We start from the raw sequence: 142,820 nt of genomic DNA, 5'->3' as shown, positions 1-142,820 counted from the left end.
GAATTGAGATTTCAGCTCAACAGACAGAATTCTAAGAATAAGAGTCGTGCAGACACGGACCTGGCCACGCAGAGGGATGTCAGGGTCTGGCTGCTGCCCAGACAAGCTGGCCACCCGTTGTCATGGGGCGAGAGGGACTGCTCCACGGGTGAGAGGTCAGATGAGGGAGCTCCCAGGACCCTTTGGGCTCCAGGATTCTGGCTCTAAATATAGGTCTCAGCTGGACATAATCACAGTTTTGAAATCACTCTGGCCCGTCTTAATTTTGACACCGAATGCCATTTACCCCATAAGCACAAAGGTGACTAACGACAACACAGCTGACAAAGTGAGAAGTAAAACTAAGGGCTGTGGGTCAGGCCGGGTCCCTGCAGGTGCATCAGCCTCCATCCTTCACTCTGAAAACTCCTCTTGATGCCTTTTCTCAAATTAGGGGCAAAAACACTCAGTATCAGAGATATTTCACTTGAATGTAAGCTTTCCTATAGAGGTTTTGGAACTCCATCAGCAAGGGTTTTATAGAGCATGTACCTCCATTCTACAAACCCCTGGTTTGTACGGTTCAGTCTTTCCAAATGTTTTTTTAATCTGACCCACGCGGTTACCTTTGGTCCTTAAATAAACAAATCTGTTGATTCTACAACTGAACTCAAAAAGAGCAGGTGTATGGTTATTAAACGTTTTCTTCTGCCAATTTATAGACAAAAGAAATGGTTTCGTGCTCAGCAGAACGTCACCCTGTGTTATTTCTTGGCCTTGATGGATTCGGTTCCGGTTTACAAGAGAGGACGTTAGTTCCTGCATGGGAAGTTTTCAAGGTGTCAGCATATTTGGGGGTGTTAAAGGAAGGCAGGAGGGCACCCCCCCAGCAAGTGAAAGTGAGTGTCACAAGAATGTCCTTGAAAAGTGATAGTGACACCAACCCCCCACTGAGCAGAACACAATCCTGCAAAGTCACACTGAAGAGACCAGATGGCTCCGGACCAGGCACACTCTCTGGAAAAACAGCAACGTGTTACTGTGCCTTGCCAATCGGAAGGCGACGGGGGTGGCCTGACAGTGAAGCAAAGGAGAAGAGCCAGTGTCGGCAGGGCCACTTGTGCCGTGTCTACAGGGGCTGTTGAACCTGATAGAGCCACACTTGAATCACGCACCCCTGATTCCATGTCCCAACTGGTGACGGTTTGGCTTCCATGCAGTGTGCTCCAAGGGAGAGAAGGGGCTGGCTGGAGAAGGGACACCTAGACCCCTTGGATGTTCAAGTTCTGCTGTAAACTAGCAAACCCTTTTGGTTTTGTACATGGTCACGCTACATCCATCTGTCCTGAGAGTCAGCCCATCCTCCACAGTTTTTCAAAGCCTCTTTCGGAGCATATAAGACGGAGGTACAGAACTATTCCAGAAGACCTCATCACAAAATGGGCCTGAGAGGAAGCCACTGAGAGCCTGAGAACTGGCCCGGGAGGGGATGGGAGGAGGTCTCCAGCCATCTGCGTTCACCAAGGTGACCTGGGGTCATTGGGCTCCCAGTGTAAAGCCCCAGCCTCAAGCAGGGAGCCCTGGCAAGCAAGGTTTAGGTTTGCCACACTGCACTATAAGACCAGTCACAGCCTCAAATAAAGACAAAGGAAGAGTATCAAAAGCCATTTCTTTTGCACCCCAAAGAAAGCCCACCTTAGCACGATAGCTTCCAAGAAGTACGAAAGTAATTCATTCATGCTTGGGGAAGAGAAACCCGCCTTTGCACTTGCACAGCTCCCCCTCTGGAGCCCCCTCTCTGCTCTGGGATTTCTAGATTCTCCCTTTCTCTGGCCTTCCCTCCCCACCCCTGTCCCAGTCGGTTGGATCAAGTCTCCCAGCGCTGGGTTGGAATCCAGTCTTCCCTTAATGGAATCGCTGAAAGGGATTTTTATTTTTTTTTGCGGTACGCGGGCCTCTCCCCGTTGTGGCCTCTCCTGTTGCGGAGCACAGGCCCCGGATGCGCAGGCTCAGCGGGCCCAGCCGCTCCGCGGCATGTGGGATCTTCCCGGACCGGGGCACGAACCCGCGTCCCCTGCATCGGCAGGCGGACTCCCGACCACTGCGCCACCAGGGAAGCCCGCTGACAGGGATTTTAATGGCACATTCTACTCATTTTAGCCGGCCTGTCAGTGCAGGCCTTGTGAAATTGCCATGGAAATTAAGAGAAAGCAAACTTCAATTTGAGAAGGGTGTTCAGATGCATTTTTATAGCTCAGCAGCAAACCAGTACAGATAATCTGATGGGGGGCTGCCTAGAATATTTAGCTCCATCCTGGCATTTGGCAAGGATGAGGCTGGAGGGTCCGGTTTCAAAGTAGGAGGTGCTGTCCCATTCCATCGGAGTGTTACTGTATTGAGGCCCCTGCTGGGCTGCAGAAGAGTAAAGAAAACTCTCCAAACCCTCAGATATTACTCTTGTTCTCAACCCACAAGGTAATCTTGGGAGGTGTTATTTCATTTCTAAGAATCATGTCACCTGTTTGCGCAAAGCATGCCGTGCATGCCAGCCTCACCTCCCTGGGGAGGAGACAGGACAGCCAAGCCTCTCCATGGGATTAGGAAACCTCTTTATGGGTCCTTGTGAAAGGCAGAGGTGACTGACATCCAAGCAGGCCGATTAAAGGGGAAATGAGTCAGAGGTAACAGTCAAGGCCGCCCCCAGTGGTTTTGTAAAATGGGGTGAGGCACATCCGTGCCATAATGGTCCCGTTGTGTGCTCACATCGGGGCCGGATGTTTACTAGGTGTCTTGTCAGGTCCTGTGGCCTCAAGCCCCCCAGACCTGCCTTCACGTCCCACCTCCCCTGCTCCTGTGACCTGGGATATATCTCTGAACTTCGTGTACTCCACACATTGAAAGGACAGAATTGGCCCCTGAGCCGACTGGACCAAAGGGCTGCTTGAACTGTATAAATGCAAATGGCTCCAGTCTCCTTGGGGGACAGACGACCCAGAGTACCCCCTCAACTCCACTGTGTGGACGAGCTCTGAAAGCGAGAGTGCTGTCTGAGTGGAGAATTTTCTCCGCTTCACCTCAGCATTTCACAATGTGGATTCTCTTCTTAACAAGGGGTCCTAAATGTTACCAATGCCAACACAGTGTCTACCATCCAGGGAGCAAAAGCCGCTTTCAAAAATAAGTCACACTGGGGTGGGTGAGGACAATCAAACCGGATTGTTCCCCTACGTCCCTCGACACAATAGTTTGTGTAACGGCACCGGAGTCCACATTGTTCCAAATCATCTGTCCCATCAACTTAGGCTATGTGAGTGAATTCCTTGAGGGAAAGTAATCGCTGTACCAGAAGCCAGGGAAATCATCCTTGGGGTGTACTTTTTTTCTCCTGAGAACAGTTCCTTTCACAATTATGTTGTCTACTAGGAATCTATGACACGATCCAGATTTTCCTCTCGAGCCATCATTAACCATATGGTGAAAATGGAGCTAGAATTGAAAATACAAGTTGTTTTCTCCGACGCTGAAGTCAATGCCTGGCAATTGTCAAGCTCAAGAATTAGAAAGCATCAGTGCCTGACATTTGCCTTCTTCAAAATACTGCTGTGGAGTTACTTACGACCCTTCTACTAAGGATTATGAAGCTCTCTTTCTCCGTCTTCTTTCTTTAAAATAACTGTGTAGGAGTTTTTAATATTATTCTAATCCCAGTGCCAGGCTTTTCTACAGCATTCTGTGTGTTGTAGCACCATATTCTGGGAGAAAACGGCTTTCCTAGAGTTTACTGGAGTGGCCCAGTGTCTTCGTGATGGAAAGAAGCCTGAACTAGGAATCCGACGGCTGGATGGTGGACCTTGCTGGCTCCGACCTTGAGCGAATCACTCCAGCCCTCAGGCTCCTTTGTCCTTCACCGCACACTTCACTGTGGTCATTACAATGAGCTCAGCACATAAAGTTGAATTTAAAAACAAAAACCAAAAACCAAAAGACTGTTGACTTGATACAGACAGAAAAACAGAATATGGTCAGAGGAGTAAGAGCATAAGCTCCTGCCCCAAAGTTCGGTCACACTTGGCATCACGCTGGGCATCCCACAGAGGTGACGCGAAATATAAAACTACCACCAAGAGAAAAGGGGAATGCTTGCCAGCTCGGCAGCATCTGTGGGCACCAAGCCTGGAGAAGGAGCACAGCTTCCCTATGGCTGTGGGGAACCTGGCACCCCAATGCCCTGCCCCAGGCGCTGCCCGGTGCCCAAGTGTCGGAAACCACCACCCAGCCCCCGGCCTAGCTCCCAGCTCAGGCTCGGGCAAGCCCTTCACACGCGGCTTCCTTTCTATTCAGTGAGAAGGTGGACGGGTATCCCACACCCTCGAGGTATGCGGCAGTGATAAACCATCTAAATTCTGAACTGAGAGGGTACCAAGAACAGAAGAAACGATGGGGCTGCACGGGAGAATGGGCACAGAGAGGGAAGTGGACACAGGCACTGGGGTGGAGAAAGAGGCCAGGAGGAAGCCAGACAGTGAAGTCAGGCCTCGTTGGTTGAGAAACCAAACACGTGGACACGCCAGACTGACGGTGCCCGACTTCCTCTCCAGCGCTAGCCATCTCTGACTCACAGGCAGGTCCCGGGGGGCCCACTTTCTACTCCTCCCCGCTTGAGCCCACACAGGTTACTGCAGGGCAGGTGTTTATCCGGCAGCCATCTGGGCGGGGCTTCCTAGGAGGCCACCGGCCATGGACGGTAGTGGCTCCTCCCTCATTAATTAAGAGGCCATCACTGTTGACAATCAGTGTGACCAGTTCTTACACGTAGAGAACAGAGGGTGGGCAAGCCGCACACCCGACCAGGAAATGGTATTCTTCACCTGCCAGCCCCAGGTGAACACCTGCAGGGTTGGATTTCAAACCAAGATTCTGCCGTGGTTTTCAAACATGTGCATTTCTGCATTTCAAGCCTTCACCTGCGAGGATACCCACCCAAGCGTTTTCAGCATCATGACCACGTTTCTAAGGCCACACGTAACACGTGGACAGAAACCTGCCCACGTGGCCCACAGGTCTGCCGCCGTTTGTCTATAGAGACACATCAGGTCAAAACCTCACGACACCCTCCTGGTCGCTCAGTGCATTGTTTCGGTAAAATCTTTGTTCAAGTGGAGAAGGAAAAGGCTGGACCCTTATGCTGAAATTTCAAGAGGCTCAACCAAATGGGCCCAACCCTGAGCCTCTCACAGAATTTCTTTGTTAACGAAACAGGCTGGCACCCTCTGAAAATGTTGAGTCTCAGATAACAGTGCTATGGTATCAACCGCTGAGGAGGTTTGGGATCTGTTCCCATTTGTGCAAACAGACACAAAATCACCCCACAACCAGCTCGGCTCAAAGGTCCCAGGGACCAGTCAATCAAGGTTCTAAAATCATGGCTCCAAGGAATTCCAGGGTGCCCACGCCAACCGTCTCAACTGCTTCACGTCAAGAGAGCAGGAAGCAAAATGAAGGCAATAAGGGGCAGAAAGATGAAAAGTAAACACGTGAGTCTTGGTGGGTCTTCTTCAAAAAGGAAGAAGGATTGAATCTAGATTGAAGTTGAGAGCTCTAAACAAGCCCAATATTCCAGGATGTTCCGGGGGTACCTGAGTCACTTTGTTCCAAATTCCTCATAGATTTTCAAATTGTTTTAAATGATTCATTAGAAACTGAGGACCACTGTTTCTGGGTGATGTGTAGCACGTCCTCTCCCAGTCACCCCCCCCAAAGATGGATACATGGAGGGTGCACGGGGCAGTGGGGGACACGGAGCGAGTTCCACGGGAAGAAGTCGGTTAGGCTGGAGAAAAAAATACCAACCCAGGGAGGCATTAACTCCACACACTTTGAAAACCTAGAGCTGGCAAAGGAGCATCCACGTTGCTGAGAAAACTCAGAATACCGTCAGTCATCAGTTCCATTAACATGCAACAGGCTGGCGGCAAACTCCTGTGTGCGCGGCTCTCCCGAGACCTCTGAGTCCCACCCGCTCCGTCATCTCTTCTGTTTTTATGGATAGCCCACCAACGCCCGCCATGAGACAGTCCTTTCAAGATCTGTAAACATACATGTCTGGTTTCCAGAGAGGTTACTATAGGTCACTGGTTACTTTTCAACACTTCAAGCTTGGGAGGAAACACCTGGCTTCCACTTTGCTCTGAAACATTAAAAAAAAAGAGTCCGATCTCGAAAGACTAACATTAACGGCATCCAGTAAAGAGGACCCTCCGAGTGCAGACAGGAAACTGGCACACATGGACCCTGGTCAAACTGTGTGATCATATCAGAGCTTAAGAACCAGTGTGTGACTCACAGACGTAGAAAACTTATGGTTACCAAAGGAGAAAGGAGGGGCGGATAAATTAGGAGTTTGGGATTAACAGATACACACTCCTGTATATAAAATGGAAAAACAGCAAGGACCTACTGTATAGCATAGGGGACTATACTCAATATCTTGTAATAACCTATAATAGAAAAGAATCTGGAAAAGTGCATATATATATATATATATATATATATATACTTATATATATGTGTGTGTATATATATATATATATATATGTGTGTATCTGTGTATCACTGAATCACTTTGCTGTACACCTGAAACTAACACGACGTTGTAAATCAACTATACTTCAGTCAAAAAAAAAAAACAACAAATGCTGTGAATCTTGAGTCATCTAATCTGATCTGTTCATATCATAAGTGAGGAAAAATCTGGCATAAAGCAATTACATACATTGGCCACAGCAGAGCCAGAGTCTGGAAAGAGAATCAGCCTCCCAGCTTCCAGACCCAGATCTTCCCAAACAACCTGTTCCTTCCTCCGAGGTGCCTGCGCCTCTGGATGCCCCCGCCCTACCTTTCCTCCTCCACCAGGGACCTTCTGGGACCGAGTAGGAAAGGTCCTTGAATTCGATGTTCACAGCCGCCCTCCGCGGCAGGGAAGAGAGGCGCTGGGCCTCTGAGAGACTGTTCTCCTCTTTCTTCAAATGTCCGTTCAGCAGCTCCATCTCTATGACCTCCCTGCTGCTGGAGACCACCTCGTCCACAGAGACGCACACTGACTTGGGCTCTGTCATTGCTGCAGGGTAACTGCTACCATTCTAGAAAGATGGGGAGGAAAAGCACCAAGAGGAGGCGTAAGTTACACCACGGGAAGGACCACAGGGACTCACCATTAGGCTCAGGGCCATCGATCAGTCAGAGTCATCGATCAATGCTTCTCACCCTCCATGGTGCCCCCAGCGTCACAGGAAGGATGCTCACCTAGACGAATTCCTCCTCCCCGGCCCTCACTTATTCTTCTACTAAAAACATGCTAAAGACAAACTATGATCTACCGTCTCATTTAGGAATCCTAACATCTAATCACAAAACTGATAAATACATCACCTGTCTCAAAGAATGAAACACCAGCCACCCTAAAAATTATCTGCCTGCAGTCCACTCACTAAAAAATCCCATAAAAATGCATGAGGTTGCTAAGAAATGCACAACTGAAAAAGCTTTACAATGAGCTCTTTTAGTCCCTTCCTGGCGTAACCTCATAGACATTTCTCAAGAGCAGTGATACCACTTGGACGGACGGGGTTTGTAGGAGATGGCCTTTGTGTTTCCCTTGTAAATCTTCCAAATCCCTTACAGCTCTCCTCTCTCACTGTACCTTCATAATGGCACTGAAGTGTTCGAAAGGTTGATTTGTTTTTCTCTGGGATACAGACAAGGAAACTGAGGCACAGACTATTTTAAGGAACTTGCTCTGAGCTCTACGATCAAGTGAGGGGCAGAAGTGATCCCAGTATGAGTCATCTTGAAAAAATGGTTGCCTCTTCCACTGCATCACCTGGATACCTAATACATAGCTACACTGGCTTTTCAAGCTTCCATTGGGAGTCCTTTGAACTGTTACAGATAAGCCAAGAATCAAAGGTCTTTAAGCAAAGAAAGGAATATTCTTTCTAATGGCTTGGCAAGGCCGGACAAGTCAATATGCCTTAGGCACCTCCAAAACACAGAAGAACCCTGGGGTGGATGAATAATGCGCGGTGCTTTTTCTAGCTGCCTCTTGAATCAAGACAGAACATTCCACAGTGCCCAAAGCGTGGCCTCTGGCGACACTCCTCCGTACTGTTGCAGGCAGTCAGCCTGATCTGGAGAGCCCGTGGACAGCCACCTTTGATAATTCAGGCCCTTCTGATGGCCGTAGGACTGGGGAGATGCTGCCATACTGCTGCTTGTTCTAAATAACATCCTACTGTTATTTTTCCACAGCTTGTGAGGTATTTCTTTAAAGTTGATGGCTTTTTGATCGTTATTGTTCCTAACAAAAGGCTAAAACAAAACCAGAGAATGCATCACCCATAAACACCCTTATAAACTCCAGCAACTCTAGTGACGGAAACAAGCCCTCCCCCGCCTTAGAGTGGCCTCTTGAGGGTACGTGACCGCATCCTTGAAGAGGATTTCCATTATTATTATTCCGCATTATTTCCATCGTGGAAATCTTGGACGATTTGGAGGTACTGAATCCTTAAAACACAAATAGGGGGATGGGGAGATGTGGGCACAGGGGTTTCCGGTTCTTGTGCTGTTTGAAAATGTTGCTTTGCTGTTTAAGAAAAAGACACACAACACACACACCTCCCAGGCATCTCCTACCTCTGGAAAGCTTAAACGCATGAAAACTTAGCTGACTATAACATTCTGTGGCTAAAAATTAAAGTGCGGAGTAAAACTCTGACAAAATTAATCTTGGTTTGCCGCTGGCACCGAGGATGAGAAATGCTTCAAACACAAGCAGGAGTACGTTCGTGCATCCTCCGCATAATTGGGGAAGTTTGTCTTAGCCCGACCACGGGCCTCCTCAGAGCCTGGGCTGAGAACGAGCCTCTCCGGCTCCCGGGAGGGCGCTGCAGGGCGTGGCCTCTGCATCCGGGCTTGTCAGGTGCGTCCTGCGTCAGCACCCCTTGAAGGAACAACAGGAGGCCCTGCCCCAGCTCAGCAGGCTCTTGGCTTCGTGCACCTGCAGCTCCAGCACCCAGAGCAGCACCAAATGCCACCCCTGGGCCCACCTGTCTTGCTCTTGGGGAACACGAGCTGCTGTCCCAGGGTTATAACCCCGTTTGACTCCACAGGGGCCCTGGAAACACCAAATCCTGGCTTTGCTGGGGGGTGGGGGGTGGGTAGTGGACAGAACAATGGGTGAGACAGTTAGTTCCAGGCCTGGTCCCCAAAGTCCATCCTCACCCCTGCCTGGAAAGGTGAGACGTCTACTTCCAGACCCGCGTCCTGCCGGGGCACTGGCCCTAACGCCGGGAGAGCCAATTGCTCTGTCTTCAGTTGGGGGCGGGAGCTTCCAGAAGCCCCTCCCCAGGGCGTGGCCCCCTACACCTCCCGCCACCTTGGACCATCCACACCCTCCCCCAGCACCCACCACTCGCGTCAACCCCTGAGGTAGCCCAGGGACAGGTCGGGTCTTCCCTTTTTAATGAAACTTACACGAATACAGGGACAAACGGCCATGACTCCACCCACCTGCCAGCTGGAGCAGATGCCAGACCTGGATTATGATGAGGGTCTGACTTGCCCGTCTAGACTCCAAGCCTATTTATCCTCTCACTCATTCACTCACTCACAGCCCAGATAAAGCCCTGGGCATCAGCAGTCAGCCAGACAGACGTGGCCTGTGGCCTCAGCTCGCTCAAGTCCCAGACTGGGCCGCAAACAATTTCAATGCCAAGGGGCAAGAGCTAGAACAAGACGATGCAGGGACCCACGAGGGTCACGCAATGCAGTGGGGGCCCTGGGTGGGGATACCCGGTGTTTCTGAGGAAATAAACTGTGAGGTGAGCTTAGCGAGGTGGGGTGGGGAAGGGGTGCTCGTTCACGACCGACATTCCCTGCGAGGGAACAGCACGTGCAAAGAGGCTCGGCAGCAAGACAGAGGAACAGTTGGAGATCTGAAATTCAGGGGCTGGAGTTCTGATTTGTGGAGGGGGGAGGGGCTTTTGGAACAAGGTGGGACTAGCGAGGCACCCGGGGTCCGCACGGTGGAGGGCTTGCAAAGCTTGTTAAGGGATGTGCACTTTATCAGGAGGTGTCTGCGGGCCGCGGAGGCATCTCAAGGCGGAAGTAGCAGACCAGCGAGCCGGTGAGAACGTCTCCTGCAGCCGCCTGCAGTGGGAAGGGTGCGTGGCCTTCACCAGCGGGGGGCAGTGGGGAGGGAGACAAGTGGACGGGCCAGTAGGACAAAGCTGGGGGAGTAAACTGATTTGGGAGCGAGAGAGTGAAGCCAGAGGCCCGTACTTACTATTCACAGTTTTGCATTAATACCTCCCGCGGAGTAGGTAAGCAATTAGGAAGAGTAGCGACTATTCGTGCAGCAATGCACAATTACAGCGCGCTCATTAAACTCCAGACTGCACGGGTTACTCCTCCTCTGTCTCCACAGCTCTCCGGGGGCCGGGGCTGGGTGGGGTATGACCCTCTGCCGCTCCATTTCACGAGGAGACCACCTCACCTGCCTGAGACCCCACCGTTAAGGGGTCCAGCTCTCTGCAGCTTCCCTGCCTGCACGGGTCCTCCCGAACAGTCCCCAGCAGCGCCGGGACGTTGCTTGGCTTTCTGTAGGCAAGCTGTAGTGGACCCTGGGTCATCCCAGCCCCCGTCCCTTGCAGGGAAATCCACAAGAGAATGGGGGACCACACAACCCTACCCCTAAAGCAACCGACACCAAAGCGGTGCATGCCATCACCCACTTTTCCGCTATGGGTGTCCAATTAATAAAATTCTGAAATCCTATCTGATGGGTGGCAGTGGCTGTCACTCCAAAATAGACCAGCTCTCTGGAAACACATCCTCAGATGAGAGCCGCCGGTGATGTAGGTTACAGCTAGCTTGTCCTTAGCCTCCTGAGTTCATTAAAGATGAAACAAATACATCCTCCCTCCCCATTCTTTCCCTTTCTTTGTTCGCTTCCCTATCTCGCTGAAGCATTGTCTTTGACCTCCTCTTCCACACACAATTTGTGCTGCATAAAAATTGGTAAATACTAGTGAGTCCGTTCACAGGTGTGGAATGCAGAGGAGACCCTATTTGGACTGTTCCTGCCCGCTGTTGTTAGGAATATTTTCTTGGGCACTGATTTCAGTTTGAATGCTAATATACTGAGATGCTTGTTTAGCTGGGGAGGGTCTCTAATGGTCAGAGAGCCCCTGAGCCACTGTGAAGCTTCTTCACTCTCTTTACCCAGGGAAGTCCAGCTGGAGATAGAAACTTGCCCCACAGCATCTGGGGGAAGGGAGGAGAGCCAAGAGGAACTCGCAGGCTCCAGGCGTGCACTCTCACTGCTGCCAGTTATGGTGCCCACCTAGACCAGCAGACCCTGCAGCTGAAGGGCAGATCCCTCCCTGGGACCCTGGGCACATTAGAGGAGAACGTACTGGTCCAGAATCCTCAAGACCACCGCCTAAGGGAAAAGAACCCAAACGTCATGCCCTTAACTAAGCAAAGGGTAGGTGTCACTGGCATGGTCGCTTAGAATGCCAACCTCATTGTCCAAAATCTGGCTTCCAACAGCCCCAAATACCAGTCCCCATTGGGAGCCCTTGCCTGCCCCGCCCAGCCCAGCTCAGGGACTCTGAAACACCATGTGGGTGCTTCTTCCATCCTCCAAGGCACCTTCTCCAGACTCACACCTGGCAGCCAGACCCGGGCTGGACCGCGGAGCAAAGTTTAGGATCCTGGGTATCTCCCAAGGGCTCTGTTTATGACTTGGGTAGAATTTTTAAAATTAAAAACAAAAAAGCACAAGGTTTTCAGGGAGAATGGTTTTCACACAAAACAACATTCTCTGAAAAAATGAGCTCAGCCATTGGCACCTCCACACGAACGAAACACCTGAGTTCTGGGGCTGTCTCCAACCATAACGTAACATCCAAAATATCTTGACATAAAAACACCTGTACCTTAAAACATTCTGATTCATTATTGTCCCACATGTATGAGCTACTTTTGCAGTCTTGAAAGGGCTTCAAGAGTTAGTTACCCAGTATCTCCACGACCTGAAACTTTCTTTACCCACAACTAACAATACTAACCTCCTTCATTTTCCATTACCACCATCATTTAGGAATCCCAAAGAAATGAACACGGGTGAAATGAAGAATGGCCAAGTGTTACCCAAACATGCAACCAGATAAAAGCAAATGCCATGAGAAGGGGACTGCCTCTTTCATTTTTTGATCCCTCTTATATGTGAGAAGCTAAGTCATAGAGGCAGAACATGCCCAGAGATGGGACCCGGCCTGTGCGTCCCCCTGCCCCTGGCTCTTTCCTGCTCTACCAACCTCCTTAATGTGTCCGAGGCCCCATTGTATCGGTTTACACAAAATCATTATATAATAAGCTGCCGAGGCTCGGTATGTTCTACAGTAACCTGTTTGGAATCATAGGATGCAGTTGTCAGAGCAGAGCATGCGCAGAAACCCGGCTACTTCTTTTTTTTTTTTTTTCTTGAGCTCAAGGCAAGAGGTAACTGTCGGTCAAATCCTGCTGAGCCCTGCTGACTTCAAATACGGGATGCTAAAAATGAAATAAAGGCGAGGGGTGGAGGGGAAAACCGATGTGCACGGTGGGGTTACAGCTCAAGGGAAGTGACTAGCAGGATAGTAAATACATAGACAAAGGATAGAAGGGGGATGGATAGGGAGGGCGAGAGGGCTTGGAATACGGAATGCTTTCTACTTGTACTTCAGGTGACCTGAAATCGGTCCAGAGGTACCTAACTGCACTGTCGGCGTGCTAGGCATAGAAATGAAGGGCCCTAGGATGGGTGAGACGATGGTTAGTTTGTTTTTTTTTTCCTAATGTGACTTTTTGGAGATATGTTAAAGGGGCAAGTGGAGACTCTTGACCACTCAGAGGAATAGCACTTACTGTAGTAGTGTCTAGCAAAGAATGCGCCTGCAGCCGGTGGTACCCCTACGGAGCTGGCACCCTTGGGAAAAGTGAGATGCGTGCCTCTGTCCCCACCCTATTCTCTCTACAGGGTGCAGAAATGTAGCCAGAGGTACCCAGGCTCGGCCCTCATCTGCCTCCCCATGACTCCGCCGCCCCCTCCTGAGCAGGTCCAGGAGAGGCTGTCCCCGAGGGCGAAGGGGCAGCACGGGCTCCGGCTCTCCACCGCCTCTCTCTTTTGTTCCCCCAGACAGTGCCGGTGCTCCGGAGAGTAGCGCGAGAGGCGCCCGCTCCCCAGGCTCTGGCCGCACGCGCCGGCAGAGGGATGGGGCCCCCTTTCCCTCTGGCCCGGGCTGCCGCCCCGCCCCAGTACACTCCGGATCCCCAGGCCCCAGGCCCCTCACCCGGAGGCAGACGAGGTCAAGGCCATCAGTACACTTGTGGGGCTGCTGGCCTCCTTCCTCCCTGCCTCTCCTGGCCCCTCCGCCTTCCCCGCATCCTCGGCTGCAAGGGGCATCCCGAGGAGCCAGGTAGCTAGGGCGGGGGGCGATGGGAGGCGGGCGCCTCTCCCGGGGCTCGGGGGACAGGTGTCAGGGTGCGGGTGCGGGTCTTTGTGCTTTTCTTATTCTCCTAGAGAACAGAACCAAGCCCCGGGGCCAAAGGATGCGCTCACTCACCATGGCGGTGCCGACCGAGAAAGCGGCCGTCAGACAGGCCATGCCCCGGGGGCGGCGGCGGCGGCGGCGGGGACGAGGCTGCGGGCGGCGGGGACGGGCGGCGGGCAAGAGGCTGCGCTCGCCCTAGGCTCGGCGGCTGCGCCGGGCGCGGACTCTGTCTCCGGCTCCGGCTCCGGCCGCAGCTGGGGCCCCGGCCCCGCCCACGACCCGCCCGCGCCGGCCCCGCCCGCGACCCGCGATTGGCCGGCGCGCAGGGGCGGGGCGGAGCCGGCAGGTGCGCGTGCTCTTGTTTTGCTCCTGTGCGGCGCGGCTGCCCCAGTTCTAGGCAGTCCGGCTCCTCGCGCTGCCCGCTCCCCTGCCGAGGGTCCACCCCGGCCCCGGAGGCGCCGAGTTCGTAAACTCGCGGGGCCTGGGCCAGCGACCCCAGGCCCCCTGCGGTCAGTCAGCGGGGGTCCCCCTCCAGGACTGCCACCTCAAAGCCTGCAGTGCCGGGCCAGGGAGGGCCAGGGGAGGCGTCTGGCGGGGGAGGGTGGAGGGCACTTTTTTCCTTGTTGGGCATCTCTCTGCCACGTAGGAGCGTGAGAACTAAAGGAGAGATGGCCGCTCCAACGACCCCTCCCCCGCCACTGCAGCTCCGTATCTGGGGTGGTACCCCCATACTGAGGCAGCACGCTCACTCATTAATGCAGCATTGCTGTGTGCCAGACGCAGAGCCAAGTGCTGGGTAACAAAGGGGTGACTAGGTGAAGATGCCCAGGCCTCTGTCCTCCCCTGGCTCCCACCCCCCGATCCCAACAAATAAAAGACCCGCTGTTCCCAGTACGTGGCCCAGCACCTGGCCCAGAGCTGTGTTCAGGTAACTTCATAAGGAGTAACACTTCAGGCACCCTGTCTTTTGGCCCCAGATGGGAGCATCAGATGGCCTGGCCTCTGCTAAAGCCCTTATTATATATAAGTGGGACCATTTCCCGGTAACCATGGTGATAAGACATTCCTTACTCCCAGTCTCAGAGGCTAATGCTTTTATTCAGTGGTTTGCATGTGGGGACCACAGGTCGGAATGCATCTCTTCTCCTATCCAGCACACCTGGATCGCCTCTTCCCACTACCCCTCAGATGAGCTAAGCCCCTGTCCTTCTCACCTAGAAAGAGAGCATGGCTTTTCATGCCAGGCAGGAGGGCTTCACACCACAGCCTGATGACCACAGGCAGATTCTCCCCTCAAATCAAAGGAGGGCAAGGCAGGAAATTGTATGATTTCAAGGGGAGAGGGCCCCGCTTTTGTCTGCATAGTTCACTTGAACAGTCCACGCATTACCTCTATTCTATTGTTAGGAAATCTGACTGCTGCATTTCCAGGTGCCACCCTCTACATGCCGGGCCCACGGGGCTGTGTGGTGCCTTAAACGTGCTGAACAGGGAGGCCAACAAACTGAATGTTCTGGAAAGAGGATTCAAATCCACAAACCTCCCTGGGAGAGTTCAGGCCAAAAGACAGAGACAGAGGTGCCTCATCTCTGGGACCCAGGATTGATGGCCGGCACTGAAGCCCACCACTTGCTCCAGAGGCAGATGGGACATAAAGCAGGGGAGAAAGACACAGAACGCGGCCAGGGAGAGATTCTCTGTGAGAACCTGGCTGGTCACTGTCCAGCTGTGTGGCTGGGACAAGTGACAGTGTGGTCCTGTTGCACTGGCGTCTATTCTCTGCCCAATATCCATTCTCCATGCCGCTAGGAATGTGTTCAGAATTTCCTTCTGGAACTCCCCTTGCCCCCAGTTCTACACCATGTGATCTGGTCAGTGGTTGGTCAGGAACCAGAAGTGTAAGGCGATGCTCGCCGGGCTCCTCGGAATGGCCAGGGGGACAATATGTAGAGCCTAGGATGAAGCCAGAGAGGGCAGACAGTGATAAAGTGGGTCCTTATTGCCATGGCTTGAGCTGCTGGCTTTGCACTTACAGGCATGGAAAGAGTCCCACGTGTACACATCTATACATTGGGGTAATAATCATCTCAGCCGCATGGGAAAGAGTGCCTGTCAAGTGCTGTCCACTGTGCATGGCACATAGCTAGCACTCCAGTTCTAATCCTTACTAATGTCATCCCCCTTGCCCCAAATCTGAGAATAAACAAATGGTAAAGTAGGTCGGATCTGTGACATTGCTATTGGGACTTTTGGTTGTAAGTGACCAAAACTCTGCTCCAAATGGCTAACGGGAAGGCTCAGGGTGCACTTGTTTCAGGCCTGCCAGGACCAAGCACCCATTCTGGGTTTTCAGCCCTTGATCTCTAGCTCTCTCCATGGCTCTACCTTCTATCTGCTGGCTTTCTGCTCCGTGAGGCTGTCACCACGGCCCTCCTGGCAGCTCCAAGCCTGCATCCCATCAGTGTTACCACACCAAATTCGGGTCCACTTGCCTGCCACACAGCAAAGCCAATTTACTGACACTGGGTTGTGGTGAAGGAAAGTACAGCATTAATTGCAGGGCATCAAGTGAGGGAAGGGGAGACAAGCCTCAGAGCCACTCCCACCTGGTCTTTGGGTTGGGGGATGTGTTTAAGGGGAAGAACAAAGTAGCTGGGGTGAATCTTTGTCTTGTGACATTTCTGAATCCTGGTTTCAGGAGTCAGGGTGTCCCAGGTGGTCCCCGGCTCAGGGGTCTGTGAGCTCACCTTGCCCTGGAGAAACGACCCGAGTTGGTACGTTAATGATGAATCTGTAATAGCAAGTTTAGTACGTTAACGATGGACGACAGCAACCTTAAGCATCCGACTCTGGTAATTAGTGTTGTTAGCACAGGCTTGAGGCCAGAGGGGACAGAAACGGGATGAAGTTTTGGATGAGAGATGAATCCTAAACTTGGTAAAGGAACTTGGTTTTAGGGGACTGGGTTTCATCAGCTGGCAACCAGCCACGATGCCCAGTGAGGGGGGACCAAACTCTGACTGGCCTGGTTTGAATCCCAGGGAACCAAACAGGCCAAAGGGAATGCCGGCCCTAATGGAAACGTGCAGAAAGATTGGGACATGGGTGCTTCCTCAAGGCCATTTTGGGGAACTCAGAGCCCAGTGTGTGTGCCAGGGAGGCCAACATAAAAGGAGCTCATCACAGGACTGCCCAGTCCACACCCCAACCCCAATAGGAATTTCCACAGGACATCACAGGCAGGTGGACCAGGCTGGGCTTGAGAATGTCCAGTGGGAAAACACTTTCTGCCTCAAAGGGCAGCCCGTACCAGTTGAAGTAGTTGTCATTGCAGGGAACGGTCCCTGTGCCTAATGGGACTCCCTGTCCCCCCGAGGGCTCTGTGTTCCACCGCGTCAGTGAGCCCCGCCCCCACACAACAGGACTTGAGCTCTTCAATCATGGCGCCATATTTCTCTCCAGGCCTTAGCTTCCTTGGACAAATCATGCCTGGTCCCTCCGACATTGTTCTGTAGAAGATGCCCCTTCTTCCTGCTCACCTTTCTCTCTGTGAGTTCCATTTTCTCAGTGTCCCCTCTGAAACTTGGGGTCCACAACCGAACACCTACTCCAGGTAACTCCTCCGCTCTCTAATGAGCATTTGCTCCCTCAAATTGTTGGTAAGGACCCGCTACCATGCTGCAGAGCCAACTGCCTGATGTCCTGGGAGCAAGCAGGTCAGTGGACTGAATCAGCAGCCGAGTCAATTCACTTTCCTTGTAATTGTGTAGTTTCAGTTGCCTGGTTTGCACTTTATCCCCCAAACCCCATGTTAAGGAGTGTCCTATCTATTTATGCCAGACATACAGCCCCCGAGGCTGGGAAATGGAGGGGACACCCTGAGGACTTCGCCTCTGGTGCAAGGATTCCGCTCTTGGTGCCTGGGGAGGGGGGGCGGGTACAGGTAAATCAGATATCCAGGTGGCCTTGCGGCAGGCCTGCGGATTGACCCAGGTGTACTTCTGCAGGGAGCTGGCCACAGTGGGTGAGCGTGGCTTGGCATCTTGGATGGCCCCAGCGCTGGAGGTCCAGAACAAAAGGTCTCTGATCCTTCCCGAGGAACTTTTGGGCACATCCCATGGCTTCCCAGCCTCCCCGCTCTCAGCTGGCTAGGAAGAAATCAAATGAACACAGTCTTCTTCACATCTGGGTGATCTGCCTTTCGATAATTTGACCTTGAGCTCTGAATTAACCTAAGTGATCAACCTAAGTGGACTCTGCTCGGCCGACTTTCTTCTGTTTGACTGCAGAGCTCCACCAACCTGAGCTCTGTTTTCTTTCCAAGACCTACGATTTCAGCCATGCCCTTCAGCAGACAGAAACATCTGCTTCACTGGGATCCGGCCTCAATGCTGGGAACCCAGTGTGGACGAGAGGGGGGAAACCAGGCCTCGGGTGTGGTCAGACAGTAACGGGGAGAGATTGTAAAGCTGACACTCTTGTCTAAACTGGGTATGCTTTTAACTTGTTCCACGAGCTCAATGTATTTTGTAAATAGTTAGAGGAACTCTCACCGTGTAGTTTAAGGGAGACCCTGCCAGAGGTAAACTGGTACCACAGGGGCCTCTTGGTCTATCGCGGTCCAGCCCTTTTGGAGTCAGCCTTTCAGGTGTCCCACCCTAGAGACTTGATATCTGCAGTTGCATCCCGCCCAACTGCCTCATCCCCAATGCTTTGCCCCCTTGTAATCTGGGCATCACATAATTAACTTACTATTGGTTGTGCTTACTGCCCACCACACCCCTTGAGAATGTAAGCTCCACGCCGGAAGGAATGTCTATCCACTGATGGATCTCCAGCCCCAAGAACGGTGCCTGGTAAGGGATTTTGTCCCGGCTCATCAGCTATTTGGTCGATACCTCCCACCCCCATCCCTCTGGGTCCCCCAGCCCGGCCGTTCCCAGTGTGCATGAAGCCCCCAGTGTGGAAAGTGCCTGCCCTGCAGTGTTCCACCAGGGGAACATCTCTGGTACCCCACCATTTCCCAGAGGAAAATAAAAACCCACAGAAGCCTGATCCCCCTGCCCCGTCCCCAGCTCCTCTCACCACGTCGACCCCTGCACTGCGGCAATATGAGGGTTTATGGGATTTCTTTCCCCAAAGCCTCACCAAACTTGATTCTGGAGGAGTGGTGTAGGGGAGTGTTTGCTTGATGGCTTGCTTTCTACAACCCAAAGCTCTGACTCTGAAAGTAAATGTTTTCAGTCAAATGAAAGCAAAATCTGGTGCGGCCACAGCCAGTAATGAAGAGGGGCTAGTCCCTTCCCCAGGCTGGCAGTGGTGGGAGACACGGTGGGGACTCCTGGGAGGTGGGGGTGGGGGTGGGGAGGAGCCCTGCCCTATTATATCTTCAGGCTCACGACAATACAACAGGTACCGGAGGCGTCGCTGGGGGACACTTGCCCTTGTCTGGGCTGGAGACCTGCCTTCGGGTCATGGCCCCTGCCTTCCCAGCTTCTCTGATACTTCCACTTGTGTTAGCAGAGAATTAGTGGCCATCAGGCCCTTTCTAGCTCTGTTCACAAAGAAGCCATTGCCTCCACTTTTAAAAAGGAAGAGAGAGAGAGAGAATGAGAAAGACAGAGAGAGGAGGTGGGAGGGAGGGAGGAAGGGAGGGACACAGGAAAGAAGGAAGAGGGGGGAGGGAGAGAAAAAAGACCCTTAAGTGGTAAAAATAGGTGCCTTAGCCCTTGACAGGGAAATAATAAAAAGGGGAGCAGAGGAGCAGACAGACACAGAGACAGTCCGTCAGGGAGGGTGACAGCCTGAGGTAAAGTCACACACTAAATGGGGACTCTGTAAATTGGCGTATTTTTAAGCAACGTTATTTCCCTCTCTGTGGTTTGCTTGATCCCTAGTTTGCTGGCCCTCCTGACTCCTCCAGCTTCTGTCTCCACCCAGTTGCTTCCATCACGTGTGGGCGCCAGCCCAGCTCCAGAGAGGGGCCCCTCCCTCCCCAACCTGCCCAGAGGTGGGAGCAGAGGAGGGGCCATCTGCTGAGAGAGCAGTGCAGATTGGAAGGAGAGAGAGGCAAGGCTGAGATGAAGGAGGGAGAGGACAAGGCAAGTAAGTATTTCATAAGCTAGGTTAGCAAGAGGCAAGCCACCATTGCAAACAGATTATTTCTGCCTTCTTCTGTTAACCTGGAACACAGAGTGGTGGGAAAGGTGCAGGAGACAAATGAAGAGGGAATAGCACCTGGCAATGAGATGACCTTCAAAGCTGAAGGTTAGGAGAGAAGTCTCAGAGGCGGACACTGGAAAATTACCAGAGGCCTCCTTCCCCCACAAAAGGTCCCAGCTGGGACATAGCTGGAACTCCCAGGCCACTGGGCACCCACTTGTCCTCTGGGGAGCTGCCCTCCCAGACTCCATGTGCTCAATCCTACAAAGCAACCCCTACCCAGGTCCATTCGATGATGCCATCTAATGGTTTGAAAAATTCTTTAAAATGCATTACCCTCTGTGATGCTCAGAACACCCCTGCGGGGTCGGAGGGCAGATGCCATCACCGAAACACGTGTGAATTTGATTCCCAAACCACAGATGCAGGACAGGCCATGCCCCCTGGGACACAAAGAGACTCTCCATGCCTCCAAAGACCACAGCTCAAGTCCAGTGTGCTCAGCATCCTGGCCACGGGCAGAAGTCCTCTTGCCTCCACAAGACAACTGAGCTCTCCTGGCGTCTGCCCACCCACCTCTCCCCTGTCCAGGCCTGGAAAATGCTTCCTCTACCTCCTGCCTCTCCCCTCCAGAACCCCAGCTCCGTCCCATCCCCTCCGCTCCAGGAAGATCTGGTGGTTACTTTGCTGAGCCCTGGCTTTTGAAAGCAAAAGTCTGGTTAGGGAAATTATCCTCTGCATGCTTGGAAACTTCTGGACAGAGCAAGTCCCCAGGGTGAGAGAGAATCAATTTAATAAAAAAAAAGAAAAAGTCTTGGCTACTTTTTAAGAAAGGGTAAGGGAAAGTAGCTTGAGCAGGGAAATCAGTGTCAGAGATTATTTCAGCAAATTATTTCCTGCCACAGAAAATAAGGAGATGGAGGATGAGGATTGAAACCTGCCCAAGGCCATGATGCCCAGGCAAGGACCCAGCTCTCCCGACTCCTGCTGAGCCCCTTTTCCACTTTTTTACAACTGCCAAATGTTTGTTGAGAATAACCCAAACCTACTTCAAATACGGAGACAGCTACAAGAAGTCCAAGTTCAATCTTTTAAAGGTCACAGGCAAGCTAGTAGGGAGATGGAGTAGACATGCTTTTCTCTCTTCTTCCCCCCAACACAACTAAAAACTCTGGACATTATGCCAAACAAACACAAGGAGACTCTGAAAGGTGGAGAGTAGAAGGCAGGGTGGTCAGGACCCTGGGACCTAAGGAAGTACACTGGTGAGATGCTGGGTTTTCTTTTTGCCACACTGACAGTCTTCAGACATTCTGCTGAAGAAAGCAATAACCTGGAAGTGCCAATGGACACGAACAACAAAAGCCCCCACAAAAGACTGTCCTCTCTCACCATGGGAATAGAAAAGGAGCAGCCTAGCACTATAGAAAATTTGTAGACAATTACTGCTCTATTCCAGCCAAATACCATGCAATAAACTCCCCGCACCACCCACAACAGCAAAGATGAAGGGGGAGTCTAGATGTCCACTCTCCTCAAGCTGTAATGAGGCACCAAAACCTGCCCCATCCCCAGTTAAAATGGTGTCAGAGCAGGCCAAACAGGGAGTCTGGACCACACCCCTACTGGCAGGAATGAGGAGCCCCTCCCCTTCTCACGGGAGTGGTGGCTGAGGAGACCCAGCAGAATCAGTACTCTCACCACCATTCAGTGGTAACAAGAACACAATACTACCCCCCAAGCCATGATGTCAGTGGATAGCATGTGGGGAGCAGTAATGAGGTTCACCTCTCCCAGCCAGGGAGGTGTGGGTGGTGACCAGGTGGAGAGCCAGGACTCCAGCCCTTCCCAGCAGTAATGAGGAGTCCCTCCCTTGGATGTCAAAAAAGGCTGAACAAACAGAAGGCTAAAACAGAAGGCTTAAATAAGATCTAGCATCTTGTAACATAGTACCCAAAATATCTAGGTTTCCATCAAAAATCATTCATCATCTAAAACCCAAGGGAATCACAATTTAGATAGCAGAGATTTATAATTGGAGCATGATTCTTTGAATTTTTGCTCATTTTGATTCTAAAATTAACTGCTATATCAATATCAAAAAAACAAACAACCCAATCCAAAAATGAGCAGAAGACCTAAATAGACATTTCTCCAAAGAAGATATACAGATTGCCAACAAACACATGAAAGAATGCTCAACATCACTAATCATTAGAGAAATGCAAATCAGAACTACAATGAGGTGTCACCTCACACCAGTCAGAATGGCCATCGTCAAAAAATCTACAAACAATAAATGCTGGAAGGGTGTGGAGAAGAGGGAACCCTCTTGCACTGTTGGTGGGAATGTAAATTGATACAGCCACTATGGAGAACAGTATGGAGGTTCCTTAAAAAACTAAAAATAGGACTGCCATACGACCCAGCAATCCCACTACTGGGCATATACCCTTAGAAAACCATAATTCAAAAAGAGTCATGTACCACAATGTTCATTGCAGCTCTATTTACAATAGCCAGGACATGGAAGCAACCTAAGTGTCCATTGACAGATGAATGGATAAAGAAGATGTGGCACATATATACACTGGAATATTACTCAGCCATAAAAAGAAATGAAATTGAGTTATTTGTAGTGAGGTGGATGGACCTAGAGTCTGTCACACCAAGTGAAGTAAATCATAAAGAGAAAAATAAATACCGTATGCTGACACATATATATGGAGTCTAAAATAAAATGGTTCTGAAGAACCTAGGAATAGGACAGGAATAAAGACAGATGTAGAAAATGGACTTGAGGACACGGGGAGGGGCAAGGGTAAGCTGGGACGAAGTGAGAGAGTGGCATGGGCATACATACACTACCAAATGTAAAATAGATAGCTAGTGGGAAGCAGCCGCATAGCACAGGGAGATCAGCTCAGTGCTTTGTGACCACCTAGAGGGGTGGGATTTGGAGGATGGGAGGGAGATGCAAGAGGGAGGAGATATGGGGCTATATGTATATGTATAGCTGATTCACTTTGTTATAAAGCAGAAACTAACACACCATTGTAAAGCAATTATACTCCAATAAAGATGTTAAAAAGAAATTAACTGCTATAAAGAGCTCTGTTGGAATAAAGGTCTTTTCAGAAACATAAAAAAAAAAAAGAGAGAGAGAGAGAATCACAATTTAAATGAAAAAAAAAAAGCCAATCAATTGACACAAACACCAAGATGAAAAAATGTCACAATTACCCAACAAAGATTTAAAAGCAGCCATCATAAAAATGCTTTAGTGAGCAATTGGGAACACACTTGAAACAAATAAAAAATTAGAAAGTCTCGGCAGAGAAATAGAAGAAGAAAAGAAGAATAAAATGGAAATTTTAGAACTGAAAAATACAATAACCAAAATGAAAAACTCAGTGGATGGGCTCAACAGCAGAATGGAGGGGAGAAAGGAAAGAATAGATGAATTGGAAAGTAGAACAATATAAATTACCCAGTCTGAACAACATAGGGAAAATAGGCTGTACAAAAATTGAGCAGAGTCTGAGGGACCTGTGGGACGATAACAGAAGATCTGACAGTCCAAGAACGGGGTTGGGAGGCTGATAATGTACTCAAAGAAATAATGGCAAAAAAACTTCCTAAATTTGGCAGAAGACAGAAACCTACAGATTCAAGAAGTTGAACGCCAAACATGATAATGTAAAGTGATCTACAACAAGACACACTATAGTCAAACTTCTGAGAACTAAAGACAAAGAAGAAGTCTTGAAGGCAGTGAGAGAGACATGGTATCTTACCTGGAGAGGAAAAGCCACTCCAATGACAGCAGATTTCTCATTAAAAATTATAGAGGTCAGAAGGAATTAGCGCAACACTTTTCACTTGTTGAAAGAAAAAAACCTGCCAACTCAGATTCCTATATCCAGGAGAAATATCCAGGAATGAAGGGGAAATCAAGACATTCTCAGATGAAGGAAAACTAAGAGAATTTGTCACCAGTAGACATACCATAAAAGCAAAGTTAAAGGAAGTTCTTTAAACATAAATAAAATGGTAAAATAAGGAAACTTTACACATCAAGGAGGAAGAGAGAACACTGTAAATGAAAATGAGTAAGTAAGATGGATTTTCCTTCTGCTATTGAATTTTCCAAATTTTGTTTGCTGGTTAAAGCAAAAATTGTAATACTCTCCGATGTGCTTCTAAATGTGTGTAAATAGTTAAGACAATTATATTATAAACAAAGGAGAGTAAATACATATAAAGGGAGGTAAGATTTCTACACAGCACTCAAACTTATAAAACTATAACACCAGTAGACTGATGTCATGTATATGTAATAAGATACCAAGAAACCAGTAAAAGAGCTATACAAAGAGGTACACTCAAAAACACTATAGATAAGTCAACATGGAATTTTTTTAAATGTTCAAGTCCCAAGAAGGAGTTATATAGATAACAATAAACATGAGAGCAGAAAAAAGCAAGCAGGGCATTGAAAAAGAGAGAACACAGGGGAAACAAAAATTTAAATACATACCTAAGCATACCGTGTTAGTACTTACATTAAATGTAAATAGACTACACCAATCAAAACAACAGAATGATTGGCAGAGTGGGTTAAAAACATGTCCCAACTACATACTATCTATACGAAATTTGCTTCAGATATAATGTTATAAGCAGCTTGAAAGTAAAAAGATGGAAATGGTGTATCGTGCAAATGTTAGTCAAAAGAAATCAGGGATGGCTATGTTAATACCAGATAAAGTAGACTTCAGGCAAAGAAAATTACCAGAGATAGAAAGGGACATTATATAATAATGAAATGACCAATCCACCATGAAAATATAGCAATTCTAAATAGACATGAACCAAACAACTATGAAATATGTGAAGCAAAAACTGATAGAACTGAAAAGAGGAGTAGATAAACCGACAATTACAGTTGGACGTTTCAACACGTCTCTCTCAATAACTGCTAGAACAACTAGACAGAAAATCAGCAAGTATATAGAAGTACTTAACAACACCACTGGACAAGAGGATCCAATAACATTTATAGAACGCTCCACCCAACAACACGAGAATACACATTCTTTTCAAATGTTCCTAGAACATATAGCAAGACAGACTCTATCCTGGGCCATAAGACAAACCTCAACAAACATAAAAGAACTGAAATTATACAGAGTGTGTTCTCTGATCCAAATGAAACTTTTTCAAATCAATAATCTAAAAGTTTCAAATCAATAATCTAAAAGTTTCAAATCAATAATCTAAACTCCCACCTCAGGAATGTAGAAAACAAAAGAGCTAAATAAGCCAAAAGAAAATAATAAAGATAAGAGCAGAAATCAATCAAATTAAAAATAGAAGAACATTAAAGAAAGTCAATGAAACATAAAGCTGGTTCTTAGAAGTGATCAATCTAATTGACAAAACTCTATCAAGACTGACAAAAAAAGAAAACTACAGACCAATATCCCTTATAAATATAGATGCAAAAATACTTAACAAAATATTAGAAAGTAGAATTCAACAGTATATTTTAAAACTTAAGTATATGCTCAAGTGGGGTTTATTCTAGGCATACCAGGTTGCTTCAATTTTTGAAAGTCACTTAATGTAGTACGTTGTATTAACTGAGTAAAGAAGAAAAATCACATGATCTTGCCATTTGATGCAGAAAAACCACTTGGCAGAATTCAACACCCATTTATTATTTTTTTAAAAAGTCTATAAGGAAAAGAGGAATAGAGGGCAACTTCCTTAACTTGACAAAGGACATCTATAAGAAACCTACAGCTAACATTATAATGGATGGTGAAAGACTGAATGCTTCCCCCTTAAGATCAAGGATAATGCAATCACCACTCTTATTCAACATAGCACTGGAAGTTCTAGCCACTGTGGTAAGGAAAAATGAAGTAAAAGCATACAGATTGGAAAAGAGAATATAAAACTGTCTCCATCTGCAAATGACATCCTTGTCTTTGTGGGAAATTCCAAGGAATCAACAAAAACACTCCTAGAACAATAAGTGAGACCAGCAAGGTTGCAGGATATAAGATAAATGTACAAAAATAAATTTTATTTCTATATCTTAGCAATGAACATATGGACACTCATATTAACAATAGTGTGTCATTTACAGTTGCTCAAACAAAAGTTAATACTTAGGAATAAACTGAATGAAAACATGTAGAGGGCTTGTGTACTAAAAACTACAAAATGGTAATGGAAGAAATCAAAGAAAATCTTTTAAAATGGAGAGACAGATCACGTTCAGGGGTTGGAAGACTTAACATAGTAAAGATGTCAATTATTCCCAGATTGATATATAGGTTTGATACCATTCCTATCAAAATCCCAACATGTTTTTGTAGACATAAACAAGAGTAGTCTAAAATTTTTGGCAAAAGACTTTTCCTTAGAGTTAGAATAGTTAAAACATTTTTTATGGAAGAAGAATAACGTAGGGGAAATTGTTCTACCTGATTTCAAGACGAGCTATAGCTACAGGAATCAAGACTGTTTGGTATTGGCAAAGGGAGAGACACAAAGATCAATGGAGCAGAATAGGAAATCTGGAACTGTACCCACACAAGCACGCCCAGCGGATTTTGACATAGGTTCAAAGCACTTCAGTGGAGGAAGGACAGCTTTTTCAATAAATAGTGCTGAAGCAACTGGACATCCATAGGAGGAAAGAAAAAGAAACTGGGTCTAAGTCTCATGCCTTATGTAAAAATTAACTCAAAATGGATCACAGATTTAAATGTAAAACAATAAACCTTTTCAGAAAAAAAGTAGAAGAAAATCTGGGATCTAGGGCCAGGCAAGGAGGTTTTAAATATCAAAAGCATGGTCCATGGAATAAAACATTCGTAAATTGAACTACATCACTATGAAAAACCTTGATTTGGACAAAGACCCTGTTAGAAAGATGAAAAGACAAGCTACAGCCTGGGAGAAAAAAGGTCTAAACCTCATTTCCAACAAAGAACTAGTATCTAGAATGTATAAAGCACTCTCAAAACTCAACAGTGAAAAAACCCAAACAATCCAATTAGAATATGGGCAAAAGACATGAATAGACTTTTCACCCAAAAAGATATACATAGCAAATAAGTACATGAACAGAAGTTCAGCATCATTAACCATTAAAGAAATGCAAGTTAAAATCACAATTAGGGGACACTACACGCCTATAGGGATGGCTAAGATAAAAAATGGTGCAACACCACCAAATTGGAGTATGTAGATAAGCTGGATCACTAGTACCTTACGCTGGTGGGAACATAAAATATACAGCCACTCTGGAAAGCAGTCTGGTAGTTTCTTCAAAAACTGAGCCTGCAACTACCATTCGACCCAGCCATTGCACTACTGGACATTTATCCCAGAGACACAAAAACTTACATTCACACAAAAATCTGTACACAGATGTTTACAGCAGTTTTATGTGTAATAACCAAAACCTGCCAACGACCCAGATGTCCTTCAACAGGTGAATAGTTAAACCAAGTGTGGTCCATCCACACCATGGAACATTACTCAGCCATAAAAAGGAATCAACTATTGATACATGCAACAGCCTGGGTGAATCAGCAGAGAATTCTCATGGAAAAGCCAATCCCAAGAGGTTACATATTGTGTGGTTCCACTGAGGTAAGATTCTTGAAATGACAAAATTATACAAGTGGGGAAGAGGTTAGTGACTGTCAGAGGTTAAGGAGGGGATGGAGTGGAAGGACAGATGATGTGACTATCAGGGGGCCATAGGCGGCATCTTTGTGGGCATGGAATGTTCTGTATCTGGGCTGTATCAAGGTCAGCATCCCAGTCGTGATAAAACTGTGCTACAGTATTACAAGTGTTACCACTGGGGGAAACAAGGTAAAGGCTACATGGGACCTCTCTGTGTTCTTTCTTACAACTACAACTGCCTCAGAGTACAAACATTAATTTTTTCAAGTCACAGGGCAGTCCTGAGTGAGGCCACTGTGGCAGCGGGGGGAGTTACATGTAGCATCAGGAGCAAGAAAGTGCACAGAGGAGCTTTGGAGATGGATAGGGAGAGGACCCAGACTGAGAGGGCTTCAGCTCACCCGGAACCAGACAACTGGGCTGCAGGGCAAGGGCCTGTTTGGGGCAATTCTTTGTCAACTGTCAACTTGAGAAGGTGAAGACCAGGGATGATGCTCTTCCCCTCACTAGAACTCTGAGTGTGTGTGTGTGTGTGTGTGTGTGTGTGTGTGTGTGCACACCCACGCCCAGGCATCTGCAGGCAGACAGCAGTGGGTGGGATGGCAGCCCCGTCACTGGCCGTCCGTGGTGCTGAGCTGGTCCCTAACCTCTCAAAGCCTTCATCTTCATCGGTAAAATGGGAATAAAAAGAGTACCACCGGGCTTCCCTGGTGGCGCAGTGGTTGAGAGTCTGCCTGCCGATGCAGGGGATACGGGTTCATGCCCCGGTCCGGGAAGATCCGACATGCCGCGGAGCGGCTGGGCCCGTGAGCCATGGCCGCTGAGCCTGCGCGTCCGGAGCCTGTGCTCCGCAACGGGAGAGGCCACAGCAGTGAGAGGCCCGCATACCACAAAAAAAAAAAAAAAAAAAAAAAAAAAAAAAGAGTACCACCGTGGTGGCTGAATAAGATAGGGTAGTTAAGGTGCCTGGGAACCGAGAAGAGCGGGTGTTTCATCTGCGTCTAACACTTTCCACATCTTGAGACCCTGACCCTCCATCTCCCCCTGCCCCTCCCTCCTCCATTGCTTTCACTGCTCACCATCTGGCCAAGTGGTTTTATTCTTCTTTGCCTCCTATGATGAACTGCTGTGTGGGATATCCTGCAAAGAAAAAATATGTGGATAAATGTACAAAGGAACATTGTCACCAACCTCAGAATGACGCATTTCAGTATTAAATATGAAGACATCAATAGGGTGGGCAAAGGTAAAAACTTCCAGTTGTAAGATAAATAAGTCCTGGGGATCTAATGTACAGCGTGGTGACTAGAGTTAATAATACTGTATTGTATATTTGAAAGTTGATAGGAGAATAAATCTTAAAAGGTCTCATCACAAGAAAAAACATCTGTAACTGTGTGAGGTGACTGATGTTAAGTAAACATTGTGGTGGTCATATGGCAATCTATACCTATATCAAATCATTATCTTGTTCACCTTAAACTAATATAATATTATATATCAATGATTTCTCAATACAACTGGAAAAAAATATTTTTGCTGACTCTTAACTCATCTGAATTTACACATTTGTTCTGTCGCCCACTAGTCTCTGAATCCAGAGGATGGAGTTACTCTGACTGGTTCTCACTGGTCCCCAACATCTAGCAGTTACCTGCCTCCTAGCAGGCTCTCCAATATTTGTTGACTGGCTGACTTAAGTCACAGTCACTTTACATCAAAGTTTAAATTCCAAATTCCTGTTGGCTGCGTGTACTAAGAGACATGACATATTTTCCCTGATACACATCTAGTTAGTTACATTGACTCCATGAATTTATATTAAAATTTTTTTCGTAAAATGCATTTTGTCAGTGACTCACCCACAGCTTAGATATAAACACTTCCCAAGGAGCCCTTCTGCTGCAAAACAGACCCCTCTGAGGTGAAGTATATTTATTTTGCAACTAATAAAGGGAAGAAGCCCCTGCCTTATGTAGGGCAGGTTTCAGCTGTCACCACTGTAGACATGTGAAAAACCCCAAACCCCAAACCATGATTCATACTACAAGGAGAATTATTATAAAATAGGCATGACGCAATTATATGTGTAATAATATTGCCCAGTGTAACTGCTACTGTAGAAAACAGGAAGCGAGTGAGGTTACTAAAGGACAGTTTTGCTCCCTCCCAGGTTACTTGCATAAAAAAGCACCCACTACCTGTCTGTCTAGAGATTGACCAAGTGTAAAATCTAGGTATTTCCCACGTTTAGTCAGATGATAGATTTTGCATTTGTGAACATGGTGGAATTTTTTATAACACACATTGAACACAATTACAGCAAAAACTGTAATTCATCAAGGTCTATAATAAAAGTAAACAGAGTAAAGACACCTGGAGGAGCAATTCTCATACTAGACAGAATAGACTTTAAACTAAAGACTATTACAAGAGACAAAGAAGGACACTACATAATGATCAAGGTACGATCCAAGAAGAAGATATAACAATTGTAAATATTTATGTACCCAACATAGGAGCACCTCAATACATAAGGCAAATGCTAACAGCCATAAAAGGGGAAATTGACAGTAACACAATCATAGTAGGGGACTTTAACACCCCACTTTCACCAATGGACAGATCATCCAAAATGAAAATAAATAAGGAAACACAAGCTTTAAATGATACATTAGACAAGATGGACTTAATTGATATTTATAGGACATTCCATCCAAAACCAACAGAATACACTTTCTTCTCAAGTGCTCATGGAACATTCTCCAGGATAGATCATATCTGGGGTCACAAATCAAGCCTTGGTAAATTTAAGAAAATTGAAATCATATCAAGTATCTTTTCTGACCACAATGCTATGAGACTACATATCAATTACAGGGGAAAAAAAATCTGTAAAAAATACAAACTGTCCATCAACAGATGAATGGATAAAGACGTGGCACATGAATACAATGGACTATTACTCAGCCATAAAAAGAAATGAAATTGAGTTATTTGTAGTGAGGTGGATGGACCTAGAGTCTGTCATACAGAGTGAAGTAAGTCAGAAAGAGAAAAGCAAATACCGTATGCTAACATATATATATGGAATCTAAAAAAAAAAAATTCTGATGAACCTAGGGGCAGGACAGGAATAAAGACGCAGACGTAGAGAACAGACTTGAGGACACGGGGAGGGCGAAGGGTAAGCTGGGATGAAGTGAGAGAGTGGCATGGACATATATACACTACCAAAGAGATAGATAGCTAGTGGGAAGCAGCCACATAGCACAGGGAGATCAGCTCGGTGCTCTGTGACCACCTAGAGGGATGGGATAGGGAGGGTGGGAGGGAGACACAAGAGGGAGGAGATATGGGGCTATATGTATATGTATAGCTGATTCACTTTGTTATAAAGCAGAAACTAACACACCATTGTAAAGCAATTATACTCCAGTAAAGATGTTAAAAAAAAAAGTAAACGGAGTATTTCCTAGTAGAAGGTCTAGAATAACTTATATAGTATCATATCATGATAGTTCTAGCCAATGATTATCACTGCAAAGTGGAGAAAAAGTGAGCTGGGGAAGTATCTGAGACCTATGAGCTTGAAAAGAGCTTAGCCGTCACCTGGTAACAAGGACTACCAGCCTTGGAGGCCATACTAGGTGCCTAGCACCGTGTGTTGAAAATTTAGAGCCATCAATTCATTTAATCCTCATCACAACTTCATGAGCCAGACACTATTATTATTCACAATGGGGAAATAAGGCACAGAGAGCTTAAGTAACTTGCCTGGAGTCACACAGCAAAAAAGTACCAATCTCAGATCCAAAATAGTCAGGCCTGGTTCCAGAAATTGCAAATTTTTTTTTTCCTATAAGAAGGATTTTTTTCTTTTCCTTTTTTAAGTAAAGCACACAAATTTCAATGTAAACCTTGGTGAATTTTACATATCTATTCACTTGTATTCACATATCTATACACCTGTATACTCACCAACCACGAAATAGAACATTTCCAACCTATGAAAATGTTTCTTGTGCCCTTTCCCAATCAGTTCCTGTCTTTGGAGGTAAACAGTATTCTGACTTCGATCACCATAGATTAGTTTTGTTTACTCTTGTTCTTTGTATAATTGGAATATAGTACGTACTACTAGGTGTACTCCTTGTTTCACTCAACATTATGTTTTTGAAACTCACCTATGTTGTACGTACACATAGTTCATTCCTTTATGCCACAGTTTACTTTTCCATATTCCTATTGATGGACACTTGTGTTGTTTCCAGTTTGGGGCTATTATAAATAAAGCTGCTATCAACATTTTTGTAAATGTATCTTGGTGGACATAAATATTCATTTCTCTGGAGAATATACGTAGCAGTGAAATTGATAGGTTAGGGGACAAGAACACGGTTAACTTGGGTAGATATTACCAGTTTTCCAAATTTATACCAATTTCTATTCCCACCAGCCATGTGAGGCCCCAGCTGGTCTACATCTTTGCCATCACTTCGCATTTTCAGGGTTTTTTTTAAATGTGGCTATTCTCATGGGTGTGTTTTTCCTCTCTGTGATTCATTCTGTATATTTTCTCTTGATCTGTCTTCAAACATACTAATCTTGTGTCCAGCTGTATTCAGTCTGCTGTCAAAGCCATCCGAAATACCTTCATTTCAGACATTTATTTGCACTTCCAAAAACTCCATTTGAAGATTTTTGTAGATTCTAATTCTCCAATGAAACGCTCGCTCTTTGCGTCCAACCTTGTCTATGTTTTATTCTATTTTTTAACACATATGTCAGAGTTATTTTGAAGTCCTTGACTGCTAACCCTCTTCTCTGGTCATTCTCTGGAGTTTGGCCTCTAAACATACCAACCGTTTCCACAGACAAGAAATGAAACACGCCTCCTGACTTCTATGCTCTGGCTGTTGCGTTCGTCACCTTTCACCTACCAGTTTGGATGTCTGGGTTGGTTTGCCTTAGAGAGTCTATGACCGCAACCCCAGGAACCAGGCCAGGAGGTGCACATTGCGGTAACAACATCAACGCAATAACCCAAATCGTGTTGAGTCACCAGACATCAGGAGGCATTTTTCCCTCCCCAAAACTGTTGGGGAAGCTGTCTTGGGCAACACAGGGTCTAGAGATTAAAACCGTTTTCACCAGTTTCCTTGAACTGGCCCATCCCCATTGGGGATTGTCGATGCACCCAGTTACAACCCACTATTTGAGTAAAATGTTCTTTATTTTTCAAAAAGTCCTAAAATTGACGCTCATGGCAATTTAGTTAAAATAGCATGCTGTGCACATTACAAACCCTGTTCTCTTAAAAACAAAGTTACCTCCTCGTTCCCATAACTGGTTCACTGGGGTTTGGTCTGCTTCTGTTGATGGAGGACTTTGAGGGATTCTGTGATTAGTTAGAGACAAGCACCCACGTGGGCACTGAGATTTGTGTGATAAATATCTCACGTGGAAAACTTGAGGGTGTTTCGGTTTTTATGTCTCAGTTGCTGCACAGTTTAGAGTTTGACACAATGCAGATACTTTATTATTTCAGTTGTACCAAGCTTTCAACTCTTAACCACACAAGAGATTAGAAGCGCTATTTGGGCTGTCAGCCAGCAGTGCTTGGGAGGGAGTAAAGGGGGAAACCATGCCAGGCAAGGACTCAAACCTGGAACCGAGGCCATGAGCGCTGTGCCGAGGGCCCCGTGGGCCCGGGGACTGCCTGAGGTTTGCTCTGTGATATCCACTGTCCCTGGGGCCTTTCTGGCCCCATCTTACTCAGTCAACCTCATCCCCACCACGCTGGCCCCCTCCTGGCCAGGCACCAGCATCCCATCATCCTCACGCTGCCCTTCACGTCTCCAGCCTGAACATCCTTCATCTGTCCCTCACCCGCTATGGGCTCCAGATGTGCTTGGGTTCCGAGGCCTCTTGTAAGAAGCTGCGCCCACATCGTGCTCCCTGCGAACAGTGTCGTCGTGAATTCTGCCCTGGACGTGAGCTTGCGGACTCCTTTCCCTGTTGTGTCATTGGTACGTAAACCTCCAGCCTCCCCACTACTCATACCCAGGATGACCAGGCCTCCTGTCCCTTGCCCTGGTGACCACTCACAATGTAGTGAGTCGTGCCCAAAACAGGCTGCCCAGAAGAATCTCCTGGAGGAGGGGCTGTTAAAAACACTAATGCCTCCAGGTCACCCCAGACTCATGAATCAGGACCTCTGGCTGGGATTCAAGTAAGGGAAATCTGATGGCCATACCTCAGAGCCCGTCCTGAGCCATGGGAGCAACCCAGGCAGACGGAGGGCTTGAGGACGCCTGACACCCCATCTTTCTCACAGCCCTTCACCAGTTCCCCACTCACACCCCTGGTAGCTTTGCACCCCTGCTGGAGGTGGCTGTCCTCCTTCCCTAACCTGGTCTGTTGGCCTAAGTCTGTCCAGCTGCCTCTCCCACGTGGCCGTGTGGTCTGAGGTCACTCACTCCAGGGCAGGATTTTGGTGTACGGGCTCAGGCCCATGAGGACATGAGGATGAGGGTGGTTTTTTTCCTGATGAACCACAGGATAAGAAATGAGAAGTAAAGCATGCGCCCCAGTCAACTGCCTTATTTGCAGTTCCAAAAAAAATGTCCGGAGTATGTTCTCTATGTGCCAAAGGTTAAATGGCTTAGAGCTCCTGGCACCAGAACAAGAAGACAAAGGAAGCTGGGGGCAGGAACATTTACTCCCAGCCTGGAAGGAGGGATCCTAAGATGCTCCCAGGGGTGAGCACCTCTATCCATGGCATCACTCTGAATGTGGAAACCGGAAAACCACATAAGAATATCTCACACAGTTGGGATTGAAAAATAGATAGATGATAGATAGCTAGATACATATAAACGTACATACATACACACATGCATGCACAGGTTGAGGGCTGTGAGTTGATATAAATCACAAGCATGTTGGTCAAACCTCAAATCCGCTCACCAGGACAGCCTGGGTCCTGCCCACTTGGCCGGGACAATGCCAGTGGCCATGGGGAAGGCTGTCTGTGACCCTGGAGCCAAGAGGAAAGACAAAAGCAAAGCTAGCAAGTACCTCCTCCGGGCCAGAGGACTTTAAGGGCAGGAATGTCCCGGTGGCTGGGGTCTGCACAGGTGCTCTTCACCTAATGTGCTGCAAAGCCCCACGCGGTCACCGTCAAATGTGGGTGGGGTTTGCCACAGTCAGGTCTCTGGGCGATGTCAATGGGGTCTGGGTATGGAAAACTGGGCCGGGTGGAGCAGGGTGTGCAAGGTGACCTAGAGCATGGGACAACGTGTGGACTGGGCCACAGAAGCATCATGCAATGTCTGCAACCCATAAGAACCAGCCTTGACCACCGAACAGATGAGAAAATTCTATCAGGCAGTAAGCAGCCTTCTTCCAACAGAGCGGAAAGGGCAGCCGAGGGGTAACAGTGTGATTCAATGTCAGCCTCCCTGTGCCCCGGGCGTGCTCTTTACGTCACCCTGGACCCAGAATGAAAATGTGCCCTCGTTATCAGGACATCAACTTCCAAAGGCTTTTTTGCCTTTTGGAATCATAGAAATCCCCACTTAAGGGTTTTGAATCTTAGACTCTCTTTGCAAAGTCCTGCTGCAGCCCTGGAGAAAGGATTTCTAAGCCCAGCTCCCTCCTTCAGGTCCTCAGCGCTGAGCTCCAGTCCACGGGGGACACGCTGCATCCGGAGTGTTGGCAGCCCCAGGCAGGGCATGCCAGGGATTTCTCCAGCTTATTGTTGAGCATTGCAAATGCATTTTCCCATAGACGAAGGGGTTAGGTTCCCAGGCCCGTCCATAAAAGCCCGTTTTTGTTTCATTTGTATATAATTTGCATTACTGCAATTCTTCACGGTACTGAAATGTGGAACTCTCAGTATAGAGAGCTCTACGACACTGCGTTCGTCAGAAAATGTCCCCAATTCAGCCTCGGCCTCCAGGAGGTGTGGTTCAGTGATGCAGGTCCTGGGGCACCCACCTAGTCCAGGTGGGGGTCAGTGCATGGGCACTGTGGCCAGCATTACCCAGAAGGTGGTTTAAGGTTATGGCGTCAACCCCAGGACCAGGGAGGAGAACTGGGGAAGGAAAAGATGGGAAGAGCTGAGCTCCAGACTGAGGCAACCTTTCCTCCGTTAAGGATATCAGCTGGTCCAGCAGTTTCTGCAGGGGGAGCCTTACATGTCCTGCTAAATTTTCTGATACCCCGCACAAGCAAGGGCAGATGAAGTGAACCCAGCCAGACCTCCCCATCAGGACAAAGGGTTTAACCTGGAGAAGGGCAGTTAGGGCTCATCCCACAGGCTGAGTTGGATGAATCAGTAAAGTTATCATTACCTTAATCCGTGTCATACCATGTCTAGGCTCAGCAAGCCTGGTGCCCTGATCGATTAGTGATGTCTGCCAAGGCAAGGGGCAGGGACAGTCTGCCGCGAGGGCTACCCCCACCCTGGGAAAGTCAGTACCTGCCATATTTCTAGAATTCCCTCTGGAAAGATTTGCTCTTACATACAAGTGGACACTTAGATCTTTTGCAGAAGTCCATAATAAAAGCATTACTTGTCAGAGATTATACAATTGGGCACAGAAATCTAAAAATGTTCTACACCAAATGATGTCTGTCCAATGTAAAGAAAGTGGTCATGTTCTGGGGGAAAGGTGTTGCTTTTGGGTCCACAAAATTAAGTGTAACCTGGATAAATGATATCAGTACTGTTGAAAATTATATGTTTCTTTCTTCAGTATCCAGAAAAACTTAGTTATGTAGTGCATTTGTGGCCACTGTGTATTGGACCTGAATTTTTATTGTAATTTTATTTTACATACTTTATGCTCCTTCAAATGTGTATATTAATATATTGGGGGAAGTAAAATACTGTGTTATTGATTGCTCTGCAACATAATGTAAATGATGCTTTATCTCTAAAATGCTAAAATTCTATTACTGTGGCTTTAAAATGTTTTTCACCTGCAATCACCCCTCATACGGTCGGTTTCCTTGTAGGCTCAGGACCTTCTCTCGATGTAGCGCTTACACTATGTAAGTGATTACAGGCCTCAAGGGGAGCGTGGCATCAATCCTGGGACAGCAGAGGCTCCTTGGGAGAGTTCAATGTTCATGACACTCCACTGAGAGAGTTTGCTCCAGCACAGCCCAGGGACTGTTGACCTACGGGCAATCATTTGGTCCATGACCAGGCCCTCCAGCAGAGTAGCGCATGCTGGGCCCAGGGCTTCCGATGGGAAGCGCTGGCTAGTTCCCTGACCCTTGCAGAGGTCAGCTCTCCACTGAAATCCACTGCAAATCTTTCATGCTTTTTAAATTAAAAAGATACCTTTTTATTAATGTAAGTGAGTACAACCCATGTGAAGCAATCACATTCAGGACATCTTTCTGAATGAATGAATGAAAGATAGATAGATAGATGATAGATATAGATATGGATGGATGATTAAGGCAGAGATGATAGATACAGATAGACAGATACTTAGTTGCACAGAGGTAAATATGATAGTTGGAAGGTAAGACACATTTTTAAGTGAGTAAACACACAGCTCAGTCCCTTTTGCCAATCCTTACTTGACTTCTGCTCTGAGGTCTGAATTCTGGGCTGAAGACAAAGCTCTTCCTGGTCACAGATTTGTTCTGCCTGTTCTGCAGCCAGCTGATGAAGGACTGGCTGCCCTGCTCCTTCTTGCTGCCTGGTTGTTAGGGCCTCAGCTGAGACGGTTGATCACAGTAAATACCCTGGTTTCTCTTTTTGGCCTTGTTGCTAAGCCTCCTGCAATGCCTCTCTACCTATGGGAGGAGGATGCGGGCAGTCAGGCCCCCAAGCCCTCCAGCAGCCCGGTGGTGTCAGACTGCAGACGACTGGGCGGGTTGCCCTCCTGGAGTATTGTCACCGCTGCATTGATCCCCACTACAGCTGCTGCGTGTAAAATAGACTTGGCGGCGGTGCTCACCCCGAAGGCGGGGGAGGAGTGTGCCCCGGTCGCCAGCTCGACAGTAGCCTGCAGAGTAAAGTAGAATGTAAACATATAAACATGCACTTCTGGTCGGCTGGCTCGTTTATAATCCCTGATCTGTTTGCTACACTAGATTTTCATATTTCACACTTTCTCTCAAGTAGAAGATGTTTGCAGTTTCCGTGATCATGAAAATAATAATTTCTTTTTACCAAGTGTCTTACACATGCCTGGCACTTCTTGGGCTGCTTCCATGTTTCCTGCACTTCACTCTTTAGGACAAGCTAGAGGTGTGGTATTATTTAGGGTGAGCAGCTGTCGGGTTTTTCCAGGACTGGGGGAGGACGGCAGAGTTGTTCCTGGGACGTGGGACTTACAGTGCTAAAACCAGCATGAATTGATCACCCTATATTAGCCCCATTTTATGGATGGGGCAACTGAGGCTCAGAGGAGTCCATGGCTTGTCCAGGGCACACAGCGTGTGGGGCAGCTGGATCCTCATCCTCTTGGTCCCAAGGCCACGGCCTGTGCTCCTGGCCACCCACCAGAGGCATGTTCTTATTTATACAGAACCATCAGAACATCTTTCCTAACGATTTAGACTCAGAGTGGGCTGAGAATGTCTGTTTCCAAGCCTTAAATTAATCCTGAAGACACAGGAGCAGAAAGTGGGATGGACTTGCGTGGAGCGAAGCTGCACGTGCAGCCTCCCGCCCCGAGGACACCCCCACACCTTGCTCTGGCCCCCGCGCCCCACACCATGCCTCCCATCCCGGGGAATGACCCTTGTCCTGCTCAAGCCCCAGTCCCTGCTTCTGAGCCCTGGCACTGTCCCCACTCCAGGGGGCCTGCCCTGCTCAGCCCACCGGAGGACTTTCAGACAGAATTTTTCAGAAGGGGAAAGGAAGACGAAGACCTGCTTTTAAAACCAAGACAAAGTATACATACTTATTATAACAAAATAGAGATAGATGAACAAATACTTATCCTCTCCTTACCTGCATCACACACACGAGACACCAGTGTAAAAAGGTTGGTGTATATCTGCTATGGGCTGAATTGTGTCCCATCAACATTCGTATGTTGAAGCCCTAACCCCCATCTGATGATTTTGGAGGTAAGGGCTTTGGGAGAGAATTAGGTCATGGGGGCGGGGTGCTCACAGTGACATTAGTGCCCTTGTAAGAAAATACTCCAGAGAGCTTTCTCCTTTCTCTCTGCCTCTCAGTCTCTCTGTCTCTCTCCCTCTCCCTTGGGCGGACACAGTGAGAAGACGCCATCCACAAACCAGAAGAGGGCTCTCATCAGAACCCGACCGTGCCAGCACCCTGGTCCTGGGCTTCCAGCCTCTAGAACTGTGAGAAATACATTTCTATTCTTTATAAGCCACTCAGTCTATGGCATTTTGTTACAGCAGCCTGAGCAGACCAAGACAATATCCTTCTATAACTTTCTCTTTAGTCATAAAATAAGCAATTGTCGGTGTGCACCTCTGTATATGATTTATGTAAAGTATTTGTTTGCTTTTAAATAGATACAGAACTATACTAGACACATTACTTTTTTCCTCACATGAAAGTATTCCATGGCAATATATAGATATCTCCTCAAAGCTTATGCTAGAAAAAAAGGAGAGGCTAAATTAATAATAAAATTTTCCAACATAAGAGATTAGAAAAAGAACAAGCAAATAGACCCAAGGAACACAGAAGGAAGGAACTAATAAATGCAGAACAGACATTAATAAATCAGAAGACAAATTGCACCAGATGCCTTACGCACAGCTCAGTTCAGCCTGGACTCTGTCTGACGCCAGCTGTGGCCTCAGCTTCCGGTTGACGGCCCTCATCTCATCCCTTCCCAGACCTACACCTCTTGTGTCTTCTCTGATGCCATCAGGATCCCACTCAGCACTCATCTTGGAAGTACAGGAGGCTACCGCCCCATGGAGTAATTTCCCCTGTGGGAAGCAGGAGTCCTAGTCCTTCATTTCTTGGGCAGAAAATGATGGGACTGAACACAAGTAACAGGTTCCCTTGCCCACTCCAACCCTAAGGGGAGGTGAGCTGGTCTGAGGGTAGGGGTGTGTCCAGGGGTCAGCCGGAGGGGTGGCTTAGGTGATTTGCCCACCCCTTTGGTGGTGTTGAGTGCAGGGGCCATGCCCAGTACCCTGTTTTTGCTCCCAGCTCTTCGGAAGTGGCAGTTGGGGTTTTTTGGTCTTTTTGTATCTTTTGGGGTTCTTTGGTCTTTTTGTATCTTTTATCCAGAATTTGCCCCCAACTGCAGATTACGCGGTTATCTTATCGTTAGTCCCATAATGTTTCTTTGTATTTTGTTGCTGGAGGAGACGTTTGTCCAGGTACAAACATTGCAGCAAAGAGTCCCGGGTCCCAGCCTGTCTCACAAAGTCTGGGAGAATTCTACACCCATCTCAATAGGTCCCAGATGGGCCAAGCTCCAGTTGCGCATAGCAGTGGCCAGCAGAAAATGTTCATTCCTTCAAGTGCACCTGGAACTAGTTAACAATAAGTGAAGTGTTGTTGTTGTTTTTTAAGTTTCAACATGTTTTTAAAATTGCCATGATGCAGAGCACATTCTTAGACCTCAATGCAATTAAATTACAAATCAACAGTACAAACACTTCAAAAATGTTTAGAAAATTTCAGTGTTCTCCTAAATGACTCGAGTTAGGAAATTATAATAGAAATTGTAAGACGCTGGCTCCACCGGAATGGATGGCAAGCAAGGACACATGACTTCATCATGTTATCCAGTCCAAGCTCATACTGCTAAACAATAAGTCTAGAGACGAGGTGTTGGGGCAGGAATAGTGACTTTATTTGGAAAGCCAGAAGACCGAGAAAACGGTGGACTTGTGTCCCAAAGAGCCACCTTACCAGAGTGGAGTTAGAACTCAGGCCTCTTTTATACTAAAATAGGAGGGAGTGTGGTTAACTGTTGCAGACTTATTGGAGACGGAATCCTCTGTTCTTGGAGCTGTTCAAGTAGGTCTGGTTGTGATGTTTCTATAAACCTCCAACGAGACAAATGTTATTCTCTGTTCTGCAACTTTTTATCTCTATGTGAATAGAAGAGTGTTATACTCTTAAAGATCAGATCCTATATACTCTTTTTTTTTTTTTTTTTCTGTGTGCGGGCCTCTCACCGTTGTGGCCTCTCCCATATGCACAGTCTCAGGGGCCATGGCTCACGGGCCCAGCCGCCCCGCAGCATGTGGGATCTTCCCGGACCAAGGCATGAACCCGTATCCCCTGCATCAGCAGGCGGACTCTCAACCACTGGGCCACCAGGGAAGCCCAGATCCTATAATCTTAAAGGTCAGATCCTTTAGAATGGTCTACCCTGTATATTTCAGGCTCTAGGCAACATTCTTAACTTGTAGCAAAAGCCATAGAATACAAAGGTTAGAGTAAAAGAAACAGATCCAGTATGGAGTCAGATTTGTTCTTGCCTATTACAATAACAGTCAAATAACCCTGGAAGCAACAACAGCAAATCAACAAACTTAAAAGTGAGTTCTTTGTAAAAACTAAGAAAACAGAGAAACCTATAGCCAGAAGGCTATAGAAGAGGCGAGGGAGGGAGGGGGGAGGAGGGAGAGAAGGGGGAGGAGAACCAGTTATGGCTCATAAGAATTAAAAGTGGGATTGAATTGCAGTGCAAATTACAAACACATTTAAGAGATACTATGAAGAACTTTATCCAATGAATCTGAAAACAGCAATAAAATGGATAATCTTTAGAAAAGCAAAAATCATCAAAGTTGAATTAAGAAGAAAACGAAAGCCTGAATAAACCTATAAACCCTTTTACATAGATTGAGGCAGTAGTTAAATCTTCCCACCTTCCCAGGTGTCCCAGACAGATTTTCAGGTGAATTTTATCAAATATTCAAGAACTAGATCATCTTCACCTTATACAAATTGTTTCAAACAATAGAAAAAGAGGGAGTGCTATACAGTTCATTTTAAGATGCTGATACAAGTTTGATAAAATCAGACCAGGAAAATACATATGTGCAACTCAACCACAAAGAGTACGTGGACTAGATAAAGAAATCCCACACACTAATAGCAAAAAAAAATCCAAACAATCTTAACATTTAAAATGTGCAAAGTAGATGAACAAGAAATTCACAGAAGAAACTCAAGCATCAGATAAACATACGAAAAGATGCTCAAATTTCTCAGCCGACATGGAGCTAGAAAGTAAAACAATGAAATACCATTTCACACTCGTCAGCCTGGCAAATGTTTTAAGTCTTTAGATAACAAGTGTCCCTAAGCATGTGGAGAAACAGGATTTCTAGCACGTTTTCACGGCGGTATAAAATGGTACAACCACTCTGCAGGGCGAATTGGCAGCATTTGGTGAATTTGAAGACTCCTGTCCTCTACAACATGGCTCTTTTAAAGCTAAAGGTCCAGGTACATCGTCAGCTCAGGGCAGGTCCAGGCTCTGTCCATCAGCCCATCTGCCTCTCAAATCAGGGGGTTCATCCTGTGTGGTGATCAGTGTCTAATGGCACTTGGGCATTTTAATAAGGTAAGGTTTTTGCTCACTCTAACCATGTCTCATAACTTAAAAAGAAAAAAACAAACAAAAAAACCCACTTCCAAAGTGTTTAATCCAAATAGAAGATCTAACCATCAAATGCCATAGTGTGTCAATATAAAGGATGTCAAAATTGCAACTGGAGGAAACAAAAACAGTGGGTGTGGTTTTAGCTTTAATGCTGACAGGAAGCATCCAGTGCAATCATGTGAAAATGTTTCCAAGAACATTTTAACCCCTTAAAAAATTGGCCTGTTTTCTAAAAGGAAACCAAGGCTGTTTTGCTGGAGGAGATCCATGTTTCTAAGAAGCCGAATTGGATTTTGGGTGAAGGGCATCACATAAGGGACCGCTTTTAGGAATTATCTTCCCAGATCCTGCACCCATAGACTGTGCTCTTGAGAGTCAGACTTTTTAGCTGGAAGGAACGTGGGGAGCCTCTGGCCCGGGCTCTTTATCTTACAGATAAGGAACATCACTGAGGCATTTCTCCGGCTTCACTGTGAGTTCTTGGGGAGACTTTGGAGAGTCTCCCCAGCTACCTGGTCATCTTTCCCTACTTTTGGGGAGCATAGTGTCCTTGGGAGGAAAGGCACCAGTAACCCTGAGCTCTTCCAGAGACGCATGGATACCTCACTGTCCTTGGGTTTTGTACGTTCAGATGTTGGACCTTAAAGTCGGCGCCACATCGAGGTTCCAGAAAGAATCACGAAAGCAGTTCCGTCGTTGTCCCTCTGTGTCTGTGCGGCTCTGGGGGCTGAGAGGGCGTGAGAGCAACCTGATGGATGGGGACTGTGGGCTCTGATCTGTCACGGTGACATGCAGAGCGGGGAAACAGGACACGGGAAGGAAGAGACACATTAGTAAATGCTGAAATAGGTCTTGAGTTCATTTAAAAGCACTTCTCAAGCACCGGCTCTGACGTAAGCTGTCTTCCAAGGCAGGCACTGTGAGGATGCCGAGCTGGGGGATACTTGGCCCCCAGCCTGGAGTTTTACAAGCTCACTGACAGTTACATTCTCCAAACACGTGACAGATAGGAAAACACACGCACAGGTGCCCACGTGCATCCAAAACGTAACAAATCTTTAACCCGCCTTTGCTCACGCATCAGTGTTTTGTAGAGGCCCAAAGAAGAAAGTACTTGCTGCGAGGTGGAGTAGCAGGATGGCTTCCAGAAAGAAGTGGGAGTGTGGCAGCTGTGTATCGGAGTTAAATTCACAGGAGTTAGACAGCCGTCGTGTGCAGGGAAGCAGGCTCTGGGCGGAATCACCAAACGATACAGGGTAGGGTCCCTGGCTTTGATGATCCAGAGCAGCTCAGCCCTGCTTTACACAGCCAACTTCAAAACTGCCACTGAGCTAGGCGGCTGCTTCCCACTAGCTATCTATTTTACGCACAGCACAGGGAGATCAGCTCGGTGCTCTGTGACCACCTAGAGGGGTGGGATAGGGAGGGTGGGAGGGAGGGAGATGCAAGAGGGACGAGATATGGGGACATATGTATATGTATAACTGATTCACTTTGTTATACAGCAGAAACGAACACACCATTGTAAAGCAATTATACTCCAATAAAGACGTTAAAAACAAAAACAAAAACAAAAACCTGCCACTGAAGTCATTGCTTATAAAAACACATCAGATTAAAATATCTAAATGGCAGCTAGGAGAAGGCACAAGGAGCTAAGAAGCTCTGAGAAGTTGTGATGGGGAGGTCACCACGAGGTCTCTGCAGCGTGCAGACGGCCCAGGATGAAGGGGTGCATGCAAGGGCTTGACAGCTTTGAGAAAAACATAGACTTTTTAAGAACATTGCCAGTGATGAAATAACATTTATATTTTAAAGCAGGACGAGAAAAAGTAAACATCAAATTCTCTCTCTGTGTTTGTTTGGGCCTCCCTCCCTCCCTCTCTAATGTGTAGGATTCCTCTGCATTACACATTGACCGACCTCCTCAAAGGTGGGAAGGTCTGCTCAACTGTAAAGGTCCACTTTTGTCCTTTCTTCTGACACCAGCAATGTAACTTCTTGAAAGAATTTAGTTCCTTCTCAACTCCATAGGGGGTCCTGGTGACCTGCTTTTTTTCTTGGTACGAGTTTAGCTGGGCTATGTATCCTTAGTAAACTTGATGTAAAATATCAATATGCCATTTTTTTTTTTTTTGCAGTACGCGGGCCTCTCACTGTTGTGGCCTCTCCCGTTGCAGATCACAGGCTCCGGACACGCAGGCTCAGCGGCCATGGCTCACGGGCCCAGCCGCTCCGCGGCATGTGGGATCCTCCCGGACCGGGGCACGAACCCGCGTCCCCTGCATCGGCAGGCGGACTCTCAACCACTGCGCCACCAGGGAAGCCCCAATGTGTCATTTTGATGGACGATCCTTTGACTCGAAAATGTTTATGACTGTGCCTTGACTTCTAACAGACAGGACGGTCCTCAGAGATTATACTTATAATCTGGCTCGAATAAAATTCCCTTTTTTCTTCTTCTTAACTTGTTGGTTAATTGAAATTTCACCGGGAAGAACAGGAATACCCCTCCCGGCAGGATGCAGGTGGTGTGTCAGGGAATTCAGGTAGCCAAGGGTAGCAGGGGGAAAAGTATAAGTTGCAAAGACGTTCCAGAGCTAAAGCTCCCTCCTTGGACATGTTGCTCAATCTCTCTGAATTGAAATCAAGGTTGAGAGTATGTGGCCAGAACAAGTGGGCTCTACCTGCAGCCAGACTGAAAGTGAAATAGGATTAAAGCACCGGCAGCAGAGACAGCAGGCAACAAGGTTCCTACCGGAAACACAATGTGTATTTACACACATGTGGATGGGTTCCCAGACTCGCTCCAGAAAGTGAACCGTGCTATTTGTGGGCCTGGACAAACCAGGGGCTGAAAACCAAGCTCTAACTCTGGCAGACGTTGTGTGTCCAGCACTCTTCCTGCCTCCCTTCAGGTTACCAGCCCCTGTCCTCCTGTCCTGAAAGGAGTCCCTCCGTCTGACTTCTCTTTTTTTTTTCTTTTTGGTACACGGGCCTCTCACTGTTGTGGCCTCTCCCGTTGCGGAGCACAGGCTCCGGACGCACAGGCTCAGCGGCCATGGCTGACGGGCCCAGCCGCTCCGCGGCACGTGGGATCTTCCTGGACCGGGGCACGAACCCGTGCCCTGAATCGGCAGGCGGACTCTCAACCACTGCGCCACCAGGGAAGCCCCGTCTGCCTTCTTGCAAGCGTGTGGTCCAGCTCTGAGCAATCAGAGCGCCTACCTCTCGGCCACGGCGATTGGTTGGAACGTGCTCATGTGACTCAGCCCAGCCAATCAGAGTCCCTCCTGGGCCTCTGCCACTGGAGCCAGTGGGAAAGCTGTCTGTGTGTGCCCTGATAATGAGCCCGGGCTCTGCCAGCCTTCGCCCCAGCCCGGCCTTGAGAGAGGATATCATCAGAGCACTCCCGGGCCCTGCATGCACCTGGACTTGTCACTTAACGGGAGCCAGGAAGCGCCCTGTTTTGCTTAGGCTAGTGTGAGGTGGCTGCAGCTCAGAGAGAGCCCTGAGTAACACAGCCTTTTATGATAATGGCTTTTAAAATGGCATTTTAAGGAAATTACAGCTAATAATTGCCCAAAATAGAATAATAACTGGCTGTTAATTCAGGCCACCGAGAGAGGAATGTTCTACATTTTAGACGTACGAATAAACGTTTGCGTTATACATTATTTCCCCAAACACTCTCTCCTTCTCTCTCTCTTTCTCTCCCTCTCTCTCTCTCACATGCTTAGAGAGTGTTATGAGATGAAATCAATTTTCCCAGGTGCTAGGATGTCATTAAGTACTAGAGAGTAGTAATTTACTAAATGGTACCGTCTCGCTTTGGAAGAGTTGATGGAACTTCTAGAACAACACCTGGCTCACTTTCTCGGAGCAGAGGGAGAGCCCTGAGAAAAGGCAAGAGCGGCCCAGGAGTCACCAGACCCCACATCCAGACCAGCTCTGCCACAGGGGGCTGTGCAGCCTTGGACAAGTCACTGAGCCTCCCTGGACCACAACTTCCCCATGGAGAAGTGAAGGAATTGGACTAGGTCAGTGCTTTTCCAACAGTCACTGCCCAAGTCTGGGGCCAGGTGGCAGGGTTGGAGGGCAGGGGGCAGAGCCGCAAGTCTCCTCCCCGCTCTGCAGCCAGGCGGCTACTCTTCCACCAGAATCGCTGGGCAGTGGGCTCCTGGGCTGAAAGCAGTTTGAAATCCCTCACAGTACATTATTCTCAAAGGCCTTTCCAGGCTGTGATGCAGTGAGTGGGGAAACTGACGGCTTAACCCTCAGTGCACCGGAAGACAGAATCAATCCAGAGGGAGTCGGTGATCAGCTGGGGGGCGTTGGTCCCTGCCTGTCTTCGGCCTAAAACACAACCACCTGATTTCACAGTAACGTCATCACCCCATCCATGAGTGCTTCGTACATATGTGCTAAATAAAATACGAAACAGGAAGCCTGTGTTTTCTGTTTGTTTTGTTTTAGGAAGCTTGTTGAACTTAATTTCACATTTGAAAGAGAATTCTTTAGCTTTATAAAAAAATTTAGGTATGCATTAAAAATCCCTCTTGGGGATAAGTGTTTTTCCTATAATAGAAAGTTAAAACTAGCTGGAAGGGGGAAATATCATTTCAGGGGTTTTATTTATTTATGTGGAAATTTTTTTAAGCACAGTGTTAATATTTGTTTAATTCTCCCAACATTTTAAGAATTAGAAAATTACAGAAAGGTCAGCAAACAGGGTAAAATCCATAATGCTCTGATTGTTCTAAATTCAAAACGTGAGCAGAGAAATCTTTCCACACCCTCATTTCTGGAAGAACTTCCTGTAAGCCAGCTTTGTCTGTTCCCGCGTCACCCAGCCGCTTCGGCAAGTGCTCAGGATACAACTTCAAATCTGCAGGCGTGATTCCGCTTCCCAGACCACTATACAATCCGCACTGTTAAGCAGCCTCTGCTCTAGCTCAGCTGCAGAGAACTCTCTGCATTGATGAAGCTGCTCTGGGCCTCAGTTTTCCCAATGAAGTTGGGAGCGTTCAGGGCCACAGAGCCTTGAGCAGCAGGCATGGCCTCCAGGCCACTTCCCAGGCCGACTAGAGCTCATCTCAAAGTGACCCGCTCTCGCTTCCCATACCCACCCACGGGCACCTTTGCTCACAACACAAACACATCTGAGGCCTCCAGACACAATGACGTATCCAAGGGGGTCCCGGAAGGTAGCCAAAGCCTGATTCCACCCTGAGTCCTGACCTGAGACCTGTTAAGGTCATGTCTCTTTGTTTTTGGTCGTTTTTGTTTTTTGTATTTTTTAACCAAGCCCAAATGGTTTTATTGGTGAATTCTACAAAATGTTTAAGGAAGAAAGAATGCTGACTCTCCATAATCTCTTCCAAACAATAAAAGTGGAGGGAAGACTTCCTTTGTTGTTTTATTTTTTTTTCCAGTTTACATATACATGTATCTATTCTTTTGCAAATGCTTTTCCCATTTAGGTTATTACAGAATATTGAGCATCGTTCCCTGTGCTATACAGTAGGTCCTTGCTGGTTATCTATTTAAAATATAGCAGTGTGTGCGTGTCAATCCCAAACTCCTAGATTGGAAGTTTGGAAGGTCATGTCTTTTTGAAGCGAGCTTCGGAAACCCATGTTTTCCTTTTCCCGCCTGTCAAATTTTGAATGGGAGGCTGATGGTGAGAGTGAGGGTAGCGGGGGGAAGGTATCTGTATAAGTAGTTAGAAGGTGGTGTGCACACCTGTCTGCCTGCTAAAGTGTGCTCCACCTCTGTTCAGTGTCTGTAAGTCAGCCATCTCGTCGTTCCTTCATCCAGCAGGTCAGTTGGGAAATTAGCTAGTGGTAGAACATTTGTTGAACTCCTCCGGAGCCACCGCAGGCACTGCGCTAAGGTTACCAGATGAATAGATACTGTTTCGGCTCTCAAGGACTTTATTGCCTAAGGTGGGAGAAGGACAAATAAATAATAGCAGTGTAAAAACCCTGCAATCACAGCACAAACTGTACATTCTGGAAGCAAGAAAAGAAGCAATGCACTTGTGTTATTTTGACATTTTGCATGAATGATATTTTTATTTGAAATGTATTTTTTTCTTTAAATTGTGATTTTAAAAGATCTGCTTTAGAAAATGATGACCACTTATTGTGGGATTCCTAATATGTATACAAGTTAAAGGTATGAAAACAGTATTATTACAGAGGAAGGGACGTGGAAAGGAAAGCACACAGTTGTAGGTTCTCACACTCTGGGCAAAGTGGTGTAATGTTATCTGAGGGTTAGACAGTGACAGATTAGAGATACAAGAGCGTGTAACACTAAAAACAGTAGCGTGGACAAACAGGGGAGCACAACTAAAAAGCCAATAGTGGAGAGCAAATGGAATTCTAAATAGTACTCAGTTTAAAATGTTATGTATAATTTACAACAGTTTTTAAAAAATACCCAATGCTCAGCTGATCAAATAAGGTAGGAAAAAAAAAAAAGGAAAAAGATGATAGATTTAAACCCAACCATATCCTAAATTATCTCAGCTATAAGTGGGCAAAACATTCCCACTTAAAAAGGCAGATATTGTCAAAGTGAATCAAAAAGCAGAACCTGAATATACGTTTCTACAAGAAACCCGTTTTAAATATAGCGACAGATAGATTAAATGTAAAGGAATAGAAAAAGATATACCGTGTATATGCTATACATGAGATTAGCTGAACTAGCCATATTCATATAAACAAACTAGACTTCAGAACAAGAACTGCCACCAGACACGAAGGGTAAATTTCAGAACGATAATGGAATAAGTTCATCATGAGTATATAACAATTCTAAATGTGTACATACCTCATTACAGAGCTTCAAAAATACATAAAGGAAAAGCTGACAGACCTAAAAGGAAACACAGACAAACCAACAATTATAGCTGGACATTTAAATGTTTCTCTCTCAATAATTGATAGAACAAGTAGAGAGAAAATTAGCAACAATATCACCTTTGCTCTAGAACACAGTAACAATGCACTTCCCTAATTTGCAGTTTCAGACACTCCACCCAACAACTGCAATATGCATTCGTTTCAAGTATGCATGGAACATTCACCCAGAGAGACCATGTGCCAGGCCATAAGTCATAATAAATGGAGTGGTTCAAATTAGGTAATGTCCATTCTTTGACCATAAAGGAATTAACCTAGAAATCGATAACAGAAAACTATGTAGAAACTCTCTTAATAGAAAAAGAAACTCTCCTAGATACTTGGAAATGAATAATGCATTCCTAAACAGCCCATGGGCCAAAGAAAACCTCACAGAGAAAATTAGAAAATATTTTAAGTAGAAGGAAAATAAAATTACAGCATATCAAAATTTGTAGGATGCAGCCTAATTAGTGCCTAAAAGGAAATTTATAGTTTTCAAGGCTTTTATAAGAAAAGAATAAAGGCCTCAAATAATTGATCTAAGTTTGCAAGTCAAGACACTAGAAAGACAACAGTGAATTAAACCCAAATTAAGAGGAAAGGAAATAATAGGTGGAAATCAATGAAACACAAATAGAAAAACAATAGAAAATTCAATGAGAGCAAAAGTAAGTTTTTTGAAGACATCAGTGTAATTGATAAATCTCTAGCCAGAAAAATCAGAAATAAGAAAGGAGAAAAGACGTAAATCACCAATATGAGGAATTATAAAGAGAACATCAGTATAAATAGTACAAACACTAAAACGATAATACAGGAATGTTATGAACAACTTATGCCAACACAACTGATAAGTTACTTTAACAGATTTCTTGAAAAACACAAATTATCAAAGTAAATAAATAGCCTGAATATTCTCATATCTATTAAAGAACTTGAATTTGTAGTGAAAAAACTTTCCTTAAAGAAAACTCTAATTCCAGATGGCTTCATTAGTAAAATCTACTAAACATTTTAGGAAGAAATAATATTAACTATGTATAAACTCTTTAAAAAATTACTAGCAGTCTTTTTTGAAGAAATTGGCAAGCTGATTATAAAATGTCATAAGGAAATGCAAAGCACCTAGAACAGCCAAAAATACTTTTTTAAATGAATGAAAGCAGAGGACTTAGACTACTTGATTGTAAACCTCACTAAAAAGCCACTGTGACCAGGACACTGTAGTTGTGTTGATATGAGGACAGGCATAGACTCACGGAGCAGAACGCAGAGCCTATAATGTACCCTCACATATTCAGTCGATTAATTTTCAACAAAGATGCCAAGGAAATGCAATGGGGGATGTGATAGTCTTTCCAGCAAGGGATGATGGGACAACAGGATGTCCATATGAGGGAAAAAAATGAACCTCAAACCCTACCTTGAACCATGTTTATCAGGTGTACTGTTGGCTATGTAAATTATACCTCAGTAAAGTTAAGTGTTTAAAGAGCTGTTTATTTGTAACTGTATCAGGATTAAAAATTATCCATCCTGGGCTTCCCTGGTGGCGCAGTGGTTGAGAGTCCGCCTGCCGATGCAGGGGACGCGGGTTCGTGGCCCGGTCCGGGAGGATCCCGCATGCCGCGGAGCGGCTGGGCCCGTGAGCCATGGCCGCTGAGCCTGCACGTCTGGAGCCTGTGCTCCGCAGCGGGAGAGGCCACAACGGTGAGAGGCCCGCGTACTGCAAAAAAAAAAAAAAAAAAAAATTATCCATCCTACTGAATCCTTAGTCTTACGGACTAAACAAACAAATATTGATACACAAATTTTTACCTGGCAAAAAAAATCCATCTTATTTTTTCAGTTGATATAGGAAGATATATGAAGGTCTGAAATGCACATGAAAAAATGTCATTAGTCATTAGCATGAGTCATTGGGAAACTCCAAATAAATCACAAGGGATCACTGCACGCCCACCAGAATGGCTAAAATTTAAAAGGATGGTGACACCAGTTGTCAGTAAAGATGTGGGACCACTGGAGCTCTCATACGTTGGGAGGTGAAACAGTATAACCGCTATGGGAAGATACCCAACAGTGTCATAAGATTAAATGTACATCCACCCCGTGAGCCAGACTCCCACTCTTAGATATTTACCCATAAGAAGCAAAGGCATCAAAAGGATTATATAGGAAACAGTGGGTTTGTCCTAATGCTGGAATCAGCTTGGGAGCCCATCATCAGGCCCATGCACAAACAAATGGTGGTACCTTCATACAATGGAATAATGCTCTTCCGGACATAGGTCTGCATCACTAGTACATACAACAGAGTGGCTCTCAGAATATGATGTAGGAGGAAAGAACCCTTACACACAAGAGCACACACCGTGCGGTTCTGTTTACATGACGGTCTAGAACTGGCAGAGCTATCTATAGTGGAAAAAATCAGAACTGGGTTGCCTCAGTTGGGGGGATGGGCCTGGGAAAGACCATGTGGAAACGTTCTCTATTTATTTTTTTAGATGTAGGGATTTTTAAAAATTTTATTTTATCCAAGTATATTATTCAAGTTGATTTACAATGTTGTGTTAATTTCTACTGTAGAGCAAAGTGATTCAGTTATACATCTATATACGTTCTTTTTCATATTCTTTTCCATTATGGTTTATCACAGGATATTGAACAGAGTTCCCTGTGCTCTACAGTAGGACCTGGCTGTTTATCCATCCTATACGTAATAGTTTACATCTATTAACCCCAAACTCCCAATCCATCCCTTCCCCACCGCCCTCCCCATTGGCAACCACAAGACTGGAACTTTATTTTGATAGAGGTTTGGGTTAGGCTTAAATTTGATACATTTGGCTGTTTATAAATTTTATCTTAAAAAACCCATAAACTAATAATGAACTCTAATGAATGTTATACATGCTGAAGCACTTAATGTACTGATATCTACCACTTTAAAATGATCCCCAAACAGTCTGGATTAATAGATGGCTAGAGGGATGGACAGATGTGTGATAAAGCAATTATAGAAAAATGTTAATTTTAGAATCTAGGGCAAGGGTTGGTAAACTTTTTCTGTAAAGGGCCAGATAGTAAATATTTTAGACTTTATGGGCCATACAGTATCTGATCCATCCACTCAACTCGTTCATTGGTGCAAGAAACCCACCATAGACTATACGTAAATGAATGCATGAGCTTGTGTTTCCATACAATTTTATTGAGATGCTGAAATTTGAATTTCACATAATTTTCATGTATCACAAGATAATTGATACTTTTCTTCTTTTGATTGATTTTCAGGCTTTTTTTTTTTTTTTTTTTTTTTCTGTGGTACACGGGCCTCTCACTGTTGTGGCCTCTCCCGTTGCGGAGCACAGGCTCCGGACGCGCAGGCTCAGCGGCCATGGCTCACGGGCCCAGCTGCTCCGCGGCACGTGGGATCTTCCCGGACCGGGGCACGAACCCGCGTCCCCTGCATCGGCAGGCGGACTCTCAACCACTGCGCCACCAGGGAAGCCCCCAGAATTGGGTTCTTAATGGTTAAGTTTATTCCATTTATATTTAATGACCCGACATGCGTTTTCTCCTAGTTCTCTCGTATGTGTGTAGGTTATGCTTTCTACATATTAACCTACACACAGCGGCACCCACGCAGAGGTTCCTCATAGCGTGGGCTGCCAGGTAATTCCTCACACAGCCCCACTCGCTCTGCTTCTCGGAACCATAGGTGGGTTTGGGGAAGCTCCCCTGCCAGTGCGTGGACCTCCTTTCCCTGCCCCTGCGAGAGGCCTTGCCTCTGCCACGTGTGCTTTCCCAGCCTTTTCGAAGACTTGCAGCTACTGGAGCCTCTCTTGTTTCTCCTGCACCATTGCTTTCAACATCGCTTCCACCTGTCATGGCCTGAGGCCTCATGTGCGGCCTCGTCTCCTTAGAGATGGAGTTTGCTCTTTTGCTCTCTTTTCTCTTGTCCTTTGTGGCTCTCCCTGGACAGCAGGGCAGGGCGTGGGGGGTTGCTGACTTGGGCCACCATTTTTTTTTTTTTTTGGTAATTTATTTATTTATTTATTTTTGGCTGCTTTGGGTCTTCATCGCTGTGCGCGGTCTCTAGCTGCGGTGAGCGGGGCTACTCTTGGTTGTCGTGCGCAGCCTTCTCCTCGTGGTGGCTTCTCTTGTCGCAGAGCACGGACTCTAGGCGCGCAGGCTTCAGTCGTTGCAGCACGCGGGCTCGGGCTCAGTAGTTGTGGCTCACAGGCTGTAGAGCGCAGGCTCAGTAGTTGCAGTGCACGGGCTCAGTTGCTCCACGGCATGTGGGATCTTCCCGGACCAGGGCTCGAACCCGTGTCCCCTGCATTGGCAGGCGGATTCTTAACCACTGCGCCACCAGGGAAGTCCTCGGGCCACCTTTTTTAAACTGGAAGTCTGGCGGTGCATTTCGAAAGTATATGAGCTCTAATCGCCATTTACATTTTCACTGTGTTTAAAAATTTTTTTAGCTAAGGAGAAAGACAGTGCTTCCTTATTCTGAGAAAATCTAAAAGCACTTTTTCGTATTGCCGCTTGGGTTATTAAAAGAGGATGGTCTGTAGGTTAAACATGGTAAGGTTCGTGAGTCAGTCCAATTTTTGACAATGAACAAAACATGACTAAATATAATCTCTCAGCACAAATAAGTAAAACAAACATCAGAGTCTCCGAGTTAAGAGTGAGCTAAAATAAACCATCGTAGTTTAAATAGCATTGCACAAGGAAGCTTCTTGCTCGTAGAGACTCCGTTTTACGACAGCAAGACACAGACTAAAAGCAGAGTTAGTTTTAAGCACGACCTCAGAGAGCTATAGTTCTTTTTGTTCACAATTTGTACGTGTTTCCTGCTTGTCTACCCAACACCAGACAGTGTCCATCCAGGACATTCTCGAAAACACATATGTCCACCACCTCTTCTCCCAAGGTTCTCATCAGTGTTGCGACCTGTGGCCTCTGGTTTCGCCTGTAATTCTGCCCACACTAAACCAAGGTCTGGGGAGTCAAACTAGTCAGTTTCTTTCCCCTTCCTCTGGTCACAGCTCCTTGACTTTGGAGGGAGGCCCTTGACCACTGACCGCTGTGGGCAGGAATAAGGGGCCATCCGTCAAAGAGCTCTGGCCCCTGGCCAGGGTGGGGCTTGGACACAAGCTGGCCAGTGGAACTCGCAAGCCTGGGACCCTGACCAGGGTGATGGAGGGGTGGGCACAATTCCTCCCAGGGGCAGTGGCCTGGACCCCTGGGGCCGCCTGGAAACTGCCCCTTCTAAACTTTATTCTTTGGCTGTCCCACCAGTTCTGTGAGTCCCTGTATCCTGACCAGGCTGGCTGATCGCTAGCTCCGTCCTTGTTCCCAGAGACCCACAACAAACACCAGGGCCGGCCGTTAGGTGTCCTCCTGGGCGAGTCTGCAGATGGTGGCTGGGTTTCCTACTGGGTCAGAGACGGCTTAGACGTCAAGGACAGGAGGGTGGGGCGGGAAGGGGGCTGGCGGAGAGTACTAGACGCTAGATTTAGGGGAAACGGGTGGGTACGTGTGAGATCTTTCTGAGTTACTTCTCATAACTGCAAGTGTATCTACAGTTATCTCAAACGAAAATTCTTTGAAATGACAGAAGGTCATCGCCCTCCGCCACTAACTGCCCACCAGGCTGCCCAGCCCCGCTCTGAGCTGTGGCCTCACCTCTACTGCTCTACGCAGCAGGCCGGGGCTCGGGCTGCAAGCCCAGCTTCCAGCCACACTCCCCTGAAGCCTCTTCCTCCCTCCCCACCCCCCGCCCCCTTCTCAGTTCAGAAGCTGGCAGTGCCCCCTTGTTCTTGCCACTGCCCAGGAGTTGCCTCCACTACCCCCTCAGCGCCCCTCCACTCTCCCCCCTTCCCGCCAGGCAAGCCTGCTCCTTCCAGGCTGAAACAAAACCTTCCTTTAAACTAAGAACGTCTCTAGCAGCTGGTTTTTCCTTTGTCTTTCAAGGCCAGACTCCCTAAGAAGCAATCCCCCTTCCTCGACCCTCGACCCTCGATCTAACCCAGCCACCTGAACCCACCCCCTCAGCTCAAGGCCCCTTTGCAGAGTCCCAGCTGCCCCTCTGTTCCACCTGCAGGGCAGCCTCCCCCCTCTCTCCCTCCCCTCCCCCCTCCACTCCCCCCTCCCCTCCCCCTCTCCTCTCTGAACCCTTCCCTGCCCCTCCCTCCATCTCTTCTTCCTGCCCTGTCCCCTCCTCACAGGGCTGTCCTGAGTCTTTATTTTTTCATATGAAAAACAAGTGGGAATAATAGAGGCTTCCTGCAGAGACCGTTGGAGTGAGGCGATTATAACCGCAAGTGTTTTGAAAACTCAGAGGGGTTATGTTTGGTAGTGTTTATACAAATGAGAGCAGCCTTGTGAGCAGGGTGGCAGTTCAACTGTCATGGCCGCTGGGGGTGGTGTGCGTGCCTGTGTGTGTCTGTGTGTGTGAGAGGTACCCTGCTGAATAAACAAACAACCCGGGTAACCTCTGCCCATGAGTTGGTGCTACCTCAAGCCCATCACGTCTCTGATTGGAAGCAATTCGAATTACATTTGCAGTCGTGGAAAAATCTGGCGCTGTTCCCAGCCAGAGCTGCTCCAAGAATGCTTCTTGCCCCTACTTACTACCCTGAATTTCTTTGGATTGTAAGAGAATGTAGCTCTTGTGGCCACAGGAATCTGGTCACAGCCTGGAGACACGTGAGGGCGTCTGGGAGAATCCTGCAGCCACGCAGAGCGCTGGTGCCGAGGCTGCTGTGCCTACGACTGGCAGGCCTGTCCCCCCGCTGTCTCCCCATCTGTGTTTCTCCCCACCTCTCCTTCCTGACTACCCCGGGTCAGCAAGTTTTCCTGGCCTAAGGAGAACTGCTTCCCGTCACTTCCCAAGTCCAGGAAGAAGCCGAGAGACCTGCTCCTTGTCAGTTACCTAAATTACCACCTGCCTCGCTGCTGGGCTGGCATTTCATGGGTCCGTCCTGATGGGAGGATGGACAGTTGGCAGGGAGGCCCACAGCTGGGAAGCGGGTCCTCAGGGACCCAGTGGTCCTGCTGGCCGCCCCGCCCTTTCCAGGTGGGTGCCTCCGCCTGGGTGTCGGGCAGGGACAGTAGAGGAGCCCCAGTGAATGACAAGGACAGAGGAGGTTACAGGGCGTCCCTTGGGAGCTCTGCAGCCTCAAGCCAGGCCAGTAACTTGCAAACGGCACCATGGTCAGGAAGTATTTGGCGGTGGTCTCAGAGGCTGGGTCTACCAGATTGTCCCGGCGCTGACGTTCACCAGAGACAAGCCTCAGGCTCCTATCTGTAAAATGATAGGGTCGCCCACGCAGGCTTGCGTACAAGGAAAGGGCCCGGCCCAGTGCCTGGCATGGCAGGGTGCCAGCCAGTGCAGCCGAGTCACCGCCACCTGACTTGGCATCTCTCCTGGGATCCCATCTGGCCCCTCCTTCACCTCCACCCATCACCCCGCCCACCAGGAACTACACAACCTCGTGAAGCAGGTGAGGCCCTGCTGCTTTCATCAGCGCTTCCCATCAGCTGCCCCAGTTGGGGAGGGGAAGGGGAGAGGAAGGGGCCCACCTGGACAGCTGGCCTCCCCGTTTGCGCTGGGGTCTCCCAGGAGCTGTCTCCCCATTAACTGCCTCCCTTTGCTCCTGAACACACCTGGCTCAGAATCTCAGCTCCCAGGATCCCCTGGGGAGGCCACTAATCTGCCCTAAGACCCGGGATCCCCAGCCCCCGTGGATTCGCATAAAGAAGTCCTTTGTGGGGGGCGGGGAGCACAGTGGGGGTTGGCAGGCATAAAAGCAGAAGGCGGGGCTCCCTCCAGACACAAGGGGACGGATGAGGTGGGGCTCCATTCTCTCATTTCCCCCAGTGCACCCAGGAGACCCCATCCCCTAGGGACCGGCTCCCTCCACAACTGTGTCTACATCAGGGCTTCCTCCTGTGTCCCGGGAGAAACCCAAAGGCCTTACCATGTCAAGAGCAACCCCAGCTCCTTACGTGGATGTCTGTGGAGCACCTACTACATAGGGATGGTGCTGGGCTCTGCACAGCCAGGGACAGTGGCAGAGACAGAGAAGCGAGCCCAGTTCTGGGTGGGGGGATGGGGTGGTGATAGGAGCCCACAGGACGGGCACTCCACCCAGCCCAGGGCCAGGACAGCCTCCTGGGCAAGGTGGCTCCTGCATGGTGCTGCCGGGCAATGGAGCAGGTGAAGCGGGCAGGGGTCACGCCACACTGTGCAAACGGCATGTGTACAGCAGGGAGGATTCTGGGAAATGTAAGAGGTTCACAGGGCAAGGGCACAGAGCACAGGGGCTGGCAGGTGGAGCTCGGGGAGGGAGGGGTAGGTGCTGATGTGCTGGTACGTGATGAATAACCAGGTGCCTGCCAAGAGAAGCGTGAGCACACATACGTATATCAGTTCATTCTCCATCTTATTGATTCACACGGAATGCTTCGGTTGATTTTTGCCAAACTCTTGCTTTTGTAGCCAACCTATAGTTGCATTTCAATCCTGATGGGACAATTTTTTGTGCTATTCGTGATGTAACAGTTACAAACACCGCAGCCTTTTAGGTCAGTCTGCATTACTTATATTTTCTCCACCGCTTTCTAAAGACTAAACCATCAACAGAAGTATCTCAAGCTCTGATTTGTAGCATTTGCTGAATCCCGTGCTGTAAACGGCTGATTTCAAGCCGCTGCCGCGCAAAGTTGGGAAGAATTGTGTAGTGGAGGTGTTGGCGAGGATTTCTGCCCCTCAGATGCAATAGAGGCGAATAACTGAAAAAGCAGAAATGATAGTAACATACAGTAATAGGATTAGGAAGTGGTGAGTTTTGAGCATTTGTTACCTCTGTTTTAATATATTTCATTGCACGTTTATCTACATCATTAATAACAACTGTTTAACACTCAGTTCTCAAAAGTCAGTATAATAAGCCAGGCCAGCGCCCCCTGCAGGTAGAGACGGGGCCTTGGCGGGATGGCCAGTCCGAGACGGAGTGGAAGGTGACCGCGGAGGGCGCAGATCTGAATGTGCCGCCCTCCCGCTGACGCCTCTCTGGGTCCTGATCCTGGAACCCGTAAATGTATCATCTTACATGGCAAAGGGGATTAAAGGCAGCAGATGGAAATGAAGTCGGTAATCAGCTGGCCTTACGATAAGGAGATTATTCTGATTATCGGGGTGGGCCCAGAGTAATCACCAGCATCCTTAAACGTGGCAGACGAAGGTAGCAGAGGGGCTCAGAGCGATGTGATGGGAGGAAGACATGAGCTGCCCTTCTGCCCTCGCAGACACAGTAAGAGCCACCCAGAGCCACGCACCGACGGCGCCCCTCCAGCTGGAATAGGCAGGAGACGGGGTCCCCCCCTGGAGCCTGCAGGAGGGACCAGCCCTGCCGACACCCTGATCTGAGCCCAGTGAGACTCGTGTCAGACTTTTAATGCCCAGACATGTAAGACGATCGATTTGTGTAGTTTTAAACCGCTGAGTTCGTTCTGATGGGTTATAGCGACAGGAAACTAGCGCACAGCCTTCCGTATTTCTAGCTCCTGTTCTGTGACCTCTGCGAACGGCCTGGGGGGGCAACAGGTGGGGGTCTGAGCTGACCCACCAGGGCCTTGGGTGGGACTTAGCTTCCGAAAGAGGACCAAGGAGAGCAGTCTTGATCTGGTTGGGCTGTTATGAGGATTAAGGAAGTTCATGGCGGGTGAAGTTCCGGGGGCCTGTGGTCCATTATCGTCAGGGCTGCAGAAACCGGAGGCAGGAAGGGGCCGGTCTTTATTAATCCAGCCCCTCTGGGCAAACTGTTCCTCTTTGCCCAGAAACAGCAGCAGTTGAAAGCCAGTCCTCGGCTGTTCATTGTTTCCCAACAGACGTGACGGCCAGATCTGCCTAATTCTGACGGCGGCTTGGCCCCAGGCCAGCAAGGCCAGTGAGATGTTTGTTTGCCTTTAGTCCTTTAATGACTTGGGAGAAAGCCATCTCTGGGCAACACGTCCTTCAAACAGATCAACAGAGCAGAAAATGCTCCTTTTCTCGGCCACAGCTGGGTGACGCAGGAGTGGGGTGGCGGGTACCAGGCCTTCCCCCCAGCCTCCGAGCCCACATCCTGGGTGCCCAGTGCTCATGTGGAGGTGCCCACCTCCAGCCCTGTGTGGCCTCACCTGAGAGCAGGTGGGGGAGGCAGGGCAGGTGTAAGGCTGGGACGTGAATGAGTGCGTCATATGGTCACCAGAGCACCTACACCAGGCCTCAACAGACTCTAGTCCCGGCCAAGTCAGAGGCCCTCCGGGTTCAAAGATACAGGCCAAGGGGTAAGGCGGGGAGAGGGAGGGATGGATTGGGAGTTTGGGGTTGGTAGATGCAAACTATTAGATACAGGATGGATAAACAACGAGGTCCTGCTGTAGAGCACAGGGAACTCTATCCAGTCTCCTGGGATAAACCCTAATGGAAAAGAACGTTGACAAAAGAATGGATATATGTGTATAACGGAGCCACTTGGCTTTATGGCAGAGACTGGCACACCATCGTAAGTCGACTGCACTTCAATTAAAAACAAAAGATACAGGCCTCCGAGTCTGGAAAAATCCACAGAATGGACCTGCGGCTGCAGGGTCAACTTAGGGCAAAGTAGGGAGGTGGGGGACAGAGTTCTGGGGTGCGAGGACCCCCTCCCACCTGCTTGGGGGTCTCCATCTGCTGCCCCTCCCTCTCCAGGCTGAGGATCTTCGCGATGGATGGGGGAAGGGAGGCAAGACCCTCGCCCCTGAGCGTGGGAGGCTGGGGCCTGGGCTGCCTCTGCCCCCTCAGCCCCCACAACTGCTTTCCTCGGGGGACGCGTGCGCCTCGGGAGAAGACGTGGCTCCGCTTGGCAAGGCATCGGGACGGTGCCTGTGCTGAGGTCAGATCCTGGCTGCGCCGTCAGGGCTTCGGGACCGTCTGACACTTGGACAGGGTCTGAGGTGTGCTCAGGGACCCCAGGCCCAGTGTCCGCGTCACCCACAACCACAGGGACCCCCTCGGCCTCCCATTTCTTCAGCCCTGCCGAGGGCGACGTGCTGACTGCCAGGAAGAGGGGAGACCCCCAGACCCACCCCCAGGAAAGGCTCCCTCCACCGAGGGCCACCCGCCCTCACCTCCAGTGCAGCCAGGCTCCCTGCCCTGCGCTCTGGTTCAAGTTCACGCTCTCCCCCGTGCCTGTGAGAGGTCTTCGCGGTGGGAGGGGCTGCCAGTGCCCCCTCGGGCCCCAGGGACCACCAAGGGTCACTGATGCTGAGGACCCATCAGCTGGCCCTCCCGCGGCTTGGCCTCCGTGGCTGTGCTCTCCCGACGCCCAGCTTTTGGCTCATTTGAGGCCACAGAATTTTCTAGACTGCATTGGAAGGAGAGGGCAAAGCCATAGGAAGGAGACTGTGGGCCTTGCTGTCTGCATTTTCTAAGTATCCTGAGATAGTTTGCACAAAACATTTCTTCTAAGGTTGCCAGCTCCAGGTAAGCTGACGCCAACAGTGCGTGCGTGCCTGGTCCTGAACCCTCGGACCAGCCGCTGGCTGCGCCCCGGCCCCTCTGTCCTCCCTCCCCGGCCTCTGTCGTGTTCCCTGTCCCCTGGCTTCTCTGCCCCACCGCTGTTTAAAGCTCTCCTGCATCTGTCTCTCATGACAGGGTGCAGAGGACACACCACTGCATCTTAATACAGACACGGTGTCCAAACTCAGAATCACCCCGCAGGGGTATCCTCTCTCTTACCTCAGCTGGCGTAAATCTGATGAGCTGACAGCTAGTTAGAACCTTTACAGACGGTTGTAATTAGAGCTGCACCATTTGTGGAGATGCATGTCGTCGAGGATTTGGGGGTCATTTACCATTGAAAATTCTGCATATGCTAATTATATTTTTCTCTCCCTCTTGGTTCCTTGGGGTTTTGTTGTCGTTGTTCTTTTTCTCATTCTCTCTTTTTTCTGTAATCACAAAATCCACAGAGAGAGTACTGGAGTGAGCTGGTCAACTTTGCAATACTTGGGCTTCCCGGCAACAACTTTGTGAAAAAGAAACGCAAACAGATCATCGGTTTGGGCCACAGGGAAGGAAGCCTGGCTGTGCTGCGTGCAGGACTCTGGGCCCAGGTAGGCAAAGCTGGTGCCCAGAGAGCCGGGTGTGGCCTCGTGGGACCAGCGTGGGGCTTCAAAGTTGTGAAACGGGACAGACACCCTGCAGGAAGATGAGAAATATGTGAAAGTTTCAATCCGATCGATTCCACCCGGAATCAAACCCCAGGATGAACATATTAAGTCCTCGGCCCGCCTGAGGGGGTTTCTACCCCTACGCTGAAACACCCAAGTCCCTGTGGTTACTGACGTGTTTATTTTGCTGAGCTGATGGCAATCTCTGCTACGCTCAAACGCGTATTTGTAAACACTTTGTGAGATGTGTAAAATACGATGCAGCCCCGAACGACGGAGAGAACGTCTTCCCCTGCACGCTCTTGTTGCCTTCACTGGTCGGTGCTGGTTGTTACACATGGCTGGGGTCGGGGGTCTCTGACCTGAGGCCCCTGACCCCCTTAGCCCAGGGCTGCCTGGGTCCTGCGGTGACTTCCCTGCTCTGTAAGGAAATCAGAGCTGGAAGCAGGGAGGGGCCGGCCTCCCAGTAGCCTGGGCACCTCTTTAGGAGGACTCAGCCCTCAGAGGGGACCACGGGTGCCCTCAGACATCTACGCCCTTTGGCACCCCTGGTCCCTGTGCAGTAGAGGGTGGGCTCAGCGGAGGTGGGTGTTAAACCCTGCACCTTGCCAAAAAGGGCCCGTTTCTGCTGGGTCCTGGGAATGTCCAGCTTGCTAAGAGGGTGTCTGTGCACCTGGGGCCTGGGACCCTGCCTGGTATTTGTGCTAACGGTGCGATTGATTGGGGGGGGGGCGGTGCTGAGCGCATCCGTTTTTTCTTTTTTTTCGTAAGTTTATTTATTTATTTATTTTTGGCTGTGTCGGGTCTTTGTTGCTGCGCGCGGGCTTTCTCTAGTTGCGGCGAGCGGGGGCTACTCTTCATTGTGGTGCGTGGGCCTCTCACTGCAGTGGCTTCTCTCGTTGCGGAGCACGGGCTCTAGGCGTGCAGGCTTCAGTAGTTGTGGCACGCAGGCTCAGTAGTTGTGGCTCGCGGGCTCTAGAGCGCAGGCTCGGTAGTTGTGGCACACGGGCTTAGTTGCTCCGCGGCACGTGGGATCTTCCCGGACCAGGGCTCGAACCCGTGTCCCCTGCGTTGGCAGGCAGATTCTCAACCACTGCACCACCAGGGAAGCCCCTGAGCACATAGGTTTGACCTGGCGGCGGGAGGAGGCTGCGGTCTGAGTAGTTCAGGTCGCCCACGTGGGTGCCTCACACCTATGCAACTGACCTCCAGTAAAACCCTGGACGCCAAGGCGCGTGAGCCTCCCTGGTTGGCAATGCCCCACACGGGTTGTCACAAGCCATTGCCAGAGAATTAGCAGCGTCCGCAAGACTCCACTGGGAGAGACAGGGCGAGTTCAGCCTGCTGCCTCCTGGCCTCCTCTCCGCACTCCTCGCGCTTGTAGATTCTCATCTGCATCCTTTCACTAGAATAAACTGTAACCTCTGTGTCCTGTGAGTCTTTCTAGAGGGTCATGAAACTTACAGGTGGTCTTGGGGACCCCGGCACTTCCTTCTCCCCAGAAACGCCCCCCACTGGAGCCTCCATCAGAGCAGGGTTTAGATGATTCCTGCCCTTTATGGGAGAAAGGGACCTTCTAAAATTCTCATAACAGGAGGATGGATGGATAGATGTGAAGGGGAGGAAAATGACGTCACCTCCTTTTGCTGCCACTAAGACTTGAGGTCCAGCAGATCCAGCCCAGCCCTAGTCCCCAGCGTGAATCCCAAGGGAGGGCGTTGGGCCTCTCGTCGCGGGTTCTAGGACAGTCAGAGCAGTGTGGTGCCCGTCCTGTTAACAGCCTCGGTGTTGCTCTCAAGCTGGGTTCCTACACTGAAGCCGCCCGTGGTGGTCGGCCGCTCGGAAGCCTGACGTCCCCACCACCCATGGGCCTCGTGCGAGGTCCTTCCTCTCTCTGGGCTCAGTTTCTCCACCTGAAGAATGAGCTGCAGGGTTCCTGCCTCAAAGGGTGGATGAAACCGTACGACCTTTGCGAAGCACACGGTTCAGTGCCCAACATGTCCGTGTTAGCATTGGAAATGGTGTCAGGGGTACAGTCTCAGCCCTGAGCCCCAATCAGCAGGGCTGGAAGCTGTCACACCCTCCCAGGTTACTCAGCTTCCACCGGCTTCTGTGCCACCTGCGAGACGGGGACGGTAACAGCTCCTGCACAGCACTGCTGTTGGGGGCCGTGAACCCCGACACACACCTGAGACGAGGTGCATCTCCAATAAAAGCCGGCTGTCGTTATCCGAGTTCTAGGGGGCACAAGTCAAGTGTCTTAGCATCAAGTTCCTCACCTAGGAAACCAGGAACACGCCCACTACTCACCTAGTCTTTGTGGGGCTGGGTGAAGCTTAGCCCACGCCTGCCTGGCTCCGGGACCCTCGTCCCCAGGGTGGGCCTGGGGGAGGGGTTGCCACCTGGGAGGACGCTCCAGGGGTGGGGACTACGGGGCATAGCCCTCGATGGCAATACCAGGTCTCTCTCTGAGCGGGTCACTGGAAGCACCTGAAGTCCACCCTGCCCTGGACTTTTCACTTGCAAGAGGTCGTAAATTATCGTTATCGTTAAAGCCCGTTCGAGGCGATGCTTCTATTACTTGTAGCCTCAAACCCCCTGATTAATGCTAGTACCATCCCTATTTCACAGGTGAGAAAACTGAGGCTCAGAGAGATCAGGTGACAGGCCCTGCAAGGCAGAGCAGGTGCCTTCAGCCTCAACAGCACCCTGACTCCCTCAGTCCCTGCTACCTTGTGAGGTGCAGACTCTATTGCCTGGGCTGAGGAACCCCAATCCAAGCCCTTCCTGTCCATTTCTTTCCACCAGAATTGTTTTGGTGTCCGGGATCTCGACAAGCAAGAACCCACAGTCCCTGATGATGGAATGACCTTTCCCTGCCCACAAGGGCGCAATGTCCAGGCCAGTAGCACTTCCACTTGTGACACAAACGCTATCCTCCTCACGCCGGCTGGATCCCCAGCTTTGCTGGCGGCCCGAGAACCTGCTTTCCCCACCACACCCCGGTCCTGGTCCAGGGAAGCTCACTCACCCACCCCCGGTTCCACGGCACAGATACACCGTTTCCTGCTGTGGCTGCCCTTTTCCTCCCAGAGACAAAGACGGATGAGAGAGAAGGCGTCCCCTCCCTCGGGAAGTCCAGGCAGGAAAGCAGATTCCACGGGGGCTCGGCCCCTACAATTGCCCAGACCGGCACCTCTGGTGCCCCTCCTCTGAAGGCACCGGGTCTGTCCACCCTGAAAGACCAGTGATGAAATAAAAAATTCCCCTTTTGAGGCAAGACAAGTAAACTTTAAATATAAACCTTTTTCTCTGCTGTTTGGCCTGTTCCCTCCCTTCCCTCCAACGTGCATGGTGTGTTAACCAGACCTCCGCAGAGCAGAAATACCTGCTCAACCATAAAGACCAATTTTCCTTCTCCTGACACCAGCCACGTAACTCCTTAGAAGACAGCGCTCCTTTCTTAATCCTGTAAGGGGTCACGATGACCCACCAGTCACCTTGTACACGCAGACATCTTCGGTGACCTTTATGTAAAATGCCAATGTATCATTTCCCTTAAAGACAGCGATTAGAATAGACTGCTCAGACGACCCGGGGAGATACTGGGCCGCACTTCATGGAAGTTCTTAGCTTAAATACTTACTCACGACCTTATTAATGTTACTAGCTGTATTACTTGTGTTCTGTCTGTTTTATAAGAGTATCGTTTCTTCCATCACCAAATGTGTGACTGAGCCTCAGGTAAAACTAATGATGACCGGGTGACCTAAAATGGTTGACCAAATATATAGTCCTATAAGATCAGTGATTGTAATAGTGTAGCTCTAGATGTGGGAAAAAGCAACAAGAGGGACCATTTCCTGGACCATAACAGACCAGTAAGACAGGTGGTCCAGAGGCTTTCAGCCCCTGTTAACAGGGCCTAGTTCAGGGAGAGCACGTTGAGGGGCCGATCGACAAAGTCCTCGCCTGACCTGGGAACGAGCGTTCCTAGCGCCGTGGGATAAATTGGTCCGGAAATGCCTCCCACACTTCGGTTGAAATTAAGACCGAAAGGGAGGGAATTATAAAATAAAGAACGTTGCCCACCCTCCAGTTCTACAAGAATCAAGCCCTCAGCCACTGCAGTCGCTGACCTACAAGGAATTCGGGGTGGAGATCAGGAATGAGGCCCTCTGGGCTCTGGGAAAACTGGCAGAACCGGCCTTCGGATAGATATTTCAGGAGAAATTTTGTCTGATCCTGGATTCTTGCCTCTTCCCGTACTTAGAAAAGCACCCAAACCATTAACTGAGATGTCTGTTCCTGGTGACCAGCGGCAGCCTTCTACTGACATGCGTGCTTGGTTGCACGTACCCCTTCCCCCAAATCACACATATGCTGACCTCCCTGCCACCTCCCCGGAACAGTCCCCAGAGCTCCTGAAAGGCTGTCTTCTGGGTTATAATCCTCAGGTTGGCTGGAATAAAAGTTTTCATTTCTTTCATTTACTTCGTAGAATGACTGTTGATTACTTTTTCTTGTTACCACCAGCGTGGTTATCTGAGTCTTACGCCAGCATACACGTGCGCTGGGAAGATCTGTGGAATGATTTCGGATTCCCTTCGTTTGCAGGCAAGAGGCTCAAATTGGGCGAAAAAGAACAAACCGGAGAAGCAGGGCTCTGGTTGCTGTGGAAACAGCAGGACTCCCGCCCTGGTCTGCGGCGCCATCTCGTGGTGGCCCAGGGGTAGTGCAGCCTGGGCCGGAGAGTGCGAGGCAGGCGCCGGTGGGTCTCCATCGACCTTCCGTTTCCATCAGACCCTCCGCCACAGAGCAGATTCAAGCAGGCAGGCCTGGTTTCAATCCCACCTCCTCCACTTATAAGCTCTTTGACTTTGGGAAAGTTGCATACCGTCCCCATTTACTCCATTTTAAAGTGAGAAGGCGAGTAATTAATATCTGCAAGGCAAGGGCACAGCGCGCACAAAATCCCCGCCCCTCACTGGCGGGAGAGCCCACTAAGTCCGTGAAGGGGTCTTCTGGAGGGTCTCCACGGCTCCCAAGTCTGGCCTCACAGGTTGTGCCTTGCACAGCCCTGGAGGTGACCTCTGCATTGGAGAGCAGTGAACAACCTCTACAGACGTCCGGGGCCACCCTGGATCCCTCCCTTCCTTCTTCTGTTTCAGTATGCTTTCAGTCTAACTCCGGAGCCATGGCAGCAGAAAGAGTCTGAGATCAGAGGCATTAAACTACAAGCAATATGCAGGCTGAGCCTATCCCTACACAGCAGGCTTGACACAGCAGTATCCCAGAGCCCTCCTGTAGAAGTCTGTCTCCCTCCCTCCCTTCTTGGCCTCCCTGACTTTACTGCATGTAGTATCCACAGGGGCTTTTCTTTAGCTGGATTTTGAATTCCCCAGGGCAAGCACGCTACCTCATTCTTTTTGTCTTCCTAATGTCAGCCTAAGAACTGGAACTCAACAACACTCCTTGGTTGGATGGATGAATGGAAGGAAGGACAGGTGGATGGATGACTGGATGGATGGATGGACAGATGAGTAGACGGATAGGTGGGCAGATGGGTAGATGGGTAGAGACGAGAGTGGTGGATGCTTAGATGAGTGGAGGAGTGGACCAGGTCAGAGTACCTCACAGCACACATGCACTTGTCCCTCTCAGCACATGACCCCCAACACCTGTTGATCTGAGTAGCTCTCTCTCCCCCACAAGACCATGTGCTCTGTGAGGGCAGAACCAAGCCTGCCTCTCTCACAGTCATCTGTAGCACTGAGCCCAGGGCCTGGTGCATGGTGTGTGCTCAGGAAATATTTGTTGAAAAAGAGACTGGGGCAGTGGAGGGAAAAGGGGGTGGGGGGGGAGACCAAATTTTCATAATTACAGAAAACACAAATGAATGGACACAATAGTTACTGAGATTACATGAACACTGTAGATGGAGTTTTTAAATGCCCATCAACTACTTTTCCTGAGATCCAAAGAGCCACACGGTAATGGGGCTCAAGCCTGGGTTTACTGAATACTTACTGTCTCTTCCTCAAGAAAGGTAAGTGAGAGGTATCAAGCTGATGTCAGAACAAGTGGACACAGCTCAGGAAGAGCCAGAGACGGGCTCTTGGTCTCCCTGAAACGCACAGCACAACGTCCGCCCTCTTGGATGCTGGGTGAGCACGTGACGTGGATGGAGCCAGACAGAGCAGTCAGCACGGTCCCTTTTCAGTGTCAAAGCAATTTATTCCTCTTGCTCAGAATTGGTATCCACGGTATTACATATTGTCATTCTGTACTGACTGTGAGACTATCCAATAAATCAAAAGTCACGTTTCCCAAACGTTCCGTATTAATGGCAGTTAATTACATTTGACAAAATTAATATCATCAACTAAAAACTAAGACCAGGAGGAGGCCGAGTCAAGAAGGCAGTGAGGAAAGATGGGGAGTTGGCGTCTCCCCACAACTAGGGCGCCTGCCAGCTGCTGGTGGGGGACTCTGATGCCCAAGGAGACGGGAGGAACCCCCAAGTGAACCGGTAGGATGTGGGGGGACAGAGAGGGGAGGAGAAGTGGAGGCCAGACCGGATCGGCGCCCCTGAGGCCGGGGAGATCAGGAGAAGCAGGTGGGAGGAGCCCTCCCAGACGGGAGGAGCAGGAGAGGAGAGGAGGGCGTTTGCCCCGCCCACTCGGCCCAGGGAGCCTGCTGGGCTCCCAGGTGAGGTCCCTGCCCTCTGAGACCAGGGCTGGGGGGCACGCCTGGGCCCCATCTGTTCCTTGAGCCTAAGCCCCGCCCCCCACAGCCCCCAGCGCCTTTTCCACCCCTGTGGGTCCTGAGCATTGGCCCTGCCCACCACCCAAACCTCGCCTTCGCTTAGGCCCCGCCCTCCACAGCCAAGGCCTTCCCCCCCCTTTTCCTTCCTTCCCTTTTTTTTTTTTTTTTTTTTTCAGTATGCGGGCCTCTCACTGTTGTGGCCTCTCCCGTTGCAGAGCACAGGCTCTGGATGCGCAGGCTCAGCGGCCATGGCTCACGGGCCTAGTTGCTCCGTGCCATGTGGGATCCTCCCAGACCGGGGCACGAACCTGTGTCCCCTGCATCGGCAGGTGGACTCTCAACCACCGCACCACCAGGGAAGCCCGCTCCTTCCCTTTTTTATTATTGTGGTACTGATGTACCTTCTAGTTGTTGATTCATCTATATTTTTATTTTCATATTCTTTCTAACATATCTGTTAGTTTCCTAGTCTAATTTTATGTTTTACTTTGTTATTGTTCTTTTTTTTTTTTGGCCACCCCACATGGCTTGTGGGATCTTGGTTCATGAGCCCGGGGTTGGGCCAAAGCTCCTGTGGTGGGAGCTCCAAGTCTGAACCACTGGACTAACAGGGAAACTCAGACCCCAGGGAATATTCACCAGAGTGAGGTCTCACGGAGGTCCTCATCTCAGCACCAAGACCCAGCTCTACCCAACAGCCTACAAACTCCAGTGTTGAAAGCCTCAGGCCAAACAACCAGTAAGAAAGGAACACGATCCCACTCATAAAATAAAAAAATAAAATGAGATGGCAAAAAATTATGTCACAGATGAAGCAGCAACGTAAAAACCTCCAAGACCAAATAACTGAAGAGGAAATAGGCAATCTACCTGAAAAAGAATTCAGAGGAATGATAGTAAAGATGACCCAGAATCTCGGAAATAGAATGGAGGCACGGATTGAGAAAATACAAGAAATGTTTAACAAAGACCTAGAAGAACTAAAGAACAAACAAACAGAGAGGAATAACACAATAACTGAAATGAGAAATACACTAGAAGGAATCAATAACAGAATAACAGAGGCAGAAGAATGAATACGTGAGCTGGAAGACAAAATGGTGGAAATAACTGCTGAGGAGCAGAATAAAGAAAAGAGAATGAAAAGAATTGAAGACAATCTCAGAGACCTCTGGGACAACACTAAATGCAACAACATTCAAATTATAGGGGTCCCAGAAGAGGAAGGGAAAAAGAAAGGGTCTGAGAAAATATTTGAAGAGTTTATAGTGGAAAACTTCCCTAACATGGAAAAGCAAATAGTCACCCAAGTCCAGGAAGCACAGAGAGTCCCATACAGGATAAACCCTAGGAAAAACACACCAAGACACATATTAATCAAACTAACAAAAATTAAATTCAAAGAGAAAATATTAAAAGCAGCAAGGGAAAAACAAAAAATAACATACAAAGGAATCCCCATAAGGTTATCAGCTGATTTTTCCACAGAAACTCTGCAGGCCAGAAGGGAGTGGCAGGATACACTTAAAGTGATGAAGGAGAAAAACCTACAACCAAGATTACTCTACCCAACAAGGATCTCATTCAGATTTGATGGAGAAGTCAAAAGATTTTCAGACAAGCAAAAGCTAAGAGAATTCAGCACCACCAAACCAGCTTTACAACAAATGCTAAAGAAACTTCTCTTGGCAGGAAACACAAGAGAAGAAAAAGACCCACAAAAACAAACCCAAAACAATTAAGAAAATGGTAATAGGAACATACCTATCAATAATAACCTTGAATATAAATGGATTAAGTGCCCCAACCAAAAGACACAGACAGGCTGAATGGATACAAAAACAAGACCCATATATGTGCTGTCTACAAGAGACCCACTTCAGACCTAGGGACACATACAGAGTGAAAGTGAGGGGAGGTAAAAGATATTCCATGAAGATGGAAATCAAAAAAAAGCTGGAGTAGCAATTCTCGTATCAGGTAAAAGAGACTTTAAAATAAAGACTGTTACAAGAGATAAGGAGGGACACTACATAATGATCAAAGGATCAATGCAAGAAGAAGATGTAAAAATTATAAATGTTTATGCACCCAACATAGGAGCACCTCAATACATAAGGTAAATGCTAACAACCATGAAAGGAGAAATCGACAGTAACACAATAATAGTAGGGGACTTTAACACCCCACTTACACCAATGGACAGATCATCCAAACAGAAAATAAATGAGGAAACACAAGCTTTAAATGACACAGTAGAACAGAAAGATTTAATTGATATTTATAGAGCATTCCACTCAAAAGTGGCAGACTACACTTTCTTCTCAAGTGCACATGAAACATTCTCCAGGATAGATCACATCTTGGGTCACAAATCAAGCCTTGGAAAATTTAAGAAAATTGAAATCAGATGAAGCATCTTTTCTGACCACAACGTTATGAGATTGGAAATCAGTTACAGGAACAAAACTGTAAAACACAAATACATGGAGGCTAAACAGTGTGCTACTAAATAACCAAGAGATCACTGAAGAAATCAAAGAAGAAATTTAAAAAATACATAGAAACAAATGACAACAAAAACATGATGACCCAAAATCTATGGGACGCAGCAAAAGCAGTTCTAAGAGGGAAGTTTATAGCAATTCAATCTCACCTCAAGAAACAAGAAAAATCTCAAATAAACAATCTAACCCTACACTTAAAACAACTAGAGAAATAAGAATAAAGAAAACCCAACGTCAGTAGAAGGAAAGAAATCATAAAGATCAGATCAGAAATAAATGAAATAGAAATGAAGGAAACAGTAGCAAGGATCAATAAAACTAAAAGCTGTTTCTTTGAGAAGATAAACAAAATTGATAAACCATTAGCCAGACTCATCAAGAAAAAAATCTATACTACTACAACTATATGCCAATAAAATGGACAGCCACAAAGAAATGGACAAATTCTTGGAAAGGTACAATTTTCCAAGACTGCACCAGGAAGAATTAGAAAATATAAACAGACCTATTACAAGTAATGAAACTGAAACTGTAATTAAAAATCTTCCAACAAACAAAAGTCCAGGACCAGATGGCTTCACAGGCGAATTCTATCAAACATTTAGAGAAGAGCTAACACCTATCCTTCTCAAACTCTTCCAAAAAATTGCAGAGGGAGATACACTCCCAAATTCATTCTATGAAGCCAAAATCACCATGATACCAAAGTCAGACAAAGATACTACAAAAAAAGAAAATTATAGACCAATATCACTGATGAACATAGACGCAAAAGTCCTGAACAAAATACTAGCAAGCAGAATCCAGCAGCACATTAGAAGGATCATACACCATGGTCAAGTGGGGTTTATCCCAGGGATTCAAGGGTTCTTCAATATACGCAAATCAATCAACGTGATACACCACATTAGCAAATTAAGGAATAAAATCCATATGATCATCTCAATAGATGCAGAAAAAGCTTTTGACAAAATTCAACACCCGTTTATGATAAAAACTCTCCAGAAAGTGGGCATAGAGGGAACCTACCTCAACATAATAAAGGCCATATACGACAAACCCACAGCAAACATCATACTCAATGGTGAAAAACTGAAAACATTTCCACTAAGATCAGGAAAAAGACAAGGATGCCCACTCTCGCCACTCCTATTCAACATAGTTTTGGAAGTCCTAGCCACGGCAATCAGAGAAGAAAAAGAAATAAAAGGAATACAAATTGGAAAAGAAGAATTAAAACTGTCACTATTTGCAGATGACATGATACTATACATAGAGAATCCTAAAGATGCCACCAGAAAACTACTAGAACTAATTGATGAATTTGGTAAGGTTGCAGGATACAAAATTAATGCACAGAAATCTCTGACATTCCTATACCCCAACAATGAAAAATCAGAAAGAGAAATTAAGGAAACACTCCCATTTACCATTGCAACGAAAAGAATAATATACCTAGGTATAAACCTGCCTAAGGAGGTGAAAGACTTGTACTCAGAAAACTATGAAACACTGATGAAAGAAATCAAAGATGACATAAGCAGATGGAGAAATATACATGTTCTTGGATTGAAAAAATCAATATTGTGAAAATCAGTCTACTGCCCAAAGCAATCTACTGATTCAATGCAATCTCTATCAAACTACCAATGGCATTTTTCACAGAACTAGAACAAAAAACTTCACAATTTGTATGGAAACACAAAAGACCCCAAATAGCCAAAGCAATCTTGAGAAAGGAAAACAGAGTTGGAGGAATCAGGCTCCCCAACTTCAAACTATACCATAAAGCTACAGTAATCAAGACAGTATGGTACTGGCACAAAAACAGAAATATAGATCAATGGCACAGGATAGAAAGCCCAGAGATAAACCCACACACCTACGGGTACCTAATTTATGACAAAGGAGGCAAGAACATACAATGGAGAAAAGACACCTCTTCAATAAGTGGTGCTAGGAATACTGGACAGCTACATGTAAAAGAATGAAATTAGAACACTACCTAACACCATACACAAAAATAAACTCCAAATAGATTAAAGACTTATATGTAAGACCAGACACTATAAAACTCTTAGAGGAAAACATAGGAAAAACACTCTTTGACATAAACCACAGCAAGATCTTTTTTGACCCACCTCCTAGAGTAACAGAAATAAAAACAAAAATAAACAAATGGGACTTAATTAAGCTTAAAAACTTTTGCACAGCAAAGGAAACCATAAACAAGACAAAAAGACAACCCTCAGAATGGGAGAAAATATTTGCAAATGAAACAACAGACAAAGGATTAATCTCCAAAACATGCAAACAGCTTATGCAGCTCAATATCAATAAAACAACCAATCCAGTTAAAAAATGGGCAGAAGACCTAAATAGACATTTCATCAAGGAAGACATACAGATGGCGAAGAAGCCTATGAAAAGATGCTCAACATCACAAATTATTAGAGAAATGCAAATCAAAACTACAATGAGGTATCACCTGACATTGGTCAGAATGGCCATTAACAAAAAATCTAGAAACAGTAAATGCTGGAAAGAGTGTGGTGAAAAGGGAACCCTCCTGCACTGTTGGTGGGAATGTAAATTGATACAACCACTATGGAGAACAGTATGGAGGTCCTTAAAAAACTAAAAATATAATTACCATATGACCCAGCAATCCCACTACTGGGCATATACCCTGAGAAAACCATAATTCAAAAAGAGACATGTACCACAATGTTCATTACAGCTCTATTTACAATAACCAGGACATGGAAGCAGCCTAAGTGTCCGTCGACAGATGAATGGATAAAGAAGATGTGGCACATATATACAATGGAATATTACTCAGCCATAAAAAGAAACGAAACTGAGTTATTTGTAGTGAGGTGGATGGACCTAGAGTCTGTCACACAGAGTGAAGTAAGTCAGAAAGAGAAAAACAAATACCGTATGCTAACACATATATATGGAATCTAAAAAAAAAAAAAAAAGTTCTTTTGAACCTAGTTGCAGGGCAGGCATAAAGAGATAGACATAGAGAATGGACTTGAGGACATTGGATTGGAAGGGGAAGCTGGGGCGAAGTGAGAGTAGCATCGACATATATACACTACCAAATTTAAAATAGATATCTAGTGGGAAGCAGCCGCATAGCACAGGGAGATCAGCTCGGTGCTTTGCGACCACCTAGAGGGGTGGGATAGGGAGGGTGGGAGGGAGACGCAAGAGGGAGGGGATATGGGGATATACGTATATGTATAGCTGATTCACTTTGTTATACAGCAGAAACTAACACAGTATTGTGAAGCAATTATACTCCAACAAAGATCTATTAAAAAATTCTTTTTAGGGGCTTCCCTGGTGGCGCAGTGGTTGAGGGTCCGCCTGCCGATGCAGGGGACACGGGTTCGTGCCCCGGTGCGGGAGGATCCCACATGCCGCGGAGCGGCTGGGCCCGTGAGCCATGGCCGCTGAGCCTGCGCGTCCGGAGCCTGTGCTCCGCAGCGGGAGAGGCCACGACGGTGAGAGGCCCGCGTACCGCAAAAAAAAAAAAAAAAAAAAATTCTTTTTAATAAAATAAAAGCTTGAGAAATGAAAAAAAAATACTAAAACCCTGCTAGATATAATTCTGTCTAAGTTCATCACGGAAAAACACTATCCTCTCAGGTGTTAGGTCTCAAATACAATTCCATTTGCTTTAAATAAAGTGAAAAGCATTACCAGTTAGCATGGTGTAATGAAGAAATTTCCAGACTAAAATACTTAGATTCTAGACCTATTTCCTCATGAACTCATTTTGTAAACTTATGTAAATAACTCACCCATTCCTTCTCCGGTTTCCCATTATGCAGTGGGTAAATAGTGCCTCACGCCTGGTAAAATTATTTATTTTATTATCTGTGAAAGTGCTTGGAACAATATAAAATAAAGATATATATAATGTTATTTCTACTTGCTATAAAAATTTTCATATTAATAGAGTGCCTTTTGAGTCACTGCTGTGTAAATAAAAACAATATCCTTGTAATGCAGGACAAAAGTTAAAGAGTACAGGGCTTCCCTGGTGGCGCAGTGGTTGAGAGTCCGCCTGCCGATGCAGGGGACGCGGGTTCGTGCCCCGGTCCGGGAAGATCCCACGTGCCGCGGAGCGGCTGGGCCCGTGAGCCATGGCCGCTGAGCCTGCGCGTCCGGAGCCTGTGCTCCGCAGCGGGAGAGGCCACAACAGTGAGAGGACCACGAACCGCAAAAAAAAAAAAAAAAAAGTTAAAGAGTATATATGTCTACTAAAAATCACATTGGCAGTATTTTTATGACTCACCTATTTTTATTTTTTTATCTAATTGTATTTTTTATACAGCAGGTTCTTATTAGTTATCTATTTTATACATATTAGTGTATACATGTTCAATCCCAATCTCCCAGTTCATCCCACCACCACCGGCCCACCCCCGCTTTCCCCCCTTGGTGTCCATATGTTTATTCTCTACATCTGTGTCTCTATTTCTGCCTTGCAAACCGGTTCATCTGTACCATTTTTCTAGATTCCACATATGTGCGTTAATTTGCAATATTTGTTTTTCTCTTTCTGACTTACTCTGTATGACAGTCTCTAGGTCCATCCACGTCTTTACAAATGACCCAATTTCAATGACTCACCTATTTTTAAAAGAACTTCAACTGCACTGTCCAATAGTTTCGAAAATGAAATGTTATGTATTTGACAGAGGGTCAAATGGATGGATGGATGGGTGGGTGGTAGGTGATAGATGTCAACGGTGAGCAAAGCCAGGAGGGGCCGCCTGGACCGCTTAGGATGGTAAGGGGCCTGGGAGCTCTGTATGGTGGAGGCAATGGTGTGACGGCAGAGCTGCGTTCGAGCTTGGTTCGAAGATCCCTGTGTCTGAGGCTCTGGGCATCCAGCTCCTGGCCTGCTTCTCCACCAGCTCCGCTCGCCCACCTGGTGCTGCCTTGTCTGGGACCCAGGCAGAGGACGGACCTCCTGGGGGCAGGCAGAGGCTGTGTTTCCACCACTTCTGGAGCTCATCCAGGCTCTGGATGAGGGACAGAGCAGACTGCCATTGACGCTTGAGTGAAGACTGGAGCTTGATTCACGGCTACCTGTGTGGGGAAGGAGACTGCCCGCGTCAGTCTGCAACAGGAAAGGTGGGGTTGATGCTGGAAAGCCCAGAGTGTGTCGTGGAGGTTACCGCCAACCCCCAGGACATGACATCTGTGCTTGCCGAACGGTGAGAGACTGAGCCCAAATAAAAGGGCAGCGAATCCCAGGAGGCACAGGAACCCCGGTCTCCGGTGAGTGCAGCTCCCGCAGGTCCACAGTCAGGTGACACAGGTACACACACCTGAGCCAGACGGCCACACCCTCGGGGCTCTGTGCCTTTGCACTATCTGTGGACCACCCACCCGGACACAGGGCTCATCACCGAGTGGGGTTGTACCAACTGCCAACCTTGGGGATGTTTATTTGTTTGAGATTTTCAAAAAGCAGATTTTTTCAGGAACTTGAGAACCAGATATAGCTATTTTTTACTTTGGAAGACAGAAGTCTCAGGAGAATAAGGAAAGAAAAGGGACCAATTTTCCCTGTAGTGTTTTAATTTCGAGGAGGGGGCCATCCAGCACGGCTAGGCACCAACACACAAGATTTCCTTAGAAATTCTCCAGGACAAGTGTTGGCCTCCTTGTTGGAATTCATTTTCTAAATATTAAGTAAAAGTTGCTGAAATTCTCTTGCGATTCTATGCGGGGAGGTGAGTGGCCCTGGTCCAACCCTCCCCATCCAGGCTGTAAGGGCTCCGAGGCCCTGGAATCACGTGAGCTCTTGGGTCCTCAGAGCAAAGGGGACTGAGACAGGGTGAAGACATCACATTTCCAGTGTCTGCAGGACCAGCCCCTGAAGGAGGTGACATTTTCTCTGACGACGCTGAAGTCACCCAGAAAGGGATGTTGCCTTGTGGGGAAGTGCGCTGTAACCCCGCCTCTGCTGTGTGATGGGGGTGATTCACTTGAGCTCTCTGAGCCCCCTTTCCTCATTTAAGGGATGAGGCCGGGAACTGCCACACTTTGAGGAGTTGTATCAAAGGTCCATTATCTCGAGAGAATGAAGAGCTGAACATGGGGAAGGTGGCCCAGTGGGGGACGCTGCTGACCCAGGCAGGAAACAGGGACCCGGGCCGGCCACTTCGGGGCGTGTCCACGTGACAGGACCCCCGACGGGGGCAGGATGGAATAGGATGGGGAAGTGGGAGGGTCTTCGTGACCAAACCTTGCGGGCGCCCTACCAGACTGGAAGGCACCCCGCCAAGACAGCTGTTATCTTTATTATTGGAGGAAAGTTGAACTGAAGTTACCGCTGTTCGTCCCCTATCTGGAGCTTCAGCAGAGCACATCTAGCCCTCTAATCACACGGCAGTCTCTCCCAGCAACCGGCCCCCATTCTAAGGCACAGGCCAAAGGTCACCTCACTAATATAACAAAAACGCCTTTACCACCCTCAGCACTTAGGAAATTCCAAGGGTTTAAGGAGCTCTGTGCCAGGAGCAGTGGGCGAAGACCAAGTATATATTTCTGATTATAAATCACAGTATCACAGGCATGAGCCGCCGAAACCCACAAATCTACCCTCTGCCAAACCCCGCGGGACACACTGTGCCGGCACCCTCGGCGGCAAAGGCAGGACTGGTGCATCAGACGAGACGGGCCTCCCTCCTCACCCACCTGCGGGCAGCCGGGCTCCTTATTCGTGGAACACCTGGTAGCTGAAGTTGTCGGACTGGGTTTTGAGGTTGTATTTTCCGGTCGTTCTCTGGTAGCGCATGAGGAGAAGGGCAGCTGGCCCCGCCACCAAGGCAAAGGCAGCCACCAGCATGAGGACCAGGTAACTGGCTCGCAGGCCCGGCTTTGCAGCTGGAGGTTCTCCTGCAGGGATGAAACAGGCGCAGGTGGGTGGTCTGCCCAAAGCAGCTTGGCCTGGTCCCAGCGGGGCCCCAGCATCGCCCCTGGATGGAGGGCTCGGGACGGGACGAACCCGCGATGGAGCAAGCTCTCACGCATCAGACATGCAGCGTGCCCGTGTCCCCGCCCCAAGCCCAGGAGAGCACAGCAGCCAGGACAGGTCTGCCTGCCCACGTTCTGGATAATCACTGACCAAGAGGAAGGAGGCCGCACGGGAGCCACAGGCTCTCCGGGTCGGGGCAGAGCCCTCAGCGTGCCCCACACAGAGACACACTGTGCCCACACACTGTACAGCACTGGGAAGCCGGCCTTCCCCGCACTCGGGGGCAGGAAAGCACAGGAGAGCCTGGACCCCAAACTGCTGAAAACAGGGACTCAATAAATACTCATACACGCGGCCACATAGCAGCATATCCAGCACAGCCGAAAGGGGGAAACAGCCCCCAAATCCATCAAAGGATGAAAGAATAAACAACATGTGGTCCATCCACCCAGTGGAATAATATTCGGCCATAAAAGGAATGAGATTCGGCCACAGGTTACGACATGGACGAGCCTTGAAGACATCCATTGTGCTGAGGGACAGGCAGCAGTCTCACATCGTCGTGTGACCCTGTTTCTAGGGAAACCAGAGACAGGAAGCCAACCCAGGTAGTTTCAGGGGCAGGGGAAGGGCTGGGGAGTCACTCCCTCCTGTGGTCATGGAGCTACTTTGGGTGATGAAAATGTTTTGAAACTAGAGAAGGGTGGTGAAGGTGCTGAATTCCGCCCAATTATTTATTTTAAAACAGTTAACTTTATATTAGGTGAATTTTATCTCAATTTTACCACAGGAGCTTATCAGAAAGGTCTGGGTAGGAAAGCATTCCTGGACAATAAGGGACACTGGAGATCCCGTTTTCCATTTCTGGGGCTGTTTCCGGAAGTGGCCGCTGCTTCGGGTCTCACAGTCATAGCTCAGACAAGTGCAGACACCAAAGTGATTCAACAATGGCCTAGAAGAGGCTCCCACCCGACTGCCTGGATGGTGGGCCAGCTGGAACCGGGCACCCCCCTCCTCCAGAGGGAGGACCACACTGGGATAGGGATACTGGGGACGGTTGCTGGAGTGGCTGCAACCTTCCAAGGAACCTGAGGCCTCCAGACTCTGGGGCACCAGCTTCCTGACAACCCCTTCATGGCTGGATCTTAAATCCATCCTCCAGTGCTACAGTGGACCCTTCCCCCTCCTCCTGTGCCTCAAGTAGGGGACCAACTTGTGAGCACAAGGGGGGCTGTCTGCCCTGAGGATGCTGGAGCAGAAAGGCAGAAGAGGCCCCCTTGTTGGCCCCGTGGAGCCCAGCCCCAGCCCCAGACTGGCAGCTACAGAGATGACCGAACATGTTTGGTCGCTGCCTCTCCAGTGGGGTTTCTGTTCCCTGCAGCCGAGCACTCTTAACTGGCCACTGACTCAGAGCTGCTCCGAGTGGGGTCCACAGGCCGGTGCCGTCCACTGGTTACCATGGTCCAGGAACGGTTACTGGTCCAGGAGAGATGCTTACAAATAGAGAGGGAGCCTGTGTCGCAACGCGACCCGCACCATCAGTGGGGGTATTTCCTTAAACATAGTAACCACCTGGCAGTCCATGATGGACGAGATGCTTAAATAAAAGACACTGGTCCTCCCCCAGGATAGCAAGAGCAGACGGCACCACGCACAGGGCTGCTGTGATATCACAGTGGTGACGCACATGATCAGTCTTCTCGCAAAGACACTAACCTGTCGCTGCTTTTGTGAAAGGGACACACCTTGGTGAGGGAAAGTGATGAAGGACCTCCCACCACGCAAATAACCCAGGAGCAGGGTACATATAACCCCGGCCCCTTCCAGAGGGTCCAGGTCCTTCCAGAGGTCTGAGGTCCAGCTCAGCTGTTCTCTGGGGACACCCAGGCCCCTCACTTCTGAGCTGCCTCAATAATTGTTCCAGACCCTTCCCACTGGGACATTTCAGGATCCCACAGACATTAATCTCAAACATTCTCTACCTCTTCACACAAAAACTCTAGTGGGGCTTCCCTGGTGGCGCAGTGGTTGAGAGTCCGCCTGCCGATGCAGGGGACACGGGTTCGAGCCCCGGTCCGGGAGGATGCCACATGCCGTGGAGCGGCTGGGCCCGTGAGCCATGGCCGCTGGGCCCGCGCGTCCGGAGCCTGTGCTCCGCAACGGGAGAGGCCACAACAGTGAGAGGCCCGCGTACCGCAAACAACAACAACAACAACAGCAGCTCTAGTGAGTGAGAAAGAATGTTCTCTATAACGCAAATGGCCATGGATGATTTCCAAAACTGAAGTGCAAAAATTACAGCGCTGGTACATGATTTGTTGGTAGCACAGATTCAGGAACGATTACCAGTTGGATGCTGCCTTAAAATTGCCAACACACAGTGTTATGTATTGACGTGTATCCCTCCAAAACACGTATGTTGAGTCCTAACCCCCAGTGCCTGAGAATGCGACCTTATTTGGAAATAGGGTCATTGCAGACATCTTAAGTTATATTGAAGCAGAAGAGGCCCCTAATTCAACGACTGGTGTCCTTGTAAGACGACAGAGACCTTCAGGAAAAGCCATGTGATACAGAGGCAGAGGCTGGAGGGATGCAACCACAAGCCAAGGCTGCCAAACCAGATTCACCAGGAGCTGGGAGAGGCCTAGAACGGACTCTCCCTCAGGGACTTCGGAAGGAACCAGCCCTGCCCACGCCATGACCTTGGACTTGGGTCTCCAGACTGTGAGAGAGTAGTTTCTGTTCCTTTAAGCCACCCGGTTTGTGATTCTTAGTTTCCTGTGTCACTAGCCCCAGAAAACTAACACCCGTGGTGTGAAGGCTGGGGTGGACTGACGCCTGGAAAGGAAGCCAGGGCAGCCCCTGGAGACCAAGGGTGGGTGGGTTAGGAAAAGGCTGGAACTGCTGGGAGAGGCCCAGCTTGTCCAGGTGATAGCTGTGTGAGCTTGGACATGTTCCCTGAGATCTCCCAGAGTTCTCATTCTTCCCCAGAGTAGAAGTGATGTGATAGCAGGGGACAGGTCATGGGTGCCCAGTGGGAGGGGCAGAGATAAAATCCCGGAGGTACTTGTCTGCCAGCCTCTTTTCACTCTGTGTCTCCAGCGGTATTTCTGTTACTACACACTATTAAAATGTAATCACCTGCCTACCAGCTGAGAGATTCCAAGTTTCTAAATGATGTTTCTGTACATTTGTATGACACAGTTATGAAGCAAAAAAGCTAATAATACAATGAGAAAGAATGAAGAACAAAATGAATAATTACAATCCTTGTCATTGAGCTTGACCGTCTATACCCTTATTGTGTTTGGGGTTCTCTGCAATGGTTGTGTTAGTGAAGTGCACTACCGCTTAGGAAGGATAATAAATAACACTTACCAGTAATTGCTATGGACAACACACTGTATGAACTAGGAATTACCATCATCATCATTGTTGTCCCCATTTTACAGATGAGGCAAATGAGGTAACTGCAGCATGCCCAAAGTCAGACGCAAGTTTTGTCTCCAGGCAACCTAGCTCCAGCATCACAAATTTTAGCCTCACAGAGGATTTTTTTACTGTAATCTTATTGGCCAGGTATGTAGGACTGTTGGAATAACTCCTATGATATAGAGAAAAAGCACAGTGCCTGGTATACAGTAGTTAGAGGAGATAATGAATAAGTGGGTAGGTGAGTGGATGGATGGAGGAATGATGGATGGCTGGATGGGACTCAGAAGACTCAGGAATATTCCTAAGACGACACAGCTCAGAAGTATGAGAGCCTATATTTAAACACAGCCCTCCTGACTCCAAACCGAGTGTTTTTTCCACTCTGGTTTTGACATTATCTGTAATATCTACGAATAGATAGAAGTTCTGTTTCTATAAATAAGAATGCAATTCACATACATTCTCTTTCATAGTAGATCCATCAGTTCTCAGCCATTTAAGACAATGAAGAGGATAGGAAAAGCACATTGTCCCAGGACCCAGGCCAGCGATCCTCCGAGGACCGGTGCAAACACCAGGGCCTGGAATCCAGCTCCAGAGACATTGAGTTGGTTGGCCTGGGGCATGGCCTGGGACCTGGGACTTCTGTTTTCATTTCCAAAATCCTCTGGGTGAGAACCAGCAGTTGAATATCACTGGCTAAGAAGACCTCCCTTGGGGCTTCCCTGGTGGCGCAGTGGTTGAGAGTCCGCCTGCCGATGCAGGGGACACGGGTTCGAGCCCCGGTCCGGGAGGATGCCACATGCCGTGGAGCGGCTGGGCCCGTGAGCCATGGCCGCTGAGCCTGTGCGTCTGGAGCCTGTGCTCCACAATGGGAGAGGCCACAACAGTGAGACCCCTGCGTACCATAAAAAAAAAAAAAGAAGACCTCCCTTCCCAAGCCCTGGTTAGCACACCCATCCCGGTTTACACCCTGCATCCAAAACCCGGAAGTTCCTGTATGGGAAAATAGAGGGGCAAGGGGGGCCATCCAAGTTAGGAAGAAAAACAATAAAAAAGGAAAGTCAACTGGGATTAGGTTTAGCCGAAAGGAAGAGAAAAACCCAAAATAGCAGCAACAAAGAAAATGGAAGCTTATTTCTTTCTGGCATAAACATCGGAGGTCAGAGCCCAGGCCTGGCCCTGCAGCTTCGCTCCACGGTGTCCTGGGGCTCCCGGCTCCCGCCTCCACGGTGCTCATGCCCCCAGATGGAGGCTGCCTGCAGCTGCCTCCCCTGAATGTCAGGCAGCCGGGTGGGTACAGGATGTTTATAAGGCAGGCACACAGTGCTTTGTGACCACCTAGAGGGCTGGGAGGGTGGGAGGGAGACGCAAGAGGGAGGAGATACGGGGATATATGTATATGTATAACTGATTCACTTTGTTATACAGCAGAAATGAACACACCATTGTAAAGCAATTATACTCCAATAAAGATGTTAAAAAAAAAAAGTTGTCACTTGACACTCTCTTTTGCATCTCATTAGCCAGAGCTCACTCATATGGCCACTCTTGCTGTAAGGTCAGTTGGGAATTATAGTGTTTATTCCTGGCAGCCACCTGTCCCCTAAAAACTGGGGGTTCTATTACCATGGAAGGAGAAGAAAACAGATATTTGGGGACAGCTAGCGGTTTCTGAATCAATACCCAAGTTTAGTTGTCTAAACCAAGTCACCAGCTCACCTTCGGACCGAATCAGGGGTCCCCAGGACATCTGGTGCGTTGCAGAGGGCTCACCGTTTCTCAGCGACCTAAAGTCGTCGCAGTTCTGTAATTTTAAAAGGAGAAGAAGTACAAATTAGCTGAACAATGTTTATGAGAAATGTGTCCACTATCAGGGTTGATACTCTGATTCGTACATGTTCTTTCCTGCCGGAAACGTCAAGTCACGATGGATGAGCTTGGTCAGGGGAGAAGGAGGAAGGGGGAGGTTGGACCACCTGGGCCTCGGGGCTGTGCAGGCAGGGTGCCCAACTGGATGGGGGAGGGCTGGGCAGCAGGAGGGTTGGAGGAAGCAAGATGTAGCCCCCTATGCTGTCTCCAGTTTCCAGCTCTGGCCCCTTGGCCCCTGGGGTCATCGTCTCAGAGTCACCCTTTGTTCTCCACAGCCCGCGGCAGACACCTGCTCCTTTTAACACCTGGGCCTGATGAAAAGTTTCAATGACATGATAGAATCTGTCTACCATACACCTGCTATAGGGTGCATCGTGTCCCCCAAAAGATGTTGCAGTCCTAACCTCAGTACCTGTGGACGTGACCTTATTTGGAAATAGGGTCTTTGCAGATGATTGCGTTAAGATGAGGTCAGTAGGGTAGCCCTAATCCAATAGGACTGTGTTCTTGCAAAAAGAGGACATTTGAACACAGACACAGATATGCACAGAGGGAAGACATGTGAAGACACAGGGAGAAGGTGACATCGATCAGTCAGGGAGCAGGACCTGGAACAGATTCTCCCACAGCCTCACAAGGAACGGCCCAGCCGACGACACCTTGATCTCGGTCGGACTTCCAGACTCTAGACTGTGCAAGGGTAGATTTATGTTATTTAAGCTGCCCAGCCTGCGGTACTTCGTTACAGCAGCCCCAGGAAACCAATACAACACCCATCCTAGAGGAGCTTGGAAAGAAATACGTGAAGCTCATGGTGCAGAGAATTTGAGAACCGGCCGCTCCCTGTCAAAGCTGTCGTGGTCATTAACACCCTAGGGTTTCTAAGAGGCTGATGCAGGCTCAGAGCCCCTCAGCGGGCAGGCACCAGGAGTCTGTGTTCCTCTAATGCTGTTGTTCCAGTAGACCTGCTGTTTGAGAAAAAGTGACAGCGAAATCAGGGCTCACCGGATTTCTTCTGCTGTGCGTCCTGACTGATGGTTGGCCCTGATCACCCAGGAAAACTGCCCAACTTTTGTAAGGAGCACAGGAACAAACGTGTCCCCAAAGGAGAGGGAAATATGCGGTTGCTGAACCAAAGGCCAACAGAGCCCTCCATGCTTCCCCAACCACAGGTGACACATGAGTCACTTCACATACTTGTCTGTGGATGAAGAATAACTCTCCAACCCAGAAGTGCAAAGCACATTTCAAACTCAAAGTTCTGAGGAAATGAGAATGTAAAGTTGTTCATAATCCCAGCATAAATGCTGAACGGGAAAGAACAAAAACCTGATTAAACAACCTAGTGGCTAGGATTCAGCAGTGTGCCACCGACTTGCTAAAAATAATTTCAAATTAAAATAACATTTTTACACCTAAGTATGCATTCGATCACCTCGAAGGAGAAGCATTACAGCACCATGACAAGGAAGGTCTGATGTGATGGCCAGTGGAATGGTAAGGTCTAAGGAAGGACTCAAGTTAGCCCCCCAGCGACACTGGTCCTCACCCAGGACTGCCCACCATTAAAACCTCATTTCATGTCTTTTAAGGGCCAAGTCTGCAAGGCCCGGCACCTCCTCCCTGAAGTCTGGCCCCAGAAATGCCCAGGCCCTGGGCTTCTGATCACAGAGCAACCCTCCTCATAACAACGAGGGTGAGTCCAGAGGTTTAGAACAGCAAAACACCTACTATTTTGCACGTGGTTCCAGGGGATTCCATGCAGATGCGGAGTTTGCAGTGCAGATAGACTATGGAGTTGTTGATGAAGGAAAAGATTTTCAGCTTAAACTGGGCCTTGTTGGAGTTCCCGTTCTCAATCACATTCGTGTGTGTATTGGGGATAGGGCAGCTGGGAAGAGACAAAGTGACTCATTAGTTCTAAACTGGCCCTCCTGTCCTTGTTCCCAGGTGAGTTTCCTTACCGTGCACCTGAGTGCACACGGAGCATCCCCACTAGGCTACAAGAAGGCAAGGATGGCTAGATCTCTGGTTCCCAAGAGGAGGGTCTCCTGAGGGTGCCACCTAAAACCCGGGTCTGCATCCATGCGTGTCTGGAAATTCAGAGGGTCCAAAGAAGGCTACACAGAGGGTGTGGGTACCCCTACCTGTTGTTAATGAAGCCAAACATGACCGGGTCCCTGGCATTGCTGGATGGCGTTGCCCAGCACTCGGTCAGGACCACCTTGAGGTTGCTTTTCTGTTTATAGAGCCCTACTTCAATCTTGACATCATCACTGGCAGACACGGTATAATTTTGAGGAATAGGAGAGTCTCCAATAAATAACTGCATTTCAGTGACAAAACTCCCAGCTCCATGGAGGTCCTCGATGACGGTGTAAACCCTGCAAGAGGGAGCATTTGCGGGCGGGGGTCTGCTTCTCTGACCCTCCTGTTCCCATTTCTCCCCAAAATACTCCAAAGAAAGATGGAATTAAAAGAAGACCACCCAAATGAGAATAAGAAAAGAAAGGCTATTTTTTTTCTGAGCTGGCTAGAGCTGGGGTCAGCCCCGGTCACTAGAGTTTGGTGGAGACTCAAAGGCAGGCAGAGGAGGGGTGAGCTTCACAGGGGAAAGGGGGAGAAAGGCGTGCCCTGATGGGAGCGTCCTACGTGACTGGCTAGGGGAACAGATGTGGCTTTCCCTGGTTGGTTCTAAACTGGAGATGGGGACAAATCTAGGGAAGCTGGCTCGGAGCCCCTCAGCGGGCAGGCACCAGGAGTCTGTATTCCTTTCCTGCTGTTGTTCCAGTAGACCTACTGTTTGAGAAAAATAGGAAGTTATTAATCAAGTCTTGGCCACTGCCTTTTGTATGTTCAGTCTCTCAGAATGGTCCTCAAGTGATTAAAACCCTAAAGAAACCCCCAAGTGATGGTGCTGGGAGGAACGTGAGCTGCAGGGAATTGGGGAGACGCCTCTGCACTTACCCCCACTCCGGGGTGTAGCCCGATGACGTCAGGAGGTCATTCTGGAAGGCGCAGTGGATAGGGCTCAGGATCTTCAGGTGATGGATGATGCCCTCTGGGGACAGGTCATTCCTCAGTGTGGTCCTCACCACCGTATTCGTCATGTTCTGAACGCAGATGGGAAGTGAGTGAGCTCCCAGGCCCCAGCAGGCCCCCAACATGTCTACGGACCACAGTTCTGGGTGCAGGGGTTGTTTAAAGCTTATCCCCCCAAATATGAAAACCTTGACAACTTTTTCCCAGTATAAATTGCAAAAGAGAACATAACGTCGTGACGTCTGGTTTAGCCTACTTCCTGTACCCGCTTTCTTCATTAAAAGAGAACCAGAGACAAACTAGATCAGACGATACCCCAAACAATAGATTAGATTCTTCCCCAAATAATCCCCAAGTACACTTCTGAAAATTAGAGAGCAAGCCCTCACCAAAGAAATCGAGTTAAAATAAATCGGTTAAAGTCTGCGACTCATCAAACTGCATTCTTTCTAATTCTAGGGACACTAACACAGAACCAAGGGTCCGGAGGGCAACCTAAAGACAATGAATGTGGTCTGGAAGAGGACTCAGGGGTGTGAAATGATAACACAGCTCTTGCCTGTGGACACAATTCTCCAGGGAGAACTGTGATGCCCGTTAGTGCTAATGAGGTCAAGGCCATTAAAAAAAAAGTGCAGAGCTAATCAGTTTCATGCTAGAGAAATGCTGCCAAGGTCAGCTGGTATTAAGGACTGGATACTCAGAAAGTGAACGTTTATCAGGAAAAAGAGAAGATTTTCAGGCAGCTGTATACCAGTACAAGAAGATGGGCTTGCCAACATCAAAGAGAGCTCCAAAATTTCTCCAGAGCCAAAAATAGTGATGAAGACCCTGAGATGGTCAATTTCCTCATTTGATTCAGTGGAGAGCATTGTAGGAAGAGGTTAAAATGTCCGTGAAAATTGCCACCATTATACTGAAGCTAAATATTTTGTTTGACAAAATGCCTGAAGTTGTAACCACCTATTTGAAGTGCTTTACTTGCTAGTGGCTTGGAGTTTGATTGTCCTGGTGGTGGCCTCTGCAAGATCAACACCCCTTACTGACATCTCCAAAAGTGTCACTAGAAGAACAGAGCACAGGGCCAGTCAAGGACAGCCTAGATGACCTGCGGTTGTAATGCTTACTGTGCATAATGACTGGTGGTGGGCATTGCCCTGCTTCTGTTAAAGTCGCTGGCCTTAACAGTTTAGAACTAGACAAGGGGAATTTTGTGTGAAATAGGTAAATCAGCGCCATCGATTGAAGAGGAAACAAGAGGCATGGTTGAAAATCATGCCAGTAAAGAAGTGTGGATTAGAGTTTGTAGAAATACACAGCCAAGTAAAGTAGAAGTTATTGGACTTCTTGGAGGATGGAAGAGCAAAGCAGAGTACGAGCTATATGACAAAGGGTCTAATCCTGATAAGGTTGCCAGTAGAGCGTTTGCTGAAAATAGAAATGTTGACACTAACAATGCTAGTGGAAACTGTGCATCTGACAGACGAGAAATCTAATGGCCAAATAAGCCTTGACATGAGTGGGTCTGAGAACAAAACATCATCTGTAGGGCAAAGCTTGGAGGAGCAGGAAGGGAATTGTCTACTCTCCAATGATCTGAAAGTCCCTGAATAGAAAGACTTTTTGATTCTCTTTCCTTCTACAGCTACTGCATCTACTCCTTACTTGCTGTTTTTTAAGAAATTATAGAACAAGTGCATTTTCCTTGTGTGCATATTAAACAGACCTGGACAAACTGATAAAGTTGTTTACATCAAAGAGTCTATGCCTCTTGAACATCATACTCAATGGAGAAAAGCTAAAAGCATTTCCTCTAAGGTCAGGGATAAGACAAGGATGCTCACTGTCACCACTTTTATTCAACATAGTATTGGAGGTCCCAGCCACAGCAATCAGAAAAGAAAAAGAAATAAAAGGAAGCCAAATTGGAAAGGGAAGAAGTAAAACTGTCACTATTCAAGAGGTAGACTCTGGTAGACACAGAGATGTCCCGTTCAGATCCCTCTTCAAGGAAAGACTTGCTGCCCAGCTGTGAGCTGTGCAGTCAGCAGATGGTCTCCAACTGTCAGCTTCTTCAGGGTCAGCCTCACCTGAGATCATGCCCTTCCCAGGGCAGGCTGCTTCAGGGCTAAAAGGATGAGGACATATAAAGGAATGGCTGTTTTGTCCTGCGAGCGTCCTGCTGGGTTGACCCAATGCTTGTGTCCCCATAAAACCTGTCTGTTGAAACTTAATGCCCAGTGTGATAGTATTCGGAGGTAGGGGCTTTGGGGGTGATTAGTGCCGTTACAAAAGAGACCCCAGAGAACTTCCTTGTCCCTTCTGCCATGTGAGGTTACAGCAAGAAGACAGCTGTGTGACCCAGGGCTCTCATTAAAACAAACAAAAAAACTGCCACTGTTTGAAGATGACATGATACCATACATAGAAAATCCTAAAGACACCACCAAAAAACCTCATCTCTGAATTTGGTAAAGTTGCAGAAACAAAATTAATATATAGAAATCTGTTGCATTTCTGTACACTAACAACAAACTATCAGAAAGAGAAAAGAACCTCATTTACAATCACATCAAAAAAATAAAATACCTAGGAATAAATCTAACTAAGGAGGTAAAAAGACTTGTACTCAGAAAACTGTAAGACACTGATGAAAGAAACTGAAGACGACACAAATAGATGGACAGATATACGTATTAATGGATTGGAAGAATTAATATTGTTAAAATGACCATGCTACCCAGGGCAATCTACAGATTCAGTGCAATCCTTATCAAAATACCAATGGCATTTTCCACAGAACTAGAACAAAAAAATTCTAAAATTGGTATGGAAACACAAAAGACCCCAAATAGACAAAACAATCTTTAGAAAGAAGAACAAAGCTGGAAGTATCACAATTCCTGGCTTTAGACTATACTACAAAGCTACAGTAATCAAAATAGCATGGTACTGGCACAAAACAGACACATAGATCAATGGTACAGAACAGAGAGCCCAGGAATCAACCTACACTTATATGGACAATTAATCTACAAGAAAGGAGGCAAAAATATACAATAAGGAAAAGTCAGCTTCTCCAATTAACGGTGTTGGGAAAACTGGACAGCTACATGCAAAAGAATCAAACTGGACTTCTCACTCACACCATGCACAAAAATAAATTCAAAATGGATTAAAGACTTAAATGTAAGACCTGAAACCATAAAACTTCTAGAAGAAAACATAGGCAGTATGCTGTTTGACCTCAGTCTTAGTAATATTTTTTTTGATATGTCTCCTCAGGCAAGGGAAACAAAAGCAAAAATAAACAAATGGTACTACATAAACTAAAACTTGCACAATGAAGGAAACTATCAACAAAACAAAAAAGGCCACCTACTGAATGGGAGAAGATATTTGCAAATAATATATCTGATAAGGGATTAATATCCAAAACATACAAAGAACACATATAACTCAACATCAAAAAACAAACAACCCAATTAAAAAACTGGGCAGATGATCTGAAATATATACATATTTATACATATATATATATATATATATATATATATATATATAATGGAATACTACTCAGCCATATAAAAGAATGAAATCTTGCCATTTGTAGCAACATGGATGGACCTAGAGGGTATTATGCTAAGTGAAATAAGTCAGACAGAAAAAGACAAATACTGTATGTTACCCCTTATATGTGGAAGCTAAAAAAACCAAAACAAATGAACAAACATAACAAAACTGAAACAGTTATAGATACAGAGAACAGGTGGTTGCCAGAGGGAAGGGGGGGGAGGATGAGAGGAATAGGTGACGGAGATTAAGAGGTAAAAACTTCTAGTTACAAAATAAATGAGTCACGGGTATGAAATGTACAGTGTGGGGAATATAGTCAATAATCATGTAATATCTTTGTTTGGTGATATATCAGAGCTAGACTTACCATGGTGATCATTTTGAAATGCATAGAAACATGAATCACTATGTTGTATAACAGGAACTAACACAGTGTTGCAGGTCATTTATACTTCAGAAACAAACAAACAAACCCAGAGAAAAAGAGGTCAGATTTGTGGTCACCAGAGGAGGCAGTGAGGGAGGGGGAATTGGATGAAGGTGGTCAAAAGGTACAAACTTCCAGTTATAAGATAAAGAAGTACTAGGGATGTCATGTACAACATGATAAATATAATTAGCACTGCTGTACTTTATACATGAAAGTGGTGAAGAGGGTAAATCCTCAGAGCTCTTACCCCAAGGAAAAAATTTTTTTCTATTTCTTTAATTTTGTATCTATATGAGATGACAGATGTTCATTTAAGCTGTAATAATCATTTCATGATGTACTAAGTCGAATCATCACGCTGTACACCTGAAACATACAGTCTGTATGTCAATTACATCTCAATAAAACTGGAATAAAAACTTTTTTAAAAAGAATCTTTAGCTCTTGGTTATTATTAGTCTCTCTAAGTTTTTATACAAATGCTGAAATTAGAATGATTGACAGTCATAATAATTTTTAGAATTCAGTTTCCTTGGTAGAGACTCTTGATGCATTAGCTTCTGGGCACAAAGGTGTACAGGTTCTTGATTGAACGATCCAAAATGGGAACATTGAAACACTTTTGAATTGACGCTATCTTCTTTGTGTGCTTTTTAAAATAAAGTGCTTGTGTTCATAGCTCATATTTTTTTTTTTTTTTTTTCTGGTACGCGGGACTCTCACTGCTGTGGCCTCTCCCGCCGTGGAGCACAGGCTCCGGACGCGCAGGCCCAGCGGCCGTGGCTCACGGGCCCAGCCGCTCCGCGGCACGTGGGATCCTCCCGGACCGGGGCACGAACCCGCGTCCCCTGCATCGGCAGGCGGACCCTCAACCACCGCGCCACCAGGGAAGCCCCATAGCTCATATTTTTAATTATCTGTATGATGTTTACAGGTCCTGTGGTTTCTTCAGCTCAGAAGCAGACCCTCATTCGACACATTTAGTTTTACAATAGCCATGAAGCCACATCTCGGATGGGCTGTATTAGAGGCACCAAGTTTAGAACATGTGTCCTCACAGTGGTGGACATTATGTGCCTTGACTCACTTTGAAAAATGCCTCAGAAAACCTGGACAGTCCCCTGCTATCTTCACAAGAATTTTACACGTATTTATGAAGACGATTCTGTACTTTGTGACTCTTTGGGGCACAGGCTAATTTCTCTCTTCCTAGTCATACTCTAAACCATCTGAATACGGTATATCAAACTGAGAGGTGAGACCTTAAATTTATCGTAAACATAGATAGTATGAAACATAGTTTGATGTATATAGTACATTAAACTGAGAGATGAGACCTTAAATTTAACTTTTTTTAAAAACAAGGAGGCGATAAAATTTAACCCCCTTCTCCCCAAAAAGGAGGAAGAACCTGCTAACTGTACGTAATCTGTTGTATTTGTATAAGTAAGTCTCCAGGGGGAATCTTAGTTTTTGACAAATTTCAAAACACAGAAGAGCTCCTGTGGTTTCCAGGGCCTGGATGACTCATAAGAGATGAATTTCCCTCTGCTCTGAAAGGACCCTGAATTTTACTGAATTTAATTGCTAAACCAGGTGTTTGTCTAGCTCGGAAAAACAAGCAAGTGGGAGAGCCGACCCCTGCAGCCTTGTGTCTGTGCCTCCGTGTAGGAGGTGCTGACTCCCCCGAGTGCAGCCTGGCCAGCCCATCGCACCTGAGCACTGCCAGCAAGAGTGTCTTATTTTCTAGCATCTCTCACTTGAGGTCTGTGGGTCCTGCACCAACGTGGACCTGAGAACCACAGCAGCAGCTCCGCCAACACCTGTGCCCGCCCCCCGCCAGCTTGTGTGCAGACTCTGGCTCAGAACTGAAGTCGCCCAGAAGCTGCGGTCCCCCACACTCTGCACCCCCCACCATGGCTGCTCACCCCCTCTCCGTGCGCCCACCTCCAGGTGAGAGTCTTAGGAATCTTTAAGAAAGAGAAGCCAAACCCTGGTTATTTTTCAGCTGTGCTGGCTGAAGGGGTTGGAGGGGGACTGACGAAGGCTGTGGTCACTGGAAACGTCCCGGTTGGTCTGTCAACCCAGCGGCCCTGTGTGTGGGTCTCATGGCCACCCCACTCCCGTCAAGGGGAAGGTGGAATCACGCCTGAGGGCAGCCAGCCGGGCCCACAGGTGCGCGTGGTCTTCCAGCTGCCTGGCCAGCCCTCGCCCTGGGTCTGGCCTCCAGGCAGGCTGATACCTTGGAGCTGCCTTTGCCCCCGTGCCCCGTGTCCCCTGCCTGCCCTTCCCGGGTCTCTTCTGCGAGAAGTCTCCCACTGTGTCTCCCCTGCCTCCCCTCCCCAGGGCTCTTCCTACTGAAGCCCACACCAGCTCTGAGCCTTTCAGCCCACGATGTCACCTCCCTGGGCCCTTGACCTGGGGTCATCAGCAAGCCTAGCCCATCCAGTGCCTGGGCTCACCTGCCCCACGAGGGAGCTCACCCAGGGCTCCAGCCAGCGCCTCTGAGAGTGATGGTCCCTTGCCCACCCCGTGCCGTCAAGGCCCCTGGAGAGGCAGAGTTGCAGAGGCCTCAGGGCTGGTCCTCGGAGGCCAGGAGACCTTGACCTTGACCACCGGCCCCATAGACCTTGGTGAGCCTCTAGGTCCCACTGGTTAAACGTGGATGGCAATACCTGACCTGGGGGTGATGAGGGGGCTAGATACCCAGCCAGCAGGTCCTTGGGGTTCTCAAGGCCCGGTTCCCTCTCCACCGCTGTGCTAGGAAGCAAAGCCGAAGACCCTCAGCCCCACCCCCGCCCAGCCCAGCAGCACAGCATCCCTGAGGACCACCTTCCCCACAGTGCCACGGCCGGGCCCCTGCTGAGACCCTCCCCCAGCCCACCTCCCACAGGAGACCCTTCCCCTTTGGGCCACCGTCCCACCCAGGGCCCAGCTGTCCCACTGGCCAGAGCCACTCAGACACCCTCCACCTTGTAAATCCTCCCCCATTTCTGGCCTCCCTCATCCAGCTATCTGCACTTGCCCCCTGGGGTCGTGGTGCACCCCTCGTACACCCCTTGGGACCACTTCAGCCTCCTTCCAGAAGGCCCCTCCCCCCACCCCCGGGCCCAGGAAGCCCAGCCCCACCCTGCTCTACTGGGTTATGGCACCTCCTGTGGCAGGACCTCACGTCTCTCCAGGGACAACACCGCCCGATGCTGCTTCCGCTTCCCCCGTGCCCAGCACTGGCTGAACCCATGGAAGGTGCTGCGTCTGCCTGGCATGGCCTTGAAAGCAGGGGCCAAGCGTGGGGAGCGGGAAGGATGGGGGGTGAGGGGTGCAGGAGTGTCACTGTGGCCTAGAGGCAGCATTTGAAGACACAGGACCTGGAGCTATCAGCCCACCACGTGATGAACGCTGCAAACTAGAGATGCTGACATGGGCCCAGGACCCCCAGCCCAGAGTCACCCCAGCACTTGTGGGAGGCATCCCCACCAATGCACGGGCACACACAACCATTCACACATTTTGCACAAACACACTCCCACACGCACACACACACACACGCTCACTCACCTACACACACGCACACGAACATGTTTTCATATGCGTGCACACGTGTACACAGGCACACACGTTCACGCACAGGCTCCCGGCTTTCCTGCCCTTTCTTCTCCCCCACTGGCTCTCCATCCCGCCTGTGCATCAGAATCACTGGGAGGCTTTTGTAAACCCTGACTTTCCACCAGAATCCCTGCACCAGGGTGCAGCCTGGTCCCCGGTGAGAGCTCGGTCCTATTCTAACCCTTGGCTGGGTCCTCCTGCGCTTAGAGTCGGAGGCCTCGGGGTGCAGGGTCTTCTTGGCCCCCCAGGCCACACACGGACCCTCCCTGGATCGAGATCCAGACTCCCGGAGCCCCCTCCCCGCGCCCCATGGTGGGTCTGAGCCCGGCCTCACACTCTGCATGACGGTTCCGCACTCGCCCCACGCGGCCACCAGGATCACGTGCGTGCTATTGTGGTCGCTGACATTGCAGGACGGGTGTCCCAGGTACAGGGAGGATTCAGGGATGGACTCCTGCTGCAGGAAGCGCTTCTGGATGGCAATGGCCACCTTCTCGATCTCACAGAGCACCCTGACGGCCCCGGTCAGGTTCAGCCGCGGGAACACGCCCTGGGGGGCTGGGCGGGCACCCTGCACAGAGGCAGCCCCAGGTCCTTCTGGGGTAGGGGGCTGCTCTGGGCCGGTGGCCTGGGGTGTGTTGCCAGGAGAGTCGCCTGCAAGACACGAGGAGACAAAGGCATAGGGTGGGTCTGTGCTTCGGGACAGCCATGTGAGCCTGGCCGGCGACGTGGTACAGGGTGGGGGCGGGGCAGGGGGCAGACAGCAGACGGACCACTCTGCACCCTGCAGCAGCGCACCCCGGGGTCGCACATGACGGCAGAGCCACACACATGCGTGTTGCATGTTCCTGCCAGCCCAGGCAGCTGGGCCTGCCTTGGTTCACCGTGGCCCCCGTGGCTGGGGAACTGAGGGGTCCCCTGCCCTCCCAGACTCTCCCAGGCTGACACCCATGGGCTTGGGATCAGCCATCACCCCTGGGGGCCCCTGAGTCTTATCTCTAAAGTGGGTTAATGAAGTTCACTCTCTGGATCCTTGCGTCCCTTGTTCCTACTCCAACTTCCTGCTTCACTAAAGCATGCTGGGTTTCGACCTCTAGAAGAACACGAGCCTCTGTAAGAGCATCCACCATCCTCGGAGGGCAGACCCAGGACACACCTCAGCCCTCCCTGAGCCTCCTCTATGGCCCGGCTCTGCTGCTTGCCGCCCCGGCACCTGCCCTCTCATCTCAAGCTGCTGCTCACCTGGCTCCCCGGCCCCAGGATGCAGTCCAAACCCCTGCTCATGGCCTTCACAGCCTTCTCGACTGGCCTCACCCGGCCTCGCTGGGCGGGGTAACCCCCCTCTCTCCCACCCACCTCCTGTAGGCACCACGCTGCAGCCAGTCCACGCTGCGTGCCTGGACCATGCCCGCCTTCAACAGCTCTGTTCTTACTGTTGCACCCACCCACCACACCCTGCCCCACCGCAGCCCCCTCTGCTGGTGCCATCGGAGCCATCCTTTAAGACTAGCTCGAAGACACCTCTTCCAGGAAACCTTCCCTGACCACACTCAAGGGACTGAAACAACTTAGTCTCCTCGGGGCCTCCTGCTTCTGCCTCAAGTAGAGCATATTCCGTATTCCTTCAGACACTGTGTTCACTCCTATAAACATGTCTCCTCTACTTGACCGCAGATCCCTGGATGGCAGGGGCCATCTCAGAGTCAACAGTGAATCCACGAAGGCCCCATTTAATGGGAAAAGTGCTGCGTGGACAGTGGGTCTGAGTAGAAACGCTTCCATGTCATGTGTCATTTGTCACACAGGCTGTATGTCTTGCAAGATCATCTTTTAGCATCTGAGAGGACGCACCTGAGTTGATGTGTATATTTTCTCATCAAGGGCATCAGGAGAAGCACTTGGAGATGAGGCACCACCCAGAAGGCTGGAGGGATGTGGAAGGATGGGGCGGCACAGGCATTGCCCACGTGTACACACATGTGCACACACATGCACGGTGCACACATGCACACACATGCACGCGGGCACATATGCATGCTTGCACGTGTTCATACACACGGAAACTTGCCCAAGACATAGAAATATGCCAAACTCGTTTAGAAAAGACGCACTTTGGGGACGAACGTCCTTCAAAGAACAGACTATCTGAGCGTATTCCAGACAAGGGATCCTGAGACTCTTACCTTCGCAGGGTCTTCCAGAATATTCCACGGGGAGGTCCGGGGTGCCTCCCTCGCAGCTGCAGGTGAAGGACCCCAGGCTGTTGCGGCAGGAGGAGCCCGGGGCGCAGTCATCCTCCCCGCTGTCGCACTCGTCGTAATCTGCAGCGTTTAGGAAACAAGACGGGAAACCCTCACAGGAGGCTTGAGCATCGCGGCTCTGCCCACTGTTTACAGGCAGCCTGCATCTCAGGAACCAAGGTTAAAATTATCAAATGATAGCAAAGATGGCCAGTTCTGCAGGGTTCGGGAGACAGGGTGGTACCCTGATTTTCTGCCGGGTATGGGGGTGAGAGGCAGGTGGCAGGAAGTCTGCAGGGGCTGTTCTGGAAGGAGAATGACGGGGGCGGATGGGAGGGGGGGAGGGTGAAGGCAGCTCAGCATCCCCTCAGCTGTCTGGAGACCAGGAGACCAATGGGCCCCACCTGGACCCTGGTATCAGGCAGAGGGACCCTGGCACACACTTGCTTTCATCTCTAAGCTCAGTTACTTACCTTTTACCTTATGAACCATAATGCGGCTTTACTGCAGAAAATGGATAAAAACCAGGACAGCTTAGCAAAGAAAATAAAATGCTCCCATGAGGCCACCTCCCAGATGTAAGTGTTTGCATGTTGGTGTATTCCTTTCCAGCCTTTTGAAAGGCAGACTGCAATGCAGCTAAGATCACGTTTTATACACAAATGTGAGTCCAGCTTCCATCCCATTTCCTTGGGTCAGAAATATTTTCTATCTCAGCAAACCTCATTTTTAATAATTGCCTGACAGTCCATGGCATGGATTACCAAAATTGACTTACTATCTTCCCTATTACGGGACTGTGGGTTATTTCCAATCTTCTGCTTTTAAAGTAGCACTGAGATGAATGTCTTTACATGTAAACTATAGTCCACACTGAGTTCTGTTTCCTTAGGATGGAGTCCTATAAGTGCTGTGATACATGGGCTACATGCAATGAGCAGGATAAAACATTAAGGAAGAAAGACAAATATCATATGATATAGCTTATCGGTGGAATCTAAGAAATTGGTACACGTGAACTTATTTACAAAACAGAAATAGAGTCACAGATATAAAAAACAAACTTATGGTTTCCCAGGGTGTGAGGAAGGGATAAATTGGGAGATTGGGATTGACATATACACACTACGATATATAAAATAGGTGACTAATGAAGACCTGCTGTATAGAACAGGGAACTCTATTCAATACTCTGTAATGACCTATATGAGAAAATAATCTAAAAACGAGTGGATATATGTATGTGTAGAACTGATTCACTTTGCTGTACAGCAGAAACCAACACAACATTGTAAATCAACTATACTCCACTAAAAATTAAAGAAACAAAAACACAAAGTAAAAAACACCCAAGAAAAACAAAGTGGATGAAACATTTTTACAGCTCTTGACAAATACCAGGAAGTGTGAGCAAATCCTATTCTCCCAGCGCTGGGCGCAGGGGCTGCTTCACTATCGGGATTACCTTAAAAAAAAAAATTCCTTGTAGATGGGCAAAAAGAGTAACTCATTTTAATGGGAACGCCTCTGATTCTTCCATCTTTGTTAGTCGTGTGGGAGTCATCTTTCACATATGGTCTATTTGGGTCTTTTGTGCCTGTGTCTATTGGGTTCTTAGTATTTTATTACCAATGTGTGTGATCGTTCTTTATTTAGGATATAATTCTTCATCAGATTGTTGAAATTACTTTTTGGTTCACTGCTTGCTTTACAATGGTGACTGTTTTGTTTGACATGAGAGCTTTAACTTTTTATAGAGTCAAATAGTCCAGACTTTTCCTCTGCAGGCTTAACCCTTCTCATTCCAAAGATGAGAAAAATATTCATTTATATTGTCTTTGATTTCATCCATACATATAACTATAAGCCTTTTATCGTTTATTCTCAGGCATGCTATGTGCTAGGGTCTGAACTGTGTGTCCTCAACATCTGTGTGTTGAGGCCTTGACCCCAAGTATGACTGCATTTGGAGGTGGGCCCTTTAGGAGATAATTAAGGTTAACTGAGGTCGTTAGGGAGGGGCCCTGATCCGACAGGACTGATGTCCTTATAAAAAGAGACAGCAGAGCGCTCCCCCTCTACACACACGGAGGAAAGGCCATGTGAGGACACAGCAGGAGGGTGGCCGCCTACACGTCAGGAGCGGGCCTTCACCAAAATCAGCCGGCACCTTGATCTTTGGACTCCCAGCCTCTAGAACTGTGAGAAAATAAATGTCTGTTGTTTCCGTCCGTGGTATTTTGTTACAACTCCAGCTGACTAATACCATATGAGAAGAGACTCTAAATTTCTTTTTCTCCCTGCTTTTCTTTTCAATTATTTTTCCTAGGATTTTCCACAGTTTCCTTGGAAACTGTGCTTGGGAGGAAATCTGCCAGCAGAGAGGGACCTGTCTGCCCTCAGCCCATGAAAGAGCAGCAAAGGAGGGAGGGGCAGGATGCAGCCTGCAGAAAGGATGCAGCATCCACGGGAATCTTTGCAGGTTCACCCGAAGATTTTTCAACCCTTAAACCTTTAAAAAAAAAAAAACATAGGAGCAATAAGAGTGATGAGGGTCCTATCTGTTTCGCATTTTCATCTAACGCAGGGAAGCCGTCAAGAGGAGGTGCATCTTTCAGAAACAAAGCCAGTGGCTAGGATTTCACTGCCTCTCCCTCGCAGAGCAAGCCTCCATCGGGGTCCAGCCTCTGCTTACCCACTATGAAGGGGTCACCTCCGACCACCTCCAGCAGAGAGGCATTCTGAAAGGCGGCCAGGAACGTGGCAGACACCTCCCGGACATCCACGTCTGCGATGACCAGCAAGTTGAACTCCACCACGACGCTGCCGCTGGAGATGCGGGTCACTTCCACCTGCACCCCACCTGTGTCCAGGTGCTGAAGCATGGAGGCTGGCAAGGAATTCCGCACCTTTAGAGAAACAGGTCTGGTGAGAAGAACCGCGTGCTGAGAGAGGAAATGGGGTCCTTGTCCTAAGGTGGCTCCTCTGGGGATTGCAGCCAGCAGCAGCGCTGGCCTTGGGAAAGATATCAAGGCCACAGGTGAGTTCTGCCGAGTCCCCAGGCCCAACACGAATGCCGGTGGGGCCTGAGACACGGAGCCCTGTCCCCCAGCCAGAGCCAGCCGGTCAACATGGGGCTAAGTGCCAAAGCCCCCCCTACGGGGCTTGTCACTTGGTAGGGGGCTCACAGCGTCATTTAGGATCTGCTGCTCTTAGCTCAGAGCCACGGAGGGCAGGGCTGAGCAAGTGGTCTTAGGGAGGGACACCACCTCTCCGACTCCACTTTTTCCGGGACAGTGCTTATGGCCCACATACTGCGGAACATTTCCCCTTCCTTTCTTCCTGCTGCCTTTCCGAAAACTGCTTCCCCGTGGGCATCCTAGTGAGACAGGTAGTTCCTGCCTCTAAAAGCCTTGTTCATTATTCCATCAATCTGGACAGAATCCTACATCACACACCATATTATTCCATTCTAGCCCATCATGGCCAAAACGCCCAGAAAGGTACCCAATCTCGTAGTGGGCCTTAAACTGTGCGTATAAGGCAAATGTGCTATGGAAGAGCCCACCTCCGCGGTTTGCCCTCACAGAGAAAACCTGGTCTGCATCCGAACTGCATGAGGTTCAAGGAACAGGCTCGTGGATTCCCAGCCTTGGGACAGCCAGTGTGAGCAAGTCTGTTGTCACCCATCAGAGGGTGCAGCTGCCCCGGAGACCCCAGAGCCGCCTGCAGTCACCTGGCTGCCACCTTTATCATTGGAAGAGTTGGTCTTCTCTCTCTCTGTCTCTCTCTCTCTCTCTGGGATTTCCAGAGAGGGATCTGCCAGAGTCTTGGATTAAACTCACTTTTATCTGCGTCTCAAGCCAGTCTCAAAGAGAAGTTCCAGGCCCCTTGCTAGGGACTGACAAACAACAAAGTGACACATTAACCCACAACCTCCCAGAATGTGTCCTAATGTCCTACGTAGGTGTTAAGTTGCATAATTAGTTGCTACCCTGAAACTCTAGACAGACAAAAACTGTCCCCCTAAATAGGCAAAAGATGAAAAGTTTTAAAAAGGAGAGATTAATCAAGGAACTTGGGGTAGCAGTGAAGCTGCCTCACGTGACCACCAGAGCTATGTGAACTGATTTCAGTGATTGTTGTTTAATGTGATGTGTAACTACCATTTAACCTAAGGAAGATTTGATGTACATATGAATCAAACCATCCACAGCTCTTGAATCCACACACTGGGCCAGAAGCTGGGGACCTTAGAATAAATAAAGCAGGACCCCAGATCCCCAGAATAAATCAAGCAGGATCCCAGATCCAGAGGAGTCCCAGTATGACAGTTCCTGGAGGCGGCATGACTTTTATCGGGAACGCTGACGGGATTGAACGGAATCACCGAACAGCGCGGCCACCGGCATTGCTAAGGCGCCACCGTGTTATGACTCCACCAATAGGTGGCGCTGCCGAGCTCTCTCTAGTCTGTGTCTTAAACCCCCAGAACAAGGAAAAGCTAAACTGTATGAGACGTCCTCTATGCAAACAAGATCATGACAAGTACATTCTCCATTCACCAAAGGGTAATCTAACCACCAGCAAAAAGAATATTGAGATTGCTCCTCTAACTAAGTTGTAACAATATACCATCCCAAAGAATGCCAGTGGGTTGGCGGAGGGCACTGCAAGGAAGAGTAGGAAAAGGAATTTTTTTAAGGTCGGATCATAGTGACATTATTCACAATAGCCCAAAAGTGGAAGTAACCCAAATATTCACCAATGGATCATGGATAAAGAGAATGTGATCTGTCCATACAGTGGAATACTATCCAGCCATAAAAAAGAATGAAGTTCTGATGTTGGTAGAACATGGATGAACCTTGAAGACATTATACTCAGTGAAATAAGCCAGAGACAGAAATCACATATTGTATGATGCCACTTGTATGAAATACCCAGAACAGGCAAATCCATAGAGACAGGAAGCACATATCTGGTTCCAGGGGCAGAGAGAAGGGCAGATGATGAGCTAATGGGTTTCTTTCTGAGAGGATGAAAACTTTCTGGAATTAGCTGGTGGTGATGGTTGCACAATTCTGCAAATACAGTCTAAACCACTGAATTGTGCACTTTAAAAGCGTGAGTTTTACGGTATATGAAATAGATCTCAATTTTTAATTTTTTTTCTTTTTAAGGCCGGGGGAGGCTTTCTGCTCTGCGGGGTCCCGCATCAATAAAGAGGTTTCACTGAACAGGAAACAATGTGAAGTAAGGATGCAGCAGAGGAAAAGGCGTGTCTCCCACCTGCTGATGTGTCTGTTTAATGGCAGATCCAGGACACAAAGGCACCACACCAGAGCTGGAAGTCCCAGCTTCCTTCAGAAATGAGAAGTCTATGGCACCTGCAGGTCTGGGTCCTGTTTGGCTGCCACTAGGATGCTACCACCTCCCTCCTTCACATCCCAAGAGAAAATAAGGACCGATTCCACCAACTTACCATCCGAAAGAACAGCTCTAGGAAGGCCTGGTACTCCTTGCTGCTTGCGTTGCGGAAGGATTCTAAATACTTGACGTTCGCTATTCTGACTTTTCCACTGAGCTTCTGGGCCGCTGCAGGATGGAGAATAAACACGTTTGCAGGGGTATCAGGTAGCAGAGTATCATCTCTATCTCAATAATAGTATTTTTACGTTGGCCAGGAAGAACATCGAACTGAGGTTGATTTGCACTCTGTAGAGAAGGAACAGCACCTGGTGCGCACAGACACAGCCCCCAGCTCCAGAGGACGACGGGACAGAGGCTGGGCGCAGAGGGAGACCCTTCCGGGGGCCGCGGAGCCAGCTCAGCCCCTGCATCTCTCTCCTGCCTGCCTGCAGAGAGGATGGAGACACCTGGAGGGTGTGGCCTGACCTAAAAGCCATCAGGAGCACGAAGGTGCACAGGTGAGAGCAGAGGTGGACCCATCTCAGGCCGGGGTCACACAGACGCGCGGGCCACTCCTCCCTCCAAGCACGGGTGAGACCTCCAGATGGCAGATGTACGCGACAGCCCAGCACCAGCTCTCCTCCGGGGCCGCCCTGCCTGACCGTCTGGCCAGCAGCGACCTCCACTTCTCCAGCCTGCCGTGAACTTGCACTCGCCTTCCTCACCCACATCTGCTCTCTAATTTCCCAGTTCACAGCTAATTCGTATTTTCAAGCATATAAAAAGAAGTTCTAAACGTTTATGACTTAGGCATCCCCCAATGGGTCATCTTAGGCCTCTCCCAAGGGACGTGCACCCCATCTCGAAGACCATTGTTATCAACTCTTAGACAGTTGCCCAAGATTTGAGGGCAAATCTGCAACATCAGGTCTGCCCTTGGCTGTTCAGGTAAGCTGGGCATTCAAGAAGATATGTGGATGACAAATGCTAATGAGGAGAAAAGAGAATTTTTTTTTTTTGCGGTACACGGGCGTCTCACTGCTGTGGCCTCTCCCGTTGCAGAGCACAGACGCGCAGGCTCAGGGGCCATGGCTCACGGGCCCAGCCGCTCCGCGGCATGTGGGATCCTCCCGGACCGGGGCACGAACCCGCATCCCCTGCATCGGCAGGCGGACTCCCAACCACTGCACCACCAGGGAAGCCCAAGAAAAGAGGAGTTTTATCTGAATATATAACAATCGACAAGGATCAGCTCCACCTTACTTTTCACTTGCTCAATTCTACTCCCCTCCATTTTACTCTGCAGCCCCAGGCTCAGTGGGCGGGGAGGGGGGCACTCACAGATCTGTCCATCATCATCCTTCCTGAAAGCCAAGTCCAGGTCTGTTAGGAGTGAGGATGGTCACAGGAAATGGATAGACCAGCACTGCACCCATTTCCCTGCCACGTACCCACGAGGACCCAGATGAATGAGCGTCTGCAGCGTCTGCAGAGTCTGGAGTGCTTTGCAAAGCAGGCTCTTTGTCTACCACCTGTCCCTGAAATAAGCCCCCTCCTATGTGGCCTTTGAACACCAGCTGAGTCTGAAGTGAGCCAGACATTCCTACACTGAGAGGAAAATGGAATCCCAACACCCACAAGTTCAAGCAGCTATTTTAAACCTTAAGCCACCAAAAATCGTTTTCATGCCTTTTCTCCTCCCTTTAAGAACCAATGGCAAACGCGTCTCTGAAGCCTGTTACCTGTCCTCACTTTCAGGTGGGCCCTGGAACTTTCTTTTCCACATGCTTTGGCCACGATCTCCACCAGGTACAAAACACCAGGCTCTAGGCCAGACAGTGTCAGGCTTGTGTTCCAGCTCTCCAGGTGCACCGTGGGGGTCCGCGCGGAAATCAGGGTGAGCTGGAAAGTGGGGCGCAGGGTGAGATCCGCCACCCATGCCACATGAAAGCCCGTGCTGGTCACATTGGAGACGGTGACCCTTCCGATGGGCGTGGGAGCTGAGAAGTGGAATATAAGTGCCCTGATTAAAATCAGTCCGACGTTCCCAGGAGATGGGAAGGAGAACCGAACCCCCCCCCCATTGCCCCCACGAGGACATGAGAGTCCTCAGGGGAGGCCAGCCCAGGGGAGTCAAGTCCCCCAGCTTCCAGCTGCACATGGGACGCGGAGTCCCTGGACAGCCCCTGAGCCCTGGGCTCCCAGGGACGGCAGCCCTGCCCCTTAGGTTTGCTCTGTGCCCACCCCTGAGGTCCCGGGACCTCTGGAAACAAAGTTTTCTTGAGCAGGTTCTGGGCGGCTCCCCCAGAGCGGCTGCCCCCCTCAACCCCTGGGCGGACTTCCCAAGGAATCAGCATGGTGGGCTTTGCTGGCTACAGACCATTCCTATAGGGGACTTGTGCGATTTACGTGGGCTTAAGAGTTTAGTTTTGGATCTAGCCCTTTGCAGCAGAGGAAATGCATCAACGGAGCTGCTTTTAACAGTTGGATGCAATCCAGGGCCAGGCTAGCTCCGTGAGCTCACACAGGGATGCCAAGGCCACCTCCCTCCGTGGGAGGCGCAGGGCCAGGCCCGTTCCCTGCACAGAGTGGCTGCCTGTCTCCTGGAGTATCACCCAGGGGTCTTGGTGATGGCTCAAGCCTCTACAAGTAATGGGTAATGTGGAACTGCCGGGGATCAGTACGGCTGGGAGGGTACAGAGCTGCTGGGGGAGCTGCAGCAGGCTTGGGGGTGCAGAGCTTCTGGGGAGGTACAGAAAGGTTGACCCTGCTGGGGGGATGCGCCCCGTACTCAGTGCACTTAATGCAACACATGCCCAGCTTCCCGCTCCAGCTGTTGGCAACCGGGAGGCCTAGGAAGGGGGAGGACCGGGCTGGAGCGAAAGCGGGGAGACCAAGTTCTCACCCTTACTAGACCGGAAGCCGACCGCCAGAGGACAGAGCTGCACGGCACTGGGTTGGCCTCACCCAGTGCTACCGGACTGCCCTGGAGTGGACGACTGCGTGAGCCTTCGCCAAAGGGAGCTCACACACCAGCAGCTCCACATGGCCCCTGGGACGCACCCTTCCTGCCACTCACCGCAGACTGGGGTCTTCAGAGATGCAGGCATGGTGGCCGAGGGCAGGTCTGGGGAGCCGGAGGGTCCAGGGTCTGAGTTTTGTGACCACGCGGGGTCCCGAGGTACCGGCGGCGTGTTCCTTGTGGGGAGGCTGGCGTGCCACTCAACGTGGTCCGTGGGGCCCTGGGTAGGAGCTGGCCGGAAGAGCGACTCCGTGGTGGAGTTTGGGGGCAGCCATCCAGGGGAGGCTGGGAGGCTGTTCATGGCCCCAAGAGGGGAGCTGTGGGTGGGCCCCGGAGCCCGGGAGGAGAAGGTGGTACCAGCCACCCTGCTGGCCGCCCACTGGCTGGTGCCCAGGCCTGGGGCCACGCTGGCCTCCCCCTCCACGGCTGGCCCAGTGCTGTTCCTGCCATGACCGAGCATGCCGCTGACCCCTCTCCTGGGTGGGAGCCCTGGGGTCCAGGCCTGGCCTGCTGCAGTGGTGCGCCGCGGGTATCCAGGGCTGGGGGACAAGGCGGGGGTCTCCAGGCCGAGGGCTGTTGTTTCTGTGCTGGGACCTGGGGCTGTTTCGCCTGTCACCGGAGATGGCGCACCACCGGTGGGGCTCACCACGTCACCTGCCAAGACACATCCTTTCTCAGACGGGGCGTCTGGTCTACTCTGGTCAAGAGCCCCCCCCCCCACCCCAGGTGACCTTAAGAGGGGGCACAGGCTATCCCCATGGATGGTTAAGAATGTTTGACACGGCCCTTGTTTGTGGTCTCCCAAGAGCTCTCTCGGAAGGCCCTGGAGCCTCTCCACTTGATCAGTGAGGATGCCGTGACCCCGAGATTAGGGGGTCCACCTGGGAGGCTGCAGAACCAGGACATAAGTGCAGGGCTTGGTTCTTGCTGGCCTCAGATGGACCGTGGATCTGCGGGCCTTTGGGAAATTGGGATAATTTCCCCCAAATGTGTGCTCAGTGTGGGGCTAGGTTCTGGTCACTCTTATCAGCTTGCTGGGCGACACAGGTATAAGAAAAAGGATGGGAGAAGAGAAGCTGTGTGGGTCTTAGGAAGTGGGACAATATACACAGTAGTTAGGGACTAGAGGCTTTCTCCCAGGGAACCATTCTCTGCTGCTGCTTCCAGCCAGAAAGCCTTTGCAAACAGGTAGCTGAGCACCTATGCTGCCCACCCTCTGTCCAGAGCAGACATTGCTAGTCGATCACAGCATTTTAAGTCTGTATGTGACCTCCTCGGGCTTCTGAACTCAGCACGCCAGGTGGCCCCAACAAACTGATCAGAATTGGCCCCCAGAAACGTTGGGGCAGAGACATGCCAAGAATGGGGCTCAGAGACCCTACATCAGGGCCTTCTCCATGCTCACCGGGGCTCCTACACCATCTTGGGGTCCAGTCCACCCAGGGAGGAACCCCTGCCCCCAGGGGTTTCATCATGACTTTCTCTGACCCTTTCATTCATAAAAATAATTTAAAATCATACTTTAAAACTGCACTGGTATAAAGACTAGATTCGTAACTGCTATTTACTGTTATTAGATTCTTTCTTTCTTTTGATTTTAAAAGCAATTAAATCATTCTCATGGGCCCCTAACAGTATGGTGGGCCCCGGGCACTGTGCCCACCCTGCTTGAGGAGAGCCAACCCTGCTCCACCCCAGGTCCTGAGGGAGGGGGCTCAGCCCAGAGCTGGGGGCTTGGGGACGGGGCGCACCGTCACAGGCCCGGCCCGGTCTGGAGGGGTGGGCATCCCTGGCCGTACGGCACCGGCAGGTGTACGAGCCCTCGAGGTTGATGCACTGGGCGGCCGGCGAGCAGTCATGCTGCAGGCTGTCTGCGCACTCGTCCCAGTCTGTGGGCGGGGAAGAGACAGGACATGAGCGGGTGGGAAAACGGCCAGAGGCTGCTCAAGCAGAGCGCGATGGTGGCAACTTCCTGCTGACCAGAGTCTTTGCAGCGAACGACAAGGGGTGGAGCAGGGCGTCAGTGAAGCCCTCAGCATCCAGCACCCGGGGCTGGCGGTGGGGTTCCCTGCACAGAGTCCTCCCTGCAGCTCCTCTCTGGGCCAAGGAGACAAACCAAAAGCCCGCCCTTGCCCACCTCCACCGCTGGCTGGCTGATCTGGGGGCAGAGGTTAGGGAACGTTGGGATTCCTGTGGCGGTATTAGCACCCACAGGTGTGAATATATTCCCCTCTTGCTTATTCTTTGTTCGTAAGGTGCCTTCTCTTCCCTCTGACGAGCCAACTTCCCCTTATATTTAGTGTCTCAAGAAAGAAACAGAAAAGTAACAGAGCCAGGAGGTGTCCAGTTAGTATAACATGAACTTTCCAAAACACAGATAGGACGGCTGTAAATACCTCCTCCCCGAGTCTGGGAACTGATTGTGAGAGACCCCAAAGCCCCATGCCCCTGGGAAGCCCTGACCCTTCTGACCTGGGCAAGGAAGGCTCAGTGAGCCCCCCAACCCTATAAATCCCCCCAAACCCTCCCCTGCCACAGTCCTTTCTCGGCCTCTGAACTTGAACTTATTTACAAAACAGAAATAGAGTCACAGATGTAGAAAACAATCTATGGTTACTCGGGGGAAGGAGGGGAGGGATAAGTTGGGAGATTGGGATTGACATATACAAGCGACTATATATAAAATAGATAACCAATGAGGCCCTACTGTACAGCACAGGGAACTCTACTCGAGTCTCTGCAATGACCTCTATGGGAAAAGAATCTAATAAAAGAGTGGGTATATGTATATGTATAACTGACTCACTTTGCTGTACACCTGACACGAACACAACATTGTACATCAACTCTACTCCAATAAAAAATAAACAAATAAAAATAAACCCTTAAGCAATCAGTACTCGAGCTGTATCTCAGGCTGGGAGGAGCCGAGGCTCAGGAAGCAGTCTCCCCACAGCTCTAGAAATCCATCCTTCAGCCCAGGTCCGGCTCTACGGGTCGCTGCCCGTCCCATCCCCGCCCAGGACAGCAGGTGGCTCTTAACAGAGTTGCATCTGCTAGCTGGGGAGGCTGGGTGCCCCGACGGGGTGAGGTTACCCTTGAGGGGTGGCTACCAGGCTTCTCGAGAGCTGCAGGCGGGGTCCCCTGCAGGCTCAGGGCACCAGCGAAGCCCGGACTTGGCTGGGCTTCAAGTCAAGAGGAGGCATGAGTCCAGTTTTGTGCAGAGAAAACCCCGCCACTGAGCGCTCAGAGGCCGGTTTCGTGGGTTTCAGTTTCGCTTCTTGTGATCTTTACAGAAGCAGCTCCCCCGAGCCCAGCAGACCCATCAGCCGATACAACAGTTTACACCCTGACCCGGATCCCCCTGGAGCGCAGCCTGGCCTCCGGGCGGCTCGAAAGTGCCGGGGGCTTAAGGCCAGGGCTGGAGCCAGGCCCGCCAGGCAGCAGGGCCACGAGGAGAGCCGAAGCCCCCGCGGAGACCTGAGCTCAAACCGCAGAGCCCTGGAAGTTATCTTGGGGAGGTGATTCCCCACCCCCTTCGCTCCGCCAGCACGTGGCTCAGGGGTAAGTCTGAGTAAGATGCAGACAACTCTGTTTTGTCTTGTATAAAAGCCCGAGGCCTGGCAGTTCTTGGGTTCAGAGCGGGAGGCAGGAGAGCTGCCAGGCGGCCTTTGCGCTTCCTGGGCCGCCAGACGAGGATGTGGGCCAGAGCTCCTGGTGCAGGACCTGTCCTCTGCTCCTGCCGGCCCTGAAGCTGGGATGAGGACGTAGCCCACCTCCCGGAGGAGGGGGCAGCTGTGACAGAGCCAGGACTCCTGGCACAAGTAAACCCCCAGGAGTGAGGTGGGGAGGCCCAAGGACAAAGCCGTCCCATCCCTGAAAAGGCAGGCTCCTCGGGAGGCCCCAAATTGTCTTTGGGGTGCAAGTGGCCTTGAGAAGTGAAGCCTGGCCAGAGCCCTCAGCCCTTCCTGGGGGCCAGAGTCAGATTCTCACTCAAGGAGGAAGGTGGTCACAGAGAACTGGGTTCTAACGGCGGCAGGAACAGAGGCTGGACCAAAGGCAGTGCCACTGAGTCTGGAGGAAGCAGGCCCACCCCAGCAGGCCAGGTAGACAGTGACAGGCCCGGGGCCAGGCTCCCCTGCTTGTCCTCCGTCACCCACCACCCACAGAGGCCACAGGAAGGTCCACTGTGCCTAGGATGCTGTCAGGGGTGTGCGGCTGACTGGAAGCTTCGGGGAGCGTGGCTAGGCCAGTCCTGAGATCACAGAGAGGGCGCTGCCCCCCAGTACTGTGGTGACCCCAGGGGAACCCCTCACACAGAACGGCACCGCCATCGGGCTTCGTTTGGCTGGTGTCTGCACAGAGCATTAAGCACGAAGGGGCCCCGTAGACGCACGCGGAGGCCCAGTGGGTTGTCTGCACGTGGAGCAAATGAGTAGGACGGCCCTTCCAGAGCAGATTTTAAAGAAGGGGAGGGGCGAGGGTGGGAGATCCAAGGGGAGCGAAGGGAGGGGGGGCGGGACGGAAGGACTGGTGAGGGCTCGTGGACCCTGCAGGACCTTCCGGGCCTGAGAACTCACCCGAGATGCGAAAGGGCATCCTAGAGAAGACTTCAACCGAAATGTCGGCGGCGCTGTCAGACGTGCGCCGGGCACTCCGCTAACCCCACACCGGCAGGGTTCCTTTATTTACCCTCCAGGGGGATGGGTCAACATTCCTGTCTCTCAGCTGAGCACACGGAGGCCCAGGAGGCGACATGCCTTGTACAGGGACCCACGGCGAGGGAGTGTCAGAGCTGGGATTCCAGCCTGTCCCGTGAGGCCCCCTCCCGCCGGACAGTGTAAGCAGGGTCGGAGGCCCAGGTTGCTACTCAGCACTGAGCCTCCCCGCACGGGGCACGGCCGCCCTGGAGGGAGACCAGGGCACGTGGCCACCCAGTGACCCGGGTGGGGTTGGTATGGGCCTCGGGGAGAAGATGAGGTCGTGACAACATGGCCGCCACGCTGCTGGGACATGTGGATTCACAGCAGCGAGAGCTCCCAGATAACCCGGGAAAACGCAGCAGCGCCAACACCACCATTTCTGTGGGCGTCGCTGAGGAAAGGAGCTTTCCGTACTGCGGTTTGCTGAAGTTTTGTGGAATAACAACGAATGTGCTTCTCCAGTTCCCCGGCTGTGCCTGCGGGGCTGGGGGCTCTGGGCCCGTGGGGAAGGCAGGGGACTTCGGTTTGGGCCTCCCCGGGTGAGGGTTGAGGCCCGGGGGCTGCCCCTCGGGCTCTGGATCAGGGGACTCTGTGCAGGGCAGAGCCATCTCCTACGCCAGTAAACAGCCGAGGCCTCCTCGTGGCCCTGGGAGACCCTCCCACCTTGGCCCTCAGCTCCGAAATGTTAAGCAAACAGCCTACCGTTTTTCAGGGATGCTGCAAGGTGAGAGCCTGCTCGGGGCTCCCAACTTCTAAGGATACTTCCAGAACTTCGTGGGGGGCGGCGCTTCAGAATGATGAACCCCGGGGATATTAGCAATGCAGGGCACCTCTTCTTCCTTTGTATGAGTTTGCTGAGGTTGCCATCACAGACTGTCACAAGCTTTCAAGCTGGCTTAAAACAGAATTCATTCTCTCACAGTTCTAGACGCCAAAGTCTAAAATCAAGGTGTTGGCCGGGCTGGGTGCCCTCTGGGGCCTTCGGGGAGGGTCCTTCTTGCCTCTTCCATCTTCTGGTGGCCCTTTGGGCTCCTCGGCCTGTGGCTGCATCACTCCTGCCTCTGCCTGCATCTTCACGTGGGTGTCCTCCACGGTCCCTGGGTCATCTCCTTTTCTGTCTCTTCTAAGGGCACTGTCATTGGACTTTGGGCCCACCCTGATCCAGAATGATTTCTGATCCTTAGTTTCATCTGCAAAGACCCTTCTTCCAAATACGGTCACGTCTGAAGTTAGGTGTGTACTTACCTTTTGGGGCCACCATTCAACCCACTGCATCACTTGACAAAGCTCTGGAATAACCTAAGCCCTGATGCCAGGGGATGAGGCTGGGAAGCATCTCGAGGTTAGGGCTGGATCTCCAGAAGATGGCTCAGATCTGTCTCAGGTGGGCCCTGGGGGTGCAGGCCGAGGGTCCACCCACAGGCTGCCCGGCGTCTGCCCAGCACTTATCCCCTGAACCCAGGCAGGCAGGCCCACCAGGTGCAGAGGGCCGCTGTCATCTCCATCCCCGAGGGGGTGAATGACAGAGAGACCCCAGGCTCAGCAGACAGGTGTTTCCCAGACGTGACTTCAGGTGTGACACTCCTGCGGCCCATCCTCTGCATTCGTGGGTTAGGGGAGCTTGGGACAGCAAGCTGGCAGGCGACGGGGCTCAAAGGAGTTGACAGCGCTCACTCTGGGACCTGCTCTGGGACGTGCATTCCATAGATTGAGCCCCAAACAGGCTCTTTGATGTAGAGACTGCGGTGCCCTCACCACACGAGGGAACTTCATCCCTGCTTTGACAGCAAAAGCTTCCTGACGTGACAGCTCGCTGTCTCTGTCTGTCTCTGTCTCTCACTGCCCCCTCTGCATCCCCTGCATCTCTCCCTCTCTCTGTCTCTTGATGTCTCTGTCTCTGTCTTATCTCTGACTCTGTCTTATCTCTGACTCTGTCTCTCCCTCTCTCCCCATCTCTCTCTCTCTCTCTCTCTCACTGCCCCCCTTCCCCCAACCCCCTCCCCCCGCCTCTCTCCATCTCTGTTTCTCCATCTCTCCCCCCCTCTTCCCTAATCTGTGACTTCCTGTATCACCAAGTAAAATTACAAGCCTTTGGGCTAATGAAATAGATCTCCACGTTAACAAGGCGCACAGCAGCCAGGCCTGGCTGGGCCCCGACGCAGACACAGTAAGCTCCCATCCCTGTGCCCTTCGTGGACCCTCCAGCCCGGTTCCACCCTGGGTTCTGGTGGCAGCTGAGAAACACCATCGAAGGGAATAAGTGTCCCTGAGCTCCGAGGGGAGCTTCTCCCGTCAGCAATAGGAGGTGTGGGACACAGGTGGACTCACTGTTACGGGGCGGCAGCCCTAGGCCCCAGTCCCCATGGAAGAACACAGAATACGGACTCAAAGTTCACTTGCTTTATCTTTTGGAACAAAGTGAATGTTGATCAGAGCTAACGCAGCCTGGACTTTGGAGCGCATCGGGGCGGCACACCCTGGGCACGGAGAGGAGGACCCACCTTGCACAAACGTCTCCGACTGGTCCACCTGGAACACGGTGCTCGCCCACAGAGGCGGGAGCATGGGGGACAGCGTGGACACGCCCACCGGGAACTCGGGGTCCTGCACCGTCAGTCTGAGCCTCACCACCACGCTTCCGGCCCAGAGAGACACGACCTTCATCCTCAGCTTCCCTCTTCGGTACAAGTCAGAAAGCGCCGGTGGAAGGGAGGTTGCAACCTGGCCCAGAAGAGGCAACAGATGCTGAGAGGCAGCAGACTTTTCCATCAAAGCCTTCAAAACCAGTCAGCGGGGCCCCGGGTGTGACACGTGGATGGTGCACAGAATCCACGTGTCCTCCTCCTGGCCAAGAGAAGGCGCCCAGCCACCCTCCTCTGGGAACAGCAGAGTTACCTCCCCCCCACCCCCCCCCCCCAGCTCACTGCAGCCCTGGGACAGCGGGCCAGGCCTGCTCCGTCTTGGTAAGGACTCAGAGACCATGACAGTCGGATCTCCATCCTGCAGCCCTAGATGCACGGCCCACTCTGGGTGCCCTGGAAACCGGTGCGAAGATAATGTGTGTGTGAGAGAGATGGCTGGATGGACTGATGGATGAAAGCAGCAATCCCGTGGCTCTTCGGAGCTGCCCCCCTCCCACTGGGCTGGATCCCCAGGAAACACAGGCACAGCCAGGTGATCAGGGCCACCTGTGCCCAAGCAAGGAGACCCAAGCCTCGCCCACATTCCTCCTACACCACTCCTGCACCCACAGGCGAATTACTGCTAGAAACAAGGGAGAATTCTCCAGGAAAGTTCAAAAACCAACTCCTCTCTGCAAGTGAACTTTGAGAGGCGACCCTCCTTCCGTCCCTCCCATGTCCACACATCCTGCAAGTAGAAGCCTGGACTGCCCTCTTGTTTCAGAATATCTTTCCAAGACGTTTCTATGATGAACAGCCTTGGGAGAGAGAGGATGGCCCCGTCCAGAGCAGAGCAGATCTGTTCACCGTCTGATGTGGTAAAGATAACGTGTATCTCCGGAGCAAGGTTTAGGCAGGTGTGCACCCAGATGCACTGCATGTGGGTCACCCACCGGGCTCCCTGTGCATCACCCCCGTGGGACTTGGGGGCCAGCAGGGGACGTGGCACCAACGTGATGCTCGTGTCGCCCGCTGTGCTGTGCGTGAGGGAGTCCTTTGTCTCTGACCCAGGCATCTCGTGTCCTCTGCCAGCATCCACGCAACAGGCTAACTTACTAGCTTGCAGGAAGGGCCAAATCCTAGCCCTCTCCCAGTTACTGACAGGTTGGCAAGTCGCTTTTTTCTCCAGCTCAGCATCCCAGGATAGATGATAGCTGCTACTGGCCTGGTTCCCCCAGGCCTCATGCTGGTGCCCGCCTTCAGCCCCAGGGAGGAACGGATGCTTTGATATCTGGTAAATGCTTACTCAATGAAGCTGCCCCAAAGAAGGAGGGCAGAGGCCCCAGGTCCCCCAAACCGAAGGTTCGACAAAAAACCCAGCCGAGCCATCAAGTGGTCCAGCCCGTTTGAATCAACGTTGGTTTGTCCCCAAACCTATTTTAAGTCACGCATAAAAGGGGGCACAGGGCGGGTTTCTGGCTCCGACTCGGAAAGCTCTTCTGCCGGGCTTTACCTCGTGCATCAGCTGCTGGGAGAAGTTCTGGAACTCCGGGCTCCCACGGTCCAGCAGCCCCTCTGTCACGTTGCGGTTTAGGATCCCGACTGTGACTTCGAACACCCGGGCATCTGAGACAGACGATGACACAAATTAGCTGAAATCCGGTGAGCGCGAGGCACACGCTTTTCTGTCGATGTTTTCCAATCTCCCCTACTCTTTGGAGGAGACTTTTTGGAAAACAGATCGAGGCATGAGTCTTAAGTTTGGTAACCACATTGGGGGAAGTCAGCGTGAGGAATATATGCGTCTACGCTGGAGTGAAGGGAACTCAGACATAGACACACACTTTTAGGGCCAAAGCAGGGGGACAAGTTACAGACGTCACATGGCTCACACCGGCGGGAACTGGGGTTCAACCAGCCATGTAGGGTCCGAAGGCCCTCCCTCGATTCTTCACCCCGTGTGGCCGCTGCTTTCCTTGGCACACGTCCCAGCCAGGCCCCTGACACTCAGGTGACAAGTTCATCCCGATTTCTCTGGGACTTTCCAATTTTCCCACCAGAAGTCCCACCTCTCAAGAGCCTACTCTGTCCCGGACAAAACGATAGGGTTGGTAAGGGACGTGTCCTTTTCTTTGGACATAAGTGAAGCTGGATAAGATTCAAGATGGGACATGGGAGCGTGTCTGTTTCGTTACCAAGAATGAAACCCACATCCACGGCAGACCCTGCAGCCATGATCTAAATTCTAATGATCTAAAGGCACTCACAGTTTGTCCCACCCTGGTTCCCCACCAGCCAGTGAGCTTGGGGCCGGTGGGGCAGAGTTTATCACTGCTGCACGTACACAGCCCCAGAAATGACACCAACGTTGTAGAGCGTACATTTCTAGACGGGGGCTCCTCTGAACCTTTTCCCACCTTAGCAAGAGGAACGAGTAACCCTTAGGGTCCGGGATTCCCAGGCTCCGGTCCTGCCCACATCACAGAGCCTCTCGGGAGGTGAGTATCCACCAGTGCTTCGGGAATCCACACTTACCGTGAGGCCCCGGGTCTCCACTGCTATGATAATCTCTATGGCCTCCAACATAGCAAGCATTTAATAATGTCAAATTAATTAGCTAAGACCTTTAAAGTGAATCGAGCTTCTTAAAAAAATAAATAGGGCTCTGCAAACATAAGGCATTTCTAGGAAGGAGAATCCAGCTGGGGAAGGAATCAGCTTGTAGTCAGGAGTCTTATGGAATCTTCCAAATTATCCCCTCTGCGTTGGAATGTAGGTATTTTTTCCTGAGGGCACAGAGTCTATGGGGTTGGGGCGGAGCTGCACATTCCTACTGCCTGTCCCAACTGAGAGGAATTCGCGCTGGGATGTTGGTCCCACCAATTATCCCTTCTGAGATGAGTTGGCGGGGGACAGAGGGTGGAAGTGATCTGTAGGGATGGAGCCCCTCACGGTCCCAGTTTCCTCAAAGGGAAAAGAGTGTTCCCCCCATTTGCTCCGTGGAGCAACTTGAAAATAAAACAAGAAGGTGAGATGGCACCAGTTAGGAAATTAGAGGCTTGTGCAAAGTCAAGGGCTCGAGTTTTTGCATGGCTGGGGTTCTGGGGGCACTCTGGGGGCCTGTTCTGCGTGTTTGCCACTTAGCATGGGTCGGCCCCCAGTCAGTACATAAAGGGTGTAGGCCAGATCCCCCCAGCCCTCACTCACTCACTGCCACCATCACTGTCACTGGCGTTATCCCTACCCGTGAGACAGAACCCCCAGAGGGTCCTTTTTTTAAAAAATTTTTTATTTTATATTGGAGTATAGTTGACTAACCATGTGTGTTAGTTTCGGGTGTACAGCAAAGTGAATCAGTTATACATATACATGTATCTATTCTTTTTCAGATTCTTTTCCCATTTAGGTCATTACAGATTACTGAGAGGAGTTCCCTGTGCTATACAGCAGGTCCTTGTTGGTTATCTATCTTAAATATAGTAGTGTGTTTATGTCAGTCCCAGACTCCCAATCTATCCCTCCCCCCAACCCTCCCCCCCGCCATAGCATCTTTCATACGGTGATTTCTGCCCTCTGCCTGCTCTGAACCCCCAGGCTGGGTCTCCCCCGCTACTCCGGTCCCCAGACCAGGATGTCTCAGGGTCACACTGTCCGTACGCACACTTCCATGTCCCGCTGCCAGAGGCCAGCCTAGGAGGGAACTCCCCGGGCCGAACCTGACAGAGGTCTACACCACCGGGGTAGCACCACGACCAGGCAGAGGGGAGGTGGCATCACGGGGCAGGGCCAGTGTTGGCCACCTGGCAGAGTCACGTGGGTCACGCCAGCTGCCTCCTGGACGCTGGAATCCCCAATTCATGCCTACGCTGTGTTTATTTGGGGCAAAAATTTCTTCAGGGCTCCGATGCAGTGGGCATCGTGTTAGCTTTGCAAGTGCACGGCATGGGAAATGAGGCATACTTCGTGAAGATCTTACAGATGCTCAGCTCTTGGGTTTGGGGAAGTTCTACAGACTCAGCTGTGTGGAATTAAGTGTGGCAAAAGTTCCTTCGATGCGTGCGAACTGCTACCCTCTTCTGCTCTACTATACTTTGGGCTTCACTCTATCTGACTGCATTATGTGTCCTTCAAACCACAGCAAGATGGGATCTTCACAGAGCCCTCATCACCCCAGGTGTCAGAAGAGCCCCCAGTCAGGATGAGACGCAGGGGAGCGAGGGGAGCCTGTGCTGGCCACGAGCACCGTGGCACTGCTCCGGGACACAGAGCGCGCTCACTGCCCCCCAGGAGAGTTGGGGCCAGGTCAGTGACGGCCCCTGTCCTGCTCGTAGGAAGCGCGTGATTGGAATCACCAGGACCAGCAGACTAGGCTGGAGAGACAGACTCACGGGTCATGTGGATTTCAGACATGTGGCCTTACCGGTCTTGACAGTGACCGTGGTGGTGACGTTGGCCCAGCACCCCTGGTAGCTGGTCCTCACCGCATACAGCACTCCGGCCTCCAGCCCAGCCACCTCCAGGCTCGTCCCCCGGGTGCTGGCGTTCCTGAGCAGCTCCTCAGCCTGGTAAACCTGCACCTGGAAAGTGCAGTTCTGGGTGGAATTTAAACTCCAAGACACTTGAAAGCTGCTGCTGGTGACGTTGAGGACCACGAGGTCTCTGATGGGAGGGCAGTCTGCAAAAGGGCAGAAGAAGGAAGACGCAGAAAACGTCAGAGAGAAGCAACAGAAACAAAAGTCAACAAGTGGGCCGACATCAAAGTGAAAAGCTTCGGTCCCGCGTGAAAGCATCCACAAAATGAAAAGGCAGCCTGCATGCCGGGAGAAAAATCTGCAAATCATATATCTGATAAGGGGTTAATATCCAAAATCTATGAAAATCATACAACTCATTAGCAAAAATAAAAACAATAATCATAATCCCATTTTAAAATGGGCAATGGATCTGAATAGACAGTTTTCCAGAGAAGACACACAGATGGCCAAGAGGCACGTGAAAATGTGCTCAGCATCACTGACCATCTGGGAAATGCAAATCAAAACCACAGTGAGGTATCACCTCACACCTGCTAGAATGGCTGTTATCAGAAAGACAGGAGATAAGAAGTGCTGGAGAGGGTGTGGAGAAAAGGGAACCTTGTGCACGGCTGGTGGGAATGTAAATTGGTACAGCCACTATAGAGAACGGTATGGAGGTTCCTCAAGAAATGAAAAATAAAACTACCATATAATCCAGCAATTCCTCTCCTAGTTATTTATATGAAGGAAACAAAATCACTAACTCAAAGAGATACCTGCACCCCATGTTCATTACAGCATTATTTACAATAGCCAAGCCATGAAAACAACAAGCTGTTTTTGTAGCTGTGGTCATTATGGTGTGTGATGGGCTGAACTGTGTTCCCCTAAAACTCGTGTGTGGGGTCCTAACTCCCCAGTGCCTCAAAATGTGGCCATGTTTGGAGACAAAGTCATTAGAGAACTTGTTAAGTTAAAGTGAGGTCATCAGGGTGGCCCTAATCCAACCTGACTCGTGTCCTTATAGAACAGGAGATGAGGACACAGCCAGGTAGAGGGAGGACCACGTGAGGACACGGGGAGGAGACGGCCGTCTGCCTGCCAAGAGGCCTCTGAAGGCACCAGCCTGCCAACACCTCGCTCTTGGACTTCCAGCCTCTGGACTGCGAGAGAGTAACTTCCTGTTGTTTAAGCCCCCCAGTCTGTGGTGTGTGTTACGGCAGCCCGAGCAGGTTAACGCATGGTGTGATGTTTCTGGGCTACGTTTATAAATGCTATCTCAACACAGATTCAAAGGGCCTGCTCTTCTGAGTCACAAGTACTTGATCATTTGCCTGAGGTCTTCTGCTCGGCTAATTCATCACCAAAACAATGGCCCATGGGGAAGCAGGACTCCGGAGTCAGGCTGAGGTGTCCTGTGTTTTCATATCGACATTCATGCTTTAGGGAGTAATACTCAAATATAACAACCAATATGTATTTTAATGCTCAGATGGAATTAAATGTCTTTTTTGGGGAGAAAAATTCTGGCTTCACAGCAGGCACCGGGCCAATATGAATTATACAAAGTCTAGGGTGGCCCTCAGTCTAGAGACACCACCATTTTTACAGCAGAATTTGATTTCTATAAGAAACAAGCGATGAGGAGATTTTTTTTTAAATCTTTTGCAAAACCACAGTAAAGAAAGAAGAATTAAAATATATGTGAAGTTTCCAGAGCCCTTCCTGTAAGGATTCATAGGATATATGCTTTCTAATATTATAAAAAAATTGTCTTTCCGACAAATGTGTACGCTTCCTTTCAGTAAAAATTAAAATTGGCACAATTCAACACATTTCCCTTTTGGCCTTGGCTGCCAAGAGGCTCAGGATCAAGACTGGTGACCCACCCTCATCCTGCAGCTCAGCCCTGCTGGGTCCTCCCTGAGCTGCCCTTTAGAAATGGCAGTGCCCTGTGGATGTGCTCCCCTACCGTGAGCCCCTGCAGGTCCCCACAAAGCACGGATATAAACTGGTGGATGCTGGAGAGACAGGTGAGCCCAACCCTCCCTCCATCTAAATTCTTACAGCTTCCTGAAAACTCTCCTTGCATGCAGAGGTAGCGTGTACTTTGAAGGAGACGCGTTTGTCCTTTTCACTGAATTGTCCAGTATTTTTCTGTGCCTTTGTCTCACAGGTGGTTTTCACTCTTTACGACACTGTCCTTTGTTTCAGCTGAGGACTGGACAGCAGCTCAGGCCCTGAGACCGTGGGTCTCACCCCCACCTCCTGGCCACTGGGACCATGAAATCAAGACAATCACCTTCTGGGGGTCTAATAACCACGTAACTTTTCGGTCTGTGTCCCCAGGAACGTGTCACTGAGAAAGTAAGGAAAAGCTACAACTTTTCTAAAAATCTGCTAAAAGCACACATTGTTCTGATTCACGCAAACCATACAACACCCAACATTCTTTCAATCCCGCAGGTGGCCACACGACGCCTGGCAAATAGGACAGTGAGGCTGAGAACGAGGCCTGAGGCCTGGGCAGCCGCATCCAGCTCGCAACAAGGTTGCAACCCCAGGTCCTGGTTGCCATTCAGGCATCACTCGATGTGGAACGGCAAACGAATCCGTATTATGGGCCTGTGTGTGGCCCTTTACAAGCACGAGTGCCTCCAGGCTGAGGGGAATTAAAATAGGAAGGGTCCCCTAGGTGTTGGAAAGAACCCCGGGACTAGAGTTTAGGAAGTCTGAGAGGGTATCAGGCTGGCTGGAGACATATTCACTGTTTAAATTAAGACGCCAGAGGGTCCCTAGAGCACTGGGCTAAGGAGCCACCAACGGGGTCGTTTCGATGCCTATGAAACCCTCAGAAGTATCTGCGGAAGCTGCTGTCTGCCCATGGTTCCTGCAGCTAAGGCGCTGTGGGTGTGTGGCCCTCTCATCCATAGAAATAAGTCCTCCCTGCAGGGAATGCTACAGCCGAGCATTTGTGTAGCTCTTTCTCCAATGTATTACCTTGAGACGTTTACAATTGTCCGGATTCAACCGTGTTTGACCAACCACAGTGGCAATTTCGTACGGTTTGACATTTATTGAGCACCTACTATGTATCCAGCACAGTGATGGAAACAAGGATGGATTAAGGTCCACAGCGATGCCAGACACACACATGGGATGTCCAAGCCAGCGTGGCCAGTGTCGTAGCGGCGGTGGGGACACGGGGCTGTGAGGACACCCACGGCGCTACGGGCACCCCCTCCCACTACATGCATCACGCTGCCAGCCAGGCTATCTGTGACACACTTAGAGCTGCCGTCGGCTGAGTGCTGTGGCAGCGGGCATGTCATTCCACACAGCCTTTCTAACAATACCAGGTAATAGGTTCTACTGTACTATGATCCCATTTTACAGAGGACAAAACTGAGGCCTAGAAAGGTCAAGTCGAGAGTAAATGGCAAAGCCATCCAATAACTAATGACAAAGTTCCCATGCTGTACCCCTAAACAGTCCCACCACCGGCAATAGACTGGGTAATGACCTCCAAAGATGGCAGCTCCTAATCCCTGGAACCTGGAAATGTGACCTTATTTGGAAAAAGGGTCTTTGCAAGTGTCATGAAGTTAAGGCTCTCAAGAAGAGATTGTCCTGGATTATCCAGGTGGGGCCTAAACGCGATCACAAGAGAGAGTCGGGAGAGAGGACACACGTGCACACACAGAAGAGAAGGCCACGTGAAAAGGGAACAGAGAGAGGATTGAAGATGTTGGCCTTGAAGATGGGAGCGATGTGGCCACGAGCCAGGGGATTCGTGCAGCCCTCAGAAGAAGGGTGAGGCAAAGAAGGGGTCTCCCCTAGAGCCTCCGCAGGGAACCTGGCCCTGCCGACACCTGGACTTGATAACGATGGTGGGCTTCTGCCCTCCAGAGCTGTGAGAGAATAAACTTCTGTTGTTTTAAACCCCCAAGTGTGTGCTGTTTTGTTACACAGGCCCAGGAAATGAATCCACCTACCCACGCTTCTTTAAGTAGTTTTCAAGGCAGCTAATGGTGAGACGGTACAACTTGTTGGGAAGTTATTTGTGCTGCTGTAAAATCAGCCAACTTCTGACATACTAAGGCTAAGCCCTCTTCTGGAGAACAGAACTTGAGATACTCTAAGCTGGAAATAATCCTTCTTTCCTGACCCTTCCTTCTTCCCTCTGACTTGGATTTCAGTTCATTGGCCAGGACGCTTTCTGTCACTGCCGTTTGGCTTTGCAACGTCCCTCCCTCTGAAGACGTGGCCCCAGAAGATAAACCCAATTCTTGACTGTGTGTGATCCCAGGGTGCCACTGCCCTGTGGCCCTCCCCGGGCTACGGTTGTGAACCTGAGTTCAGGAGTCGACACTGATCTGAGGGAAGCGTGTCAGATTCTCTGTGTCCACGGGTCTGGGCCTTTGTTCCTTCCAGGCAGCCCTGACCTGTGTCTGGTGGGGCAGGAAGGGTGCTGCTGGGGCAGTGGCCTTTCCCGTGATCTCCCGTGTCAGTCTCTGCTCCTCCTTAAGCCCTGGACCTGTCAGCTGGACACCTGAACCTTGTAAAGGTAGAAACACTGGGCATTTGAGCCAAGATGCTGAGCATTCGGTCGTTGAAAACCTGATTATAGATCAGGTTTGTGAACTCGAGCGGTAATCCTTGGCAGCCTAGTGGACTCTCCAGCAGCGGCCCTGCCCTCACCAAGCAGCCACCTCAGAAGATGGTTCTTTATGGAGCTGAATAGCTATCAGGCTTCAGCTGGGTAGGGGACCATGTCAGAGGGAGTTAGGATGACCCTTGAATACAAATTCCACTCCATCCTAAAAGCAGAACGTGTTCCTGGAACACGAAGTGCAAACCGGGCACTATTTCTTAGGGGTTTTTTTGTGCAGCTGCCCTGTGTGTCATTAACTGGGTGACTAATTTCACAAGAAAAGCATCTGAAATTTGCGCTGTATTTTCCACGCGTCTGTACCTCTAACCCGTTCCAGCAGATAGCTCATTTATTATATTAGCTTCTAAATTTAAAACATGTGTTGTTTCCCTTCGCCATATGCGACTGGAATTCACTCTAATTTTCTGATCGGGAGACACCGGCTTTGTCTTTTCTGCCCTGTTGGAACTAAGGTCGGGGTGGTGCGCTTTCCCTGTTTATGTTCCGCTGTCAGCGTGGCAGTTTGGCAACACTCCTGCCTGTGAACAGAGTCTGATGTCTTTTCAGATGACCGAGCAGAGTATTGTCAATAACTGTATATTCCAAACTTCTGTTCACATTGCGGGTCAGGTTGCACCCCCCTGAGGCCACAGCGCAAGAGATCTAGGACGGTCTGCTGGGATTCTGTGCAAAGCTTTGTGGGTACATCATGCACAGAGGAGAAGCGTAGTTCTAAGCGGACAAAGCCCCCAAGGCACAGGACAGGCGAGTCTGGTTGCAGAGGGGGGGCTGCTAGGTGCATTTTTGAAACTCCAGAGACCTTAGGAATAGCCACCACTCAATCACCCCTCTCCCCTTAAAGGGAAAAGAACATGAGGATTAAATCACTAATTTATTCAAACTCAGTTATAACAAGATTCTCCCCCACCACTTCACAATGCTAGCGAAAGTTGTAGTTTTCAGAGAGGAACGTTGGAGGTGACATACAAGTCCCCCACGAGGGAAATAGCTAAGAGCATTGTATCCCTGCTATAGCATACCACTGTTACTCAAGCATTGAAAATCGTAGTTATGAAGACAAGGTTGCTTCTTGGAAAGCTTTACATGACATAATGGGAAGTGAAGAAAGCAAGATACAAAATTGAATATGTGGCAGGATTTAAATAAGGTCAAAAAAAAAAAAAAACTGGAAGGAAACAGGAGAAAATAAAAACAATTTGCCACGGTGCTGAGACTGGGAGCGACTTATCCTTGCACTCCCGTAACAATGTTGTTAAAGCCATAAATCAGGTTCCAGAAAGAAGAGAGAATTCTAGAGGCCAAAGGGGATAAGGTGTGTCTGCATCTCAACTGAGGCTTCCTTAAGGCCTTCCTTCCCCACCTGGAGAGCCCGGTCGCTCACCTTCACAGCTGCCATCCAGCTTCTGGGGGGACGAGGTGGGCGACTCCGGGTGACCGAGGCACTGGTACGAGCCCTCCATGTTTAGACACCGTCCCCTCCCAGCGCAGGCGTTGAGTTCGTCATAGGAACATTCGTCTACGTCTGTGGGAAAGGAGAACAGGTGAGAATACTCATCAGGGCCATCGGTCCTTCCCATTAACCTCCAGATGTGTATCACATGAGCTGAGGAAGTGGTTTGGGCCGCGGTCCCCAGGGGCCTCTTGATGCCCTGCCTTAGAGGCCCCATCGGTCACAGCCCTCTTCACCGGAGCAGCTGGCCCACGGCTCAAGGCGCAGCTCCACGTGCTTGGGTGGGCACTGTGGCCCGAGCAGATCACTTTGGGTCTGTGTTGAGTCTGAAATCACGAGGTCCAGACATCCTCCCCAAGCATCTATCCTGTGGACGGCAGTGTATGGATGGAGAAATAGGGCAGAGCAGCCCCTGACCTGCAGAAGGGGCCTGGCCCTCTCCTGTCGAGCGGGTGCACCTGCCCAGAACAGGAAGCCACGCTTCTCTGCCGCCAGGACAGAGCAAGGCCATATCACCATTTTATCTAAGCCAGACGGGAAAAAAAGGCCACCGTCACCCACCAAGCACCAACCGCTCTCTTGGCCGCAATGAGGGGCTGTTCATTCTTCACTAATCCTAGCTCATCTTCATGCTGGTTACCCCTCCCCTTGGATGAGATTGATTGAAATACCCCATCACAGAACTGCCTCTGCTTTCTGACAGCATCCAACCTAGAACAAGCCCCATTCCCTTACCCCTCCCTCTCCTCAGCCACCCAATCAGAGCCGCACCCCATAACGGATTCTCTCTGACACCCTCCCGCGGACGCGCCCACGGGCCCTGCAGCATGCCTTCTCTCTCGCTGCCTCGTGAGATAACCCCTCCTTGTTCGCCTGCTGGGGAGTTTCTAGGGTCTCCAGACGGAAACCTGTCAGAACAGACGAGACAAGCACTTGGCTTATGGGCACTGCTCGGTTTGGTTTTCAAGAACATTTGTAGAGTTGAAGGGAATTAAATGTCATCATTAGAGCTTTCCCTGGGCTCCAGACCCTGGCATCTTTCTGTGTGACCTTCAGCGTCATAGAAAGAGCTGCCTCCTTCTAAGGGTGCAGCAAACTCCAGCTGCCTTCTGTAGCGGGAAGAAAAGTGCTGTTGGAGCCCAGCCGTCTGCTCACGAACTGTCCAAGGTTACTTTCATGCCACTTTGCAAAGCTGAGCTGTTGAAACAGGCCATGTGGCCCACAGCCAAAAATATTTACTATCTGGCCTTCTTCAGAAAGTTTGCCAAACCCTGACATGGACAGAAAAAAAAAAAAAAAAAGAAAAGAAAAGCCAGGTAATTTCTTCCAGAAACACATCTATCTGCTGCACCAAACTCAGATTTGTGCCAACTCTGCTTTAAGAGCCTTCGAGATGTAAGGATGTCCTTAGCGAGGGTGGGAAAGAGCCCACAAGGAAATTTGGGAACCCAAGAACTGAGCAAATGAGTTATTTGTATGTTGTTCTAGGATTTGTTCTCCAGCCTCCACCTGGATGGAAGGAGAAACTGGACGTGAGAGGCTTAGGAGGAGGCCGGAAGGAGGGAAGGGGAAGGGGATGCTAGCACAGAACGAGTTCTCAAAATCTCGGCTTCGGAACTTGGAGTTTAAACTCCGGGCTGGGATGAGCTAACGGTGGGTCTGACCGCCCCTCACCTACTGGAGGATTCTCCCACTCCGGCGGCCCCCGCCCCCAAGGGGACAACAAAGGGAAGCCGCACCTTGCACCCGGATGTCAATCACTTCATAGATGCGTTTCACCACGCCGTCCAGCACCGCGGAGATGCGGGCCACAGGCTCCGGCTGCGGCAGACCCAGCAGCAGCCGGGACACCGTGATCGAGGTGTCCCCCCCGGCCGAGTGCAAGTGGTGGACAGCGGTGTCCAGTGGCTGCAGGGCACTGGTGACCTGTGAAACCAGAGTCAGAGCATCAGGCGGTGGAAGGACGCGCCCATCGGACAGACAGGGAGACGGAGGCCTAGGGACGTTAAAATTAACTGCAAACACACACCTACACAAAACACACACACACACACACACACACACACACACACCCCACACACACACCGTTCTCTTGTGCAGCAAAAAACTCTCTCCAATATTTTTATTTCTGTTGTCATTCCAATAAAGTCCCGCAAACCAGATTATAAATACTTTGGGGTTGAATTGTGTCCCCCTCCCCAAAAAAAAATCCCCATGTTGGAGTCCTAATCTCCCAGAACCTCAGAATGTGACCTTATTTGGAGATAGGGCCATTGCAGATGTAGTTAGTTAAGATGAGCTCATTAGGGTGGGCCTTGGTCCAAGATGACTGGTGTCCTTCCACAAAGAAGACGTTTGGACACAGACAGACACTGGCAGAGGAAACAATGTGAGGACACAGGGAGAAGCTAAGGAGACGCCTGGAGCGGACCTCTGCTGTGTGGAAGAGACACCGGTCTACCAGGGTCCCCCCACCGGTCCCTGCCCTTGCAGCTGACAACAGAGAATCAGGTCTGGAATTAGGGAACTGGACGTCAAACCACATCTGATATTTTCTGAAATTGAATGATCCCTTTTCTCATTTCATATGAATTCTTTTTGTTCCAGTCTAATATCCCGAAATCTCAAGGTAGCATTGATATTTGCCTTGGGAAGACAGGCAAACAGCGTGACTACCAGGCAGAAGGGCATCACCGAAGCAGGCTTTGCCAACAAACCCACAAGTCTCCCCTGGAAACCAGAAAGGTGTTTTGGGGACCCTGGAGCCCGCGCCCTCCTCAGCAGACTTGAAACACTTCACAGGGGGAGGCAGATCAGGAAGTCAACACTGGCCTCGTGCAAACCCCTTAGTTAGGGCGCCCAGTACCTGCTGCAGTCAGGAGCCCATGTGGACAGGCTCTCCTGAGGGGAGGAACGAAACCTTCACACATGAAGAGGCAGAGGGTGACGAGAACAATAACATTCAAAAACCAACAATCACAGCAGCTCAGAACCTACATGGATCAGCATCGTTTTAAGCTTTTTAATGTACCGTCTAAACCTCACAGCCACTGTCTCATGTAGGATTATGATTATTCCTGTTTAACGGAGTAGGTATCTAAGGCACAGAGAGGTTAAGTAACTTGAGCAAGGTCACACAGCTGATGAGTGACAGTATTGGGATTTGAATCCATGCAGTCTGGCTCCAGAGCCATGTTCTTACTGGCCAACTAGGCATCCCCGGCTAAGAAAAGACAAAAATCTCTTCTAGCTGGGACAGTTAAAGAGGCTTCTGGGTCAAGGTGACAATAGGGAGTACCTCTCAAGCGGTTTTACTGGACAGCCCAGAACAAGGTGAGGGTGTGTGCCATCTGTTTTGGGCTCACCCCAGCCAACTCTGGTCTGATTTCATGACCCAGGGGCCACATCTACGGGACCTGACAGTCAGGAAGGACCAGCCACACAGTGTGAGGGGTCCAGTGCGGAAGGAAATGTGCAGCCCCTTGTTCAAAAATTATTAAGCATTTCGAGAGGCAACAGCAGAGCATTATACAAATGCAGGGCCCTTCCCAGCGTGGGGTGACTGCAGGGCATTCACCTGGGAAGTGGGTCCTGAGGTCAGACCACCACCCTGGGCAGGCACCATCAGGTGCTGGTGAGCAGTGCCTGCCCCCAGCTGGGCTCCCAGGACCTGGGCGGGCGGGGGGGGGGGGGCGACTCCCAGAACATGAAGACGTCCTGCTGGTTGCAAGGCGCTGCCGAGGCGTCAGCGAGCGTGAGCTGTGTCTAGGCTGGGGCTCCCTCCCGGGAGTGGGGTGCGGGCCTTGCCCCTCAGGGGGCCTGTGGCCACATCTAGAGACAGTTTTGGTTGTCACAGCCAGGCACGTTTCTGGCCTCTTTTGTGTAGAGCCAGGCCTGCTGCGAAACCCTGTGGGGACAGGCAGCCCCATGACAGAGCCATGCAGCCCCAAACATCGACAGTGCCAAGACAGAGGAGCCCAGTCTACAGGTCCCCATCTCAGCACCTTCCAGAACTCCTGGGACTTCCCTAAAGCGGGAGCTAGAACTCGGGGATGCGTGAGAGAGGTGCTCAAGGGCACAGCTCTGGGGCCTGGGAAGGCTGCACCCGGGCCTTAAGCAACAGACCCTGAAAAGAGGAGGAGTTGCCTGCTTCACGTCGTGACAGGGTAGGGCTTGCGCGCCACGTACCTCAAAACACACCAAACTGCACCCTTCCGAGAGGGCATTTCATTGCACAAAAATCGAATCTCTTTCAAGCGGTTTTTTTTTTTTTTAGCGGTACGCGGGCCTCTCACTGTTGTGGCCTCTCCCGTTGCGGAGCACAGGCTCCGGACGCGCAGGCGCAGCAGCCATGGCTCACGGGCCCAGCCGCTCCACGGCATGTGGGATCTTCCCGGACCGGGGCACAAACCCGCGTCCCCTGCATCGGCAGGCGGACTCTCAACCACTGCGCCACCGGGGAAGCCCCAAGCTATTTTTAAGTAAGAATCCACGTTTGGTTCAGAGTCAGTCAGTTGGGGTCTCTTGTGGAACCCCTCCCGACACCCCGACACCTACCATGGAGTGCAGGAGCCTCATGTGATCCAGCAGCCTGGGGTCCGCCTGCTGGAGCTCCGTGAAGTCCATCTTCACCAGTACGGTCACGTTGTACCAGAAACTCGCCAGCTTCCTCTCTGGAGCTGCCCGAGGGCACAGGGATGAGCCTCAGGCCCAGGACAGGCTGGGGCCACAGGAGGCCCCTGGGGAATGGGGTGGCACGCTTCCGACCCCCTGCCCCCGCTTCTCTTATGTTATATATGGTCCTATTTATACCGTAGAATGCACTATTGTACACAAGGTATATTAGATAACACGATGTATATTACTTATAACGTATCTACTATAATGTATACAGTATAATAGCATCATTATATATTACATGTAACATAATATTTACATTACGTATACTATTACTTTATACTATGCTAATAAGATATATATTATACGAATACTTCATGTTTTATAATATATTGTATATTGTACGTTATATATATATACAGTTTATATGTGTTTCCCTGGCTCTGAACCTTGACCACCTCTTCTCCTGGGGGCCTGCACTGACTTGCCAGACGGGGGCCTGGGAAGGATTCTGGGTCCCCGTGGGGCTGCACAAGCAGACAGTCCTAAACCTCCCAGCTCTGACACAGCTCAGCTCCCAGCAAGCTCACCGGGAGCTCTGAGGGCCTCCCCAGGCAATCTTGGGAAACTGGGGTCCCTGCTTTTCCAGGAACGTCTAACCCCCTCAGGGCAGCTGTGAGCACACTTCTCCCCCTGAGGGGTCAGTGGCTGGATTTTATGAGTGAGATGGGCCCGTGCACAGGCTGCAGGCTCTCCATAAAACCCGGGCTGCTGCTACCAGAAACTCACTCCTCCCCCCACCTCCTCCCAGATCAGGCCTCAGCCCTACCTTGCGGGGCAGGGGCCGAGCAGCGGGGGCCCCCCGACGAAGGGCAGCACTTCTGAAGACCAGGACAGTCCGCATCCAGGGTGCATGGCGAGGTAGATGCTTCTGGCCTCACCACCGGGCAGATGCCGGGTCTGGATGCGAACTCCTCAGACCGATTCAGGGCTGGGGGACAAGCGAGCAGCCATTAGTGCTATTGGCTGTAGAATCCCGGATGGCCCGCGTGGCGCTGTGGCTGGATGCCTCCTGGCACTGGAATCTGTCTGCGGTTCCGAGGCGCACAGAGCAGCCCACTCAAGGGCCACCACCGCCAGGCCTGGGCAGGGCCTCGCCCTGTCCTGCAGAGCAGCCATCGAGGCCATTTGCTCTGACTCTAACGTAGCCTGACCATCTTTCCTGGGAGGAGGGCAGCTTGTCCCAGGAAGCTGGGGGCCCGGGTGACCTGTTCCTCTAGGCCTCAGGAGTCCGTGTACAGGGCTCTCTACCACGCCCGTAGAGGCCCCCTTGCTGCTCTGTGTCCTGACAGCTCACTCACTCACTCATTGAATATTTATTGAGTACCTACTATGTGCCAGACACAAAGCAAGGTACCCGGGACCCAGCAGTGGGCCCGAGGCAAAGTCCCTGCCTCAGGACACTTAGATGTTGGACAGAGACCAATATGCCAATAGGCCTGCAAAAGCTCAGGTGAATGAGAGCTGCGGGGAAGAAGCAGGGCCCAGGGGCAGGTAGGCAGGGAAGGCCACCCTGAACAGGGGTCTCTGCAGGGGCCGGGGCACTGGGGGGACAGCCTGTAGCTTGAGGCCCAGGAAGTGGGAATGCGCTGGGCCCCCCAAAGGTGAGAAGGAGGTCCCCAGGGCTGGTGAGGGCGCGGTGGGTGAGCAGGTGGGCTGGGCCACGGAAAGACCCCCGCGGTGTTGAGGTGGGTGCCCTGGGGGTTTGGGGCAGGTCCGTGGTGAAGGGGACACTGTGGTGCCCTGCCCAGACTGTCACACCGCTCTGCCAAGCTCTGCGTCCCCACCTCCTAGGACCCTCAGGTGGCCCTCGGGGGCTGGAGCTGCCGCACCCCGTATGCAAAGCCCCAGGTACCTGGGGTTTTACAAACCACCTTCCGACCCCGTGGCCAATGCCGTGAAATCATCCCCTGCCTCTGCCCCTTCCCTTCCCTGTCCTGCGTCCACAGCTTCCCTGAGGGCGGCCTGACTTGCTAATCCCTGCTGTGCTCTGGCAGCCGAGCCTGTCGAGAGCCTATTGTGATGGTCCAGGCGAGAGCTGGTGGAGGCTGGACCAGGGTGATGTGTGGAAACAAGCGGGAAGCCTCAGATCCTGAGTGTCTGTAGCTGGAAGTGCCTGCAGGACGTGCTGACAGACAAGACAGGGTGTAAAAGAAAGAGAAGCTTCAAGATGTATCCAAGGCTTCGGGCCTGGGCAGCCACTTGACACCATTTCCGGGAGAAGCTGCAGGAAGAGTGGCCTTGGGTGGAGCCAGGATTTGGCCGTACGGATGTGAAGTGTGGCACGCTTTCTGGAGGCACACATGGAGATGGGGGGCAGCGAGGCCCTGTCTCCTCCCCTGGTCAATGCCCGGGAGGTCCGCTGAGGTCAATCAGTGGGGCTGTGGGCTGCACACCTCCAGGGCCAGCATTCACAACGTGCTCGGAGGGACGCAGCTCGGGGCAGACGGTGCAGACGTGCAGACGGGAGCCTGCAGGAGGCAAAGACGACGGGGGATGTGCAGCCAGGTGTGGTGAGGGCTGGCGGAGGCATGGGCTTCTAAAGCAAAGAGCTTTCAGAGACCTGATAAAAGCAGGAACTTTCTGAGAATCCGGGGGCTCCTAGGGGACTGGCCGGGAGCCAGGGTGCTGACACTCAGGGGACAGGAAAGCACAAGAGAGGGAGAGAAGAACGGGAACCCGGGGGAAGCGGGCGTGCTGCTCTCTGCAGGGAGGTGGCCAGGGCGCCAGCTGATGCTGCCGGATGCTCACTCGGTGGCTGGGCGTCAGGGGCGGCAGGGCTGACCCCCCTGCCGGGTCTGTGCAGGCCCAGCAGTGGATGGAGCTCAGGGAAGCATGGGATGCAGGAAGCTGGGCAGCCGTGAGCGTCCGGGGGCTGAGGGCAGCAGGGAGGGAGCACAAGGAAGGCAAGACCCCAACACTGGCGTCCGAGGAAGGGTCTGTGTGAGCTCCGCCCACCCACCCGGGGATGAGGGCTCCAGGCCCGACTGGGTGTCACTCAAACCCATCTGCCTCCTGCCCAGATCCACGTAAAGCTCTGTGCCCTACGTGACATTTAGAAGTGCCACTCTGGGCTCCCCAAACTCCAGGACAGTCAGCGAAGGCGTGACAGCCGTGCTCTGGAAACACGCCCTCAGAGCTGGGGAGGGCCAGCCCCCCGGGAGGATGCGTGGGGTCGCCAGGTGGAAAGGAAGAGCCGAGGGGCCAGGGTCCTAAGGGTGGTCCTCTCCAGAGTCTCTGCGGGATGCTCCACAGCCAGAAAGAGGTGGCGGCCCCTCCTGCTGGGAACACATCACCAAGGCAGCTGCACTGGCCAAGGAGGAGAAGAGAAGACAGAGGTGCTGAAATGCACGCAGGGTCCCCATCAGCTCTCTCCTCGCGGAAGCTGAGCCTGGGCTTGGCGGTCACTGTCAAGAGCGTTCTCCTCTCCACGCTGTCCTCGGCCGCCTCCTCACTTCCTAGTTGCCCCGGTGGCTATTCCGATGTCCGACGTCCTGGAGAAGCGGCCATGCAGGGACAGCTTTGGTGCAGTCCGAGAGAGGCTCTGCTGGGATGGAAATGTTGAGACCCCTGGAGGGCCACCCACCAAGGATCGGGAGCACGTTGCTTTCTCTCCCATTGTGAAAACGAGCCGCCTCGGTTGGCAGTCCCTCTGCCCACGGGACTCTAGCTAGAATGTTCTGGGCCTCTCCTGCCTGGCGGTTAAGAAACATGAGATTAAATGTATCATGGGCTCCTGGGACTGAAAAATGACATTAGGGGGGAAAAAGGGGAAATCCAAGTAAAGTGTGGAGTAGAATTGAGCAGTAATGCACCCACGTCGGTCCTTATTGGGGAAAATGCTCCCTGGTAATGTAAGAGCTAACATTAGGGACCCTGGGAGAGGGGTGAAGGGGGACTCTCTCTACTGTCTTTGCAAATCTTTGTCTGGAAATTCAAAACTATTCTAAACCAAGAGGTTTATCTAAATGAAAGGAAAATAGCCACCAGGAGAAACGGGCTTCCAAAAACAGTGACCTGATCACAACAGAAGTGCTTTCCAGTTAAAGTTCGTCTTAATATGGAGGCTGCTGGGAAACCCCCGCCATCCCTCAGGGCTGGCCGGCTTACGGAGAGCCAGAGAGAACAGTAAATGGCTCCAACTTGGTAGAAAGTCAAAAATCCTCCTCTCCTTCCCTAACTCGACACAAACAATGACCCAGGACTGCCCAGCGCCTGGCAACCCCAGGTGAGTCACAGTTCATGAGATAAGGCGGAGACTTCTGTCTGAGCCACAGCCCAGGACTCTCTAGGGCTGGGGAATCGGATCCGCTCTGGAATAATCAGATAATAATCCTTCCTCGGAATTCTCTTTCCTCAAAGGGGCCCTGGCCATCAGCCTGGGAGAAGGGAAGTTTGGGGTAGGCTCCGGGTCCAGCGGGGTCCTGGGCTTGCCGTGCAGAAGGGCGTGCGGAGGAGACGGGCCGTGCGGGAACTGGGGTGTCGCTGCAAGTGGTGAGTGCCCACTGAGATGCTCATTTCTGCTCCGAGGAATCCATCCTGACTAAATATTCCAACTTTTGTGCAGCAGTGTTTGCACCAGATGACACTCATCGCAGCGTTGTTTATAAGAACCAGAAATTGGAAACCACTAGACGCTAAGTGGTAGCAGATTGCTTAGCGCTGACCCATCCGTGTGAAGTGGTGCCTTGTGGGCATTAAATCACGCTGGAGAACACGATTTATGGACTCGGAAGAGGTTCCAGATAAATTGCCAAGGGGTACAAGTGTGCTGCAAAACATCTCCAGCAGGGTGACCACCCTTCTGTGAAAGGTCTTCCCTGAAGGAAACTAGAAGAAAATGTTAACAGTGGTCGTTGTTGCGGGAGGGGGGTTGTTTCGGGGGGCAGGCGGAGGGCAGACTTACGGGCAATTTCCCTTTTCTTTGTTTCCAAATTTTCTACGTTGCTTGTGTATTCGTTTTTGTACTGTAAAAATACACTTAACTAAGATCGTATATGACTTATATCATGGCCTTCCCACAACTAAGATCATATATGACTTATATCATGGCCTTCCAAATGTGGGACTTAAAAAAGTTGAAAAAGGCATTGAGACTGAAAAAAAAAAAACCACGTGTTCTCTTCTCACGTAACGCTCTTCCCTTTTTTGGGTTCTTGACTGTTGAGTGGGAAGAGACAGAAGAAAGGAAAGCTGAGGTTTCACTGCTGCCGGGGATGAGACCGCTGAGCTGAGGTTGCTGAGACATAAGAAACCCCAGCCCCGGGCGGCCCGAAGGCGAGTGCCTTCTGCCTGCCTCTCCGCCCCAGGTGCCCAGGCTGCCACATCCGGGCTGTGGCCCCAGGCTCCTCTGTGCCAATCAACCAGTGGGTCTCAGCGCATCACTTATGGGGACCTCTCACTTCTGGTTCCAGAGCGCCAAGCCATCGTGAGGCACCTCTGCACCAGCTTTGATCCGAGGAGCCAGGCAGGTGTGGAGAAAGCTGAGCTGCTGGTGCCCGTGGTGTAAATACTTCCCACCAGGCACTTTCTAGCTGCCCACGTGGTGTCCCTGAGCTCGGAGGTGGGGGGAGACCGAGGCTCACTGGGGGCCTCCCAAGCTGCAGGAACAAGTGCTGCAGCCCCCCATGCCCTCCCCGGCGGTCACAGGGCAGCCCCGCAGCAGCTGCAGTGTCAAGCGGGGCCCAGGCAGCAAGCCGGGACCTGCCCGAGCAGGTGTCCGGTGGGCCGTGTGCCTGGACGTTCCTCCTCACTGTGCCCCTCCCATGCGCGCCACAGCCCCTTCCTCAAACGTCACCAGCTAAATCCGACAGGGGTTCGAGTCACCCGCCTCCCCAGGTCTGAGTCCCCATCTGCTCCCGTCCCGTAGCAACCAGGACTCTCCCACTGGCTTTTACAGGCCCCTTTTCCTCTCTCTTCTCCTTCCTTCTGGGATCCTGCCTGCGTCCTCTCCACGCTGCTTCCAGAGTGACCCTTCCAAGGCACGGGGGGGACTGTGGACCCCACCCCACCCCAATTCAGCCCCCTCTGCCAGGCCTGGGGGCCTTCAGGCTGAGTCCTCCCCTTGCCCCCAGCGCCTCCCACCCCGGCCCCCCACCAAACACCGGCCGCCCCATGACCTGCGCTTCCCCAGAGCAGATCTGCCCACGGGACTCTAGCTAGAATGTTCTGGGCCTCTCCTGCCTGGCGAGCCCCTATTTAAAGGCGCTAACACTTTAAAAGTGGGGCTGAGTCCCACGGGAGGCTGGTTCGCTGGGAAGCAAGATGAGCTTGTGTCCCTGCTTCCCAGAAAGCTGGTGCCTCCCTCCTTCTCTCCTGGGGGGAGGGCAGCAGGCCGCACAGAAAGGTGACCACTCGGGCTAGGCGGGGCTGGGGGGCTCAGCCTCTCCTGGGGGCCCCTCTGGCCCTCTGAACCTGTGACCTCACCAGCCCCACGACAGACCGACAGCAGGTGGGGAGAGTGTGGCCTCTGCGGGGGAAGGCGGGTGGGCTAGGGTGGCCCCCTCCTTCTACCAGGATCTGATGCTCCAAACCAAGTGCCGTGTGCCCCGGCTGAGGCCTCCCCGACCCGGGACCCCCAACCCCAGAAGAGCGTGCTCCCAGGGCAGGGGCAGCTCCCGCTGTACATGGGGCCCTTGGAGGCAGGGACGGCAGACAGAGAGCCGTGGTCACCATGGGAAGGGACTCCTCAGACCCAGCACCGCCCCTGCAAGTGTCCCTTCAGGGAACCAGCGGGATACACAACAGGCACCCAGCCGCAGACCTGAGGCCAGCTGGCCCTTCCTGGTTTTTATTGGTGGTGGCAGCACTGGTGGCCATGGTGTCGTTTTAACACTCCCAGAAGAGGTGTGTTCCTGTGACCTGCTCAACCCTGAGCGGTCCGGTCATCTCGGGGCCTGGCCCTCTGAACTGCATGAGTGCACATGCCAGCCACCCCGTCCTCTGCGGGCTTTGGAGGCTGAGGGAGATGCACTCAGGATAACTGCAGGTCCAGCCCGTCTGCAGGGTCTGAGGGACCCAAGACTCTACATCTGATAGCCCCTAGGGCTGGAGGGCTGGCACCCCTGGTGTGCCATGTCCACGCCCTAGCCTGCGGCTGTCCTGCTGCCCGGGACCCCGGGGATGGACGGGTCACGTGTCATGGGAGCCGCTCCCACACCCTGCGAGCTGGTGCTTTCCGCATTTCGGAGGAGGCAGCCTCACGTCTCAGGGTGCCCTATTGCCACCCTTCCCACTTACCCTCCACCACGGGGGTGGGTGTAGGCAGGCCTCCTGCCTGTTCAGAAACTCATCTCAGCTCTGAAACTGATTCAAACGATCACCACACACCCCCCCCCCCCAACGTATTCACACAAGCACACGCCTGCACCCTTGCCCCCGGAAGAGGCCTTCTGGAAAGTTCCCTCCATGTCGAGAGGCTGAGCCCTGAACACCACACAGCCCCGTCCGCCCGGCCTCAGACGAGCCTGGGACAGCCTCAGCATGGCTGGCCGCCGCCCCAAGCGTCTTTTGAACCACGCAGAGGGAGTAAGAGGCCTTGGGAGCCTCTGGACAGTAAGGGGACCTTTTCCATCTCTTTCACAGATTGGGGCTCAGACTAGGGTCTCACAGCCTTTAGAATGACAAGGCTGGTTGCCATTACAGAAGAGATCACAATGCTGGTTCTCAAACTCAGCTGCCTGTTAGAATGGCTGGGGGAGCTTTAAGAAATATCCCAGGGCCCCCAAGCTACGCCCCAGACTGAATCCGTCAGAGTGTCTGAAGGGGGACCCAGTCGTCATCGTTATTAAAGCTGCCCCGGGGACTTCGGTGTGCAGCCAGGTCTGGGAGCCACCACCCAAAACAGAGGCTCCCAGAGTGGGTCTCGGGCCGGTAGCATCACCATCACCTGGGAACTTGTGCTTCACCCCTGCCCCCCTGGGCCTGAAACCCGGGGTGAGGCCAGTGACCGGTGCTTAGACTGGCCCTATGAATGGCCCCGATGCACACCTGAGGCTGAGGACCAGTGTTCTAGTCAGTTCAGGGCCAGGGGGCGTGAACAGTGACTATACCAAGACGGGGCAGGACTCACGCAGGACACAGTAGAGGCCCAGCTGCTCATAGCCTTCGCAGCAGTCGGTCACGTTCCTCCGCTTAGGAACCTCCACCACCAGGTACTGGGTCCGGTAGATGGTCTTGGGGCAGCGCCGCCAGGGGACCCACCAGCCACAGGGAACGTAGGTCAGGCGGGATGTGTGCACTGCCTCCACGCTCTGGACATGCTGGCTCACACTGTAGTTGCACAGCTGGTAGCTCAGCAGGGAGAGGCCTTTTTCTACGAGGGAGGGAGGAGGGTGGAGAAACAAGAGGAGAAAATTCCAGAATCAAACCAATCTGAGGGGTTCTCTGCAAGTCCTCTGCTTCTGCAAGAGCAGGTGAAACAAGACGCCCGCACACGGCGGACCCCTTGGGATCCGCCCACCGGCCCGTATCCGAGAAGGCGATGCAGTAGCATAGACTCAAAGGATGCAGCATGACACCTGCTGGCTGAGCAATCCTCCCCCACAGAGCAGGAGATGCTACCCCAGCCCGACCCCGGCTCCCCGCACCCAGGGGTCTGACGGTACACATAAGGGGACACAGAGAAACCAAGCTTCTGGGGCCCTTGTCCTGGGCTCTGCTGCGTGTTCTCTGACTCTGCGGGCTGGAGAGCCCTGCGCACACCTCGTATCTCCGCAATAAGGGCTGTCACGTGCGACGTGAATACACAGCGGTTCCCTCAGGGAATACATAGTAAAGGCCCACTAAGTGCTGGGCACGATGACAGTGACACCATTTTTTTGGAATGAGATGAAAGATAAACACACAAGTCAAATACACGTGAGAAGTTCATAGCTGGTAAAGTTCAGTCCGACGGTTGCTGTGGTCAGCGGGCGTGAGGACACAGTGCCCGAGGTGGGACATCCAGCTGGCCTTTTCAGGCCCTAGGTGTCTCTCACCTGGAGCCTGGTTCCTGGGCACAGATGTCCATGGCCTTTATCAGAATTGTCACTTGGTTCTCGAGACCCCATATCACCTACTACCTTCATCAGCCTCAGACCCCTGTGTCGTGGACCACCTGCCACTGAGGTCCTGGGGTGTCCCATCTGCCCGGGGAGCCTCTGTTGCCTCATAGAGCAGGGACCGTGTGAGGGCTGAAATATGTCCCATCCCAAATTCATAAGTTGAAGTTCTAAACCCCAGTACCACAGAATGTGACTGTACTCGGAAAAAGGGTTTTTGCAGACATAATTAGTTAAGATGAGGTGATATTGGTGTCGGGTGGCCCCTGATCCAGTACGACTGGCATCCTTATGAGAGGGAAAATTTGGACACAGAGACAGGAATGCACACAGGGAGATGCAATAGGAGACGAAGGCATAGATCAGGGTGATGCATCTACAAGCCAGGGGTCACTAAAATTGGCAGGAACCATCAGAAGCTGAGGAGAGGCGTGTCGGGGACAGATTCTCCCTCCCAGCCTCAGGACGAGCCAACCCTGCCAACACCTTGACCTGGAACCTCTGGCCTCCAGACTGTGAAGAAATAAATCTCTACCACTAAGCCCCCCAGTCTGTGGGGCTTTGCTGAGACAGCCCCAGGGAACTGACAGGAGGGCCGTGGGGTGCCTCCCGCGCCTGCGGCCAGCGTGGGACTTGCCGCGTTCCTGGGTTGTCAGTAAAGGGTGAATGAATGCTTTGAATGTAATTCACGTTTTCAGATACTCAAGCTCTGAGCTCTAAGCTTTAGGAGACTGTACAGCCGCTGGGTAGGGGCTCCATGTTGCAGTGTAAACCCTTCAGTGAGAAGGTGGATTTCTGGGGCAAAACTCAGAGGGGGCAGGAGAAATCATCTTCATCCCCACCCCCAGGACAGCACCCCTGAAGAGTTCCACCTTTGGCCTCAGGGTCACCCACAAGCATGCAGAAAGCGAGACTTGGGGGCCGGCGACCCCCAGGAAGAAATGGGGCCAAGCCAGCCCTCACGCCCAGGCTGCTGGGAGAGCCTGCAACCTTACTCTGGGCAGAATCGGGTGCTGAAGCCCGCTGCCCCAGAGCAAGCCCACTCCCAGGCCACGTGGTGGCCTCCCCTGGGGTGGCAGGGCCTCTGGGGGTAGACCCGACCTGTATTCACCAAAGGGCGGGTCCCAAGAAGCTTTGGGAGGGAGTAAGAGGCCCTTGGCTGGGTGGGGTAGGGCAGGAGAAGGCAGCTTCCGAAGCCAGAGCTTAGAGGTGACCGGGATGAGGGGCTGGAGAAGACGCCACAGTGAAACGTGGTCACTAGTTGAGCGATGGCGCCTTGCATGTGTCCGCGAGAACACGCACGTGTACGCGCACACACTCCTCCTTGCAAGTGAAACTGCACTTGGATCTCCATGTTTTGTTTTTCACATTCTGTGAGAGGCCACCGAGGCGTCCCCAGGCCTGGCTTCTTGGCAGAACTCGCAGTAGAAACCACTTAGCAGATCCTGCTGCTCAACAAATCCTTTCAGGAGCACAGGAGGCAGGGGCCCTGGGTTCTAATCCCAGACGTAGAAAATCTTAATGCTCTGGTGGGTTCTGGGGTCAGAGCTGCAGTCACACCAGCTTCACTAATACCAGCCGTGTGCTTCTAAGCACGTTTCATGCCCTCTCGGGGCCCCAGCCTTGTCATTTGTAGAATCATAGCTGTGCCTGAGGCTGTAGGAGAATTAAATGAAATCATGCCTGTACCGGAGCAAACAGACGTGCAGCCCTGACGGACCGCCTAGCACTCCTGCCGGGGTCCTCCCGCACACGAAAGGCCTCCTAAGGCCTCCTCTGGCTTCCAGACATTCCCATTCGTTCTGCCACTGAGCTGTATGGTCTGCATGACAGTCATTCCAAAGGAAATATCAAGTTGGTTTTTTTTTAATCACAATTCATTAGAAAAAAAACAGTCACAGAATCCTGCCCATGGGTGAAAAATGTTTAAATTAGTACAGAACTGAAGTCGATGGTAGAAACAGAATGGCTCTGTTTGAATTCCCGACGGAATGAGATGGATTTCTATAGGAAAATGATGTGAAAGGTTTGCAATCTCAATTCTCTGAAATCTGGGGCTTCAGAAATCCAACGTGTTTTTAGCAGCTGACACGTGTCTCTCGAGGGCTTTGGACATGTGCTTGGTCCCTCACATCCCCGTGGGCCACTTGCATCCCCACTTGCTGAGGAAACGGGGCTGGCAGAGCCCAAGGTGAGGGGGAAGCCCCACTTCATGATCCCTGCTCTCTGGCGGGCAAAGGAGGTCTGAGCCAGGGTCAAAGGCAGGGGTAGCCCTGGTGGAAACCTTGCCCTCGGCCGGCTTTGTGGCCCTGGCCACTCTGGGTCTCCCTCTCCTTATCTGTAAGTTGAAGACTAACGGGCTGTGGTTCCAGAGGGTTCGATTCTGACTCTCCAGGAATGTGTTACTCTCAGCGTGGCCAGCGGGCCTGTAACATCTGTACCCCAGGCAGAAATGCAGAGTTCCAGGCCCTACCCAGACCCACTGACTCAGAATCCACACTTGAATCCCACCAAGCCCCAGTTGATTCGGAAGCATTCCCACCACCTCTTTTGTGGTTATGAAAAAGTGTGACCCTGCCTCTCAAAGCAGGTGCATCTTTGCCTGCCCAGCTCTCGGCAGGGCTGCCGTCTTCAAGGGGCCCACTCCCAGGGAGCCCATCACCCCTCCGCCATCCCCGCACAGAGCCCGGACACCTCACCTGTGAAGCCACTGGCCTGGCTCGGGCCCACGGCGGTGACCAGAGCCAGCAGCGCCAGCACAAGGGTCCTGAGCATGGTCGGGCAGTGGCAGTGGCTCTGGCCTCTCCCGAGCGGCAGCACAAAGGGGCCTGGGCCACCTGGACCCAGAGAAAGGGCCCTTCCCTTCCCTGCGCCGCCGACAGTGGCAGTGGCTTCAGAGGATGTGCTCGCCGGGAGCGTTCCCTTATGCCTGCTCGTAAACACCCACCACTGCCGCAGCAGTGTCCCTCGGGGCACCTGCATGTCACAGCCCATTCTCCCTCCAGGCAGATGGCATCTTTCAGGAAAGGTGAGTACCCAACTGCCAGGCTGCATCTCTGGGTCCCATCTCGTTGTTACGCAGAAAACACATTTCAGACCCGAATCTGACTCCCTCCATCAAGTCCAAAGTATTCTCTTACCTTATCGTCCCAAACTGGCAGCAGAAAACACCAGCAAATCAAAGTGGTGCATCAGATTCAGAAAAGCATCCTTCACACAATTGGACAAAACAGATCAAAAGCCATAAAAACGTTCCTATGACCCAGTGATCCCTTCCCGAGGCTTGGTCTGAGGGCCATGAAGCTGCAGTCTCAGATGTTTATTACTTGCTAGAATTTAAACCGGCAAAGCGTGGAAGTGAGCCTTTGGTGGGGGAGGGGAGAGTAAGTTGTTATAGAGCATCTGGATGTAGCATCACCCAGATGTGCTCCCCATGAAGACGTTTAGCGGCGTGGAAACGGCACCTCATCATGTGAAATCAGAACAGCACCTCATACGGTTCTGTCCCCAAAAGACAACAACTCTATGATTCTGTAAAATTGGGCCCAACCCAGAAAGGACCAGAGGACTACAACACGGTGAGGGATGACAGAATGACAGCTGATTTATGTTTTATTTCCATAACCATCGTGTGTTGTGTGAACTGGATTTTAAAATTTCGTATCAAATACTTCCTAGTCGGGCTTCCCTGGTGGCGCAGTGGTTGAGAGTCCGCCTGCCGGTGCAGGGAACACGGGTTCGTGCCCCAGTCCGGGAAGATCCCGCATGCCGCGGAGCGGCTGGGCCCGTGAGCCATGGCCGCTGAGCCTGCGCGTCCGGAGCCTGTGCTCTGCAATGGGAGAGGCCACAACAGTGAGAGGACCGCGTACCGCAAAAAAAAAAAAAAAAAACACACAAAAAAACCTTCCTAGTTGATGACACGTCCTTATTCCTCCGTTGGGCTGTCTTTCATTGCTTGGTACAATTTTTAACATTAGACTAGGCACAATTATTAACATTAGATGAAGGTCTCATTAGTTCTACTGAGAAAACTTTCAAGTGGGGTAACAAAGATCCATCTTGGCTACATGTTTCAGAAGGATAATTCCCTTGTGTTCAAAATACAAAACAGTTCTGCCAGAAGGGCCCTTCTAGCCTAACTCCCAAAGGACATCAGTACGTCTTTTATTCTCGGGAGATTAATTTCTGAGATGATTAACTGCTGCATTTGCCTGGTTAATGACTAGATCACAGATGCCAGGACAAGAAGACAAAAAAAGGAGCTGGAAATAATCATGCAGCTAAGGGGCTTAATGCAAGTCTCCTGGGAGACAGTACCCTTTATAGAAAACCAGTACTACAGGATTGACTCATAAACTCTGCTGCTGTAAAGGAGGTTCAAAAAAAAAGTGTCAATAAGAAAAGAAAACATGTTAAAGCTATAATATAATATTCAAAAAAATAAGATTTAACTAGCTCTAACAGAATAAATCAGAGAAGTATTATAATTAAGGGAAATATGAACATTTAAAATGTGAAATGAATCTGTATTACAGTATGCTGTCATCTCTTAGAGCTTTTGCTACTGTAGCATATGAGCACTTCTATAAAATATGAAGGTGGAATCAAAGATAATGTTATATTTTAAAGCTCAAAATTGGCCCTGTGCATGCACCATTTTTTCTCATCTTCAGAAACACCCTGCGAAGTAGGTCCCTTATCCCCTTTGTACAGATAAAGAAGCAGAGGGTCTGAGGGGCCACACAGCCAATGAGTGGGGTTCAGCCCCGAAGCGCACATCCTTCACAGTCCACTCCACTCCCTGTCAGGCCACAGCTCCAAGAGAGGGGAGCAAAGTCCAGACGTTTTACCAGCTGGGCGCTTCCTGCTGTTTGGAAAGTGTCCATAAAATGTCACATCACGCTTTCTCTTTATATCGAAACTCATATGAATTAAAAAAATAAACCCTCAAAATTGGCAGCCTGTTCCTAGCTCTGTCCTCTCTCACCCTCCCGTTCATATCCTACGGGCATAGAAACGGTAAGCGTGCGGGTTGTTTCTAGTTCATCCACAGAGAGGTGTTTCCCTCCAGCGTATTTTTTCTGCATGACGGCCACAGGGATTTTCCACATTTGGCTTTTCCATGCAAATGCTTTGAGGAGAAATAACCGTCCACTCTAACCAGCGGGGAGAAGGATGTCCCTTCAGGACGTCATGTCTGGGTGTGTCTGGTCACGGGTCCATCCAGCAAAGAGCCCCCAGGTCCCTCTTTTGGGGCAGAAAATCCAGCGTCTTGCCTACACCGTGTCCAAGAACTGGGGAACTGGGGGAAGCCAGCAGTGTGCCAGGCTAAACCTAAAGATACACACACACTCATTGACACTCACACTCACACGGATGTGTGCAGACACACTCACACTCACACTTATAGGCATACACGCACTCACACACTCACCTATGCACAATCACGCACGCACACGTGAATGTATCCGTGAACTCACACGTGTGTGTAGACAGACTCACACTTGCAGGCTTGCACAATCAGATGCTCACATGTGCATGTGTACGTACAGACACACACCTTTGCACGCTCACACACACGCACAAACACGCAGGATGAGGTTGAGCTCCCCGACCCTGGAACCGGTGTCTCCGCGGACCCGACCTATGCTCCCTGCCGTTGGTGACAGAGTCTGGGCCAATCTCTGCCCACTTCCTCCTCTGGAAGAGGACGAGATTGAACTAGGTGACCTCCAAAGGGCCGTTCTCATCTCTGGTTCTGAGTTCTGTGGTCCTATGGACAGTGGTTCAACAGACGCCACTACAAAATCACATCTGCCGTTACCCTGCAGGCCAAGATGTACACGTACACAGCGCCATCCTGGGATGTGGCATTGTGTCCCAAGGGACAGACGTGCAGGGCCACTGAGGGGCTCCAGATGTTGTCTGGCCAGGGACGGCGTGGGCAGCCTTGCTCACAGCCTGCTGCCTGGAGTCCTGTTCCCTGCGCAGCCCTGGCGACCACCATCCAAGAGGGGCGGGCGGGAGGGGCCATGTGGGGCCTGCCTTACCTGGCCCGGGGTGGGGGGCAGGGGAGGATGCACAGAAGAGGCTTGGGTGACAGAGGTGTGGGGATGGAGGTGAGAACTGCCGTGGGGCACAGGGGAACTGGGGGGCTCTGGACGGGGACAGCGTGGAGTCTGGAGACTGCTCTGATGGTTGCCAGCTGGTAAGGCCATGCTGGAGGTGGGGAGGTGCCCCCGTCTCTAAGGGGTTATTTCCAGGGACACTAGCCATGTTGGATGGCCACGATGAAGTTGTAAAAATATTGTATTTGGAAGACACCCTAGGCAATCAGGCCCAGCTTCTGACCCAGTCCAGGCTGCCCTCTGTCACACCGATTACCTAAAGCCATGTTTCCTGGGGCGCGGTGAGGACCACCCACATCCGAATACTGCGGACGGGCTTAATGGAAGGGCAGGCGCCTGCTAGCCTCGCCCCAAACTTCTCAGGCTGTTCGGGGTGGGTCCCCAGGGGCTCAGGTCCCTCAGGGGCACACAAAAGCTTGAGCACGTTCTGCTCCCGCCAGCTGCCTCTAAATGGACATCCAGTTTTAACTGCAGCACCTGGAGGCAGGTGTGCTACACCCTCTGCTTTGGGCAAAGCCATCACTGAGGCGGAGGGAAGGAGTAAACAAGTGGCAGGTGGGGTGACGTCCCCGGTGGCTGCCTCACTGCCCCTCCTCAGAGGGGTCAATTCCGGTGGCTTTCACCCCTGCCTGCCCTAGGGATGGAGTAACCCACCGTCCTGGTTTGCTGGGGTTGAGGTACTTCTCAGGATGTGGGACTTTCACTGCGAACTCCAGGAAAGTCCCATGAAAACCATGATAAGTTTGTCAACTACTGGGACTCTCATTAAGAAATACCAGTCCCCACCCTAGCTGAGGAAAGAGCTTAGGACCTCTGGGGGAGGGGCAGGACCCTCTTTCTTTAAGGCACCTGGTGTGGGGTGGGGGGCGTTCAAGGGGCAGCAAGGCGGACAACCTCTTGT

General features: G+C 50.3%; 3 protein-coding genes and 1 pseudogene across 3 annotated transcripts; 2 read left to right on the top strand and 2 right to left on the bottom strand.

Annotated features, from left to right (window-relative positions):
- Positions 1–6,674: 6,674 nt before the first annotated feature.
- ABCG1 (ATP binding cassette subfamily G member 1) lies at positions 6,675–13,832 on the bottom strand. The gene is made up of 2 exons (XM_032631548.1): positions 13,650–13,832; positions 6,675–7,118 (listed from the first exon to the last, which is right to left on the bottom strand). The coding sequence occupies exons 1-2, from the start codon at positions 13,689–13,691 to the stop codon at positions 6,744–6,746; spliced, it is 417 nt and encodes a 138-aa protein (XP_032487439.1). The 5' UTR covers positions 13,692–13,832; the 3' UTR covers positions 6,675–6,743.
- A 44,147-nt stretch (positions 13,833–57,979) lies between these two features.
- Positions 57,980–65,556, top strand: LOC116752725. Its single transcript, XM_032629461.1, has 5 exons — positions 57,980–58,005; positions 59,049–59,176; positions 59,777–59,967; positions 60,985–61,128; positions 63,994–65,556. The coding sequence occupies exons 1-5, from the start codon at positions 57,980–57,982 to the stop codon at positions 64,399–64,401; spliced, it is 897 nt and encodes a 298-aa protein (XP_032485352.1). The 3' UTR covers positions 64,402–65,556.
- An 11,652-nt stretch (positions 65,557–77,208) lies between these two features.
- Positions 77,209–138,566, bottom strand: UMODL1 (uromodulin like 1). The gene is made up of 22 exons (XM_032631657.1): positions 138,491–138,566; positions 134,822–135,064; positions 127,520–127,681; positions 126,631–126,752; positions 123,813–123,999; positions 122,005–122,145; positions 115,852–116,106; positions 112,945–113,057; positions 111,312–111,531; positions 105,859–105,996; positions 104,521–104,761; positions 104,165–104,379; positions 102,828–103,085; positions 101,159–101,271; positions 98,369–98,582; positions 95,617–95,754; positions 93,768–94,087; positions 85,747–85,892; positions 84,927–85,163; positions 84,511–84,670; positions 82,630–82,714; positions 77,209–77,390 (listed from the first exon to the last, which is right to left on the bottom strand). Exons 1-22 carry the CDS (start codon positions 138,564–138,566, stop codon positions 77,209–77,211), a joined length of 3,966 nt encoding a protein of 1,321 aa, XP_032487548.1.
- LOC116753130 lies at positions 85,903–87,510 on the top strand (annotated as a pseudogene).
- Positions 138,567–142,820: the final 4,254 nt, after the last annotated feature.

The sequence above is a fragment of the Phocoena sinus genome, chromosome 4 (genome assembly GCF_008692025.1).
Source record: "Phocoena sinus isolate mPhoSin1 chromosome 4, mPhoSin1.pri, whole genome shotgun sequence".
Classification (NCBI taxonomy): Eukaryota; Metazoa; Chordata; class Mammalia; order Artiodactyla; family Phocoenidae; genus Phocoena; species Phocoena sinus.
This window is presented reverse-complemented; position numbering and strand designations above follow the sequence as displayed.

Excerpts from the sequence above, each read along its gene's own strand:
- ABCG1 (XM_032631548.1), bottom strand. The coding sequence starts at position 13,691 with ATGGCCTGTCTGACGGCCGCTTTCTCGGTCGGCACCGCCATG. Across the intron at positions 7,119-13,649 it reads TCTCGGTCGGCACCGCCATG|AATGGTAGCAGTTACCCTGC; the intron begins GTGAGTGAGCGC and ends CCATCTTTCTAG.
- LOC116752725 (XM_032629461.1), top strand. The coding sequence starts at position 57,980 with ATGGCCAGTCCGAGACGGAGTGGAAG. Across the intron at positions 58,006-59,048 it reads AGTCCGAGACGGAGTGGAAG|CTGGGTGACGCAGGAGTGGG; the intron begins GTGACCGCGGAG and ends TCTCGGCCACAG. Across the intron at positions 61,129-63,993 it reads GTGCAGGACTCTGGGCCCAG|AATTGTTTTGGTGTCCGGGA; the intron begins GTAGGCAAAGCT and ends TCTTTCCACCAG.
- UMODL1 (XM_032631657.1), bottom strand. The coding sequence starts at position 138,566 with ATGCTCAGGACCCTTGTGCTGGCGCTGCTGGCTCTGGTCACCGCCGTG. Across the intron at positions 116,107-122,004 it reads GCTGGATGGCAGCTGTGAAG|ACTGCCCTCCCATCAGAGAC; the intron begins GTGAGCGACCGG and ends GCCCTTTTGCAG. Across the intron at positions 104,762-105,858 it reads ACCGGGCCGGGCCTGTGACG|GTGACGTGGTGAGCCCCACC; the intron begins GTGCGCCCCGTC and ends GTGTCTTGGCAG.